At 47.2% G+C, this 143,698-nt stretch overlaps 4 protein-coding genes across 11 annotated transcripts; 2 read left to right on the top strand and 2 right to left on the bottom strand.

The window, feature by feature from the left end:
* The first annotated feature begins 32,055 nt into the window (after nucleotides 1–32,055).
* On the top strand, nucleotides 32,056–53,508 carry LOC139419137 (nocturnin-like). 3 transcript variants are annotated; one of them, XM_071169099.1, is made up of 4 exons: nucleotides 32,056–32,151; nucleotides 49,658–49,960; nucleotides 50,128–50,459; nucleotides 50,727–53,508. In XM_071169099.1, the coding sequence occupies exons 2-4, from the start codon at nucleotides 49,666–49,668 to the stop codon at nucleotides 51,246–51,248; spliced, it is 1,149 nt and encodes a 382-aa protein (XP_071025200.1). In that variant the 5' UTR covers nucleotides 32,056–32,151; nucleotides 49,658–49,665; the 3' UTR covers nucleotides 51,249–53,508. The 3 variants fall into 3 exon arrangements, with proteins under 3 accessions (XP_071025200.1, XP_071025199.1, XP_071025198.1); XM_071169098.1 differs by lacking the exon at nucleotides 32,056–32,151 and adding an exon at nucleotides 42,121–42,281 and having other exon boundaries at nucleotides 50,727–51,287; XM_071169097.1 differs by lacking the exon at nucleotides 32,056–32,151 and adding an exon at nucleotides 42,132–42,296 and having other exon boundaries at nucleotides 50,727–51,287.
* Nucleotides 53,509–57,151: 3,643 nt separating this feature from the next.
* LOC139419731 (nocturnin-like) lies at nucleotides 57,152–58,763 on the top strand. The gene is made up of 3 exons (XM_071169724.1): nucleotides 57,152–57,449; nucleotides 57,620–57,951; nucleotides 58,219–58,763. Exons 1-3 carry the CDS (start codon nucleotides 57,161–57,163, stop codon nucleotides 58,747–58,749), a joined length of 1,152 nt encoding a protein of 383 aa, XP_071025825.1. The 5' UTR covers nucleotides 57,152–57,160; the 3' UTR covers nucleotides 58,750–58,763.
* Nucleotides 58,764–63,945: 5,182 nt separating this feature from the next.
* Nucleotides 63,946–87,136, bottom strand: LOC139419136 (ETS-related transcription factor Elf-2-like). 4 transcript variants are annotated; one of them, XM_071169092.1, is made up of 9 exons: nucleotides 86,898–87,136; nucleotides 80,731–80,856; nucleotides 80,078–80,266; nucleotides 77,822–77,908; nucleotides 77,147–77,339; nucleotides 76,163–76,558; nucleotides 75,831–76,005; nucleotides 66,031–66,267; nucleotides 63,946–65,819 (listed from the first exon to the last, which is right to left on the bottom strand). In XM_071169092.1, the coding sequence occupies exons 1-9, from the start codon at nucleotides 87,079–87,081 to the stop codon at nucleotides 65,508–65,510; spliced, it is 1,899 nt and encodes a 632-aa protein (XP_071025193.1). In that variant the 5' UTR covers nucleotides 87,082–87,136; the 3' UTR covers nucleotides 63,946–65,507. The 4 variants fall into 4 exon arrangements, with proteins under 4 accessions (XP_071025193.1, XP_071025194.1, XP_071025196.1 ...); XM_071169093.1 differs by having other exon boundaries at nucleotides 66,076–66,267; XM_071169095.1 differs by lacking the exon at nucleotides 86,898–87,136 and adding an exon at nucleotides 83,757–83,849.
* Nucleotides 87,137–109,134: 21,998 nt separating this feature from the next.
* Nucleotides 109,135–136,301, bottom strand: LOC139419134 (fibrous sheath CABYR-binding protein-like). Of its 3 annotated transcripts, none has more exons than XM_071169089.1 (7): nucleotides 136,102–136,301; nucleotides 128,812–128,915; nucleotides 126,419–126,491; nucleotides 121,376–121,750; nucleotides 110,642–111,832; nucleotides 110,290–110,344; nucleotides 109,135–109,943 (listed from the first exon to the last, which is right to left on the bottom strand). In XM_071169089.1, exons 1-6 carry the CDS (start codon nucleotides 136,178–136,180, stop codon nucleotides 110,301–110,303), a joined length of 1,866 nt encoding a protein of 621 aa, XP_071025190.1. In that variant the 5' UTR covers nucleotides 136,181–136,301; the 3' UTR covers nucleotides 109,135–109,943; nucleotides 110,290–110,300. The 3 variants fall into 3 exon arrangements, with proteins under 3 accessions (XP_071025190.1, XP_071025192.1, XP_071025191.1); XM_071169091.1 differs by having other exon boundaries at nucleotides 121,376–121,744; XM_071169090.1 differs by lacking the exon at nucleotides 110,290–110,344.
* Nucleotides 136,302–143,698: the final 7,397 nt, after the last annotated feature.

The following is a 143,698-nucleotide window of genomic DNA, read 5'->3' as shown; positions in this document are numbered from 1 at the left end:
TCTTGGCTGATTTCTTTTGATTTTCCCATGATGTCATGACAGGCACTGAGTTTGAAGGTAGGCCTTGAAATACATCCACAGGTTCACCTCCAATTGACTCAAATGGTGTCAATTAGCCTATCAGAAGCTATTAAAGCCATGACATAATTTTCTGGAATTTTCCAAGCTGTTTAAAGGCACAGTCAACTTAGTGTATGTAAACTTCTGACCCACTGGAATTGTGATACAGTGAATTATAAGTGAAATAATCTGTAAACAATTGTTGGAAAAATTACTGGTGTCATGCACAAAGTAGATGTCCTAACCGACTTTCCAAAACTATAGTTTTTAATTTGTGGCGTGGTTGAAAAATGAGTTTTAATGACTCCAAGCCATGTGCATGTAAACTTCCGGCTTCTACTGTATATAGGGAATAGTGTTCCAGTAGTACACTAGCTATATAGTGTTCCAGTAGTACACTAACTATATAGGGAATAGTGTTCCAGTAGTACACTAGCTATATAGGGAATAGTGTTCCAGTAGTACACTAGCTATATAGGGAATAATGTTCCAGTAGTACACTAGCTATATAGGGAATAGTGTTCCAGTAGTACACGAGCTATATAGGGAAGTGTTCCATTAGTACACTAGCTATATAGGGAATAGTGTTCCAGTAGTACACTAGCTATATAGGGAATAGTGTTCCAGTAGTACACGAGCTATATAGGGAAGTGTTCCATTAGTACACTAGCTATATAGGGAATAGTGTTCCAGTAGTACACTAGCTATATAGGGAATAGTGTTCCAGTAGTACACTAGCTATACAGTGTTCCATTAGTACACTAACTATACCGTGTTCCAGTAGTGCACTAGCTATATAGTGTTCCAGTAGTACACTAGCTATATAGGGAATAGTGTTCCGGTAGTACACTAGCTATATAGTGTTCCAGTAGTACACTAGCTATATAGTGTTCCTGTAGTACACTAGCTATATAGGGAATAGTGTTCCTGTAGTACACTAACTATATAGGGAATAGTGTTCCAGTAGTACACTAGCTATATAGTGTTCCAGTAGTACACAAGCTATATAGGGAATAGTGTTCCAGTAGTACACTAGCTATATAGGGAATAGTGTTCCAGTAGAACACTAGCTATATAGGGAATAGTGTTCCAGTAATACACTAGCTATATAGGGAAGTGTTCCATTAGTACACTAGCTATACAGTGTTCCAGTAGTACACTAGCTATATAGGGAATAGTGTTCCAGTAGAACACTAGCTATATAGGGAACAGTGTTCCATTAGTACACTAGCTATATAGGGAATAGTGTTCCAGTAGTACACTAGCTATATAGTGTTCCAGTAGTACACTAGCTATATAGGGAATAGTGTTCCAGTAGTACACTAGCTATATAGTGTTCCAGTAGTACACTAGCTATATAATGTTCCAGTAGTACACTAGCTATATAAGAAATAGTGTTCCAGTAGGGACACAAACACAGAGTCAAGTGGCCTCTCCTTCTCAAGTACACTCATCTGTAGTACAAAAGTGTTTTTGAGTGTTGAGGTCTTTCTATCACATATAGTCCTGCTGAGTGGATTTCATCTGTGTACCTCTCCTATGGCCTTGAGTGGATGGGGAGGGAGGGAGGGAGGGAGAGGGAGAGGGAGAGCGAGAGGGAGAGGGAGAGGGAGAGGGAGAGGGAGAGAAATAAATGAAGATAGAGAGAGATTAAAGGAAAACCTTGACACCTTTTCTTTGAGAAATAAGTAAGGACAGATAGAAGAATACATAATGATTCAGAGGGAGGGAGACTGCACTTCAATTCCACCATCACTTACCATCTTAAAGGCCGTTGTTTTGGTAAACAGCTGGGCGATGGGGCTGGAGAGATGAAATTACTCTCAGAGCTACGGAGAGATGAAATGACTCTCAGAGCTACGGAGAGATGAAATGACTCTCAGAGCTATGGAGAGATGAAATGACTCTCAGAGCTACGGAGAGATGAAATGACTCTCAGAGCTATGGAGAGATGAAATGACTCTCAGAGCTACGGAGAGATGAAATGACTCTCAGAGCTATGGAGAGATGAAATGACTCTCAGAGCTACGGAGAGATGAAATGACTCTCAGAGCTACGGAGAGATGAAATGACTCTCAGAGCTACGGAGAGATGAAATGACTCTCAGAGCTATGGAGTGATGAAATGACTCTCAGAGCTACGGAGAGATGAAATGACTCTCAGAGCTATGGAGAGATGAAATGACTCTCAGAGCTATGGAGAGATGAAATGACTCTCAGAGCTACGGAGAGATGAAATGACTCTCAGAGCTACGGAGAGATGAAATGACTCTCAGAGCTACGGAGAGATGAAATGACTCTCAGAGCTACAGAGAGATGAAATGACTCTCAGAGCTATGGAGAGATGAAATGACTCTCAGAGCTACAGAGAGATGAAATGACTCTCAGAGCTATGGAGAGATGAAATGACTCTCAGAGCTACGGAGAGATGAAATGACTCTCAGAGCTACAGAGAGATGAAATGACTCTCAGAGCTACGAAGAGATGAAATGACTCTCAGAGCTACGGAGAGATGAAATGACTCTCAGAGCTACGGAGAGATGAAATGACTCTCAGAGCTACAGAGAGATGAAATGACTCTCAGAGCTACGGAGAGATGAAATGACTCTCAGAGCTACAGAGAGATGAAATGACTCTCAGAGCTACGGAGAGATGAAATGACTCTCAGAGCTACGGAGAGATGAAATGACTCTCAGAGCTACGGAGAGATGAAATGACTCTCAGAGCTACGGAGAGATGAAATGACTCTCAGAGCTACGGAGAGATGAAATGACTCTCAGAGCTACGGAGAGATGAAATGACTCTCAGAGCTATGGAGAGATGAAATGACTCTCAGAGCTACGGATACAAGGACTGACTATATTTAATTTAATTTAAAGTCCAAAAATGGACGTAACAAACTCTGGACTGCCCCTTTACGTACATGACCCAATATCCACACACCCTGCAGCACAAACAAGCAGTCTAATTTAATTTAGTTCTGAAATCTAAAACCACATCTCTCATTAATAACATAACTGCTACAAGCTCTGAGCAAAACAATTATAAATCATTATTTTTAAAATTATCATGTACATTTTGAATAATTATTTAAAAAAATATCATGTAAATTGTAAATCATTTCAAAAACTTTGAATGTAAATTGTAAATATATTTTTTTTTTTTATTCTCCATGAGCTGTTTTTTAAATTTAAGATAAAGGATTTATAAACAAGACCCCTTACTCTCTGGGCTCCACACGTACATCTTCCAACACGACCTCTAACCTCTGTCTCTCTGTTTAACCCTGTCGATAATGTGTTATTTGACACTTAAAAGCTACGGCCCTGAAGATCAAGGATGAGTCCTAAAAGGCACCATTTTCCTAGATACTGTAGAGTGCTCTACTTTCGACCAGAGCCTTATGGGCATTGGTCAAAAGTAGTGCACTATATAGGGAACAGGCAGCGATTTGGAGTGTAGAACAAATCTATAGCTACAATAGTATTAAATGAATAGGTTTCATTCGTTAAGGCAAAGCACTGATAGTGTATAAAGAAGAAGAAGATAACAAATAATATGAGGAGCTATTGGTCAAAACAATACTAGCATTTAGTCAGGAGAATTACTGTTAATGGAACTCATCTCTCTCTTTCATCTATCATCTTGGTCGGGAGAATTACTGTTAATGGAACAAATCTCTCTCTTTCATCTATCATCTTAGTCAGGAGAATTACTGTTAATGGAACTAATCTCTCTCTTTCATCTATCATCTTAGTCAGGAGAATTACTGTTAATGGAACTAATCTCTCTCTTTCATCTACCATCTTAGTCAGGAGAATTACTGTTAATGGAACAAATCTCTCTCTTTCATCTATCATCTTGGTCAGGAGAATTACTGTTAATGGAACTAATCTCTCTCTTTCATCTATCATCTTGTTTATTCCCAGTTAGTTGTGAATAGAGACAGAGACGGAGATAGAGACAGACAGACAGAGATAGCGATAGAGAGACAGACAGAGACAGAGACACACAGACAGAGATAGCGATAGAGACAGACAGACCGAGAGAGACAGAGATAGCGATAGAGACACACAGACAGAGATATGTAGTGAATAGAGAGAGAGAGAGACAGACAGACAGACAGACAGACAGACAGACAGAGATATGTAGTGAATAGAAAGAGAGATAGACAGACAGACAGACAGACAGACAGACAGACAGAGCGCAGGCATAGGACAAACTGAGCCTTCCCAGCGCCCCGGGGACACAGTACGCAGAGCCGGCGCAGGATACCCTGGGCCGAAACGGCTCACCGTAGACCAAACGCGCTGAGCTGGCACAATCCGCCCTGGCTGGATGCCCACTCTCGCATGGCACTTGCGGGGTTCTGGCATATAGCGCTCCGGGCTATGAGCGCGCACTGGAGACACCGTGCTCTTCACCGCATAACTCGGTGCCTGACCAGTACTACGCTGCCTCCGGTAAGCACGGGGAGTTGGCTCAGGACTATCGCCTGACTCTGCCAATCTCCCCCCAAAAAAAACTTTTTGGGGGCTGCCTCTCATGCGTGCTGCGCTGCCTTGCCTCATATCGCCGCCTCTCAGCTTTAGCTGCCTCCAGTTCTTCTTTGGGGCAGCGATATTCCCCAGCCTGCCTCCAATTCTTCTTTGGGGCAGTGATATTCCCCAGCCTGCCTCCAGTTCTTCTTTGGGGCAGCGATATTCCCCAGCCTGTCTCCAGTTCTTCTTTGGGGCAGTGATATTCCCCAGCCTGTCTCCAGTTCTTCTTTGGGGCAGTGATATTCCCCAGCCTGCCTCCAGTTCTTCTTTGGGGCAGTGATATTCCCCAGCCTGCCTCCAGTTCTTCTTGCGGGCAGCGATATTCCCCAGCCTGTCTCCAGTTCTTCTTTGGGGCAGTGATATTCCCCAGCCTGTCTCCAGTTCTTCTTTGGGGCAGTGATATTCCCCAGCCTGTCTCCAGTTCTTCTTTGGGGCAGCGATATTCCCCAGCCTGTCTCCAGTTCTTCTTTGGGGCAGTGATATTCCCCAGCCTGCCTCCAGTTCTTCTTTGGGGCAGTGATATTCCCCAGCCTGCCTCCAGTTCTTCTTTGGGGCGGCGATATTCCCCAGCCTGTCTCCAGTTCTTCTTTGGGGCAGTGATATTCCCCAGCCTGCCTCCAGTTCTTCTTTGGGGCAGCGATATTCCCCAGCCTGTCTCCAGTTCTTCTTTGGGGCAGTGATATTCCCCAGCCTGTCTCCAGTTCTTCTTTGGGGCAGTGATATTCCCCAGCCTGTCTCCAGTTCTTCTTTGGGGCAGCGATATTCCCCAGCCTGCCTCCAGTTCTTCTTTGGGGCAGTGATATTCCCCAGCCTGTCTCCAGTTCTTCTTTGGGGCAGTGATATTCCCCAGCCTGCCTCCAGTTCTTCTTTGGGGCAGTGATATTCCCCAGCCTGTCTCCAGTTCTTCTTTGGGGCAGTGATATTCCCCAGCCTGCCTCCAGTTCTTCTTTGGGGCAGTGATATTCCCCAGCCTGCCTCCAGTTCTTCTTTGGGGCAGCGATATTCCCCAGCCTGCCTCCAGTTCTTCTTTGGGGCAGTGATATTCCCCAGCCTGCCTCCAGTTCTTCTTTGGGGCAGTGATATTCCCCAGCCTGTCTCCAGTTCTTCTTTGGGGCAGTGATATTCCCCAGCCTGCCTCCAGTTCTTCTTTGGGGCAGCGATATTCCCCAGCCTGTCTCCAGTTCTTCTTGCGGGCAGTGATATTCCCCAGCCTGTCTCCAGTTCTTCTTTGGGGCAGCGATATTCCCCAGCCTGTCTCCAGTTCTTCTTTGGGGCAGTGATATTCCCCAGCCTGTCTCCAGTTCTTCTTTGGGGCAGTGATATTCCCCAGCCTGCCTCCAGTTCTTCTTTGGGGCAGCGATATTCCCCAGCCTGCCTCCAGTTCTTCTGGCGGGCAGCGATATTCCCCAGCCTGTCTCCAGTTCTTCTTTGGGGCAGCGATATTCCCCAGCCTGTCTCCAGTTCTTCTTTGGGGCAGCGACATTCCCCAGCCTGTCTCCAGTTCTTCTTTGGGGCAGCGACATTCCCCAGCCTGCCTCCAGTTCTTCTTTGGGGCAGCGATATTCCCCAGCCTGCCTCCAGTTCTTCTTTGGGGCAGCGATATTCCCCAGCCTGTCTCCAGTTCTTCTTTGGGGCAGCGATATTCCCCAGCCTGTCTCCAGTTCTTCTTTGGGGCAGTGATATTCCCCAGCCTGCCTCCAGTTCTTCTTTGGGGCAGTGATATTCCCCAGCCTACCGCCAGTTCTTCTTTGGGGCAGTGATATTCCCCAGCCTGCCTCCAGTTCTTCTTTGGGGCAGTGATATTCCCCAGCCTGTCTCCAGTTCTTCTTTGGGGCAGTGATATTCCCCAGCCTGCCTCCAGTTCTTCTTTGGGGCAGCGATATTCCCCAGCCTGCCTCCAGTTCTTCTGGCGGGCAGCGATATTCCCCAGCCTGCCTCCAGTTCTTCTTTGGGGCAGTGATATTCCCCAGCCTGCCTCCAGTTCTTCTTTGGGGCAGTGATATTCCCCAGCCTGTCTCCAGTTCTTCTTTGGGGCAGCGATATTCCCCAGCCTGTCTCCAGTTCTTCTTTGGGGCAGCGACATTCCCCAGCCTGTCTCCAGTTCTTCTTTGGGGCAGCGACATTCCCCAGCCTGCCTCCAGTTCTTCTTTGGGGCAGCGATATTCCCCAGCCTGCCTCCAGTTCTTCTTTGGGGCAGCGATATTCCCCAGCCTGCCTCCAGTTCTTCTTTGGGGCAGTGATATTCCCCAGCCTGCCTCCAGTTCTTCTTTGGGGCAGTGATATTCCCCAGCCTGTCTCCAGTTCTTCTTTGGGGCAGCGATATTCCCCAGCCTGTCTCCAGTTCTTCTTTGGGGCAGCGATATTCCCCAGCCTGTCTCCAGGGTCCCTGTCCGTCCAATATCTCCTCCCAAGTCCAGGAGTCCTGAACCTTCTGCTCCTCGTTACCACACTGCTTGGTCCGCTTGTGATGGGTAGTTCTGCAACGGTATTCGTCGTCTGAAGAAGAGGAATCATCGGACCAAAGCGCAGCGTGGGAAGTGTTCATGCTTTAATATTTTAAACTGAACACGATAACAAAGGGAATGTCTGTCTGTCTGTCTGTCTGTCTGTCTGTCTGTCTGTCTCTGTCTGTCTCTGTCTGTCTATGCCTATGGGGGTGTCCACTGAGAGACACTATGGGGGTGTCCACTGAGAGACACTATGGGGGTGTCCACTGAGAGACACTATGGGGGTGTCCACTGAGAGACACTATGGGGGTGTCCACTGAGAGACACTATGGGAGTGTCCACTGAGAGACACTATGGGGGTGTCCACTGAGAGACACTATGGGGGTGTCCACTGAGAGACACTATGGGGGTGTCCACTGAGAGACACTATGGGGGTGTCCACTGAGAGACACTATGGGGGTGTCCACTGAGAGACACTATGGGGGTGTCCACTGAGAGACACTATGGGGGTGTCCACTGAGAGACACTATGGGAGTGTCCACTGAGAGACACTATGGGAGCGTCCACTAAGAGTGGCCCGATAAAGGCTAGTTTGTCCTCCAATAAGGAGCGTCCACTAAGAGTGACCCAATAAAGGCTAGTTTGTCCTCCAATAAGGAGCGTCCACTAAGAGTGACCCGATAAAGGCTAGTTTGTCCTCCAATAAGGAGCGTCCACTAAGAGTGACCCGATAAAGGCTAGTTTGTCCTCCAATAAGGAGCGTCCACTAAGAGTGACCCGATAAAGGCTAGTTTGTCCTCCAATAAGGAGCGTCCACTAAGAGTGACCCGATAAAGGCTAGTTTATCCTCCAATAAGGAGCGTCCACTAAGAGTGACCAGATAAAGGCTAGTTTGTCCTCCAATAAGGAGCGGCCACTAAGAGTGACCCGATAAAGGCTTGTTTATCCTCCAATAAGGAGCGTCCACTAAGAGTGACCCGATAAAGGCTAGTTTATCCTCCAATAAGGAGCGTCCACTAAGAGTGACCCGATAAAGGCTAGTTTATCCTCCAATAAGGAGCGTCCACTAAGAGTGACCCGATAAAGGCTAGTTTGTCCTCCAATAAGGAGCGTCCACTAAGAGTGACCCGATAAAGGCTAGTTTGTCCTCCAATAAGGAGCGTCAACTAAGAGTGACCCGATAAAGGCTAGTTTGTCCTCCAATAAGGAGCGTCCACTAAGAGTGACCCGATAAAGGCTAGTTTGTCCTCCAATAAGGAGCGTCCACTAAGAGTGACCCGATAAAGGCTAGTTTGTCCTCCAATAAGGAGCGTCCACTAAGAGTGACCCGATAAAGGCTCGTTTGTCCTCCAATAAGGAGCGTCCACTAAGAGTGACCCGATAAAGGCTAGTTTGTCCTCCAATAAGGAGCGTCCACTAAGAGTGACCCGATAAAGGCTCGTTTGTCCTCCAATAAGGAGCGTCCACTAAGAGTGACCCGATAAAGGTTAGTTTGTCCTCCAATAAGGAGCGTCCACTAAGAGTGACCCGATAAAGGCTAGTTTGTCCTCCAATAAGGAGCGTCCACTAAGAGTGACCCGATAAAGGCTCGTTTGTCCTCCAATAAGGAGCGTCCACTAAGAGTGACCCGATAAAGGTTAGTTTGTCCTCCAATAAGGAGCGTCCACTAAGAGTGACCCGATAAAGGCTAGTTTATCCTCCAATAAGGAGCGTCCACTAAGAGTGACCCGATAAAGGTTAGTTTGTCCTCCAATAAGGAGCGTCCACTAAGAGTGACCCGATAAAGGCTAGTTTGTCCTCCAATAAGGAGCGTCCACTAAGAGTGACAACCCGCCACATCTCCCAAGACAACAAGAGCTCTACGTCGGCCACTCTTATTAAATAGAACCTGGGCCGGCGCAGGTGAAACACCTTCCCACTAACGAGATGGCAACCAGCACAGGTGAAACACCTACTGACTAACGAGGTGACACGAATCAGTGCGCCCTACGTGCTAACGAGCTGGACGTGGGGAAAGTCCAAACCGAAGGCTGGAACGTCCAGGGTCTTAACAGCATCATTACTGACTTCAGTGGACTAATGCTCACCTCTGATGACCACTGGCACGCTGGACAAGACTGCTCTTCACGGATGCATTTAGCATTTCACCGACGCCACTTTGAATGCACAGAGACGCCATGACAACGTCCTGAGGCCCGCTGTCATGGCGTTCATCATTTTACCTTTAATTCACTAGGCAAGTCAGTTCAGAACAAATTCGTATTTACAATGACGGCCTAGGAACAGTGGGTTAACTGCCTTGTACAGGGTCAGAACGACAGATTTTTACCTTGTCAGCTCGGGGATTCAATCTAGCAACAGAGACAAACACAGAGAGACACACAAACACACACAGAGACACAGACACACACACACACACAGAGACACACACACTGGATAACACACAGACACACACACACACACACACACACACACACACACACACACACACAGACACACACACACACACACACAAACGGACAGACACGGACAGACACACACACATAGGCAGCATGCAGACACATACACAGTGTGAAGGCCCTCTTCACCTTGAGAAATCAGATTACAATAAAACTGGTTGTATGAGCTGCACAGTGGCTCAGAGGGAGAGACAGCAACACACAGACACGAATCCAGACACACATATGTCACACACACTGGATAACACACAGACAACAGCAAGATTGACCACCAGCACACTTTCCTGCCAGCATGAATTTACCAACTGTTGCGGGTTCTGTACTCAGACAGAACCTCCCTCTCTCTCTCTCTTTCTCTCTCCCTCTCCACCCTCCCACTTTCTCTCTCTCCCTCTCTCTTTCTCTCTCCCTCTCCACCCTCCCACTTTCTCTCTCTCCCTCTCTCTCTCTACCCTCCCCTCTCTCTCTCTCTCCAACCTCCCCCCTCTCTCTCTCTCCCTCTCCACCATCCCCCTCTCTCTCCACCCACGCTCTCTCTCGCTCTCTCCCTCTCCACCCTCCCCCTCTCTCTCGTTCTCTCCATCTCCCCCTTCTCTCTTTCTCCCTCTCCACCCCCACTCTCTCGTTCCCTCTCCATCCCCCTCTCTCTCTCCCTTTCCACCCTCCCTCTCTCTCCCTTTCCACCCTCCCTCTCTCTCTCTCCTCTTTTAGTCTCTCCATCTCTCCTCCTTCTCCCTCCATCCCTGTTTCCCTTTAAAACAAACAGGTAAAGAGTGCCCCTATGTGGCCAACTAAGGAACTAGCACTATTCTCATCTTAGCCCTAGCTTCCTCTTGTTTGTGGTGGGGGGGGGGGGGGGGGGGGGGGGGGGTTACGTCGTCAGTTGTACAACTGAATGCCTCCAACTGAAATGTGTCTTCCGTATTTAACCCTCTGAATCAGAGAGGTGGGGGGGGGTCTGTCATAATCCACATCCACGTCTTCAGCACTCGGGGGAACAGTGGGTTAACTGCCTTGTTCAGGGGAACAGTGGGTTAACTGCCTTGTTCAGGGGAACAGTGGGTTAACTGCCTTGTTCAGGGGAACAGTGGGTTAACTGCCTTGTTCAGGGGAACAGTGGGTTAACTGCCTTGTTCAGGGGAACAGTGGGTTAACTGCCTTGTTCAGAGGAACAGTGGGTTAACTGCCTTGTTCAGGGGAACAGTGGGTTAACTGCCTTGTTCAGGGGAACAGTGGGTTAACTGCCTTGTTCAGGGGAACAGTGGGTTAACTGCCTTGTTCAGGGGAACAGTGGGTTAACTGCCTTGTTCAGGGGAACAGTGGGTTAACTGCCTTGTTCAGGGGAACAGTGGGTTAACTGCCTTGTTCAGGGGAACAGTGGGTTAACTGCCTTGTTCAGGGGAACAGTGGGTTAACTGCCTTGTTCAGGAGAACAGTGGGTTAACTGCCTTGTTCAGGGGAACAGTGGGTTAACTGCCTTGTTCAGGAGAACAGTGGGTTAACTGCCTTGTTCAGGAGAACAGTGGGTTAACTGCCTTGTTCAGGAGAACAGTGGGTTAACTGCCTTGTTCAGGAGAACAGTGGGTTAACTGCGTTGTTCAGGTGCAGAACGACAGATTTGTACCTTGTCAGCTCAGGGCATTCGATTAAGAAACCTTTCGGTCACTTGCACAACGCTCTACCCACTATGCTACCTGTCTCTCTAACCACTAGGCTCCCTGTCTTTATAACCACTAGACTACCTGTCTCTCTAACCACTAGGTTACCTGCCTCTCTAACCACTATGCTACCTGTCTCTCTAACCACTAGGCTCCCTGTCTCTATAACCACTAGGTTACCTGTCTCTCTAACCACTAGGCTACCTGTCTTTATAACCACTAGGTTACCTGTCTCTCTAACCACTAGGCTCCCTGTCTTTATAACCACTAGACTACCTGTCTCTCTAACCACTAGGTTACCTGCCTCTCTAACCACTATGCTACCTGTCTCTCTAACCACTAGGCTCCCTGTCTTTATAACCACTAGACTACCTGTCTCTCTAACCACTAGGCTACCTGTCTCTCTAACCACTAGGCTACCTGTCTCTCTAACCACTAGGCTCCCTGTCTCTATAACCACTAGGTTACCTGTCTCTCTAACCACTAGACTACCTGTCTCTCTAACCACTAGGCTACCTGTCTCTATAACCACTATGCTCCCTGTCTCTCTAACCACTAGGTTCCCTGTCTCTATAACCACTAGGTTACCTGTCTCTCTAACCACTAGGCTACCTGCCTCTCTAACCACTAGGTTACCTGTCTCTATAACCACTAGACTACCTGTCTCTACAACCACTAGGCTACCTGTCTCTCTAACCACTAGACTACCTGTCTCTCTAACCACTAGGCTACCTGCCTCTCTAACCACTAGGCTACCTGTCTCTCTAACCACTAGGCTACCTGTCTCTCTAACCACTAGGCTACCTGCCTCTCTAACCACGAGGCTACCTGTCTCTCTAACCACTAGGCTACCTGCCTTTCTAACCACAAGGCTACCTGCCTCTCTAACCACTAGGCTACCTGCCTCTCTAACCACTAGGCTACCTGCCTCTCTAACCACTAGTCTACCTGTCTCTCTAACCACTAGGCTACCTGTCTCTCTAACCACTAGGCTACCTGCCTCTCTAACCACTAGGCTACCTGCCTCTCTAACCACTAGACTACCTGCCTCTCTAACCACTAGACTACCTGTCTCTCTAACCACTAGGCTACCTGTCTCTCTAACCACTAGGCTACCTGCCTCTCTAACCACTAGACTACCTGTCTCTCTAACCACTAGACTACCTGCTGCTCTAACCACTAGGTTCCCTGTCTCTATAACCACTAGGCTACCTGTCTCTCTAACCACTAGGCTACCTGCCTCTCTAACCACTAGACTACTTGTCTCTCTAACCACTAGACAACCTGCCGCTTCAAGCTATTTCATTAAAACGTCTGGGAAAAAATCTACATAAAACCGATACAATTCCATTGTTATAAAACAGAATTCCATTGTTATGAAACAGAATTCCATTGTTATGAAACAGAATTCCATTGTTATAAAACAGAATTCCATTGTTATTCTGACACAAGGGCCCATGTTAATAAAGCATCTCAGAGTAGGCGGGCTGATCTGGGATCAGGTCCCATCTGTCCATATAGTCTTATTCTGATCCTAGATCAACACTCCTACTCGGAGCCATCTCAAGGTCTATCCACACATTAATAATGTGGAATGAGAATGAGATAGAGGGATATCCTGGTGTGTAAAAATACAGTCTAGACAGCCTGTAAGCCTGTAAGATATTTCATTACTGAACAGGTAGAGCCTTTAAAGCTGTAGCATGTCCCTTTATGAGGCAACCCGACCAAACCCACGTAGAAATGGGAGTTATAGATCTGTCCTTCTCATTGAAAAGCAAGTATAAGAAGTGGTAGATATGTTCTATGCGCGCTATTTCTATGCTTTCCTTCTTGCGCGTTTTCCTTTGGGTTTTGTACACCAGCTTCAAACGGCTGAAAATACAATATGTTGGGGGTTTATTGAAATTATATCTCACGTTGGTTTAGATGGTACGATGATCACCACACTCTGGCTGCTTCTTTGGTCAGATAAATGTGAAATTTCAGCGAACTGTTAGAATTTCAGCATCCAGGGAATGAGGGAATAATTTCTGCATATTGCACCTTTAACTCTCACTAGACGGTCAGCACCTTTAATGAGCAATAAGGTGAGAGACAGCAGAAGATATTATTGAAATGTTCTGGAGACTGGATGTTCTCTCTCTCTCTCTCCTTCTCTCCCCCTCTCCTTCTCTCTCCTTCTCTTCTCTCCCTCTCTCTCCTTCTCTCCCTCTCTCTCCTCTCTCTCCCGATCTCTTCTCTCCCTCTCTCTCCTCTCTCTCCCGATCTCTTCTCTCCCGATCTCTTCTCTCCCTCTCTCTCCCGATCTCTTCTCTCCATGTCTCTCCCGATCTCTTCTCTCCCTCTCTCCCGATCTCTTCTCTCCCTCTCTCTCCTTCTCTCTCCTCTCTCTCCCGATCTCTTCTCTCCCTCTCTCTCCTCTCTCTCCCGATCTCTACTCTCCCTCTCTCTCCTCTCTCTCCCGATCTCTTCTCTCCCTCTCTCTCCCGATCTCTTCTCTCCCTCTCTCTCCCGATCTCTTCTCTCTCTCTCTCTCCTTCTCTCCCTCTCTCTCCTCTCTCTCCCAATCTCTTCTCTCCCTCTCTCTCCTTCTCTCCCTCTCTCCCTCTCTCTCCCGATCTCTTCTCTCCCTCTCTCTCCTTCTCTCCCTCTCTCTCCTCTCTGTCCCGATCTCTTCTCTCCCGATCTCTTCTCTCCCTCTCTCTCCTTCTCTCCCTCTCTCTCCTCTCTCTCCCGATCTCTTCTCTCCCTCTCTCTCCTCTCTCTCCCGATCTCTTCTCTCCCTCTCTCTCCCGATCTCTTCTCTCCCTCTCTCTCCCGATCTCTTCTCTCCCTCTCTCTCCTTCTCTCCCTCTCTCCCCTCTCTCTCCCGATCTCTTCTCTCCCTCTCTCTCCTTCTCCCCCTCTCTCCCTCTCTCTCCCGATCTCTTCTCTCCCTCTCTCTCCTTCTCTCCCTCTCTCTCCTCTCTCTCCCGATCTCTTCTCTCCCGATCTCTTCTCTCCCTCTCTCTCCTTCTCTCCCTCTCTCTCCTCTCTCTCCCAATCTCTTCTCTCCCTCTCTCTCCCGATCTCTTCTCTCCTCTCTCTTCCGATCTCTTCTCTCCCTCTCTCTCCCGATCTCTTCTCTCTCCTCTCTCTCCCGATCTCTTCTCTCCCTCTCTCTTCCGATCTCTTCTCTCCCTCTCTCTCCTCTCTCTCCCGATCTCTTATCTCCCTCTCTCTCCTCTCTCTTCTCTCCCTCTCTCTCCTCTCTCTCCCGATCTCTTCTCTCCCTCTCTCTCCCGATCTCTTCTCTCCCTCTCTCTCCCGATCTCTTCTCTCCCTCTCTCTCCCGATCTCTTCTCTCCCTCTCTCTCCTTCTCTCCCTCTCTCTCCCGATCTCTTCTCTCCCTCTCTCTCCCGATCTCTTCTCTCTCTCCCGATCTCTTCTCTCCCTCTCTCTCCCGATCTCTTCTCTCCCTCTCTCTTCCGATCTCTTCTCTCCCTCTCTCTCCCGATCTCTTCTCTCCCTCTCTCTCCTCTCTCTCCCGATCTCTTCTCTCTCCTCTCTCTCCCGATCTCTTCTCTCCCTCTCTCTCCCGATCTCTTCTCTCCCTCTCTCTTCCGATCTCTTCTCTCCCCCTCTCTCCCGATCTCTTCTCTCCCTCTCTCTCCCGATCTCTTCTCTCCCTCTCTCTCCTTCTCTCCCTCTCTCTCCTCTCTCTCCCGATCTCTTCTCTCCCTCTCTCTCCCGATCTCTTCTCTCCCTCTCTCTCCTCTCTCTCCCGATCTCTTCTCTCCCTCTCTCTCCTCTCTCTCCCGATCTCTTCTCTCCCTCTCTCTCCCGATCTCTTCTCTCCCTCTCTCTCCCGATCTCTTCTCTCCCTCTCTCTCCTTCTCTCCCTCTCTCTCCTCTCTCTCCCGATCTCTTCTCTCCCTCTCTCTCCTTCTCTCCCTCTCTCCCTCTCTCTCCCGATCTCTTCTCTCCCTCTCTCTCCTTCTCTCCCTCTCTCTCCTCTCTCTCCCGATCTCTTCTCTCCCGATCTCTTCTCTCCCTCTCTCTCCTTCTCTCCCTCTCTCTCCTCTCTCTCCCGATCTCTTCTCTCCCTCTCTCTCCCGATCTCTTCTCTCCTCTCTCTTCCGATCTCTTCTCTCCCTCTCTCTCCCGATCTCTTCTCTCTCCTCTCTCTCCCGATCTCTTCTCTCCCTCTCTCTTCCGATCTCTTCTCTCCCTCTCTCTCCTCTCTCTCCCGATCTCTTATCTCCCTCTCTCTCCTCTCTCTTCTCTCCCTCTCTCTCCTCTCTCTCCCGATCTCTTCTCTCCCTCTCTCTCCCGATCTCTTCTCTCCCTCTCTCTCCCGATCTCTTCTCTCCCTCTCTCTCCCGATCTCTTCTCTCCCTCTCTCTCCTTCTCTCCCTCTCTCTCCCGATCTCTTCTCTCCCTCTCTCTCCCGATCTCTTCTCTCTCTCCCGATCTCTTCTCTCCCTCTCTCTCCCGATCTCTTCTCTCCCTCTCTCTTCCGATCTCTTCTCTCCCTCTCTCTCCCAATCTCTTCTCTCCCTCTCTCTCCTCTCTCTCCCGATCTCTTCTCTCTCCTCTCTCTCCCGATCTCTTCTCTCCCTCTCTCTCCCGATCTCTTCTCTCCCTCTCTCTTCCGATCTCTTCTCTCCCGATCTCTTCTCTCCCTCTCTCTCCCGATCTCTTCTCTCCCTCTCTCTCCTTCTCTCCCTCTCTCTCCTCTCTCTCCCGATCTCTTCTCTCCCTCTCTCTCCCGATCTCTTCTCTCCCTCTCTCTCCTCTCTCTCCCGATCTCTTCTCTCCCTCTCTCTCCTCTCTCTCCCGATCTCTTCTCTCCCTCTCTCCCGATCTCTTCTATCCCTCTCTCTTCCGATCTCTTCTCTCCCTCTCTCGCCCGATCTCTTCTCTCCCTCTCTCTCCTCTCTCTCCCGATCTCTTCTCTCCCTCCTCTCTCTCCCGATCTCTTCTCTCCCTCTCTCTCCCGATCTCTTCTCTCCCTCTCTCTTCCGATCTCTTCTCTCCCTCTCTCTTCTCTCCCTCTCTCTCCTCTCTCTCCCGATCTCTTCTCTCCCTCTCTCTCCCGATCTCTTCTCTCTCTCTCTCTCCCGATCTCTTCTCTCCCTCTCTCTCCCGATCTCTTCTCTCCCTCTCTCTTCCGATCTCTTCTCTCCCTCTCTCTTCCGATCTCTTCTCTCCCTCTCTCTTCCGATCTCTTCTCTCCCTCTCTCTTCTCTCCCTCTCTCTCCTCTCTCTCCCGATCTCTTCTCTCCCTCTCTCTCCCGATCTCTTCTTTCCCTCTCTCTCCCGATCTCTTCCGATCTCTCCTCTCCCTCTCTCTTCTCTCCCTCTCTCTCCTCTCTCTCCCGATCTCTTCTCTCCCTCTCTCTCCCGATCTCTTCTCTCCCTCTCTCTCCTTCTCTCCCTCTCTCTCCTCTCTCTCCCGATCTCTTCTCTCCCTCTCTCTCCTCTCTCTCCCGATCTCTTCTCTCCCTCTCTCTCCCGATCTCTTCTCTCCCTCTCTCTCCCGATCTCTTCTCTCCCTCTCTCTTCCGATCTCTTCTCTCCCGATCTCTTCTCTCCCTCTCTCTCCCGATCTCTTCTCTCCCTCTCTCTCCTTCTCTCCCTCTCTCTCCTCTCTCTCCCGATCTCTTCTCTCCCTCTCTCTCCCGATCTCTTCTCTCCCTCTCTCTCCTCTCTCTCCCGATCTCTTCTCTCCCTCTCTCTCCTCTCTCTCCCGATCTCTTCTCTCCCTCTCTCCCGATCTCTTCTATCCCTCTCTCTTCCGATCTCTTCTCTCCCTCTCTCGCCCGATCTCTTCTCTCCCTCTCTCTCCTCTCTCTCCCGATCTCTTCTCTCCCTCCTCTCTCTCCCGATCTCTTCTCTCCCTCTCTCTCCCGATCTCTTCTCTCCCTCTCTCTTCCGATCTCTTCTCTCCCTCTCTCTTCTCTCCCTCTCTCTCCTCTCTCTCCCGATCTCTTCTCTCCCTCTCTCTCCCGACCTCTTCTCTCTCTCTCTCTCCCGATCTCTTCTCTCCCTCTCTCTCCCGATCTCTTCTCTCCCTCTCTCTTCCGATCTCTTCTCTCCCTCTCTCTTCCGATCTCTTCTCTCCCTCTCTCTTCCGATCTCTTCTCTCCCTCTCTCTTCTCTCCCTCTCTCTCCTCTCTCTCCCGATCTCTTCTCTCCCTCTCTCTCCCGATCTCTTCTTTCCCTCTCTCTCCCGATCTCTTCCGATCTCTTCTCTCCCTCTCTCTTCTCTCCCTCTCTCTCCTCTCTCTCCCGATCTCTTCTCTCCCTCTCTCTCCCGATCTCTTCTCTCCCTCTCTCTCCTTCTCTCCCTCTCTCTCCTCTCTCTCCCGATCTCTTCTCTCCCTCTCTCTCCCGATCTCTTCTCTCCCTCTCTCTCCCGATCTCTTCTCTCCCTCTCTCTCCTTCTCTCCCTCTCTCTCCTCTCTCTCCCAATCTCTTCTCTCCCTCTCTCTCCTTCTCTCCCTCTCTCCCTCTCTCTCCCGATCTCTTCTCTCCCTCTCTCTCCTTCTCTCCCTCTCTCTCCTCTCTCTCCCGATCTCTTCTCTCCCGATCTCTTCTCTCCCTCTCTCTCCTTCTCTCCCTCTCTCTCCTCTCTCTCCCAATCTCTTCTCTCCCTCTCTCTCCCGATCTCTTCTCTCCTCTCTCTTCCGATCTCTTCTCTCCCTCTCTCTCCCGATCTCTTCTCTCTCCTCTCTCTCCCGATCTCTTCTCTCCCTCTCTCTTCCGATCTCTTCTCTCCCTCTCTCTCCTCTCTCTCCCGATCTCTTCTCTCCCTCTCTCTCCCTCTCTCTCCTCTCTCTTCTCTCCCTCTCTCTCCTCTCTCTCCCGATCTCTTCTCTCCCTCTCTCTCCCGATCTCTTCTCTCCCTCTCTCTCCCGATCTCTTCTCTCCCTCTCTCTCCCGATCTCTTCTCTCCCTCTCCCTCCTTCTCTCCCTCTCTCTCCCGATCTCTTCTCTCCCTCTCTCTCCCGATCTCTTCTCTCTCTCCTCTCTCTCCCGATCTCTTCTCTCCCTCTCTCTCCCGATCTCTTCTCTCCCTCTCTCTTCCGATCTCTTCTCTCCCTCTCTCTCCCGATCTCTTCTCTCCCTCTCTCTCCTCTCTCTCCCGATCTCTTCTCTCTCCTCTCTCTCCCGATCTCTTCTCTCCCTCTCTCTCCCGATCTCTTCTCTCCCTCTCTCTTCCGATCTCTTCTCTCCCCCTCTCTCCCGATCTCTTCTCTCCCTCTCTCTCCCGATCTCTTCTCTCCCTCTCTCTCCTCCTCTCCCTCTCTCTCCTCTCTCTCCCGATCTCTTCTCTCCCTCTCTCTCCCGATCTCTTCTCTCCCTCTCTCTCCTCTCTCTCCCGATCTCTTCTCTCCCTCTCTCTCCTCTCTCTCCCGATCTCTTCTCTCCCTCTCTCCCGATCTCTTCTCTCCCTCTCTCTTCCGATCTCTTCTCTCCCTCTCTCGCCCGATCTCTTCTCTCCCTCTCTCTCCTCTCTCTCCCGATCTCTTCTCTCCCTCCTCTCTCTCCCGATCTCTTCTCTCCCTCTCTCTCCCGATCTCTTCTCTCCCTCTCTCTTCCGATCTCTTCTCTCCCTCTCTCTTCTCTCCCTCTCTCTCCTCTCTCTCCCGATCTCTTCTCTCCCTCTCTCTCCCGATCTCTTCTCTCCCTCTCTCTCCCGATCTCTTCTCTCCCTCTCTCTCCCGATCTCTTCTCTCCCTCTCTCTTCCGATCTCTTCTCTCCCTCTCTCTTCCGATCTCTTCTCTCCCTCTCTCTTCTCTCCCTCTCTCTCCTCTCTCTCCCGATCTCTTCTCTCCCTCTCTCTCCCGATCTCTTCTTTCCCTCTCTCTCCCGATCTCTTCTCTCCCTCTCTCTTCCGATCTCTTCTCTCCCTCTCTCTTCTCTCCCTCTCTCTCCTCTCTCTCCCGATCTCTTCTCTCCCTCTCTCTCCCGATCTCTTCTCTCCCTCTCTCTCCTCTCTCTCCCGATCTCTTCTCTCCCTCTCTCTCCTCTCTCTCCTGATCTCTTCTCTCCCTCTCTCTCCCGATCTCTTCTCTCCCTCTCTCTCCCGATCTCTTCTCTCCCTCTCTCTCCTCTCTCTCCCGATCTCTTCTCTCCCTCTCTCTCCTCTCTCTCCCGATCTCTTCTCTCCCTCTCTCTCCCGATCTCTTCTCTCCCTCTCTCTCTCCTCTCTCTCCCGATCTCTTCTCTCCCTCTCTCTCCCGATCTCTTCTCTCCCTCTCTCTCCCGATCTCTTCTCTCTCTCCCTCTCCCGATCTCTTCTCTCCCTCTCTCTTCCGATCTCTTCTCTCCCTCTCTCTCCTCTCTCTCCCGATCTCTTCTCTCCCTCTCTCTCCCTCTCTCTCCTCTCTCTTCTCTCCCTCTCTCTCCTCTCTCTCCCGATCTCTTCTCTCCCTCTCTCTCCCGATCTCTTCTCTCCCGATCTCTTCTCTCCCTCTCTCTCCTCTCTCTCCCGATCTCTTCTCTCCCTCTCTCTCCTCTCTCTCCCGATCTCTTCTCTCCCTCTCTCTCCCAATCTCTTCTCTCCCTCTCTCTCTCCTCTCTCTCCCGATCTCTTCTCTCCCTCTCTCTCCCGATCTCTTCTCTCTCTCCCTCTCCCGATCTCTTCTCTCCCTCTCTCTTCCGATCTCTTCTCTCCCTCTCTCTCCTCTCTCTCCCGATCTCTTCTCTCCCTCTCTCTCCCTCTCTCTCCTCTCTCTTCTCTCCCTCTCTCTCCTCTCTCTCCCGATCTCTTCTCTCCCTCTCTCTCCCGATCTCTTCTCTCCCTCTCTCTCCTTCTCTCCCTCTCTCTCCCGATCTCTTCTCTCCCTCTCTCTCCCGATCTCTTCTCTCTCTCCTCTCTCTCCCGATCTCTTCTCTCCCTCTCTCTCCCGATCTCTTCTCTCCCTCTCTCTTCCGATCTCTTCTCTCCCTCTCTCTCCCGATCTCTTCTCTCCCTCTCTCTCCTCTCTCTCCCGATCTCTTCTCTCTCCTCTCTCTCCCGATCTCTTCTCTCCCTCTCTCTCCCGATCTCTTCTCTCCCTCTCTCTTCCGATCTCTTCTCTCCCTCTCTCTCCCGATCTCTTCTCTCCCTCTCTCTCCCGATCTCTTCTCTCCCTCTCTCTCCTTCTCTCCCTCTCTCTCCTCTCTCTCCCGATCTCTTCTCTCCCTCTCTCTCTCCTCTCTCTCCCGATCTCTTCTCTCCCTCTCTCTCCTCTCTCTCCCGATCTCTTCTCTCCCTCTCTCTCCTCTCTCTCCCGATCTCTTCTCTCCCTCTCTCCCGATCTCTTCTCTCCCTCTCTCTTCCGATCTCTTCTCTCCCTCTCTCGCCCGATCTCTTCTCTCCCTCTCTCTCCTCTCTCTCCCTATCTCTTCTCTCCCTCCTCTCTCTCCCGATCTCTTCTCTCCCTCTCTCTCCCGATCTCTTCTCTCCCTCTCTCTTCCGATCTCTTCTCTCCCTCTCTCTTCTCTCCCTCTCACTCCTCTCTCTCCCGATCTCTTCTCTCCCTCTCTCTCCCGATCTCTTCTCTCCTTCTCTCCCTCTCTCTCCTCTCTCTCCCGATCTCTTCTCTCCCTCTCTCTCCTCTCTCTCCCAATCTCTTCTCTCCCTCTCTCTCCTCTCTCTCCCGATCTCTTCTCTCCCTCTCTCTCCTCTCTCTCCCGATCTCTTCTCTCCCTCCTCTCTCTCCCGATCTCTTCTCTCCCTCTCTCTCCCGATCTCTTCTCTCCCTCTCTCTTCCGATCTCTTCTCTCCCTCTCTCTTCTCTCCCTCTCTCTCCTCTCTCTCCAGATCTCTTCTCTCCCTCTCTCTCCCGATCTCTTCTCTCCCTCTCTCTCCTTCTCTCCCTCTCACTCCTCTCTCTCCCGATCTCTTCTCTCCCTCTCTCTAATCTCTCTCCCAATCTCTTCTCTCCCTCTCTCTCCTCTCTCTCCCGATCTCTTCTCTCCCTCTCTCTCCTCTCTCTCCCGATCTCTTCTCTCCCTCCTCTCTCTCCCGATCTCTTCTCTCCCTCTCTCTCCCGATCTCTTCTCTCCCTCTCTCTTCCGATCTCTTCTCTCCCTCTCTCTTCTCTCCCTCTCTCTCCCGATCTCTTCTCTCCCTCTCTCTCCCGATCTCTTCTCTCCCTCTCTCTCCCGATCTCTTCTCTCCCTCTCTCTCCCGATCTCTTCGCTCCCTCTCTCTTCCGATCTCTTCTCTCCCTCTCTCTTCCGATCTCTTCTCTCCCTCTCTCTTCCGATCTCTTCTCTCCCTCTCTCTTCTCTCCCTCTCTCTCCTCTCTCTCCCGATCTCTTCTCTCCCTCTCTCTCCCGATCTCTTCTTTCCCTCTCTCTCCCGATCTCTTCTCTCCCTCTCTCTCCCGATCTCTTCTCTCCCTCTCTCTCCCGATCTCTTCTCTCCCTCTCTCTTCCGATCTCTTCTCTCCCTCTCTCTTCTCTCCCTCTCTCTCCTCTCTCTCCCGATCTCTTCTCTCCCTCTCTCTCCCGATCTCTTCTCTCCCTCTCTCTCCTCTCTCTCCCGATCTCTTCTCTCCCTCTCTCTCCTCTCTCTCCCGATCTCTTCTCTCCCTCTCTCCCGATCTCTTCTCTCCCTCTCTCTCCCGATCTCTTCTCTCCCTCTCCCTCCTCTCTCTCCCGATCTCTTCTCTCCCTCTCTCTCCTCTCTCTCCCGATCTCTTCTCTCCCTCTCTCTCCCGATCTCTTCTCTCCCTCTCTCTCTCCTCTCTCTCCCGATCTCTTCTCTCCCTCTCTCTCCCGATCTCTTCTCTCCCGATCTCTTCTCTCTCTCCCTCTCCCGATCTCTTCTCTCCCTCTCTCTTCCGATCTCTTCTCTCCCTCTCTCTCCTCTCTCTCCCGATCTCTTCTCTCCCTCTCTCTCCCTCTCTCTCCTCGCTCTTCTCTCCCTCTCTCTCCTCTCTCTCCCGATCTCTTCTCTCCCTCTCTCTCCCGATCTCTTCTCTCCCTCTCTCTCCCGATCTCTTCTCTCCCTCTCTCTCCTCTCTCTCCCGATCTCTTCTCTCCCTCTCTCTCCTCTCTCTCCCGATCTCTTCTCTCCCTCTCTCTCTCCTCTCTCTCCCGATCTCTTCTCTACCTCTCTCTCCCGATCTCTTCTCTCCCTCTCTCTCCCGATCTCTTCTCTCCCTCTCTCTTCCGATCTCTTCTCTCCCTCTCTCTCCTCTCTCTCCCGATCTCTTCTCTCCCTCTCTCTCCCTCTCTCTCCTCTCTCTTCTCTCCCTCTCTCTCCTCTCTCTCCCGATCTCTTCTCTCCCTCTCTCTCCCGATCTCTTCTCTCCCTCTCTCTCCCGATCTCTTCTCTCCCTCTCTCTCCTTCTCTCCCTCTCTCTCCCGATCTCTTCTCTCCCTCTCTCTCCCGATCTCTTCTCTCTCTCCTCTCTCTCCCGATCTCTTCTCTCCCTCTCTCTCCCAATCTCTTCTCTCCCTCTCTCTTCCGATCTCTTCTCTCCCTCTCTCTCCCGATCTCTTCTCTCCCTCTCTCTCCTCTCTCTCCCGATCTCTTCTCTCTCCTCTCTCTCCCGATCTCTTCTCTCCCTCTCTCTCCCGATCTCTTCTCTCCCTCTCTCTTCCGATCTCTTCTCTCCCTCTCTCTCCCGATCTCTTCTCTCCCTCTCTCTCCCGATCTCTTCTCTCCCTCTCTCTCCTTCTCTCCCTCTCTCTTCCGATCTCTTCTCTCCCTCTCTCTCCCGATCTCTTCTCTCCCTCTCTCTCCTCTCTCTCCCGATCTCTTCTCTCTCCTCTCTCTCCCGATCTCTTCTCTCCCTCTCTCTCCCGATCTCTTCTCTCCCTCTCTCTTCCGATCTCTTCTCTCCCTCTCTCTCCCGATCTCTTCTCTCCCTCTCTCTCCCGATCTCTTCTCTCCCTCTCTCTCCTTCTCTCCCTCTCTCTCCTCTCTCTCCCGATCTCTTCTCTCCCTCTCTCTCCTCTCTCTCCCGATCTCTTCTCTCCCTCTCTCCTCTCTCTCCCGATCTCTTCTCTCCCTCTCTCTCCTCTCTCCCGATCTCTTCTCTCCCTCTCTCCCGATCTCTTCTCTCCCTCTCTCTTCCGATCTCTTCTCTCCCTCTCTCGCCCGATCTCTTCTCTCCCTCTCTCTCCTCTCTCTCCCGATCTCTTCTCTCCCTCCTCTCTCTCCCGATCTCTTCTCTCCCTCTCTCTCCCGATCTCTTCTCTCCCTCTCTCTTCCGATCTCTTCTCTCCCTCTCTCTTCCGATCTCTTCTCTCCCTCTCTCTTCTCTCCCTCTCTCTCCTCTCTCTCCCGATCTCTTCTCTCCCTCTCTCTCCCGATCTCTTCTCTCCCTCTCTCTCCCGATCTCTTCTCTCCCTCTCTCTCCCGATCTCTTCTCTCCCTCTCTCTTCCGATCTCTTCTCTCCCTCTCTCTTCCGATCTCTTCTCTCCCTCTCTCTTCTCTCCCTCTCTCTCCTCTCTCTCCCGATCTCTTCTCTCCCTCTCTCTCCCGATCTCTTCTTTCCCTCTCTCTCCCGATCTCTTCTCTCCCTCTCTCTCCCGATCTCTTCTCTCCCTCTCTCTCCCGATCTCTTCTCTCCCTCTCTCTCCCGATCTCTTCTCTCCCTCTCTCTCCCGATCTCTTCTCTCCCTCTCTCTTCCGATCTCTTCTCTCCCTCTCTCTCCCGATCTCTTCTCTCCCTCTCTCTCCCGATCTCTTCTCTCCTCTCTCTCCCGATCTCTTCTCTCCCTCTCTCTCCCGATCTCTTCTCTCTTCTCTCCATGCATTTCTTTCACTTTTAGATTAGTTTGTTTTTGGTTCAAACAGACAAATGATGGAGGTAAAGTTAGAAAACCCAACTAGATAAAAGAGTTGCGGGTAGACCAATCACAGGAGGGAGGGAGGGAGGGAGGGAGGGAGGGAGGGAGGGAGGGAGGGAGGGAGGGAGGGAGGGAGGGAGGGAGGGAGGGAGAAAGTGAACATGGGTTGGAGAGATGGAGAGGTGAGACAGACAAAGGTGAGAGTGTTTTGGAAAGTGGGAAAGGACAAAGAGAACAAGGAATGAGATTTGGTGGCAGTGATGGCAGAGGAGAGAAAGAGCTGTTGACTAGAAAACACTGACTGACTGGCTGACCGGCTGATTGACTGGCTGACTGGTTGATTGACTGGCCAACTGGTTGATTGACTGGCTGACTGACTGGCTGACTGGATGGATGGTGTGTCATGGTAGAAGTAGTTGTGAACAGCTACATTCTAGTTTAGAAAGGATAGGGTCACAAAATGTTAACTCAATTGGCACACTATTCCCCATATACTGCACACTCCAGTGTGTTATGTCAGAAGGGTTATCCCATCCTTCGTAGTGCAGTGCATACGTATATACAGTATCAATTAGGACACACCTACTCATTCAAGGGATTTTCATTATTTTTACTATTTTCTACATTGTAGAATGATAGTGAAGACATCAAAACTATGAAATAACACATATGGAATCATGTAGTAACCAAAAACAAAATATATTTTATATATTTCTAAGTAGCCACCCTTTGCCTTGATGATAGCTTTGCACACTCTTGGCATTCTCTCAGAATCATGAGAAATGCTTTTTCAATCCGTTTTGAAGGAGTTCCCACATATGCTGAGCGCTTGTTGGCTGCTTTTCCTTCACTCTGCGGTCCAACTCATCCAAAACCATCTCAATTGGGATAAGTTGGGTGATTGTGGAGGCCAGGTCATCTGATGCAGCACTCCATCACTCTCCTTCTTGGTCAAATAGCCCTTACACAGCCTGGAGGTGTGTTGGGTCATTGTCCTGTTGAAAAACAAATAATAGTCCCACTTAGCGCAAACCAGATGGGATGGCGTATCGCTGCAGAATGCTGTGGTAGGCATGCTGGTTAAGTGTGCCTTGAATACTAAATAAATCACCCCCACAAAATCACACCTCCTCCTCCATGCTTCACAGTGGGAAGATCATCCGCACATGCGGAGATCATCCGTTCACCTACTCTGCGTCTAACAAAGACACGGCGGTTGGAACCCAAAATCTCAAATTTGGACTCATCAGACCAAAGGACAGATTTCCACCAGTCTAATGTCCATTGCTCATATTTCTTGGCCCAAGCAAAACTCTTCTTCTTATTGGTGTCTTTTAGTAGTGGTTTCTTGGGCATCCTCTTTTCCTCCTCCGCTTACTCTCTCCTCCTCCACCTCCTCTCTTCCTCCTCCCCTTCCTCTCGGCCACCTCTGCCACCTCTCTTCCTCCTCCTCCACTTCCTCTCCTTCTCTCTGCCCCCTCTCTTCCTCTCCTCTCGTCCTCTGCCTCCTTCTCTCCTCTCTGCCTCCTCTCTTCCTCCGCTTCCTCTCCTCTCTTCCTCTGCCTCCTCTCTTCCTCTCTGCCTCCTATCTTCCTCTGCCTCCTCTCTTCCTCTGCCTCCTCTCTTCCTCCGCTTCCTCTCCTCTCTTCCTCTCTGCCTCCTCTCTTCCTCTCTTCCTCTGCTCTGCCTCCTCTCTTCCTCCGCTTCCTCTCCTCTCTTCCTCTGCCTCCTCTCTTCCTCCGCTTTCGCTCCTCTCTTCCTCCTCTCTTCCTCTCTGCCTCCTCTCTTCCTCTGCCTCCTCTCTTCCTCTGCCTCCTCTCTTCCTCTCTTCCTCCTCTCTTCCTCCGCTTCCTCTCCTCTCTTCCTCTCTGCCTCCTCTCTTCCTCTCCTCTCTTCCTCCGCTTCCTCTCTTCCTCTCTGCCTCCTCTCTTCCTCTGCCTCCTCTCTTCCTCTTCCTCCTCTCTTCCTCTGCCTCCTCTCTTCCTCTCTTCCTCCGCTTCCTCTCCTCTTTTCCTCTGCCTCCTCTCTTCCTCTGCCTGGAGGACACTGGGTCAAGCCCAGTCAGAGGCTGGATCAGGGAGATGGAGGACCCTGGGTCAAGCCCAGTCAGAGGCTGGATTAGGGAGATGGAGGACCCTGGGTCAAGCCCAGTCAGAGGCTGGGTCAGGGAGATAGAGGACCCTGGATCAGGGAGATGGAGGACCCTGGATCAGGGAGATGGAGGACCCTGGGGCAAGCCCAGTCAGAGGCTGGGTCAGGGAGATGGAGGAGGACCCTGGGGCAAGCCCAGTCAGAGGCTGGGTCAGGGAGATGGAGGACCCTGGGTCAAGCCCAGTCAGAGGCTGGGTCAGGGAGATGGAGGACAATGGGGCAAGCCCAGTCAGAGGCTGGATCAGGGAGATGGAGGACCCTGGGTCAAGCCTAGTCAGAGGCTGGGTCAGGGAGATGGAGGACCCTGGGGCAAGCCCAGTCAGAGGTTGGGTCAGGGAGATGGAGGACCCTGGGGCAAGCCTAGTCTGTCTGGAGGACACACAGGTCAACATGCAGTAGTCTGTCTAGAGGATATAGGTCAACATGCAGTAGTCTGTCTAGAGGATACAGGTCAAAATGCAGTAGTCTGTCTAGAGGATACAGGTCAACATGCAGTAGTCTGTCTAGTGGAAAATAACAGAATGTTCTGAGCTCTGTTATCCCCTTCTGCTCCTCCTCTAGCCTCTCTTCCTCCTTCACTTCCACTCTCCTCCTCCTCCTTCTCCTCTTTTCCTCCTCTGCTTCCTCTCTTCCTCCTCTAACTCCTCACAGTAAACAAACACACAGCAGCTTGACTGTCAGTCCTGGCTGATTTCACTTGGGTCATGGTTTAATACTGGATCCTGGCCCGTCAGTCCTGGCTGATTGTCCTTGGGTCATGGTTTAATACTGGATCCTGGCCCATCAGTCCTGGCTGATTGTCCTTGGGCCAAGGTTTAATACTGGATCCTGGCCCGTCAGTCCTGGCTGATTGTCCTTGGGTCATGGTTTAATACTGGATCCTGGCCCGTCGGTCCTGGCTGATTGTCCTTTGGTCATGGTTTAATACTGGATCCTGGCCCGTCAGTCCTGGCTGATTGTCCTTGGGCCATGGTTTAATACTGGATTGTGGCCCATCAGTCCTGGCTGATTGTTCTTTGGTCATGGTTTAATACTGGATCCTGGCCTGTCAGTCCTGGCTGATTGTTCTTTGGTCATGGTTTAATACTGGATCCTGGCCCGTCAGTCCTGGCTGATTGTCCTTGGGTCATGGTTTAATACTGGATCCTGGCCCGTCGGTCCTGGCTGATTGTCCTTGGGTCATGGTTTAATACTGGATCCTGGCCCGTCGGTCCTGGCTGATTGTTCTTGGGTCATGGTTTAATACTGGATCCTGGCCCGTCGGTCCTGGCTGATTGTCCTTGGGTCATGGTTTAATACTGGATCCTGGCCCGTCGGTCCTGGCTGATTGTCCTTGGGTCATGGTTTAATACTGGATCCTGGCCCATCGGTCCTGGCTGATTGTCCTTGGGTCATGGTTTAATACTGGATCCTGGCCCGTCGGTCCTGGCTGATTGTTCTTGGGTCATGGTTTAATACTGGATCCTGGCCCGTCGGTCCTGGCTGATTGTCCTTGGGTCATGGTTTAATACTGGATCCTGGCCCATCGGTCCTGGCTGATTGTTCTTGGGTCATGGTTTAATACTGGATCCTGGCCCGGGAAAACTGTTCTGTGTGTTTACTTGTGGATCATAGGACGTCCCAAATGGCACCCTATTGCCTAATACTCTGGTCAGAAGTAAAGTACTATATCAGTGGAGGCTGCTGAGGGGAGGACGGCTCATAATGGTGTCTGGGAGAGAATGGAATGGCATCAAACACATAGAAACCATGTGTTTTATAGCATTACCACGAGCCTGTCTTCCCCCAATTAAGATGCCACCAACCTCCTGTGCTATAAAGGGAACATGGTGCCATTTGGGATGCTAGGTGCTTTATGAAACACAAGGGTGATGAAACATACAGGTAGAGGTCGTAAACCAGAGGGAGAGGAGGCTGTGTTGGAGCACAAGGGTGATGAAACATACAGGTAGAGGTAGTTAACCAGAGGGAGAGGAGGCTGTGTTGGAGCACAAGGGTGATGAAACATACAGGTAGAGGTAGTTAACCAGAGGGAGAGGAGGCTGTGTTGGAGCACAAGGGTGATGAAACATACAGGTAGAGGTAGTTAACCAGAGGGAGAGGAGGCTGTGTTGGAGCACGAGGGTGATGAAACATGCAGCTAGAGGTAGTTAACCAGAGGGAGAGGAGGCTGTGTTGGAGCACAAGGGTGATGAAACATACAGGTAGAGGTCGTAAACCAGAGGGAGAGGAGGATGTGTTGGAGCACAAGGGTGATGAAACATACAGGTAGAGGTCGTAAACCAGAGGGAGAGGAGGATGTGTTGGAGCACAAGGGTGATGAAACATACAGGTAGAGGTCGTAAACCAGAGGGAGAGGAGGATGTGTTGGAGCACAAGGGTGATGAAACACACAGCTAGAAGTAGTTAACCAGAGGGAGAGGAGGCTGTGTTGGAGCACGAGGGTGATGAAACATGCAGCTAGAGGTAGTTAACCAGAGGGAGAGGAGGCTGTGTTTGAGCACGAGGGTGATGAAACATACAGGTAGTAAACCAGAGGGAGAGGAGGCTGTGTTGGAGCACAAGTGTGATGAAACATACAGCTAGAGGTAGTTAACCAGAGGGAGAGGAGGCTGTGTTGGAGCACAAGGGTGATTAAACATGCAGCTAGAGGTAGTAAACCAGAGGGAGAGGAGGATGTGTTGGAGCACAAGTGTGATGAAACATACAGCTAGAGGTAGTTAACCAGAGGGAGAGGAGGCTGTGTTGGAGCACAAGGGTGATTAAACATGCAGCTAGAGGTAGTAAACCAGAGGGAGAGGAGGATGTGTTGGAGCACAAGGGTGATTAAACACACAGCTAGAGGTAGTAAACTAGGGAGAGGAGGCTGTGTTGGAGCACAAGGGTGATTAAACACACAGCTAGAGGTAGTAAACTAGGGAGAGGAGGCTGTGTTGGAGCACAAGGGTGATTAAACACACAGCTATAGGTAGTAAACCAGAGGGAGAGGAGGCTGTGTTGGAGCACAAGGGTGATTAAACACACAGCCAGAGGTAGTAAACTAGGGAGAGGAGGCTGTGTTGGAGCACAAGGGTGATTAAACACACAGCTAGAGGTAGTAAACTAGGGAGAGGAGGCTGTGTTGGAGCACAAGGGTGATGAAACACACAGCTGGAGGTAGTAAACTAGGGAGAGGAGGCTGTATTGGAGCACAAGGGTGATGAAACACACAGCTAGAGGTAGTAAACTAGGGAGAGGAGGCTGTATTGGAGCACAAGGGTGATGAAACACACAGCTAGAGGTAGTAAACTAGGGAGAGGAGGCTGTATTGGAGCACAAGGGTGATGAAACACACAGCTAGAGGTAGTAAACTAGGGAGAGGAGGCTGTATTGGAGCACAAGGGTGATGAAACACACAGCTAGAGGTAGTAAACTAGGGAGAGGAGGCTGTATTGGAGCACAAGGTTGATGAAACACACAGCCAGAGGTAGTAAACTAGGGAGAGGAGGCTGTATTGGAGCACAAGGGTGATGAAACACACAGCTAGAGGTAGTAAACTAGGGAGAGGAGGCTGTATTGGAGCACAAGGGTGATGAAACACACAGCTAGAGGTAGTAAACTAGGGAGAGGAGGCTGTATTGGAGCACAAGGGTGATTAAACACACAGCTAGAGGTAGTAAACTAGGGAGAGGAGGCTGTATTGGAGCACAAGGGTGATGAAACACACAGCTAGAGGTAGTAAACTAGGGAGAGGAGGCTGTATTGGAGCACAAGGGTGATGAAACACACAGCTAGAGGTAGTAAACTAAGGAGAGGAGGCTGTATTGGAGCACAAGGGTGATGAAACACACAGCTAGAGGTAGTAAACTAGGGAGAGGAGGCTGTATTGGAGCACAAGGGTGATGAAACACACAGCTAGAGGTAGTAAACTAGGGAGAGGAGGCTGTGTACCCAATAGAGTAGGGTTTCCCCCCTGGGTGCACGTTCAGTTTTTTCCCCAGCACTACACAGCTGATTCAAATGATTAAAGCTTGATGATGAGTTGGTTATTCGAATCAGTTGTGTATTGCTGGGGAAAACCCCCAAAACGAGCACCAAGGAGGGGACCCAAGGACCGAGTTCAGAAACCCTGCGATAGAGGACTAACGCCTTGATCACACTGAGCGCAAAATAGTACGAAGCATCATCTGGATGTGTGCGCAACAAAAGTTCAACATTCACCTTCTGCTACCATTTCTGTCAAGCCGTCAACGCATACAGTTTCACGCATACGTCACCGTGCGCGCAACAAAGAACGCACTGCAGGGCAAACGCAACGTTCCATTGGACACGAAGGTACTTACGGTGTACTAAAAATGCCTAACACTGTCGGTGTGATCAAGGCGGAAGCAAATTAAACTAAGACCCATGCAGTATTTATTTTTTAGGGATTTTAAAATGTAATTCTATTCCTTGACTTTTCACAAGTACCACGATATGCGTTGTATATGGTTGCCAGTGTAAAGAGAGTAATGCTACTTTCAGAATAGTTTTTTCTTTCAGAATCAGAAGTGGTTACAGAACCTCTGTACTAAGTGACACCCAAACCTGCTTGGCAGGCCTTGCTGTTATTATGAAAGGAGAAGCGGAGTCCCTAGTTACGAAAGAGTGACGGGAAGTGTCCTTTTTCTGAAGCTGGAGACATTAGGTGTCGCCTTTTGCCCAATCTCATAGGGCTCAAGACTACTAAAGAGAAGTTAACATCGTTTTTGAATATCTTTTAACCGGTAATCCGATCCGCGACATGCACGCACACAGGGAGATAAACAGTGATTACCCCAAAGGTGGGCAATGCCCCGGTGAAAAAGAGACGGAACCACCACCTGCAAACGCCATGTATCATCAAAGTCTTGCGGCGTCACGACTGTCAAGTAGTCTACTGACGCTGCCTAAAGAGTTACCGGCTTTCTGTGCGTCCAACCACGGCATGCTCGTGATGAACCCGGGGTTGCTGAATTCACGGGCCGGTTCTCCTTATTATTCGGAGACATACATCGATAATCTTAACAATAAACGGCAGGAACGCTTCGCAGGTTCCGGAAACGGTGAGTTGGTTTAGTAACAATGTTACAGCACAATCACTCAACGAGTCAGATAAATGGTGTCTCAACTCTTATCGATCCAAGACTTAATGCTAAAGTTTGAAATGTTCTCTTACTGATTTAAAGATGGGCATCTTGTAAAGATGTAACTTAGATATCCTAGCAAATTCGGGGGGTGGCCCCGATTGGGACTCGAAATCGGGTCAAATCAAAACCCGTTACACAAAGAGGTCCAAACCTCTTGACAAGGTCGTTAAGTGTTGGGTTCAAGTCACTACAATATAGTTAATTGTGCTGTTGTTGATAAGCGAAGCTGGTAACATTTCTTTGGACTGACACTACTCTAAAAGCATCATTAGAAAATGCAACAAAGTTATGATTCATGTCCAGTGGTATTGTATCAGGGGTAATCTCGTTTAAACTATAAGAATATTATATATACATAAATGCCAACATTTATGCAAATTGGGAATGTGCATGTTTGTTCCACAAATTCCAAACGTCATTCCAATCATTTAACCCCCAGAGAGCTTGCATTACTTCAAAGGCTCTCCTCCGCCTTTCACACGGCAACTGCAGGCTTTTGCTCCAGCCCTACTCTAACACCAGGAGCTGGGTTCATAGATTTGGGTCAGGTATGTTAGAGAAGGAGAAACAGCAGACATCCATCCAGCACAGCCTCTGATTTGAAAAGGCTACCTACCCCTGGTTCTCTATCTCACCTTTGCGTGTGGAGGCTTTTGCTCTGGCCCTGCGCCAACATACCTGGACGTCATTTACTACATAGCTGCTGTTTCTCCAGTTCACCAGTAGGTGACAGTAGAACCCATGTTTTCACACTGACTCATTCCAATGACCTTGTAGTGCAGCTGTTGAAAAGCACAGCGCTACCACGCTTCTCCACACGGTCACACACACATACTGGACACGCAGGAGTAAGAAACGCACACACAGTGAATCTGCTGAGGATACGATAGCTCCAGTCTGGTAAGTTAACGTTTCAACAGTAGCCTGTCAACCAGGATTCTAACCATGTTTTATAGAACGTTTCAACAGTAGCCTGTCTACCAGGATTCTAACCATGTTTTATAGAACGTTTCAACAGTAGCCTGTCTACCAGGATTCTAACCATGTTTTATAGAACGTTTCAACAGTAGCCTGTCTACCAGGATTCTAACCGTGTTTTATAGAACGTTTCAACAGTAGTCTGTCAACCAGGATTCTAACCATGTTTTTGAAGCTGAACCTCTTCTACTGTTGGTCCGTTGCTCAACTCTCTTTCATTTTCTCGATCTTTTTCATGGCTCTGGAACAGTTCTGTAATAACACCCTACTCTCAAGCAAACTGTTTTTCTCTCTCTCTCTCTCTCTTTCTCTCTTTCTCTCTTTCGCTCTTCTCTCTTCGCTCTTCTCTCTCTCTGGCTTGTGGGTAAGATTGTTGTTTGATAACCTGGAATTAAAATAGATTTTGGGGGAGGGTTGTAAATCACTTTGAAGATGCAAAATATTTTTTGTGAAAGAAATAAGACAAAAACTGAACTGGAGCATGCACCCCCCCCCCCCCCCCCCCCCCCTCCTTTTATAGCAATTACAGCTGCAAGTCTCTTGGGGTATGTCTCTATAAGCTTGGCACATTTAGCCACTGGGATTTCTGTCCATTCTTCAAGGCAAAACTGCTCCAGCTCCTTCAAGTTGGATGGGTTCCGCTCGTGTACAACAATCTTTAAGTCATACCACAGATTCTCAATTGGATTAACCTCTGAACCACCCATCCCGGATTCGGGATAATTGTCATCAGCAACGCTGAATAGCATAGCGCCACAGTCAAATAATATTACTAGAAAATATTCATGAAATCACAAGTGTAATATAGGAAAACACAGCTTAGCCTTTTGTTAATCACCCTGTCGTCTCAGATCTTGAAATTATGCTTTACAGCGAAAGCAATCCAAGCGTTTGTGTAAGTTTATCGATCACTCGACAAAACAATAAGTACACTTAGCATCAGGTAACTTGGTCACGAAAATCAGAATAGCAATCAAATGAATCGTTTACCTTTGATCTTCGGATGTTTTCACTCACGAGACTCTCAGTTAGACAACAAATGTTCCTTTTGTTCCATAAAGATGTTTTTTAAATCCAAATACCTCCGTTAGTTTGGTGCGTTATGACCAGGAATCCACCGGAAAGAGCGGTCTCGACAACGCAGACAAAAATTCCAAATTATATCCATAATGTCCACAGAAACATGTCAAACGTTTTTTTATAATCAATCCTCAGGGTGTTTTTCAAATATTTATTTGATAATATATCAACCGGGACAGTTGGCTTTTCACTAGGACCGGGAGGAACAATGGCCGCCTTTCTCTTTTGCGCACAACTCACTCTGAGAGCCCCCACCTATCCACTTACGCAATGTGGTCGTTCATGCTCATATTCATATTCTAGCATCTGGTCAAGAGAAATAGGCCGTTTACTTTGGGAACGTTATTTTTCCAAAAATAAAAATAGTGCCCCCTAGCTTCAAACTGCACTGGGGCCTTCAACAAACTGCACTGGGCCTTTGACAAACTGCACTGGGCCTTTGACAAACTGCACTGGGCCTTTGACAAACTGCACTGGGGCCTTTGACAAACTGCACTGGGCCTTTGACAAACTGCACTGGGCCTTTAACAAACTGCACTGGGGCCTTTGACAAACTGCACTGGGGCCTTTGACAAACTGCACTGGGGCCTTTAGCAAACTGCACTGGGGCCTTTGACAAACTGCACTGGGGCCTTTAGCAAACTGCACTGGGGCCTTTAGCAAACTGCACTGGGGCCTTTAACAAACTGCACTGGGGCCTTTAACAAACTGCACTGGGGCCTTTGACAAACTGCACTGGGGCCTTTGACAAACTGCACTGGGGCCTTTGACAAACTGCACTGGGGCCTTTGACAAACTGCACTGGGGCCTTTGACAAACTGCACTGGGGCCTTTGACAAACTGCACTGGGGCCTTTGACAAACTGCACTGGGGCCTTTGACAAACTGCACTGGGGCCTTTGACAAACTGCACTGGGCCTTTAACAAACTGCACTGGGGTCTTTGACAAACTGCACTGGGGCCTTTAACAAACTGCACTGGGGCCTTTAGCAAACTGCACTGGGGCCTTTGACAAACTGCACTGGGGCCTTTGACAAACTGCACTGGGGCCTTCGACAAACTGCACTGGGGCCTTTGACAAACTGCACTGGGGCCTTTGACAAACTGCACTGGGCCTTTGACAAACTGCACTGGGGCCTTTGACAAACTGCACTGGGCCTTTGACAAACTGCACTGGGGCCTTTGACAAACTGCACTGGGGCCTTTGACAAACTGCACTGGGCCTTTGACAAACTGCACTGGGCCTTTGACAAACTGCACTGGGCCTTTGACAAACTGCACTGGGCCTTTGACAAACTGCACTGGGCCTTTGACAAACTGCACTGGGCCTTTGACAAACTGCACTGGGCCTTTGACAAACTGCACTGGGCCTTTGACAAACTGCACTGGGCCTTTGACAAACTGCACTGGGCCTTTGACAAACTGCACTGGGCCTTTGACAAACTGCACTGGGCCTTTGACAAACTGCACTGGGCCTTTGACAAACTGCACTGGGGCCTTTAACAAACTGCACTGGGGTCTTTGACAAACTGCACTGGGCCTTTGACAAACTGCACTGGGCCTTTGACAAACTGCACTGGGGCCTTTGACAAACTGCACTGGGCCTTTGACAAACTGCACTGGGCCTTTGACAAACTGCACTGGGGCCTTTGACAAACTGCACTGGGGCCTTTGACAAACTGCACTGGGGCCTTTGACAAACTGCACTGGGGCCTTTGACAAACTGCACTGGGGCCTTTGACAAACTGCACTGGGGCCTTTGACAAACTGCACTGGGGCCTTCAACAAACTTGTTGCCCTACACCTTCCGTCACCGTGCTCCTACACTTTCCTAAGACGTGTAGGCCTGCGTGTTGGTACCAGACTCTTTCAGACCTGTGTCTGTTCATGGCAGAACTCTGACAAAACCCTTGGGGGTGGTTTCCTGGATAGGGGTTAGGCGTTGGATTAAAAAGCAAGCTCATTAGAGAATCCCAATTGAAAGTGCTTTTTAGTCCAGGACTAGGCTTTATCCGTGTCCGGGAAACCACCACGTTTAATTTAGTTTTCTAGAGATGGATAGATGGAACCCATTAGTGGCAACACTGTTGTAGGCTCTGCCCCTTTATGGTGTGGCCGACCTAACTTACTTACTTAATCATTTTAGCCACGAGCAAATCCCTTCCATGATCTAGTAGATGTCTAGATCACCCAGTGGAAACGCTGTAGGAGGCTGATCGGGTAGATGTCTAGATCACCCAGTGGAAACGCTGTAGGAGGCTGATCGGGTAGATGTCTAGATCACCCAGTGGAAACGCTGTAGGAGGCTGATCGGGTAGATGTCTAGATCACCCAGTGGAAATGCTGTAGGAGGCTGATCTAGTAGATGTCTAGATCACCCAGTGGAAACGCTGTAGGAGGCTGATCTGGTAGATGTCTAGATCACCCAGAGGAAACGCTGTAGGAGGCTGATCTGGTAGATGTCGAGATCACCCAGTGGAAACGCTGTAGAAGGCTGATCGGGTAGATGTCTAGATCACCCAGTGGAAACGCTGTAGGAGGCTGATCGGGTAGATGTCTAGATCACCCAGTGGAAACGCTGTAGGAGGCTGATCGGGTAGATGTCTAGATCACCCAGTGGAAACGCTGTAGGAGGCTGATCGGGTAGATGTCTAGATCACCCAGTGGAAACGCTGTAGGAGGCTGATCTGGTAGATGTCGAGATCACCCAGTGGAAACGCTGTAGGAGGCTGATCTGGTAGATGTCTAGATCACCCAGTGGAAATGCTGTAGGGGGCTGATCTGGTAGATGTCTAGATCACCCAGTGGAAACGCTGTAGGAGGCTGACCTGGTAGATGTCTAGATCACCCAGTGGAAACGCTGTAGGAGGCTGACCTGGTAGATGTCTAGATCACCCAGTGGAAACGCTGTAGGAGGCTGATCTGGTAGATGTCGAGATCACCCAGTGGAAACGCTGTAGGAGGCTGATCTGGTAGATGTCTAGATCACCCAGTGGAAACGCTGTAGGAGGCTGACCTGGTAGATGTCTAGATCACCCAGTGGAAACGCTGTAGGAGGCTGATCTGGTAGATGTCTAGATCACCCAGTGGAAACGCTGTAGGAGGCTGACCTGGTAGATGTCTAGATCACCCAGTGGAAACGCTGTAGGAGGCTGACCTGGTAGATGTCTAGATCACCCAGTGGAAACGCTGTAGGAGGCTGACCTGGTAGATGTCTAGATCACCCAGTGGAAACGCTGTAGGAGGCTGACCTGGTAGATGTCTAGATCACCCAGTGGAAACGCTGTAGGAGGCTGATCTGGTAGATGTCTAGATCACCCAGTGGAAACGCTGTAGGAGGCTGACCTGGTAGATGTCTAGATCACCCAGTGGAAACGCTGTAGGAGGCTGACCTGGTAGATGTCTAGATCACCCAGTGGAAACGCTGTAGGAGGCTGATCGGGTAGATGTCGAGATCACCCAGTGGAAACGCTGTAGGAGGCTGATCTGGTAGATGTCTAGATCACCCAGTGGAAACGCTGTAGGAGGCTGATCTGGTAGATGTCTAGATCACCCAGTGGAAATGCTGTAGGAGGCTGACCTGGTAGATGTCTAGATCACCCAGTGGAAACGCTGTAGGAGGCTGACCTGGTAGATGTCTAGATCACCCAGTGGAAACGCTGTAGGAGGCTGATCGGGTAGATGTCGAGATCACCCAGTGGAAACGCTGTAGGAGGCTGATCTGGTAGATGTCTAGATCACCCAGTGGAAACGCTGTAGGAGGCTGATCTGGTAGATGTCTAGATCACCCAGTGGAAATGCTGTAGGGGGCTGATCTGGTAGATGTCGAGATCACCCAGTGGAAACGCTGTAGGGGGCTGATCTGGCCCTTTTGTAGAACAACGAGACCAGAGGTTACAATTGACGGTTTTGGAGACCATTAAAACCATTTGAATGTCACAACTATACCCATCCCAGTAGAGACCTGCTATCTGGGTTACTGGGCCCGTCCCTCACCGTGCTCCAGTAGAGACCTGGTAGCTGGGTTACTGGGCCCGTCCCTCACCGTGCTCCAGTAGAGACCTGCTAGCTGGGTTACTGGACCCGTCCCCCACCGTGCTCCAGTAGAGACCTGCTAGCTGGGTTACTGGGTTGACACCCAGCCTCCTGTTGGCTCTGGTCCTTTTATCGAGGGATATGTAACAGTTGAGTAATCAGGACATATGGTTCCCTTCCAGTTAGTACCAGGCATGTTCAAGCCTGCCTGTTTAACCAGAACTAGTCGATGGCACACCATGTCTGTGTATCTGAGGCAGCTGTTGTGTAATATAGTAGAGGATTAGCTGTGTTTAAAAACATCTGTAGAGGTTATGTTTTGGAAACCTGTATTGTAGAATGGTGGTGTGTGTTTGATTTTAGAAGACATTCCCAGCGGTGTTCTATTCTGGAATTCTACAGCGTAGCCGGAATGTTTTGTAGACAATGGATGGAACAGCTAAGACATCCTTCTTCAAATGACATCCCGTTCTCTGTAGGTATGAGACCTGGTGTGAGATGGACGGACCTGGTACGACCTCGAGGTTGTATGATGGTAGAGTGGCTTTGGGAACTGTTGAGTATCTCTCACATCACGTGTCATTACAAAAAGCATTGAGTTCTGTGTGGGCAGTCAAGCAGTATCAGTGTTAACCATCATTTATATAGCCAGCCAATGTTTGGTCCTAAGGGTCTAGTCTAGCTATATCTAGGGTCTAGTGGTATAGATGGGTCTAGTCTAGTGGCATAGATGGGTCTAGTGGTGTAGTCTAGTTATATCTAGGGCCTAGTGGTATAGATGGGTCTAGTCTAGCTATATCTAGGGCCTAGTGGTATAGATGGGTGTATTTATATCTAGGGCCTAGTGGCAAAATGGCTTAATTAAGGACATCAAAGTCAATGTATTGTCAATGTATTGGATTGACCATCATCACTCAGGGCATAGTGGTATAGATGAGTCTAGTTTAGCTATATCTAGGGCCTAGTGGTATAGATGGGTGTATTTATATCTAGGGCCTAGTGGTATAGATGGGTCTAGTCTAGTGGTATAGATGGGTGTAGTCTAGTTGTATCTAGGGTCTAGTGGTATAGATGGGTGTATTTATATCTAGGGCCTAGTGGTATAGATGGGTGTATTTATATCTAGGGCCTAGTGGTATAGATGGGTCTAGTCTAGTGGTATAGATGGGTGTAGTCTAGTTGTATCTAGGGTCTAGTGGTGTAGTCTAGTTATATCTAGGGTCTAGTGGTATAGATGGGTCTAGTCTAGTTATATCTAGGGTCTAGAAGTGTAGTCTAGTTATATCTAGGGCCTAGTTGTATAGATGGGTGTAGTCTAGTTATATCTAGGGTCTAGTGGTGTAGTCTAGTTATATCTAGGGTCTAGTGGTATAGATGGGTGTAGTCTAGTTATATCTAGGTCCTAGTTGTATAGATGAGTGTAGTCTAGTTAGATAGGTCTAGTGGTGTAGTCTAGTGGTATAGATGGGTGTAGTCTAGTTATATCTAGGTCCTAGTTGTATAGATGGGTCTAGTCTAGTGGTATAGATGGGTGTAGTCTAGTTAGATATGTATAGTGGTATAGATGGGTGTAGTCTAGTTATATCTAGGTCCTAGTTGTATAGATGGGTGTAGTCTAGTTGTATAGATGGGTGTAGTCTAGTTAGATATGTATAGTGGTATAGATGGGTGTAGTCTAGTTATATCTAGGTCCTAGTTGTATAGATGGGTGTAGTCTAGTGGTATAGATGGGTGTAGTCTAGTTAGATGGGTCTAGTGGTGTAGTCTAGTTGTATAGATGGGTGTAGTCTAGCTATATCTAGGGCCTAGTGGTATAGATGGGTGTAGTCTATCTATATCTAGGTCCTAGTTGTATAGATGGGTCTAGTCTAGTGGTATAGATGGGTGTAGTCTAGTTAGATGGGTCTAGTTATATCTAGGTCCTAGTGGTATAGATGGGTCTAGTGGTGTAGTCTAGTGGTAAAGATGGGTGTAGTCTATATCTAGGGCCTAGTTGTATAGATGGGTGTAGTCTAGTTAGATGGGTCTAGTTATATCTAGAGGAAAAAGGGGGATTCTTGCAAGCTGAAGAAAACCATCCCAACCGTGAAGCACGGGGTGGCAGCATCATGTTGTGGGGGTGGCAGCATCATGTTGTGGGGGTGCTGCTGCAGGAGGGACTGGTGCACCTCACAAAATAGTTGGCATCATGAGGTAGGAAAATTATGTGGATATATTGAAGCAACATCTCAAGACATCAGTCAGGAAGTTAAAGCTTGGTCGCAAATGGGTCTTCCAAATGGACAATGACCCCAAGCATACTTCCAAAGTTGTGGCAAAATGGCTTAATTAAGGACATCAAAGTCAATGTATTGGATTGACCATCACAAAGCCCTGACCTCAATCCTATCAAAAATATGTGGGCAGAATGGAAAAAGCGTGTGCGAGCAAGGAGGCCTACAAACCTGACTCAGTTACACTAGCTTTGTCAGGAGGAATGGGCCAAAATTCACCCAACTTATTGTGGGAAGCTTGTGGAAGCCTACCCAAAACGTTTGACCCAAGTTAAACAATTTAAAGGCAATGCTACCAAATACTAATTGAGTGTATGTAAACTTCTGACCCACTGGGAATGTGATGAAAGAAATACAAACTGAAATAAATAATTCTCTCTACTATTATTCTGACATTTCACATTCTTAAAATAAAGTGGTGATCCTAACTGACCTAAAACAGGGGATTTTTACAGGATTAAATGTCAGGAATTGTGGAAAAACTGAGTTTAAATGTATTTGGCTAAGGTGTATGTAAACTTCTGACTTTGTGTGTGTGTGTGTGTGTATATATATATATATATATATATATATATATATATATATATATATATATATATATATATATATATATATATATATATATGAGTTAATTGGTCTATTAATTTCTAATATTAGGGCCAAGTGGTATAGAAATGACATGAGCAGGTAAGCCAGTGGAAAGTTGTCTGGCATTTGAGTGAAGGACACACAGGTATGTACTCTCTCTCACACACACACAGTACACACAGTACACACACCGTCTCAGAGAGATGTTCACTCAGACAGTGTCACTTTATCCGTGCGTGACACATTGACATTTCCACCCTGGCAGTGTACTGTGTGTTCCATCCCCTCTGCTTCTCTGATGTGCCCTTCTCACACCGTCTGTCTGCTCTGATCTACCCTTCTCACACAGTCTGTCTGCTCTGATCTACCCTTCTCACACAGTCTGTCTGCTCTGATCTACCCTTCTCACACAGTCTGTCTGCTCTGATGTACCCTTCTCACACAGTCTGTCTGCTCTGATCTACCCTTCTCACACAGTCTGTCTGCTCTGATGTACCCTTCTCACACAGTCTGTCTGCTCTGATCTACCCTTCTCACACAGTCTGTCTGCTCTGATGTACCCTTCTCACACAGTCTGTCTGCTCTGATCTACCCTTCTCACACAGTCTGTCTGCTCTGATCTACCCTTCTCACACAGTCTGTCTGCTCTGATCTGCCCTTCTCTGTCTGTCTACTGCTCTGATATGCCCTTCTCTCTCTGTCTGCCTGTCTGTCTACTGCTCTGATATGCCCTTGTCTGTCTGTCTCTGTCTCTGTCTCTGCCCTTCTCTCCGATAAGATATGACATCTCGTGAATAAACTTTATTGACTATTTTAGCTGGGCCTCCATCTGTTTCATTTCATTTAAAAATATATATATTTTTCTCCCCATTTTCGTGGTATCCAATTGTTTAGTAGCTACTATGTTGTCTCATCGCTACAACTCCCGTACGGGCATGAAAGTCCTGCTACCCAGCCGACAAAGATTAGGGGAATCCGTGAGACTTACTCCCCATCCTCCCTCAAGATAGGGAGACCGAGAGGATAGGACAGTTAGACATGATAAGAGAGGAGAGGACAGTTCGACATGATAGGAGAGGACAGTTAGACATGATAGGAGAGGAGAGGACAGTTAGACATGATAGGAGAGGATAGGAGAGGATAGGACAGTTAGACATGATAGGAGAGGACAGTTAGACATGATAGGAGAGGACAGTTAGACACGATAGGAGAGGAGAGGACAGTTAGACACGATAGGAGAGGAGAGGACAGTTAGACACGATAGGAGAGGAGAGGACAGTTAGACACGATAGGAGAGGAGAGGACAGTTAGACACGATAGGAGAGGAGAGGACAGTTAGACACGATAGGAGAGGAGAGGACAGTTAGACACGATAGGAGAGGAGAGGACAGTTAGACACAATAGGAGAGGAGAGGACAGTTAGACACAATAGGAGAGGAGAGGACAGTTACACAATATGAAGTGGAAAAATTAAATGTAGGAAATTCTTGAATAAATGTGTTTTTCCTACGTCATCTGTGGTCAGGAACATGAGCAGATACAACGGGTCTGTGGACATCTCATGTCACCGTTCTGTCTCTGGACGTATTGAGGAACTGTGTGTGACGCTGAAGTGGCTGTTGGCTAAGGACTGGCATTGATTCCACTAACTCTATTATCATGAACCAAACCACAAACCCTGTGTGTGGTGAAATAACCCTCCTATGTGTCTGTGTGTGAATCAGCGGTTGAGATTGTGTAGCTTTATATCCTGTCCCCAAGCACATGATCTGTGGTGACGCCTCATATGGACTGCTGCCCTCCCTCCTAATCTCTCTCTCTCTCCCCTTCCCTCCCTCCCTCCCTTCCCTCTTTCTGTTCTCCCTCCCTCCCGCCCTCCCTCCTTCCCTCCCTCTGGGTTATAAGGTGTAGTGAACATTGAGCTCACTCAGAAACACACTGAGTACGTCTCTCACACACTCGACGAGAGACGAGACACCAAGTGTTTATCAAACGTTGAGCAACATTTTACTGACGGTTCTTTCTCAAGACTGTCAGTCAGATACACACGGAAGGAAGAGACTGATGGAAACTATGGGTGAGCATGACTGTGGTATGTTTATTAAAGTCTTGTGTTAGCAGGTTTATATTGGTCGTTGTAATGGGAAAGGCTCTCTTACGTCGGAGGTGACTTGTTGCAGATGGGGATTATCTGACAGTGAATTAAAAGGGGAAACACCAGCACACTACAAGTACCACTGGTGTTTATTAAAGTCTTGTGTTAGCAGGTTTATATTGGTCGTTGTAATGGGAAAGGCTCTCTTACGTCGGAGGTGACTTGTTGCTGATGGGGATTATCTGACAGTGAATTAAAAGGGGAAACACCAGCACACTACAAGTACCACTGGTGTTTATTGAACGGATTGAGCGCCTGGATGTTGTCATGTAATAGATGAATTCTCCTTCATATTGTTGTGGATATCCTCATGTTTTGGGTAGAACGGGTAGTGTGATGTTTTCTTCAGTTGTAGTCGGATCCTTGTTTGGTTGAGAGCGGAGTTGTTTGGGGGAGGGGTGTTCTATTTCACCCAATAAGGTCAGACTTTGCTAGGGCCCCTAGAGGTGTTTATGTTGGTTAAGAAGCACACAGTTGTCTTGGTCACTGTTAAGGTGAAGCAAAGGGACTGGGATGCTAGCGACATCTCTCTGTATGTAAACTCTGTTGTCTTTCTGTGATGAGTCTTCAGAGCTGCCATTCATTTAGATGGAGGGACTTCGTTCAGAATGAGGTGCAGTAGTGATTCAGATCTGTTTAGATAAGGGGTCGGAGACTAGGGGTCGGAGACTGGGGGTCGGAGACTAGGGGTCGGAGACTAGGGATCCTGTTGATAAATATCCATATGATGCATGTGGTTAATTTGTCAGCGACCGACACACTGAACATGTAGACCGACGTGCACTATTTGTTTAAGAGCAAAACCTTTATCCCATCACTGTGTCTGACCTGGTTACCATAGTTCTGGTTCAAACCATGCACCTGCTCATCACACCCTGGTAAACAGCCATGTCCTGGTCTCAGAGCAACAGATAGGGACATGTGGTGTGTCCTCAGGACATATTGGCCACTATGAGATCCTCAGGACATATGGGCCAGTATGAGATCCTCAGGACCAATGGGCCAGTGTGAGATCCTCAGGACATATGGGCCAGTATGAGATCGTCAGGACCTATGGGCCAGTGTGAGATCCTCAGGACCTATGGGCCAGTGTGAGATCCTCAGGACCTATGGGCCAGTGTGAGATCCTCAGGACCTATGGGCCAGTGTGAGATCCTCAGGACATATGGGCCAGTGTGAGATCCTCAGGACCTATGGGCCAGTGAGAGATCCTCAGGACCTATGGGCCAGTATGTGATCCTCAGGACCTATGGGCCAGTATGTGATCCTCAGGACCTATGGGCCAGTGTGAGATCCTCAGGACCTATGGGCCAGTGTGTCAGGACCTATGGGCCAGTATGAGATCCTCAGGACCTATGGGCCAGGAGATCCTCAGGACCTATGGGCCAGTATGAGATCCTCAGGACCTATGGGCCAGTATGAGATCCTCAGGACCTATGGGCCAGTATGAGATCCTCAGGACCTATGGGCCAGTATGAGATCCTCAGGACCTATGGGATCCTCAGGACATATGGGCCAGTACGAGATCCTCAGGACCTATGGGCCAGTACGAGATCCTCAGGACCTATGGGCCAGTACGAGATCCTCAGGACCTATGGGCCAGTATGAGATCCTCAGGACCTATGGGCCAGTATGAGATCCTCAGGACCTATGGGCCAGTATGAGATCCTCAGGACATATGGGTCAGTATGTGATCGTCAGGACATATGGGCCAGTATGTGATCGTCAGGACCTATGGGCCAGTATAAGATCCTCAGGACATATGGGCCAGTATGAGATCCTCAGGACATATGGGCCAGTATGAGATCCTCAGGACATATGGGCCAGTATGAGATCCTCAGGACCTATGGGCCAGTGTGAGATCCTCAGGACCTATGGGCCAGTGTGAGATCCTCAGGACCTATGGGCCAGTATGAGATCCTCAGGACCTATGGGCCAGTATGAGATCCTCAGGACATATGGGCCAGTGTGAGATCCTCAGGACCTATGGACCAGTATGAGATCCTCAGGACCTATGGGCCAGTATGAGATCCTCAGGACCTATGGGCCAGTGTGAGATCCTCAGGACCTATGGGCCAGTGTGAGATCCTCAGGACCTATGGGCCAGTATGAGATCCTCAGGACCTATGGGCCAGTGTGAGATCCTCAGGACCTATGGGCCAGTGTGAGATCCTCAGGATCTATGGGCCAGTATGTGATCCTCAGGACCTATGGGCCAGTATGAGATCCTCAGGACCTATGGGCCAGTATGAGATCCTCAGGACCTATGGGCCAGTATGAGATCCTCAGGACCTATGGGCCAGTATGAGATCCTCAGGACCTATGGGCCAGTATGAGATCCTCAGGACCTATGGGCCAGTATGAGATCCTCAGGACCTATGGGCCAGTATGAGATCGTCAGGACCTATGGGCCAGTATGAGATCCTCAGGACCTATGGGCCAGTATGAGATCCTCAGGACCTATGGGCCAGTATGAGATCCTCAGGACCTATGGGCCAGTATGAGATCCTCAGGACCTATGGGCCAGTATGAGATCCTCAGGACCTATGGGCCAGTATGAGATCCTCAGGACCTATGGGCCAGTATGAGATCCTCAGGACCTATGGGCCAGTATGAGATCCTCAGGACCTATGGGCCAGTATGAGATCCTCAGGACCTATGGGCCAGTATGAGATCCTCAGGACCTATGGGCCAGTATGAGATCCTCAGGACCTATGGGCCAGTATGAGATCCTCAGGACCTATGGGCCAGTATGAGATCCTCAGGACCTATGGGCCAGTATGAGATCCTCAGGACCTATGGGCCAGTATGAGATCCTCAGGACCTATGGGCCAGTATGAGATCCTCAGGACCTATGGGCCAGTATGAGATCCTCAGGACATATGGGCCAGTATGAGATCGTCAGGACCTATGGGCCAGTATGAGATCCTCAGGACCTATGGGCCAGTATGAGATCCTCAGGACCAGTATGAGATCCTCAGGACCTATGGGACAGTGTGAGATCCTCAGGACCTATGGGCCAGTATGAGATCCTCAGGACATATGGGCCAGTATGAGATCCTCAGGACCTATGGGCCAGTATGAGATCCTCAGGACATATGGGCCAGTATGAGATCCTCAGGACCTATGGGCCAGTATGAGATCCTCAGGACCTATGGGCCAGTATGAGATCCTCAGGACCTATGGGCCAGTATGAGATCCTCAGGACCTATGGGCCAGTATGAGATCCTCAGGACATATGGGCCAGTATGAGATCGTCAGCAATAGAACAAACAGCAGATAGTTAAACTGCTGACCACTGACTGTTTCTGGATGGCTGTTGGTCTTGGCACAGAGATGAGGTTTTAGTGGTAATGTCAACAAAAGGTCTGTTTGTTGCTTAGTAACCTACCTAATAGTTTTAGGTTTTGATTTACTCATACATTCTTTTGTATTTAACTGTATTTAACTTGGCAAGTCAGTGAAGAACAAATTCTTATTTTACAATGACAGCCTACCCCGGCCAAACCCACCCTTAAGCCGGACGACACTGGGCCAATTGTACTCTGCCCTATGGGACTCACGATCACCACCGGTTGTGATACAGCCCGGGATCAAACCAGGGTCTGTAGTGACACCTCTGGCACTGAGATGCAGTGCCTTAGACAACTGCTCCTCTTGGGAGCCGAAACACCAGTTAGGATCAGATCACCCTTCCCGTTTTATATGGGTTGATTCACCATTCATAGATACTCAGGAGTTTCCATTAACCACAGATCTAGGATCAGATCACCCTTCGCCTGACATAACCTTTTACCTTCATGAGGTTAATAGCCATACTGACCCTAGATCAGTATTGAGGTAGAGAGATACTAATGTCAGGGGACTAGATGAGGCTAATCCAGTTCAACTGAAGGCCATCAGAGATTCAACTAGAATTTAGAAACAATGAAGACTAGACAGAGCTGGGAGATGTAGTCCAACTACAAGCTGCCATTAGACCGGGATATGTAGTCCTTTATAAACTGAGCCTTACTGGTTCATGTGAGAGCTGGGAGATGTAGTCCTTTATAAACTGAGCCTTACTGGTTCATGTAAGAGCTGGGAGATGTAGTCCTTTATAAACTGAGCCTTACTGGTTCATGTAAGAGCTGGGAGATGTAGTCCTTTATAAACTGAACCTTACTGGTTCATGTGTCCAGAGTGGGCAAGAAGAGGAACACACAGTCAGCTGACAGTCATGTTTATCTCACAGCATACTGTTGTCCATGTGCTCACACACACACACAGTCACTACAAACTGGGCTGTAGGGTCACTGGTGCATGTGACTAGTTGAGAGTAAAGAGGAACTGGCACACAAACTGACAGCAGGGAAATAAATAGTACACACACACACACACACACCGACTGAAAGTGGAGCGAGACGGAGCCAAAGGAACACACACACTATGGAGGAAGGAGACACACACTATGGAGGAAGGAAACACACAAATACACTGACTGTCTGAAACCAGAGATGAGACACACACACTATGGAGGAAGGAGACACACACTATGGAGGAAGGAAACACACACTATGGAGGAAGGAGACACACACACTATGGAGGAAGGAGACACACACTATGGAGGAAGGAGACACACACTATGGAGGAAGGAGACACACACTATGGAGGAAGGAGACACACACTATGGAGGAAGGAGACACACACTATGGAGGAAGGAGACACATATACACTGACTGTCTGAAACCAGAGATGAGACACACACTATGGAGGAAGGAGACACACACTATGGAGGAAGGAAACACACACTATGGAGGAAGGAGACACACACACTATGGAGGAAGGAGACACACACACTATGGAGGAAGGAGACACACACACTATGGAGGAAGGAAACACACACTATGGAGGAAGGAGACACACTATGGAGGAAGGAGACACACACACTATGGAGGAAGGAGACACACACACTATGGAGGAAGGAGACACACACACTATGGAGGAAGGAGACACACACTATGGAGGAAGGAGACACACACACTATGGAGGAAGGAGACACACACTATGGAGGAAGGAGACACACACACTATGGAGGAAGGAGACACACACTATGGAGGAAGGAGACACACACTATGGAGGAAGGAAACACACACTATGGAGGAAGGAAACACACACTATGGAGGAAGGAAACACACACTATGGAGGAAGGAGACACACACACTATGGAGGAAGGAGACACACACACTATGGAGGAAGGAGACACACACACTATGGAGGAAGGAGACACACACACTATGGAGGAAGGAGACACACACACTATGGAGGAAGGAAACACACACTATGGAGGAAGGAGACACACACTATGGAGGAAGGAGACACACACACTATGGAGGAAGGAGACACACACACTATGGAGGAAGGAGACACACACACTATGGAGGAAGGAGACACACACTATGGAGGAAGGAGACACACACTATGGAGGAAGGAGACACACACTATGGAGGAAGGAGACACACACTATGGAGGAAGGAGACACACACTATGGAGGAAGGAAACACACACTATGGAGGAAGGAGACACACACACTATGGAGGAAGGAAACACACACTATGGAGGAAGGAGACACACACACTATGGAGGAAGGAGACACACACACTATGGAGGAAGGAGACACACACACTATGGAGGAAGGAGACACACACACTATGGAGGAAGGAGACACACTATGGAGGAAGGAGACACACACTATGGAGGAAGGAGACACACACACTATGGAGGAAGGAGACACACACTATGGAGGAAGGAGACACACACTATGGAGGAAGGAGACACACACACTATGGAGGAAGGAGACACACACTATGGAGGAAGGAGACACACACTATGGAGGAAGGAAACACACACTATGGAGGAAGGAAACACACACTATGGAGGAAGGAGACACACACTATGGAGGAAGGAGACACACACACTATGGAGGAAGGAGACACATACACTATGGAGGAAGGAGACACACACACTATGGAGGAAGGAAACACACACTATGGAGGAAGGAGACACACACTATGGAGGAAGGAGACACACACACTATGGAGGAAGGAGACACACACTATGGAGGAAGGAGACACACACACTATGGAGGAAGGAGACACACACACTATGGAGGAAGGAGACACACACTATGGAGGAAGGAGACACACACTATGGAGGAAGGAAGAAACACACTATGGAGGAAGGAGACACACACTATGGAGGAAGGAGACACACACACTATGGAGGAAGGAGACACACACACTATGGAGGAAGGAGACACACACACTATGGAGGAAGGAAACACACACTATGGAGGAAGGAGACACACACTATGGAGGAAGGAGACACACACACTATGGAGGAAGGAGACACACACACTATGGAGGAAGGAGACACACACACTATGGAGGAAGGAGACACACACTATGGAGGAAGGAGACACACACTATGGAGGAAGGAAACACACATATACACTGACTGTCTGAAACCAGAGATGACACACACACTCCCTCATAGCACACAGAGCTACTGTTGTCCCAGGACAAGGTAAGGCACATCAGCCAGCTGTGGCAGTCAGAACCAGCTAACAAGCAGTCTTTCTGTATCCACACATGAACTGAACCACACAATTCGCCTTGCAAACACACACACCGTTCCGATAGTCCACCCATAGATGTCCTATTCAGATAGTGTTTTTCATAGACAACTTTCTGGGGCGAAAACAAAACGGCCCTTGGTTGTCAATATGTTCTGTGTTCCAAGTCAAATGACGAGTCAATAGGTGACCTTTACCCCTTCACCTGGCAACAACCCCAATCTCACCTTTGAACTTACTCCTGATTGACCAAGGTTAGTCAGATCCTCCCTGAATTGAGAGAGAGAGGATAAATGTCACCCTTAAGCACAGATCTAGGATCAGCTTCCTGAAATCCTTAACCATAAAGGGCTGGAGGGAAAACTGACCTAAGATCAGTGTGTAGGGAAAAGCTTCAGTAGACATGGATCAGTACAACACTAGGCCCTGTTACAGTGTGAGGAACCAGACACGTAGGGAGTGAGGCCCAGGGTTCGCAGGACTTCTCCCTAGAGACTGACACCTATTTCTGGGATGGAATCAACCTCGGGCTACCCTTGTTGGCCCTTTGTGTGGTTCTATGTTGTGGGGATCACTGAGAGTTGTGGTTAAAATAGTTTGGGACTTAAAGTGTCCTGTAAAAGATCATGTGATCATGTTATTGTTGTAACTCATCTCCCTACTCCCTCTCTCTGTCTCTCTCCAGTCTGTCCAATGGGCAGTGGTGCCAGTAGACTCTACAGCTCCCTGGCCCAGACCCTAGTCAGCACCAGCACCACTACCACCCCGCTGGCCCAGCACCCCTCCCCCTTACAGGGGTGTCACTCTCCCCCGGGGGGGCACCCCCTGGAGCTGCTGAGGGAGTGTGAGGAGGCTCTACGGGACAGGCCTCCTCGCCTCCTCAGAGCCTTCATCTGCCCCGGGGAGGGAGAGGTGGACAGGGAGGAAGTGGACAACGATGCCACCCAGAGGACCATCAGAGTTATGCAGTGGAACATACTGGCTCAAGGTAAATGTTTTTTTTTTTTTAATTGTAGCCTTTCTTTAGTAAAAAATAGTCATGAACGTTTCATCTCATTCAGGGCTATTAAATGGTATATTATTGCTCATTTTAATTGGCATCGAGGACAGTGAGATGGATGGATGGACTGACGAATGAATTCTCTCTCCCTCCAGCTCTAGGTGAAGGCATGGACAGTTTCGTCAACTGTCCCCTGGAAGCCCTGAACTGGGCGGAGCGTAAATACCTCATCCTAGAAGAGATCCTCACCTACCGACCTCACATCCTGTGTCTACAGGAAGTCGACCACTACTACGACACCTTCCAGCCAATCCTGGCCAGCCTGGGTTACCGCGGCAACTTCTGCCCCAAGCCCTGGTCTCCGTGTTTGGATGTGGAGGGCAACAACGGTCCGGATGGATGTGCTCTGTTCTACGATGAAGCCCGGTTGGACTTGGTGGATAGTGTGAATGTCCGGCTGTGTGCCCTTTTCACACCCACCAACCAGGTCTGTAAAACTATGCCAGTCGAACTGTCCTTCCTTCCTTGAAGTAAATCACTGGTCTGACAACGTCTAATAGGATGGAAACTCTGATTTACAAGCACGTCGATTACCTCAAGGAATGAAGGACTCCGACAGGATCCTATTTTATAACAGGCAAGAGAGGTCAGAGGTCAACCCTCCTCCTGGACAGCCACTGTTTGTGTAGATTGTTAAAAAATACAGACTGGAACGTAAACCCTTAACTGTTTAATGCATTTGTCTTCCCTACAGGTGGCGGTCGTCACGACGCTGCGTTGCAGGGTGACAGGCCGGCGGCTGTGTGTTGCCGTGACGCACCTCAAAGCCCGGAGCGGCTGGGAATGTCTCCGTAGTGCCCAGGGTTCCGACCTTCTCCGGAACCTCACCACCCTCACCCAATCACCGGGGGGTCCTTCGGATCCCATAGGCACAGACACCCCTCTCCTCGTCTGCGGCGACTTCAACGCTGTGCCTTCCGAGGACGTCTACCATCGTTTCGCCTCGTCACCGTTGATCCTTGACTCCGCCTATAAACGGTTAAGCCGGGACGGGCTTTCGGAACCGGCCTATACCACGTGGAAGATCCGGCCGACGGGAGAGTGTTGCACCACATTGGATTATATCTGGTACTCTAGAGAATCGTTCAGTGTGGACGCCGTGTTGGATATGCCTACAGAGGAACAGATTGGCCCCAACAGGCTTCCGTCGTACAACTACCCCTCCGATCACCTCTCGTTGGTGTGTGACTTCAGCTTTAAAAAGCAGGAGGAGTGAAGAGGATCATATGGACACTTGATTGACAATTTGAGGGATGGAGGGAATAGAAGCGCCACTGTCCGAACCCATCTCTCTGGGGTATGATGACTGGAGAACAGGAGGAGGGAAGTAGGGAGGAGACTACCCGCTTGGTGTGAGCTTACTTTTTGGTGTGAGCTTACTTTTTTTTTGGTGTGAGCTTACTTTTCAGAAGTCATGTTATCGATTTAAAACACTCTGAATGAAGGAGACCGAGAGGAATGGACTGGACAGACTGCTGAAACTAGGCTCTATGGTTCCTGTCTACAGTAGAGGTGCTGTTGTTGTACCTCTGACACTGTGATGATTGGACAGACTGCTGAAACTAGGCTCTATGGTTCCTGTCTACAGTAGAGGTGCTGTTGTTGTACCTCTGACACTGTGATGATTGGACTGGACAGACTGCTGAAACTAGGCTCTATGGTTCCTGTCTACAGTAGAGGTGCTGTTGTTGTACCTCTGACACTGTGATGATTGGACTGGACAGACTGCTGAAACTAGGCTCTATGGTTCCTGTCTACAGTAGAGGTGCTGTTGTTGTACCTCTGACACTGTGATGATTGCACCCTACCTGCTACTATTGTCCTGGGCTGCTTCAGTTCAAGAGGGTAATCCTACAGAGCAGGATCAAGGGGTTAGCCGGCTAACTAGGAGTTAACTTGCCTAAATATTCTGAAGTATTACAGTGCATTTTGGGAAGTATTCAGACACCTTGACTTTCTTCAAAATGTTGTTACATTACAGCCTTATTCTAAAATGTATGTTTTTCATCACAATCTTCACAATACACCACAATGAACAAAGCAAAACCAGGTTTTTATAAATACATCACTTATAGCAATACTTTGCTATGGGCCTTGAAATTGAGCTCAGGTGCATCCTGTTTCCATTGATCATCCTTGAGATGTTTCTACAACTTGATTGGAGTCCACCTGTGGTAAATTCAATTGATTGGACATGATTTAGAAAGGCACACACCTGTCTTTATAAAGGTCCCGCAGTTGACAGTGCATGACAATGGAATTGTCCGTAGAGCTCCGAGACAGGATTGTGTCATGGTTCAGATCTGGGAAAGGGTACCAAAACATTTCTGCAGCATTGAAGTTCCCCAAGAACACAGTGGCCTCCATCATTCTGAAATGGAAGAAGTTTGGAACCACCAAGACTCTTCCCGGAACTGGCCGCCCGACCAAACGGGGGAGAAGGGCCTTGGTCAGGGAGGTGACCAAGAACCTGATGGTCACTCTAACAGAGTTCCAGAGTTCCTCTGTGGAGATGGGAGAACCTTCCAGAAGGACAATCATCTCTGCAGCCCTCCAACAATCAGGCCTTTATGGTAGAGTGACCAGGTGGAAGCCACTCCTCAGTAAAAAGCACATGACAGCCCGTTTGCAGTTTGCCTAAAGGACTCTAACCATGATAACCAAGATTGAACTCTTTGGCATGAATGCCAAGTCCCATGTCTGGAGGAAACCTGACACCATCCCTATGGTAAAGCATGGTGGTGGCAGCATCATGCTGTGGGGATGTTTCCCAGTGGCAGGGACTGGGAGACTAGTCAGGATGGAGTCAAAGATTAACAGAAAGTACAGACTGATCCTTGATGAACCTGCTCCAGAGCACACAGGACCTCAGACTGGGGGGTGAAGGTTCACCTTCCAACACGACAACGATCCTAAGCACACAGCCAAGACAACGCAGGAGTTGCTTCGGGACAAGTCTCTGTCCTTGAGTGGTCCGGCCAGGGCCCGGACTTGAACCTGATCGGACATCTTTGGAAAGACCTGAAAATATCTGTGCAGCGACGCTCCCCATCCAACCTGACAGAGCTTGAAAGGAACTTCCCAAATACAGCTGTGACCAGCTTGTAGCGTCATACTCAAGAACACTTGAGGCTGTATACTTATGGAAATGTTTTTGCTTTGTCATTACGGGGTATTGTGGGTGTAGATTGATGAAAAGTATTACATTTTAAAATGAATCTGTAACAATCTGTGAGTGTACCACCACGGTACATTTAATTTGTAATGTAAACAGGATCTAGATGTATTTTATCCAAAACAAACTTCCAGTAGTGTGTCTCTACATTGTATGGATGGCCCCAGTAGGAAACTAAACCATATCCCTGGCATGGTGCCACGTACTACCAACTGACCCAGTTATTTACAGAGCATCAGTCCCAATACAGTAGTTTATATTCAAACTGTCAGCCTATGTGCAATAAAATAATCTGCCCTTCTTTTCTGCCTCTGTGTGGTGTTCTACACATTATAAATCACTTCCTACCTCACCAGTTGAAATGCCATCCAATGTCCCCTGGTGGTAAGCTGTGGAACTACAGTTACCACCAACATGTGAAATGTGGACATTAACTACAACATAGTGAAGTCTAGAAGTCTGCTGTGTGTTCCGTATGGGGATGGAACCTAGAACTCTGATTAAATGAACCGGAGCTACTAAACGTCTACACATGTTCCTTATGGGGATGGAACCTAGAACTCGGATTAAATGAACCGGAGCTACTAAACTTCTGTACTCCGTCTACACATGTTCCTGATGGGGAACCTAGAACTCTGATTAAATGAACCGGAGCTACTAAACTTCTGTACTCAGTCTACACATGTTCCTTATGGGGATGGAACCTAGAACTCTGATTAAATGAACCGGAGCTACTAAACGTCTACACATGTTCCTGATGGGGAACCTAGAACTCTGAATAACGGAGCTACTAAACTTCTGTACTCCGTCTACACATGTTCCTGATGGGGAACCTAGAACTCTGAATAACGGAGCTACTAAACGTCTACACATGTTCCTGATGGGGAACCTAGAACTCTGATTACCGGAGCTACTAAACGTCTACACATATTCCTGATGGGGAACCTAGAACTCTGAATAACGGAGCTACTAAATTTCTGTACTCAGTCTACACATGTTCCTTATGGGGATGGGAACCTAGAACTCTGAATAACGGAGCTACTAAACGTCTACACATGTTCCTGATGGGGATGGGAACCTAGAACTCTGAATAACGGAGCTACTAAACTTCTGTACTCCGTCTACACATGTTCCTGATGGGGAACCTAGAACTCTGAATAACGGAGCTACTAAACGTCTACACATGTTCCTGATGGGGAACCTAGAACTCTGAATAACGGAGCTACTAAACGTCTACACATGTTCCTGATGGGGAACCTAGAACTCTGATTACCGGAGCTACTAAACGTCTACACATGTTCCTGATGGGGAACCTAGAACTCTGATTACCGGAGCTACTAAACTTCTGTACTCCGTCTACACATGTTCCTGATGGGGAACCTAGAACTCTGATTACCGGAGCTACTAAACGTCTACACATGTTCCTGATGGGGAACCTAGAACTCTGATTACCGGAGCTACTAAATGTCTACACATGTTCCTGATGGGGAACCTAGAACTCTGATTAAATGAACCGGAGCTACTGTACTCCGTCTACACATGTTCCTGATGGGGAACCTAGAACTCTGATTACCGGAGCTACTAAACGTCTACACATGTTCCTGATGGGGAACCTAGAACTCTGATTACCGGAGCTACTAAACGTCTACACATGTTCCTGATGGGGAACCTAGAACTCTGATTACCGGAGCTACTAAACTTCTGTACTCCGTCTACACATGTTCCTGATGGGGAACCTAGAACTCTGATTACCGGAGCTACTAAACGTCTACACATGTTCCTGATGGGGAACCTAGAACTCTGATTACCGGAGCTACTAAACGTCTACACATGTTCCTGATGGGGAACCTAGAACTCTGATTAAATGAACCGGAGCTACTGTACTCCGTCTACACATGTTCCTGATGGGGAACCTAGAACTCTGATTACCGGAGCTACTAAACGTCTACACATGTTCCTGATGGGGAACCTAGAACTCTGATTACCGGAGCTACTAAACTTCTGTACTCCGTCTACACATGTTCCTGATGGGGAACCTAGAACTCTGATTACCGGAGCTACTAAACGTCTACACATGTTCCTGATGGGGAACCTAGAATGGAGGAAGAATGGAGGAAGGAGACACACACTATGGAGGAAGGAGACACACACTATGGAGGAAGGAGACACACACTATGGAGGAAGGAGACACACACTATGGAGGAAGGAAACACACACTATGGAGGAAGGAAACACACACTATGGAGGAAGGAGACACACACACTATGGAGGAAGGAAACACACACTATGGAGGAAGGAGACACACACTATGGAGGAAGGAGACACACACACTATGGAGGAAGGAGACACACACACTATGGAGGAAGGAGACACACACACTATGGAGGAAGGAGACACACACACTATGGAGGAAGGAGACACACACTATGGAGGAAGGAGACACACACTATGGAGGAAGGAGACACACACACTATGGAGGAAGGAGACACACACTATGGAGGAAGGAGACACACACTATGGAGGAAGGAGACACACACACTATGGAGGAAGGAGACACACACTATGGAGGAAGGAGACACACACTATGGAGGAAGGAAACACACACTATGGAGGAAGGAAACACACACTATGGAGGAAGGAGACACACACTATGGAGGAAGGAGACACACACACACTATGGAGGAAGGAGACACACACACTATGGAGGAAGGAAACACACACTATGGAGGAAGGAGACACACTATGGAGGAAGGAGACACACACACTATGGAGGAAGGAGACACACACACTATGGAGGAAGGAGACACACACACTATGGAGGAAGGAGACACACACTATGGAGGAAGGAGACACACACTATGGAGGAAGGAGACACACACTATGGAGGAAGGAGACACACACTATGGAGGAAGGAGACACACACACTATGGAGGAAGGAGACACACACACTATGGAGGAAGGAGACACACACACTATGGAGGAAGGAAACACACACTATGGAGGAAGGAGACACACACTATGGAGGAAGGAGACACACACACTATGGAGGAAGGAGACACACACACTATGGAGGAAGGAGACACACACTATGGAGGAAGGAGACACACACACTATGGAGGAAGGAAACACACATATACACTGACTGTCTGAAACCAGAGATGACACACACACTCCCTCATAGCACACAGAGCTACTGTTGTCCCAGGACAAGGTAAGGCACATCAGCCAGCTGTGGCAGTCAGAACCAGCTAACAAGCAGTCTTTCTGTATCCACACATGAACTGAACCACACAATTCGCCTTGCAAACACACACACCGTTCCGATAGTCCACCCATAGATGTCCTATTCAGATAGTGTTTTTCATAGACAACTTTCTGGGGCGAAAACAAAACGGCCCTTGGTTGTCAATATGTTCTGTGTTCCAAGTCAAATGACGAGTCAATAGGTGACCTTTACCCCTTCACCTGGCAACAACCCCAATCTCACCTTTGAACTTACTCCTGATTGACCAAGGTTAGTCAGATCCTCCCTGAATTGAGAGAGAGAGGATAAATGTCACCCTTAAGCACAGATCTAGGATCAGCTTCCTGAAATCCTTAACCATAAAGGGCTGGAGGGAAAACTGACCTAAGATCAGTGTGTAGGGAAAAGCTTCAGTAGACATGGATCAGTACAACACTAGGCCCTGTTACAGTGTGAGGAACCAGACACGTGGGGAGTGAGGCCCAGGGTTCGCAGGACTTCTCCCTAGAGACTGACACCTATTTCTGGGGTGGAATCAACCTCGGGCTACCCTTGTTGGCCCTTTGTGTGGTTCTATGTTGTGGGGATCACTGAGAGTTGTGGTTAAAATAGTTTGGGACTTAAAGTGTCCTGTAAAAGATCATGTGATCATGTTATTGTTGTAACTCATCTCCCTACTCCCTCTCTCTGTCTCTCTCCAGTCTGTCCAATGGGCAGTGGTGCCAGTAGACTCTACAATTCCCTGGCCCAGACCCTAGTCAGCACCAGCACCACCCCGCTGGCCCAGCACCCCTCCCCCTTACAGGGGTGTCACTCTCCCCCGGGGGGGCACCCCCTGGAGCTGCTGAGGGAGTGTGAGGAGGCTCTACGGGACAGGCCTCCTCGCCTCCTCAGAGCCTTCATCTGCCCCGGGGAGGGAGAGGTGGACAGGGAGGAAGTGGACAACGATGCCACCCAGAGGACCATCAGAGTTATGCAGTGGAACATACTGGCTCAAGGTAAATATGGTTGTTTTTTTTTAAATTGTAGCCTTTCTTTAGCAAAAAATAGTCATGAACGTTTCATCTCATTCAGGGCTATTAAATGGTATATTATTGCTCATTTTAATTGGCATCGAGGACAGTGAGATGGATGGATGGACTGACGGATGAATTCTCTCTCCCTCCAGCTCTAGGTGAAGGCATGGACAGTTTTGTCAACTGTCCCCTGGAAGCCCTGAACTGGGCGGAGCGTAAATACCTCATCCTAGAAGAGATCCTCACCTACCGACCTCACATCCTGTGTCTACAGGAAGTCGACCACTACTACGACACCTTCCAGCCAATCCTGGCCAGCCTGGGTTACCGCGGAAACTTCTGCCCCAAGCCCTGGTCTCCGTGTTTGGATGTGGAGGGCAACAACGGTCCGGATGGATGTGCTCTGTTCTACGATGAAGCCCGGTTGGACTTGGTGGACAGTGTGAATGTCCGGCTGTGTGCCCTTTTCACACCCACCAACCAGGTCTGTAAAACTATGCCAGTCGAACTGTCCTTCCTTCCTTGAAGTAAATCACTGGTCTGACAACGTCTAATAGGATGGAAACTCTGATTTACAAGCACGTCGATTACCTCAAGGAATGAAGGACTCCGACAGGATCCTATTTTATAACAGGCAAGAGAGGTCAGAGGTCAACCCTCCTCCTGGACAGCCACTGTTTGTGTAGATTGTTAAAAAATACAGACTGGAACGTAAACCCTTAACTGTTTAATGCATTTGTCTTCCCTACAGGTGGCGGTCGTCACGACGCTGCGTTGCAGGGTGACAGGCCGGCGGCTGTGTGTTGCCGTGACGCACCTCAAAGCCCGGAGCGGCTGGGAATGTCTCCGTAGTGCCCAGGGTTCCGACCTTCTCCGGAACCTCACCACCCTCACCCAATCACCGGGGGGTCCTTCGGATCCCATAGGCATCGCCCCAGACACCCCTCTCCTTGTCTGCGGCGACTTCAACGCTGTGCCTTCCGAGGACGTCTACCAACGTTTCGCCTCGTCACCGTTGATCCTTGACTCCGCCTATAAAAGGTTAAGCCGGGACGGGCTTTCGGAACCGGCCTATACCACGTGGAAGATCCGGCCGACGGGAGAGTGTTGCAACACATTGGATTATATCTGGTACTCTAGAGAAGCGTTCAGTGTGGACGCCGTGTTGGATATGCCTACAGAGGAACAGATTGGCCCCAACAGGCTTCCGTCGTACAACTACCCCTCCGATCACCTCTCGTTGGTGTGTGACTTCAGCTTTAAAAAGCAGCAGGAGGACTGAAGAGGATCACGTGGACACTTGATTGACAATTTGAGGGATGGAGGGATCAGAACGAGGGATGGAGGGATCGGATGGAGGGATCAGAACGAGGGATGGAGGGTACAGAACGAGGGATGGAGGGTACAGAACGAGGGATGGAGGGAACAGAACGAGGGATGGAGGGAACAGAACGAGGGATGGAGGGTACAGAACGAGGGATGGAGGGTACAGAACGAGGGATGGAGGGGACAGAACGAGGGATGGAGGGAAGAGAATGAGGGATGGAGGGAAGAGAACGAGGGATGGAGGGTACAGAACGAGGGATGGAGGGTACAGAACGAGGGATGGAGGGTACAGAACGAGGGATGGAGGGGACAGAACGAGGGATGGAGGGAAGAGAATGAGGGATGGAGGGAAGAGAACGAGGGATGGAGGGTACAGAACGAGGGATGGAGGGTACAGAACGAGGGATGGAGGGGACAGAACGAGGGATGGAGGGAAGAGAATGAGGGATGGAGGGAAGAGAACGAGGGATGGAGGGTACAGAACGAGGGATGGAGGGGACAGAACGAGGGATGGAGGGGACAGAACGAGGGATGGAGGGAAGAGAATGAGGGATGGAGGGAAGAGAATGAGGGATGGAGGGAAGAGAACGAGGGATGGAGGGAAGAGAACGAGGGATGGAGGGAACAGAACGAGGGATGGAGGGGACAGAAGCACCACTGTCCCTCTGAGTCCGAACCCATCTCTCTGGGGTATGATGACTAGAGAACAGGAGGAGGGAAATAGGGAGGAGACTACCCGCTTGGGTCATGTTATCAATTTAAAACACTCTGAATGAAGGAGACCGAGAGGAATGGACTGGACAGACTGCTGAAACTAGGCTCTATGGTTCCTGTCTACAGTAGAGGTGCTGTTGTTGTACCTCTGACACTGTGATGATTGGACAGACTGCTGAAACTAGGCTCTATGGTTCCTGTCTACAGTAGAGGTGCTGTTGTTGTACCTCTGACACTGTGATGATTGGACTGGACAGACTGCTGAAACTAGGCTCTATGGTTCCTGTCTACAGTAGAGGTGCTGTTGTTGTACCTCTGACACTGTGATGATTGGACTGGACAGACTGCTGAAACTAGGCTCTATGGTTCCTGTCTACAGTAGAGGTGCTGTTGTTGTACCTCTGACACTGTGATGATTGGACTGGACAGACTGCTGAAACTAGGCTCTATGGTTCCTGTCTACAGTAGAGGTGCTGTTGTTGTACCTCTGACACTGTGATGATTGGACAGACTGCTGAAACTAGGCTCTATGGTTCCTGTCTACAGTAGAGGTGCTGTTGTTGTACCTCTGACACTGTGATGATTGGACAGACTGCTGAAACTAGGCTCTATGGTTCCTGTCTACAGTAGAGGTGCTGTTGTTGTACCTCTGACACTGTGATGATTGGACAGACTGCTGAAACTAGGCTCTATGGTTCCTGTCTACAGTAGAGGTGCTGTTGTTGTACCTCTGACACTGTGATGATTGGACAGACTGCTGAAACTAGGCTCTATGGTTCCTGTCTACAGTAGAGGTGCTGTTGTTGTACCTCTGACACTGTGATGATTGGACAGACTGCTGAAACTAGGCTCTATGGTTCCTGTCTACAGTAGAGGTGCTGTTGTTGTACCTCTGACACTGTGATGATTGGACTGGACAGACTGCTGAAACTAGGCTCTATGGTTCCTGTCTACAGTAGAGGTGCTGTTGTTGTACCTCTGACACTGTGATGATTGGACTGGACAGACAGCTGAAACTAGGCTCTATGGTTCCTGTCTACAGTAGAGGTGCTGTTGTTGTACCTCTGACACTGTGATGATTGGACAGACTGCTGAAACTAGGCTCTATGGTTCCTGTCTACAGTAGAGGTGCTGTTGTTGTACCTCTGACACTGTGATGATTGGACTGGACAGACAGCTGAAACTAGGCTCTATGGTTCCTGTCTACAGTAGAGGTGCTGTTGTTGTACCTCTGACACTGTGATGATTGGACAGACTGCTGAAACTAGGCTCTATGGTTCCTGTCTACAGTAGAGGTGCTGTTGTTGTACCTCTGACACTGTGATGATTGCACCCTACCTGCTACTATTGTCCTGGGCTGCTTCAGTTCAAGAGGGTAATCCTACAGAGCAGGATCAAGGGGTTAGCCGGCTAACTAGGAGTTAACTTGCCTAAATATTCTGAAGTATTACAGTGCATTTTGGGAAGTATTCAGACACCTTGACTTTCTTCAAAATGTTGTTACATTACAGCCTTATTCTAAAATTGATGTTTTTCTTCACAATGGACAAAGCAAAACCAGGTTTTTAGAAATTCCTCACTTTAGCAAAGTATTGCTATGGGCCTTGAAATTGATCTCAGGTGCATCCTGTTTCCATTGATTATCCTTGAGATGTTTCTACAACTTGATTGGAGTCCACCTGTGGTAAATTCAATTGATTGGATGTGATTTAGAAAGGCACACACCTATCTATATAAAGGTCCCGCAGTTGACAGTGCATGACAATGGAATTGTCCCAGAGCTCCAAGACAGGATTGTGTCGTGGTTCAGATCTGGGGAAGGGTACCAAGACATTCTGTAAAAATGTCTTAACCTGTTTTTGCTTTGTCATTACGGGGTATTGTGGGTGTAGATTGATGAAAAGTATTACATTTTAAAATGAATCTGTAACAAAATGTGGGGGAAGTAAAGGTGTCTGAATACGTGTTAAACATGTCATGTTCATCAGCATTACCTCAACTGCAGAGGAGGATCTTGCTCTTACTGTGTGTGTGTGTGTGTGTATATATATATATATATATAATCCTTTTCTGGTCAGGTGTGTCATTAATGCCTACTGATACTTGCACCAGGGCCATGTTCAGTACAAAAACGTTATTGAACATAGAAATAACACTAAATAGAGCCAACGTGATTCCTTACTGTATACGTCAGAGATGAGCGTTTGTTCTAAATAGCATATTTCTATCTGAATGTACCCCTGGTCAGCTGGGGGTGAGTGTACCACCACGGTACATTTGTAATGTAAACAGGATCTAGATGTATTTTATCCAAAACAAACTTCCAGTAGTGTGTCTCTACATTGTATGGGTGGCCCCAGTAGGAAACTAAACCATATCCCTGGCATGGTGCCACGTACTACCAACTGACCCAGTTATTTACAGAGCATCAGTCCCAATACAGTAGTTTATATTCAAACTGTCAGCCTATGTGCAATAAAATAATCTGCCCTTCTTTTCTGCCTCTGTGTGGTGTTCTACACATTATAAATCACTTCCTACCTCACCAGTTGAAATGCCATCCAATGTCCCCTGGTGGTAAGCTGTGGAACTACAGTTACCACCAACATGTGAAATGTGGACATTAACTACAACATAGTGAAGTCTAGAAGTCTGCTGTGTGTTCCTGATGGGGATGGAACCTAGAACTCTGATTACCGGAGCTACTAAACTTCTGTACTCAGTCTACACATGTTCCTTATGGGGATGGAACCTAGAACTCTGATTACCGGAGCTACTAAACTTCTGTACTCAGTCTACACATGTTCCTGATGGGGAACCTAGAACTCTGATTAAATGAACCGGAGCTAAACTTCTGTACTCAGTCTACACATGTTCCTGATGGGGAACCTAGAACTCTGATTACCGGAGCTACTAAACTTCTGTACTCAGTCTACACACATTGCAGCCGTTTGTAAGTCAGGCGGGTGGTGAACGCCGTCACTCTGCACCAACCAGCTGAGCCATTGAAGCCAGTCTGTTGCCTCCCGTTCAACTAGTTCTGGTTAAACCCTGAATGGGACTGTTTAGAAACAGAATCCCTGCAACCAAAGGGTTACTAGTTGTCGTCAGCTACGTTGTATTTCACTGCATGTTGGCTGGAACAGGTCCCAGAATGGTTCCCGGTGGATCACCTCTCTAACACGGCCCATGTCGGCTGGAACAGGTCCCAGAGAGAATGGTTCCCAGTGGATCACCTCTCTAACACGGCCCATGTCTGCTGGAACAGGTCCCAGAGAGAATGGTTCCCGGTGGATCACCTCTCTAACACGGCCCATGTCGGCTGGAACAGGTCCCAGAGAGAATGGTTCCCAGTGGATCACCTCTCTAACACGGCCCATGTTGGCTGGAACAGGTCCCAGAGAGAATGGTTCCCGGTGGATCACCTCTCTAACACGGCCCATGTCGGCTGGAACAGGTCCCAGAGAGAATGGTTCCCAGTGGATCACCTCTCTAACACGGCCCATGTTGGCTGGAACAGGTCCCAGAGAGAATGGTTCCCGGTGGATCACCTCTCTAACACGGCCCATGTCTGAGCCAACAACAGGTGTGTGGATCACCTCTCTAACACGGCCCATGTCTGCTGGAACAGGTCCCAGAGAGAAGGGTTCCCGGTGGATCACCTCTCGAACAGGTCCCAGAGAGAAGGGTTCCCAGTGGATCACCTCTCGAACAGGTCCCAGAGAGAAGGGTTCCCGGTGGATCACCTCTCTAACATGGCCCATGTCTCCTGGAACAGGTCCCAGAGAGAAGGGTTCTCAGTGGATCACCTCTCTAACACGGCCCATGTCTGCTGGAACAGGTCCCAGAGAGAAGGGTTCCCAGTGATGTGTGGATCACCTCTCTAACACGGCCCATGTCTGCTGGAACAGGTCCCAGAGAGAAGGGTTCTCAGTGGATCACCACTCTAACACGGCCCATGTCTGCTGGAACAGGTCCCAGAGAGAAGGGTTCCCGGTGGATCACCTCTCTAACATGGCCCATGTCTCCTGGAACAGGTCCCAGAGAGAAGGGTTCTCAGTGGATCACCTCTCTAACACGGCCCATGTCTGCTGGAACAGGTCCCAGAGAGAAGGGTTCCCAGTGATGTGTGGATCACCTCTCTAACACGGCCCATGTCTGCTGGAACAGGTCCCAGAGAGAAGGGTTCTCAGTGGATCACCACTCTAACACGGCCCATGTCTGCTGGAACAGGTCCCAGAGAGAAGGGTTCTCAGTGGATCACCACTCTAACACGGCCCATGTCTGCTGGAACAGGTCCCAGAGAGAAGGGTTCTCAGTGGATCACCTCTCTAACACGGCCCATGTCTGAGCCAACAACAGCATTTACCACAAATGCAGAAACATCACCTTTGGAAAAGCATCATTTCATTTAAACAAAAGACAAAACAGAAAGTTGTTTAATTCAAATGTATTTTTTATATATATTTCAGTCAAATCTACTTGAATACACTTTGAAACAAGAGTACAACAAAATATACTTCAAATGTTGAATATACAAACTAGTTCAGTCCGAACAGCTTTCTCCCTCTTCATACGGCTAAGGAAAGGTAGGGGGCGGAGCCAAGATGGCTGACGAGCAGTTACCCTAGAGACGGTTACCGTGGGGATGTAGATGTAGTAAGCCTATGGTCAAGGCCTACTAGAACCAACCAGGGTTGGGAGTCAATTCCATTTCTATTACAGTCAATGCTAATTTTTTAATAATTGAAGAGAATTGTAATTTCAGTCTACTTCCTGAATTGTAATGGTTTTGACCCCAAACCCTGTAACCAACCCACTGACCTGGGCTTCAGACTATAATAGAACAATGGTATTGTTTTATAACACTGTGCTTGGTACAAGGTATCCAAAAAGGTCAAGAAACCGTAACACAAAAAAAAAGCTAAATTATCTTATAAACAATGAATGACAAATAAAAGATCATTCTAAGGCTGTTTTGTTGTGAATTGAATTCCCCCTAAACTGTATAATAGTTATATACACACACAAGTCCCTTTGGCTCTTTTTATTTTCCCCTTGTAAGAGCTGATCCTAGAACAGCCCGCAGTCTTGTAAGAGCTGATCCTAGAACAGCCCGCAGTCTTGTAAGAGCTGATCCTAGAACAGCCCGCAGTCTTTCGTATGGTTTGTTTACGCACCGGGAATCTGCACAGTGAGTCGGCAAATCAAATGCTGGTCGTACACAGATACATTTCTATACAACCCCCCCCCCCCCCTCCATCTCGCTCCTTTCCAGTTCACATTTGTTTTGGTTTTTAATAATTAGCCTTTTGTTTAGTGTTCTCGTTTTGTCATTTTAAGGTTGAATTTGTCCGTTGTAGCTTAGTCAGTGTCTCATCTGCCAGAAACAGAACATGTAGTGATTTAAGCTTGACTTGGTCCCTTTTTCTGAAGGAGATTCTTCCCTGTTGAAAAGTCATTGCTGGGTTCCTATGTTGGCTCGGTAACCGACAGTATTGTACGACTCAAATGACACCCTATTGCCTACAGAAGTAGTGTACTGTATAGGGAATAGGGGGACCATTTGGGATGCACACTGGGTCTCCATAGAGATGAGGCTGTGGTAGGAAGGTAGACCCCCCCCCCCCCCATAGAGATGAGGCTGTGGTAGGAAGGTAGACCCCCCCCACCCCCATAGAGATGAGGCTGTGGTAGGAAGGTAGACCCCCCCCACCCCATAGAGATGAGGCTGTGGTAGGAAGGTAGACCCCCCCCCAGGGTAAATCAGAGCTGGTTGTGGGTCTTTATAGTCTCTCAGACTGTCATGTAGAAAAAGAGGAACAAACTACATGGGCAAAAACTGTACAAACAATGTTGAGGGGTGTGTGTGTGTGTGTGTGTGTGTGTGTGTGTGTGTGTGGGTCTGTGTGTGTGTGTGTGTGTGTGTGTGTGTGTGTCCGTACTTGTGACCTCAACACTCCGGATCTTCTGACTTGATCTCAGGGACCCTCCTCTGATTTAGACGACTACCGTGATGATCTCCGGTGCTTCCGGTAACGTGGTCTGGACGGGGAGGGCCTGTACCGTTTTAACGGTCAGCGTCTTGGCTTGCTGCTGCTGCTGCTGCTGTTCTCTCGTCGCCGTGCCAGATCTCTTGATGATGCCGCTGATGATATGGGATGCCGCCACCGGAGCGCTCTGATTGGCTGTCGTCGTCGTCACGGTGACCACTGCCGTCCCGGTCCCGCCACCTTGCGTCGTCGTGACGATATGATGTGTCTGTTGTTGTTGTTGATGATGCAGCGTTGTGGGAACGGCCAGCCTCATCACCTTGGTCACGGGGGATACAATTTGTAATTCCATAAATGAAGACAATGTTTGAATTTGTAACAATAATAAATACAAATTAATACACAAAGAAACACATTAAGTCTGTGCCCAAATGCAATACTTTTACACTTGTATTTCAGTATTGATGTTTCAAAGTATGTGTTTTCTAGCTTAAAATGGCCAATAAAAAAACTATTTTTAAAACAGACACCTGTGTCCCTGCAGCCATGGTAACATGAGGTGCCAGGGCTCGTACCCCCCAGGAGTTTGTCCCGCCCAGGAGAGAGATGCTGCCCGTCGGGGAACCCCCCAGGCCAGGCTTGGTCTGCTGCTGGTACTGGGCCAGCTGGTGGGCCGGGATGGTGATGATCTTAGCCAGTTGGACCGTGATCTTGTCTCCGTTCTCCGCTGTGGCTGGAACCATGGTGGGGATGGTCTGGATCACAACCTGGAGAGAAGAGAGATGGTTAGGAACAGGTCTACACATTCTAGATCTATACAGAGTGGGGATGGTCTGGATCACAATGAATGAATGAATCGTGGACTTGGCTAGTATGAGGTGTGTAGCTCAGCCGTCTAACTGTCCATTCTGTCTACACTACAGAGTAGAGTTATGAATCGTGGACCTGGTTAGTATGAGGTGTGTCTGTGTAGCTCAGCCGTCTAACTGTCCATTCTGTCTACACTACAGAGTAGAGTTATGAATCGTGGACCTGGTTAGTATGAGGTGTGTCTGTGTAGCTCAGCCGTCTAACTGTCCATTCTGTCTACACTACAGAGTAGAGTTATGAATCGTGGACTTGGTTAGTATGAGGTGTGTAGCTCAGCCGTCTAACTGTCCATTCTGTCTACACTACAGAGTAGAGTTATGAATCGTGGACCTGGTTGGTGTGTCTGTGTAGCTCAGCCGTCTAACTGTCCATTCTGTCTACACTACAGAGTAGAGTTATGAATCATGGACTTGGTTAGTATGAGGTGTGTAGCTCAGCCATCTAACTGTCCATTCTGTCTACACTACAGAGTAGAGTTATGAATCATGGACTTGGTTAGTATGAGGTGTGTCTGTGTAGCTCAGCCGTCTAACTGTCCATTCTGTCTACACTACAGAGTAGAGTTATGAATCATGGACCTGGTTAGTATGAGGTGTGTCTGTGTAGCTCAGCCATCTAACTGTCCATTCTGTCTACACTACAGAGTAGAGTTATGAATCATGGACCTGGTTAGTATGAGGTGTGTCTGTGTAGCTCAGCCATCTAACTGTCCATTCTGTCTACACTACAGAGTAGAGTTATGAATCGTGGACTTGGTTAGTATGAGGTGTGTAGCTCAGCCATCTAACTGTCCATTCTGTCTACACTACAGAGTAGAGTTATGAATCGTGGACCTGGTTAGTATGAGGTGTGTAGCTCAGCCATCTAACTGTCCATTCTGTCTACACTACAGAGTAGAGTTATGAATCGTGGACCTGGTTAGTATGAGGTGTGTCTGTGCAGCTCAGCCATCTAACTGTCCATTCTGTCTACACTACAGAGTAGAGTTATGAATCGTGGACCTGGTTAGTATGAGGTGTGTCTGTGTAGCTCAGCCGTCTAACTGTCCATTCTGTCTACACTACAGAGTAGAGTTATGAATCATGGACTTGGTTAGTATGAGGTGTGTCTGTGTAGCTCAGCCGTCTAACTGTCCATTCTGTCTACACTACAGAGTAGAGTTATGAATCATGGACTTGGTTAGTATGAGGTGTGTCTGTGTAGCTCAGCCGTCTAACTGTCCATTCTGTCTACACTACAGAGTAGAGTTATGAATCATGGACTTGGTTAGTATGAGGTGTGTAGCTCAGCCATCTAACTGTCCATTCTGTCTACACTACAGAGTAGAGTTATGAATCGTGGACCTGGTTAGTATGAGGTGTGTCTGTGTAGCTCAGCCGTCTAACTGTCCATTCTGTCTACACTACAGAGTAGAGTTATGAATCGTGGACCTGGTTAGTATGAGGTGTGTAGCTCAGCCATCTAACTGTCCATTCTGTCTACACTACAGAGTAGAGTTATGAATCGTGGACCTGGTTAGTATGAGGTGTGTCTGTGTAGCTCAGCCATCTAACTGTCCATTCTGTCTACACTACAGAGTAGAGTTATGAATCGTGGACCTGGTTAGTATGAGGTGTGTCTGTGTAGCTCAGCCGTCAAACTGTCCATTCTGTCTACACTACAGAGTAGAGTTATGAATCGTGGACCTGGTTAGTATGAGGTGTGTCTGTGTAGCTCAGCCGTCAAACTGTCCATTCTGTCTACACTACAGAGTAGAGTTATGAATCGTGGACCTGGTTAGTATGAGGTGTGTCTGTGTAGCTCAGCCGTCTAACTGTCCATTCTGTCTACACTACAGAGTAGAGTTATGAATCATGGACCTGGTTAGTATGAGGTGTGTCTGTGTAGCTCAGCCGTCTAACTGTCCATTCTGTCTACACTACAGAGTAGAGTTATGAATCGTGGACCTGGTTAGTATGAGGTGTGTCTGTGTAGCTCAGCCGTCAAACTGTCCATTCTGTCTACACTACAGAGTAGAGTTATGAATCGTGGACCTGGTTAGTATGAGGTGTGTCTGTGTAGCTCAGCCGTCAAACTGTCCATTCTGTCTACACTACAGAGTAGAGTTATGAATCGTGGACCTGGTTAGCCGTCTAACTGAGGTGTGTCTGTGTAGCTCAGCCGTCTAACTGTCCATTCTGTCTACACTACAGAGTAGAGTTATGAATCATGGACCTGGTTAGTATGAGGCGTGTCTGTGTAGCTCAGCCGTCTAACTGTCCATTCTGTCTACACTACAGAGTAGAGTTATGAATCGTGGACCTGGTTAGTATGAGGTGTGTCTGTGTAGCTCAGCCATCTAACTGTCCATTCTGTCTACACTACAGAGTAGAGTTATGAATCGTGGACTTGGTTAGTATGAGGTGTGTCTGTGTAGCTCAGCCGTCTAACTGTCCATTCTGTCTACACTACAGAGTAGAGTTATGAATCGTGGACCTGGTTAGTATGAGGTGTGTCTGTGTAGCTCAGCCGTCTAACTGTCCATTCTGTCTACACTACAGAGTAGAGTTATGAATCGTGGACTTGGTTAGTATGAGGTGTGTCTGTGTAGCTCAGCCGTCTAACTGTCCATTCTGTCTACACTACAGAGCAGAGTTATGAATCGTGGACTTGGTTAGTATGAGGTGTATAGCTCAGCCGTCTAACTGTCCATTCTGTCTACACTACAGAGTAGAGTTATGAATCGTGGACTTGGTTAGTATGAGGTGTGTCTGTGTAGCTCAGCCGTCTAACTGTCCATTCTGTCTACACTACAGAGTAGAGTTATGAATCGTGGACTTGGTTAGTATGAGGTGTGTCTGTGTAGCTCAGCCGTCTAACTGTCCATTCTGTCTACACTACAGAGTAGAGTTATGAATCGTGGACCTGGTTAGTATGAGGTGTGTAGCTCAGCCATCTAACTGTCCATTCTGTCTACACTACAGAGTAGAGTTATGAATCATGGACTTGGTTAGTATGAGGTGTATAGCTCAGCCATCTAACTGTCCATTCTGTCTACACTACAGAGTAGAGTTATGAATCGTGGACCTGGTTAGTATGAGGTGTGTCTGTGTAGCTCAGCCATCTAACTGTCCATTCTGTCTACACTACAGAGTAGAGTTATGAATCGTGGACTTGGTTAGTATGAGGTGTGTCTGTGTAGCTCAGCCGTCTAACTGTCCATTCTGTCTACACTACAGAGTAGAGTTATGAATCGTGGACCTGGTTAGTATGAGGTGTGTCTGTGTAGCTCAGCCATCTAACTGTCCATTCTGTCTACACTACAGAGTAGAGTTATGAATCGTGGACCTGGTTAGTATGAGGTGTGTCTGTGTAGCTCAGCCGTCTAACTGTCCATTCTGTCTACACTACAGAGTAGAGTTATGAATCGTGGACTTGGTTAGTATGAGGTGTGTCTGTGTAGCTCAGCCGTCTAACTGTCCATTCTGTCTACACTACAGAGCAGAGTTATGAATCGTGGACTTGGTTAGTATGAGGTGTATAGCTCAGCCGTCTAACTGTCCATTCTGTCTACACTACAGAGTAGAGTTATGAATCGTGGACTTGGTTAGTATGAGGTGTGTCTGTGTAGCTCAGCCGTCTAACTGTCCATTCTGTCTACACTACAGAGTAGAGTTATGAATCGTGGACTTGGTTAGTATGAGGTGTGTCTGTGTAGCTCAGCCGTCTAACTGTCCATTCTGTCTACACTACAGAGTAGAGTTATGAATCGTGGACCTGGTTAGTATGAGGTGTGTAGCTCAGCCATCTAACTGTCCATTCTGTCTACACTACAGAGTAGAGTTATGAATCGTGGACTTGGTTAGTATGAGGTGTGTCTGTGTAGCTCAGCCGTCTAACTGTCCATTCTGTCTACACTACAGAGTAGAGTTATGAATCGTGGACCTGGTTAGTATGAGGTGTGTAGCTCAGCCATCTAACTGTCCATTCTGTCTACACTACAGAGTAGAGTTATGAATCATGGACTTGGTTAGTATGAGGTGTATAGCTCAGCCATCTAACTGTCCATTCTGTCTACACTACAGAGTAGAGTTATGAATCATGGACCTGGTTAGTATGAGGTGTGTCTGTGTAGCTCAGCCATCTAACTGTCCATTCTGTCTACACTACAGAGTAGAGTTATGAATCGTGGACCTGGTTAGTATGAGGTGTGTCTGTGTAGCTCAGCCGTCTAACTGTCCATTCTGTCTACACTACAGAGTAGAGTTATGAATCGTGGACCTGGTTAGTATGAGGTGTGTCTGTGTAGCTCAGCCATCTAACTGTCCATTCTGTCTACACTACAGAGTAGAGTTATGAATCATGGACTTGGTTAGTATGAGGCGTATAGCTCAGCCGTCTAACTGTCCATTCTGTCTACACTACAGAGTAGAGTTATGAATCGTGGACCTGGTTAGTATGAGGTGTGTCTGTGTAGCTCAGCCATCTAACTGTCCATTCTGTCTACACTACAGAGTAGAGTTATGAATCGTGGACCTGGTTAGTATGAGGTGTGTCTGTGTAGCTCAGCCATCTAACTGTCCATTCTGTCTACACTACAGAGTAGAGTTATGAATCATGGACCTGGTTAGTATGAGGTGTGTCTGTGTAGCTCAGCCGTCTAACTGTCCATTCTGTCTACACTACAGAGTAGAGTTATGAATCGTGGACTTGGTTAGTATGAGGTGTGTCTGTGTAGCTCAGCCGTCTAACTGTCCATTCTGTCTACACTACAGAGTAGAGTTATGAATCGTGGACTTGGTTAGTATGAGGTGTGTCTGTGTAGCTCAGCCGTCTAACTGTCCATTCTGTCTACACTACAGAGTAGAGTTATGAATCGTGGACCTGGTTAGTATGAGGTGTGTCTGTGTAGCTCAGCCATCTAACTGTCCATTCTGTCTACACTACAGAGTAGAGTTATGAATCGTGGACCTGGTTAGTATGAGGTGTGTCTGTGTAGCTCAGCCGTCTAACTGTCCATTCTGTCTACACTACAGAGTAGAGTTATGAATCGTGGACCTGGTTAGTATGAGGTGTATAGCTCAGCCGTCTAACTGTCCATTCTGTCTACACTACAGAGTAGAGTTATGAATCGTGGACCTGGTTAGTATGAGGTGTGTCTGTGTAGCTCAGCCATCTAACTGTCCATTCTGTCTACACTACAGAGTAGAGTTATGAATCAAGGACCTGGTTAGTATGAGGTGTGTCTGTGTAGCTCAGCCGTCTAACTGTCCATTCTGTCTACACTATAGAGTAGAGTTATGAATCGTGGACCTGGTTAGTATGAGGTATGTCTGTGTAGCTCATCCGTCTAACTGTCCATTCTGTCTACACTACAGAGTAGAGTTATGAATCGTGGACCTGGTTAGTATGAGGTGTGTCTGTGTAGCTCAGCCACCTAACTGTCCATTCTGTCTACACTACAGAGTAGAGTTATGAATCATGGACTTGGTTAGTATGAGGTGTGTCTGTGTAGCTCAGCCATCTAACTGTCCATTCTGTCTACACTACAGAGTAGAGTTATGAATCGTGGACCTGGTTAGTATGAGGTGTGTCTGTGTAGCTCAGCCACCTAACTGTCCATTCTGTCTACACTACAGAGTAGAGTTATGAATCATGGACTTGGTTAGTATGAGGTGTGTCTGTGTAGCTCAGCCATCTAACTGTCCATTCTGTCTACACTACAGAGTAGAGTTATGAATCGTGGACCTGGTTAGTATGAGGTGTGTCTGTGTAGCTCAGCCATCTAACTGTCCATTCTGTCTACACTACAGAGTAGAGTTATGAATCATGGACCTGGTTAGTATGAGGTGTGTCTGTGTAGCTCAGCCGTCTAACTGTCCATTCTGTCTACACTACAGAGTAGAGTTATGAATCGTGGACCTGGTTAGTATGAGGTGTGTCTGTGTAGCTCAGCCGTCAAACTGTCCATTCTGTCTACACTACAGAGTAGAGTTATGAATCGTGGACTTGGTTAGTATGAGGTGTGTCTGTGTAGCTCAGCCGTCTAACTGTCCATTCTGTCTACACTACAGAGTAGAGTTATGAATCGTGGACCTGGTTAGTATGAGGTGTGTCTGTGTAGCTCAGCCATCTAACTGTCCATTCTGTCTACACTACAGAGTAGAGTTATGAATCGTGGACCTGGTTAGTATGAGGTGTGTCTGTGTAGCTCAGCCGTCTAACTGTCCATTCTGTCTACACTACAGAGTAGAGTTATGAATCGTGGACCTGGTTAGTATGAGGTGTATAGCTCAGCCGTCTAACTGTCCATTCTGTCTACACTACAGAGTAGAGTTATGAATCGTGGACCTGGTTAGTATGAGGTGTGTCTGTGTAGCTCAGCCATCTAACTGTCCATTCTGTCTACACTACAGAGTAGAGTTATGAATCAAGGACCTGGTTAGTATGAGGTGTGTCTGTGTAGCTCAGCCGTCTAACTGTCCATTCTGTCTACACTATAGAGTAGAGTTATGAATCGTGGACCTGGTTAGTATGAGGTATGTCTGTGTAGCTCATCCGTCTAACTGTCCATTCTGTCTACACTACAGAGTAGAGTTATGAATCGTGGACCTGGTTAGTATGAGGTGTGTCTGTGTAGCTCAGCCACCTAACTGTCCATTCTGTCTACACTACAGAGTAGAGTTATGAATCATGGACTTGGTTAGTATGAGGTGTGTCTGTGTAGCTCAGCCATCTAACTGTCCATTCTGTCTACACTACAGAGTAGAGTTATGAATCGTGGACCTGGTTAGTATGAGGTGTGTCTGTGTAGCTCAGCCACCTAACTGTCCATTCTGTCTACACTACAGAGTAGAGTTATGAATCATGGACTTGGTTAGTATGAGGTGTGTCTGTGTAGCTCAGCCATCTAACTGTCCATTCTGTCTACACTACAGAGTAGAGTTATGAATCGTGGACCTGGTTAGTATGAGGTGTGTCTGTGTAGCTCAGCCATCTAACTGTCCATTCTGTCTACACTACAGAGTAGAGTTATGAATCATGGACCTGGTTAGTATGAGGTGTGTCTGTGTAGCTCAGCCGTCTAACTGTCCATTCTGTCTACACTACAGAGTAGAGTTATGAATCGTGGACCTGGTTAGTATGAGGTGTGTCTGTGTAGCTCAGCCGTCAAACTGTCCATTCTGTCTACACTACAGAGTAGAGTTATGAATCGTGGACCTGGTTAGTATGAGGTGTGTCTGTGTAGCTCAGCCGTCAAACTGTCCATTCTGTCTACACTACAGAGTAGAGTTATGAATCGTGGACCTGGTTAGTATGAGGTGTGTCTGTGTAGCTCAGCCATCTAACTGTCCATTCTGTCTACACTACAGAGTAGAGTTATGAATCATGGACCTGGTTAGTATGAGGTGTGTAGCTCAGCCATCTAACTGTCCATTCTGTCTACACTACAGAGTAGAGTTATGAATCGTGGACTTGGTTAGTATGAGGTGTGTCTGTGTAGCTCAGCCATCTAACTGTCCATTCTGTCTACACTACAGAGTAGAGTTATGAATCGTGGACCTGGTTAGTATGAGGTGTGTCTGTGTAGCTCAGCCATCTAACTGTCCATTCTGTCTACACTACAGAGTAGAGTTATGAATCATGGACCTGGTTAGTATGAGGTGTGTCTGTGTAGCTCAGCCGTCTAACTGTCCATTCTGTCTACACTACAGAGTAGAGTTATGAATCATGGACTTGGTTAGTATGAGGTGTGTAGCTCAGCCATCTAACTGTCCATTCTGTCTACACTACAGAGTAGAGTTATGAATCATGGACTTGGTTAGTATGAGGTGTGTAGCTCAGCCGTCTAACTGTCCATTCTGTCTACACTACAGAGTAGAGTTATGAATCGTGGACCTGGTTAGTATGAGGTGTGTCTGTGTAGCTCAGCCGTCTAACTGTCCATTCTGTCTACACTACAGAGTAGAGTTATGAATCGTGGACCTGGTTAGTATGAGGTGTGTCTGTGTAGCTCAGCCATCTAACTGTCCATTCTGTCTACACTACAGAGTAGAGTTATGAATCATGGACCTGGTTAGTATGAGGTGTGTCTGTGTAGCTCAGCCATCAAACTGTCCATTCTGTCTACACTACAGAGTAGAGTTATGAATCGTGGACCTGGTTAGTATGAGGTGTGTCTGTGTAGCTCAGCCGTCTAACTGTCCATTCTGTCTACACTACAGAGTAGAGTTATGAATCATGGACCTGGTTAGTATGAGGTGTGTCTGTGTAGCTCAGCCATCTAACTGTCCATTCTGTCTACACTACAGAGTAGAGTTATGAATCATGGACCTGGTTAGTATGAGGTGTGTCTGTGTAGCTCAGCCATCTAACTGTCCATTCTGTCTACACTACAGAGTAGAGTTATGAATCGTGGACCTGGTTAGTATGAGGTGTGTCTGTGTAGCTCAGCCATCTAACTGTCCATTCTGTCTACACTACAGAGTAGAGTTATGAATCGTGGACCTGGTTAGTATGAGGTGTGTCTGTGTAGCTCAGCCATCTAACTGTCCATTCTGTCTACACTACAGAGTAGAGTTATGAATCGTGGACCTGGTTAGTATGAGGTGTGTCTGTGTAGCTCAGCCATCTAACTGTCCATTCTGTCTACACTACAGAGTAGAGTTATGAATCGTGGACCTGGTTAGTATGAGGTGTGTCTGTGTAGCTCAGCCATCTAACTGTCCATTCTGTCTACACTACAGAGCAGAGTTATGAATCGTGGACCTGGTTAGTATGAGGTGTGTCTGTGTAGCTCAGCCATCTAACTGTCCATTCTGTCTACACTACAGAGTAGAGTTATGAATCATGGACCTGGTTAGTATGAGGTGTGTCTGTGTAGCTCAGCCATCTAACTGTCCATTCTGTCTACACTACAGAGTAGAGTTATGAATCATGGACCTGGTTAGTATGAGGTGTGTCTGTGTAGCTCAGCCGTCTAACTGTCCATTCTGTCTACACTACAGAGTAGAGTTATGAATCATGGACCTGGTTAGTATGAGGTGTGTCTGTGTAGCTCAGCCGTCTAACTGTCCATTCTGTCTACACTACAGAGTAGAGTTATGAATCGTGGACCTGGTTAGTATGAGGTGTGTCTGTGTAGCTCAGCCATCTAACTGTCCATTCTGTCTACACTACAGAGTAGAGTTATGAATCGTGGACCTGGTTAGTATGAGGTGTGTCTGTGTAGCTCAGCCATCTAACTGTCCATTCTGTCTACACTACAGAGTAGAGTTATGAATCGTGGACCTGGTTAGTATGAGGTGTGTCTGTGTAGCTCAGCCATCTAACTGTCCATTCTGTCTACACTACAGAGTAGAGTTATGAATCGTGGACCTGGTTAGTATGAGGTGTGTCTGTGTAGCTCAGCCATCTAACTGTCCATTCTGTCTACACTACAGAGCAGCTAGCTGACACACCAACTAGCGTGGTTACCCACCTTCGGTTGGGAGTTCGCGTTGCCCGTTGCCGTGCCGATGGGAGAGGCGTTGGCCAATTGGTACGTCGTTTGGCCTCCCGACGTCCCTGGCGCCTGTTGCACGGCAACCGTTGAGATCTTCTGGCCCAGTGACGTTGTCATGACTACAGGCACTTGCATGGCAACCCGTACAGTCCTGGAGACGGAAACGATAACAAAATGGAGTCCGTGACAAAGTTTTGTAAATACAAACTTACTAGATATCGCTAGATAGATTAACTATTTTACATTCAGCATAAAACCTCCAAAGTGAATTGTATGTTTCAGGGTCAGTATCAGGGTGTGTCTCTAACCTGGGTCCTGAGGCAGTGGGGATGATGGCCGTGTGAGAATGCTGCGTCTGGGTACCGTCTGGCGCCGTGGAAATGGTCACTATCCTCGGAACCCCCACCGCTGCCCCGCCCCCTGTCATCACCGCCTTGTTGCCCTTAGCAACCGGAGGTTGGACTACGGTTCTAGTCCCACCCCTCAGGATGGTGGGCGTCGTGGCGAGCTCGGCCACATTCAGTATCGTCTCCGACGAGGGCAGGACTCTCTCGTGGTAAGACTTCTCTGAGCCAATAAGATCGCCCGATCTGGAGTCGGCCTTGTCGTCCTCGATAACAACGATGTTCTTGGGCATCTCCTTGAACTGGTAGACCAGCCGCTGACCTTCGACCTTGGCCAGTATACCACGTTGGTAGTAGTACCTGGTAGAGAGGGAGGAGAGGGAGGGAGAGAGGAGAGTGAGAGGGAAGACGGAGGGAAGGAAATAGAGGAGGGAGGGGATAGGGAGAGAGAGGGAAGACGGAGGGAGGGGAATAGAGGAGGGAGGGGAATAGAGGAGGGAGGGGATAGGGAGAGATGAGGGAGAGAGAGAGAGAGAGGGAAGACGGAGGGAGGGGAATAGAGGAGGGAGGGGAATAGAGGAGGGAGGGGATAGGGAGAGATGAGGGAGAGAGAGAGAGAGAGGGAAGACGGAGGGAGGGAAATAGAGGAGGGAGGGGAATAGAGGGAGGGGATAGGGAGAGAGGAGGGAGAGAGAGGGGGAAGACGGATCGAGGGAAATAGAGGAGGGAGGGGATAGGGAGAGAGAGGGAAGACGGAGGGAGGGAAATAGAGGAGGGAGGGGATAGGGAGAGAGGAGGGGGAGAGAGAGAGGGAAGACGGAGGGGAGGGGATAATGTTCCTCAGAGGAACTCATCCAAACCAACAACCTACACACCTAACTCAGCTTAAAGCCTCTTCCACAGTCAATGCCATTTCAAGTACTAGACGGTTGTAGGGTAAACCCTCACCTCAGAGCCCGTCCCATGGTCTCATAGTTCATGTCAGGTTTGTTCTTGTGTTTGCCCCACAGCTTGGACACGGCCTTGGAGTCCACCAGCTTGAAGATGCCCTTCTCCCTCTGAGTCCACTTGATGTACCTGGGACACGTGTTCTTGTCCTGGAGCAAGTCCAACAGGAACTCCCACAGGTACGTGGTGCTGCCTGGGGGACCAGAGACAGGCGGGTCGGTCGAACAGAGAGACAGGCGGGTCGGTCGAACAGAGAGACAGGCGGGTCGGTCGAACAGAGAGACAGGCGGGTCGGTCGAACAGAGAGACAGGCGGGTCGGTCGAACAGAGAGACAGGCGGGTCGGTCGAACAGAGAGACAGGCGGGTCGGTCGAACAGAGAGACAGGCGGGTCGGTCGAACAGAGAGACAGGCGGGTCGGTCGAACAGAGAGACAGGCGGGTCGGTCGAACAGAGAGACAGACGGGTCGGTCAACAGAGAGACAGACGGGTCGGTCGACAGAGAACATACTTATCCTTCCTCTACATTTACAGGCTTAAACAACAGGTTAAACTTCACAAAGAATATGGTTGATGAACACTTGGTTGTGGGAAAATTAAGTCCAAGCCCCTAATCAACACATGAAATCCTAGGGGTTTATGGATGTGTCCTTTCTGTATGTTTGGTGTGTCCCACCTTTTCCTTCTCTGGCTTTCTTCTTGATGCTGAGGTCCGGCGATCCGTTGGACACAGCAGGCGGGTGGGTCTTTGGCTTCCTCCCCGCTACACAGACAAACAGACCAATAAAGTTATTCAAAATCAATCAAATCAATTGACATGAGTCGAAGACATGAACATTTCACATTGCGTGCAATCTCCCAATATGCCAATAGATGGCGATCTTTCTGTCTACAAGACACAGCCAGTCTGACAAGTCAGTCCTATATAACATCAACATCCTGTCTACAAGATACAGCCAGTCCTATTTACCATCAACATCCTGTCTACAAGATACAGCCAGTCTGACAAGTCAGTCCTATATAACATCAACATCCTGTCTACAAGATACAGCCAGTCCTATTTACCATCAACATCCTGTCTACAAGATACAGCCAGTCTGACAAGTCAGTCCTATATAACATCAACATCCTGTCTACAAGATACAGCCAGTCCTATTTACCATCAACATCCTGTCTACAAGATACAGTCAGTCTGACAAGTCAGTCCTATTTAACATCCTGTCTACAAGATACAGCCAGTCCTATATAACATCAACATCCTGTCTACAAGATACAGCCAGTCCTATATAACAACATCCTGTCTACAAGATACAGCCAGTCCTATATAACATCAACATCCTGTCTACAAGATACAACCAGTCCTATATAACATCAACATCCTGTCTACAAGATACAACCAGTCCTATATAACATCAACATCCTGTCTACAAGATACAGCCAGTCTGACAAGTCAGTCCTATATAACATCAACATCCTGTCTACAAGATACAGCCAGTCCTATATAACATCAACATCCTGTCTACAAGGTACAGTCAGTCTGACAAGTCAGTCCTATTTAACATCATCATCTTTATAGTACCTTTATCATTAAAACCATTTAGGCTCTTGAGCATTACTTTGATGTCTTAATCAACAGCCAGTATCTCCAATCAACAGCCAGTATCTCCAATCAACAGCCAGTATCTCCAATCAACAGCCAGTATCTTCAATCAACAGATACTATCTTCAATCAACAGATACTATCTTCAATCAACAGATACTATCTTCAATCAACAGATACTATCTTCAATCAACAGATAGTATCTTTGGGTAGTATTATGGAAAGTTTCTTTATTTCTCAGTGGATAGACAGTATTCTATTCTGTCTTAGAGTCATCTTAACCTTTCTGACAGGCTGGTGGTCTGGTTCCTCTAGGAAGGTGACCTCCGTGTCCTCATCACTAACCTTTGACAGGCTGGTGGTCTGGTTCCTCTAGGAGAGTGACCTCCGTTTCCTCATCACTAACCTTTGACAGGCTGGTGGTCTGGTTCCTCTAGGAGGGTGACCTCCGTGTCCTCATCACTAACCCTTGACAGGTTGGTGGTCAGGTTCCTCTAGGAAGGTGACCTCTGTGTCCTCATCACTAACCTTCCTGACAGGTTGGTGGTCAGGTTCCTCTATGAGGGTGACCTCCGTGTCCTCATCACTAACCTTCCTGACAGGTTGGTGGTCTGGTTCCTCTATGAGGGTGACCTCCGTGTCCTCATCACCAACCTTTCTTCTTTCTGACAGGCTGGTGGTCAGGCTCTGGTTCCTCTAGGAGGGTGACCTCCTTGTCCTCATCACTAACCTTTCTTCTTTCTGACAGGCTGGTGGTCTGGTTCCTCTAGGAGGGTGACCTCCGTGTCCTCATCACTAACCTTTCTTCTTCCTGACAGGCTGGTGGTCAGGCTCTGACTCGTCTGGTTCCTCTATGAGGGTGACCTCCGTGTCCTCATCACTAATCTTTCTTCTTCCTGACAGGTTGGTGGTCAGGCTCTGACTCGTCTGGTTCCTCTATGAGGGTGACCTCCGTGTCCTCATCACTAACCTTTCTGACAGGTTGGTGGTCAGGTTCCTCTAGGAGGGTGACCTCCGTGTCCTCATCACTAACCTTTCTTCTTCCTGACAGGTTGGTGGTCAGGCTCTGACTCGTCTGGTTCCTCTAGGAGGGTGACCTCCGTGTCCTCATCACTAACCTTTCTGACAGGTTGGTGATCAGGCTCTGGTTCCTCTAGGAGGGGGACCTCCGTGTCCTCATCACTAACCTTTCTGACAGGTTGGTGGTCAGGTTCCTCTAGGAGGGTGACCTCCGTGTCCTCATCACTAACCTTTCTTCTTCCTGACAGGTTGGTGGTCAGGCTCTGACTCGTCTGGTTCCTCTAGGAGGGTGACCGTGTCCTCATCACTAACCTTTCTTCTTCCTGACAGGTTGGTGGTCAGGCTCTGACTCGTCTGGTTCCTCTATGAGGGTGACCTCCATGTCCTCGTCCATACAGTCTTCCGTAGACACCTCCACCACCGTCTCGGTCATCACGTCTGGACGCATCGCCGCGTGGATGAAGTCTGGGGTGGCCCCACACCCTGCCGGGATGAACACATCTAGTGGGACAAGAGGGAAAACGTTTAGGAGAGAGAAACAGTGTGTGTGTTCTGGTGGATGTGACGTTGTGTGAACACCAACATTCGTACGAAATCATCTGAGATCTACGACATCAATAATGTCTCTCTGTTCTTGTCTCTCAGCTGCTTATGGATGGACTATGTCATGGTAAATACCTGGGCTGCTGCTTATGGATGGACTATGTCATGGTGAAAACCTGGGCTGCTGCTTATGGATGGACTATGTCATGGTGAATACCTGGGCTGCTGCTTATGGATGGACTATGTCATGGTGAATACCTGGGCTGCTGCTTATAGATGGAATATGTCATGGTGAATACCTGGGCTGCTGCTTATGGATGGACTATGTCATGGTGAATACCTGGGCTGCTGCTTATGGATGGAATATGTCATGGTGAATACCTGGGCTGCTGCTTATAGATGGAATATGTCATGGTGAATACCTGGGCTGCGGTCTCCTCTCAGGCTGGTAACAGAGTCCATGTGCAGCAGAGCCTCGGCAGCCTCGATGGTCTTATCAGAACAGTAGATACTGGTGCCAGACTGTTGGTAATGGACGGACGCCTCCACTGAAACACAGAAAACACACGTTAGTGAAGGTGAAAAGCACCGTTGCAGGTCTGTACAGCCGCCGTAGACATTTCATCACTTGCACAGTACAGAGGGGTTCTGATGCATCCTACTGGAAATAAAAGGTGTGTTTGGTTACCTCAGACTTACCACGGTTTGTTTTTATTGTGAAAACACCGTCGGCGTTCCACCATTAACGGTTTACTACCAAACTAAAAGGCTGAGACACCTCAAATGGCTTGTTTACTACACCTCACACAGGACTTCTAAAGTCTGTCAAAGCTGACATCGTCTCTCTGGCGCCCCCTAGCAACCATTCAGTCTGCAGTTACTATGGCCTAACTGATGTAGGATCAGCTGCAAATAAAAGTATTTCTTTACCACTATGACCTACAGTGTCAGACTGACCTTAAAACAGATGTTACAGAGCCTCAAGTAACTAATTAACCATAACTAACCACAACTAACCATCTATAACTAACTAACCATCTATAACTAACTAACCATCTATAACTAACCATATAATAAGTATTGGTTAGAGTCATGGTTTCCTACTTTCCTTTGGGCCCTGAGGTTTTTTCCTTATAAAATGACCCAATCTGTTTTCCTCATTACGGGCTGTCTACAACAAGGGGTCTAGAGGGTTTCCTTGTGCTCATCTGGTCATGGTAAATCATTTGGGCCAGGAATTGTTTCACAAACTAAAGGAGACAAGGAAAAATTATGCAATTTATTAGTATGGGGTATGCAGTCCTTCTGAGGAACTAGGAGACAGACTAAGCCCAGGGATTCAATTTACAGTACACTACTTTTGACCAGAGCGCTCTGGGCCCTGGTCAAAAGTAGTGCACTACATAGTGGATAGGGTGCCATTTGGGACCAAACCCAGGGCACCTGTTGTTGTCCCTCTCTGGGAAGCACGTATCTGGTCACCATCACCCCTGCCCATGTTTGGCTACGAGGCAGGCACAGGGTAGGGGAGAGGGGTTATATTTAGGAAGAGTGCCTGCCCCCCCCCCCCCCCCCCCCCCCCAATCCCTCTCATTCAGACCCTGACACACACACTACCCGTCGTCCCAAGCGCAAACAAACTGTAGCCCCCCCCACACACACACACATAAACAAGCAGAACTACTATAGGCACCTGATAGGCCGAGCTGCCGTTGAAACCAGGCAGGACTACCTAAATAAACCCACCATAGACCATAACATACACTGGGCACTGGATACTTTGACACCGATACATAGGCTAGAAATAAACACAGACATTTGACATACATACTAAGATGCATTTATCTGTAAGCATATTATACATACGGGTTTAACTGTCAAAGTGTTAACACTTAAAAAATATTTTAAAAAGTACACTTTTAACTGTAAAAGTGAAATAAAATGTTATGCATTTTCATATTTCTAGGGATTCGTTCAACAGTGAGTGTTTGGTTAATAAGCGAGGTTGGTTATCCGAATATTTGGTTGGGTACGGACTCGGGTTGAAATAGTACTGCTGCACTACCTTATTCAGTCATTGTATTTAAGAAAATTAATTAACATCTGTAAAAAAGCAATTGAGGCTAAAAGTCATCAAATTTCAAAAGTACAAAATGCGTGTGAATAAATATGATTTTCATCATTACTTCTCGACAAGAAAGAAAGAAAGAGCTGGTACTATTTGACCGAGCCAATAATAGCAAGTCCGACACAAAGTAGTGCAGTCCCCTATGACTTCCGTGTTTACACTCGCGTAGCCTTTCCCTCCAGTTCTCTTCGAAGACGGTGAAGACGGTCTCCATGCCCACGTCACTCACTCCCCGCCCCGGACACCATTGGATAAGTCAGTCATCTACGCCCACCCGTCTAGCAGCGCTCATTGGCTGGTGGGAGGATTTCGAACGCCTCACGAGCGCCGTTGGTCAAATGGACCTGTCAATCAAGCCAACAACCCGCCTAGATGCATAACAATGCTTCCGCCATCGAAATTATCCAAAAATATTTTTAAATGTATCGTTAAATCAAGGAAGAAAATATAACACTCTAGCCAATTCAAAAAATAATAACCTTTTGTAAGGCGAACTGAACTTAAACGAGACACGATTTGCACTTAAAAATCGCTAGCGAGTAAACGCAAAAGCCAGCATTGAGTGCACCGTTAGCAGCCACACGGGATAAACCACTGGGCCCACACTTAGATAACGGTCCGAATCTGACTCAGAAAAACGGTACATGGCTGAAAATGGATGGGGGGGGGGGGGGGGGGGGGGGAGTCACAAAATGACTAGAATACAGCTTTCAACTAAATGTTTACACTCACTTCCGTGTCATTCAATGTTTGAACAAACTGGCTGTATGTGTTATTCAACAAGGAAAAATATTTCGATAGACTATATTTCAATACAGGAATAAAATCACAACATAACTAATTCAATATAGGTAGATCATATAAACAGATTGTGTATTTAAAGCCACGATAAACGCGGAATAAACATAAATCCACATGCCCTTCCGACTCAGACAGCGTGGCAAAGACGTAGGAAAGACAACACATCTACAACACTTCCTGGTTTCAGCGGGGCTCCCTCTCTGCCAGAATAACCAGTTGTTATGATACACATGGACGAATAAACTATAAATCACGATATGCACGCGCTGCTACGTGCAGATTGCGGTCTAATCCTCCAGTGCTCAAATCCAAACGGTAATTTTAAACATTTTAAGAACGACTGAAGAAAAGCGGACATCGCCATGCAGGTTACTAAGCAAGGTGATCACTTCCTGCTTTGCCCTCCATTATTTCACGAAACTACTTAACGGATATGGGGGCGCAGCGGTCGCAAAAATAAACACATAACGTGTCAACAAACGGTCGCCGGTAGAACGAGTTCTAAATAAATTATGTTACCTGCTCTGATGAGCAGATCGAGTTGGTTAGCGGGCCCCTCATGAAGTGAAGTCGCCATGTTCTTCCCGTGTTGCAGATTCGTATTGACTTCACACTGAAATGCAAAGGCAGCCAAAAGCTCAGATCACTCCGCCGCCAGAGGAAATCTCAAATTCATCCAGACCGCTTCACAACCCTCACACCGCGGCAGACGGGTGCCCTTCCGCGCTAAACACAGGAAATCCTCCGCTCTCTCTTGAGCTCTTGCCAAAGATGGTGGATACATTTAGATGTCCCACTCAGGCCGTTAACCATGTTTTAAAGTTCCTGTCTGCTTAAGGGGTGGCTCTCCCATAGGCACCAATAAATTAGCAGCTGGGTCTGATTCGCTTAGTCCATTCACTGTTTATGAAGGAGGAAAAAAAAGGAGCGAGTGAGATGTCTCGCTTTCTTTTCCATCTCTGCTCTTGCGTCGATCGAACGTCAACCAAAGCAGGAAAAAAGGACAATTCCCCCATAATAGGCCCGTGCATTCAACATTTAAAAAAAGCATAACAGAGCATTTTAAGACACCATTAATATAATGTATGTATTGCATTCCTAACAATTAACATTCAACGCAAGGAATAAAGATTTTAAGAGCATATAAACGTGTCTTCATTTGCATTATGGCAAAACGACCTTAGTCTAAAGTAGGAATGATGTACGCCTGATTTAAAAAAAATCTCTTACTAAAGTAACTAAAAATGAAACAGTCTGCTGAGGTACCGAGTGCAGAAATGTTTAGATCGATGCCAGAGCATGTAGGTACTTAGTTCATCATCCACTTTAATGGGTTAGTTTTCTGACTGGAGTCTCACACCAAGTCTACGCCCCAGACAGCACTCAGCGACTCGCACAACAAGTCATCGTGTCAGCAACCAATGACGGAATTTTAAAAAGGGAAGAAAAACAAGGAGTTAAAAAATAAGAATAAGTTTAGGATGGTACAGTAGAGGTTGGCTACTTTAGAAACGCTGAGGGAAGGAGAACACACCGTTGTCTGTCTGCTTACTTGGCTGGACCACACTCCTTCCCAAAGAGAACACACCGTTGTCTGTCTGCTTACTTGGCTGGACCACACTCCTTCCCAAAGAGAACACACCGTTGTCTGTCTGCTTACTTGGCTGGACCACACTCCTTCCCAAAGAGAACACACCGTTGTCTGTCTGCTTACTTGGCTGGACCACACTCCTTCCCAAAGAGAAAACTTCAAAAATAATGAAATAAATACCGAACTTTTTACATCTTAAATGCTTTTGGTTTGTTGTGTTTTCCCTCCAAAGTGTCCAACTAACTACAGGCTATAAACTGTTTGCCTAAATCAACCAATCAAATACAGGCTTTAAACTGTTTGCCTAAATCAACCAATCAAATACAGGCTTTAAACTGTTTGCCTAAATCAACCAATCAAATACAGGCTTTAAACTGTTTGCCTAAATCAACCAATCAAATACAGGCTTTAAACTGTTTGCCTAAATCAACCAATCAAATACAGGCTTTAAACTGTTTGCCTAAATCAACCAATCAAATACAGGCTTTAAACTGTTTGCCTAAATCAACCAATCAAATACAGGCTTTAAACTGTTTGCCTAAATCAACCAATCAAATACAGGCTTTAAACTGTTTGCCTAAATCAACCAATCAAATACAGGCTTTAAACTGTTTGCCTAAAATCAACCAATCAAATGTATTTATAAAGCCCTTATTACATAAGCTGATGTCTCAAAGTGCTGTACAGAAACCCAGCCTAAAACCCCAAACAGCAAGCAATGCAGGTGTAGAAGCACGGTGGCTAGGAAAAACTCCCTAGAAAGGCCAGAACCTAGGAAGAAACCTAGAGAGGAACCAGGCTATGTGGGGTGGCCAGTCCTCTTCTGGCTGTGCCGGGTGGAGATTATAACAGAACATGGCCAAGATGTTCAAAATGTTCATAGATGACCAGCATGGTCAAATAATAATAATCACAGTGGAATCACAACTGCAATCAGCGCATGTTTACAACTTCCAAACAGTACACTTGTGGACTTTTTAATGTACTACAGTGGACGGCCACAAGAGGGCGATGCCTACTGGCAGACAGGCCTTACATATCCGCTTGCTGAGTTTCCTAGCAACCACACCAAAGCTGTGAGTTACTGTAGTACTGTGGATGAAGGCTCCCCAAATGAAAATAACATCTGTAAACTGGTGTGGGGTGTGTATGTCAAGTGAATGTAAAAATCAAAGTGTAATACTTCACCATCCCCCTCTTAACACTTAGCTTTATTATCAACAACTAGTGCCAAAGCTGAAAGCTGTCCCACTTCTACTCTTATTTTACTGTGTGTGTATTCAGGTTGTATGTACAAAGGTACATGTATGTATGTATGTATGTATGTATGTAGGTAGGTAGGTAGGTAAATAGGTAGGTAGGTATGTGTGTATGCATGTATGCATGTATGTATGTATGTATGTATGTAGGTAGGTATGTAGGTAGGTATGTAGGTAGGTATGTATGTATGTGTGTATGCATGTATGCGTGTATGTGTGTATGTATGTATGTATGTATGTAGGTATGTGTGTATGTATGTAGGTAGGTAGGTAGGTAGGTAGGTAGGTAGGTAGGTAGGTAGGTAGGTATGTATGTGTGTATGCATGTATGCGTGTATGTATGTGTGTATGTATGTATGTATGTATGTATGTATGTCAAAAGTTTGGACACCTACTCATTCAAGGGGTTTCTCTTTATTTTTTTCATCGTATAATAATAGTGAAGACATAAACTATGAAATAACACATATCAAAGTCATGCAATAACTGAAAAAGTGTCAAATCAAAATATATGAGATTGTTCAAAGTAGCCACCCTTTGCCTTGATGACAGCTGTGCACACTCTGTTTAACACTTGTTTGGTTACTGCATGATTCCATATGTGTTATTACATAGTTGTGACGTCTTCACTATTATTCTACAATGTAGATGATAGTACAAATAAAGAAACACGAGCAGGTGTGTCCAAACGTTTGACTGGTACTGAATGTATATACCACTAGTGTATTCAGGTTGGGTAGGAAGATGGTAGATGGTATATGATATATGTAGAGCTAGGCCTGTGTGTACATCCCCACCCCGGTCTCTCACCTGTCTCCACCACCTCAGTCTCCACCTCCTGTTCTTCCCCCACGTCCTGTATCAGGTAGGTCCCGTCTTCGTAGACCAGAACCTGGGCAGAGAAATACTGCTCCAGCCCCCTGCCTGGGACCTCCTCCACGATCACTGCTGGGTTCTCCTCTTCATCCAGGTCCTCGTCTGTCTCTTCTTCCATCACGTCTCCCTCCACCTCTACCTCCACCTCCACCTCAGCTTCACCGTCTCCCTCCTCACACTCTCCCTCCTGGAGAACAGGGGTGAGGGAGTAGGACAGAGAGGAACAGAGATGGAGAGAGGGACGAGGATAGAAAAACAGAAGGGGAGAAGGGGAGCTTGGTTAAGAAGACAGAACCTCCCAAACAGAGCACTTTCTCTACTGTTATACAGTCCTTAAAGTATAGGAGGCGTGTAAAGGAAGCCAGTGTAGGTAAAATTATGTACCGCAGCCCTGATCACGTCCTTTGATAAAAGCAAGGAAACAAGGAAAGGAAGCCAGTGAGTGTGAATATTGGAGCGCAGCACCTATCTAGTCCTGTCTTTAAGGAAAGGAGACGTGTAAAGGAAGCCAGCCTAAGTCCTAGGTGATTTCACTGCTCATAATTCAACATTACATTTGAGTCATTAAGCAGATGCTCTTATCCAGAGAGACTTACAGTTAGTGAATTCATCTTCAGATAGCTAGGTGGGACAACCACATCTCAGTCACAGTTAGTGAATTCATCTTCAGATAGCTAGGTGGGACAACAACATCTCAGTCATAGTGAATTCATCTTCAGATAGCTAGGTGAAACAACCACCTCTCAGTCATAGTTAGTGAATTCATCTTCAGATAGCTAGGTGGGACAACCACATCTCAGTCACAGTTAGTGAATTCATCTTCAGATAGCTAGGTGGGACAACCACATCTCAGTCATAGTTAGTGAATTCATCTTCAGATAGCTAGGTGGGACAACCACATCTCAGTCACAGTTAGTGAATTCATCATCAGATAGCTAGGTGGGACAACCACATCTCAGTCATAGTTAGTGAATTCATCTTCAGATAGCTAGGTGAAACAACCACATCTCAGTCATAGTTAGTGAATTCATCTTCAGATAGCTAGGTGGGACAACCACATCTCAGTCATAGTTAGTGAATTCATCTTCAGATAGCTAGGTGGGACAACCACATCTCAGTCATAGTTAGTGAATTCATCTTCAGATAGCTAGGTGGGACAACCACATCTCAGTCATAGTTAGTGAATTCATCTTCAGATAGCTAGGTGGGACAACCACATCTCAGTCATAGTTAGTGAATTCATCTTCAGATAGCTAGGTGGGACAACCACATCTCAGTCATAGTGAATGTATCTTCAGATAGCTAGGTGGGACAACCACATCTCAGTCATAGTTAGTGAATTCATCATCAGATAGCTAGGTGGGACAACCACATCTCAGTCACAGTTAGTGAATTCATCTTCAGATAGCTAGGTGGGACAACCACATCTCAGTCACAGTTAGTGAATTCATCTTCAGATAGCTAGGTGGGACAACCACATCTCAGTCATAGTTAGTGAATTCATCATCAGATAGCTAGGTGGGACAACCACATCTCAGTCACAGTTAGTGAATTCATCTTCAGATAGCTAGGTGGGACAACCACATCTCAGTCATAGTTAGTGAATTCATCTTCAGATAGCTAGGTGAAACAACCACATCTCAGCCATAGTCAGTGAATTCATCTTCAGATAGCTAGGTGAAACAACCACATCTCAGTCAGTGAATTCATCTTCAGATAGCTAGGTGAAACAACCACATCTCAGCCATAGTCAGTGAATTCATCATCAGATAGCTAGGTGGGACAACCACATCTCCGTCATAGTTAGTGAATTCATCTTCAGATAGCTAGGTGGGACAACCACATCTCCGTCATAGTTAGTGAATTCATCTTCAGATAGCTAGGTGGGACAACCACATCTCAGTCATAGTTAGTGAATTCATCTTCAGATAGCTAGGTGGGACAACCACATCTCAGTCATAGTCGGTACATTTTTCCTCATTAAAGTAGTTATCAGCAAAGTCAAGTGCGAGTGTTAGTTCAGTAAAGGTGTTTGTTACTCAGTCCAACCCTCTCACCACTCACCTGATGAGGGCCCTCCACGGCGGTCATATACTCCACCACCGCCCCTCCACTGTCAACGAGCACCACCGAGGTCATGACACATGCCCCTCCAGGCTAGATCCAGCCCCGGCCTACTCACTGCTGCCTCCTGGCCCCACCTCGCTCTGCTGCCCCACGCTGGTGGCCTCTGGTACTGCAGCCAGGCCACAGCACAGACCACTGAGGAAGAGACAGAAGAAAAGTTATTTAAACTTTATAAAGCCAGTCGTTGAGAGCCTAAGGACAGGCCTACATGATGGTAAGAGAGCCCTGGACAGGCCTACATGATGGTAAGACAGCCCTGGACAGGCCTACATGATGGTAAGAGAGCCCCGGACAGGCCTACATGATGGTAAGACAGCCCTGGACAGGCCTACATGATGGTAAGAGAGCCCCGGACAGGCCTACATGATGGTAAGACAGCCCTGGACAGGCCTACATGATGGTAAGAGAGCCCCGGACAGGCCTACATGATGGTAAGAGAGCCCGGACAGGCCTACATAGAGAAACATCCAGCTGCTGCTCTCTTCCCTTCTGAGCCACTAGAGAAACATCCAGCTGCTGCTCTTTTCCCTTCTGAGCCACTGAGTCAGTACCAGGCTTCATACCTCTAAGGGCCTGTTCCCTCTCCCTTATTCATATGGCTAAGGGCACAAGGCCCTCATTTCCTGCTCAAAGGAAGAATGATTGAGAGGAGGAAATACAGACTGGACACACACACATTCCACTTGCCCTCCTACACACACACACTACACATTTTCTTTAATTATTTAACCTTTATTTAACCTTTATTTAACCTTTATTTAACTCGGCAAGTCAGTTAAGAACACATTCTTATTTTCAATGACGGCCTAGGAACAGTGACTGCCTTGTTCAGGGGCAGAACGACAGATTTGTACCTTGTCAGCTCGGGGATTCGAACTTGCAACATTTAGGTTACGAGCCCAACGCTCTAACCACTAGGCTACCCTGCCGCCCCATTTCACACACACTTTTCACTTTCTCTCCCACACACAGCAGCAGAGCTGTAGGAGGCAGATCATTGACAAAACTTAACGACTGTTCCCTCCTCCGATTGACACAGGACAGGTCAATACCAAAACAGTGACTGTTCCCTCCTCTGATACAGGACAGGTCAATACCAAAACATAATGACTTCCCTCTGATACAGGACAGGTCGATACCAAAACATAATGACTGTTCCCTCCTCTGATACAGGACAGGTCAATACCAAAACATAATGACTGTTCGCTCCTCTGATACAGGACAGGTCAATACCAAAACAGTGACTGTTCCCTCCTCTGATACAGGACAGGTCAATACCAAAACAGTGACTGTTCCCTCCTCTGATACAGGACAGGTCAATACCAAAACATAATGACTGTTCCCTCCTCTGATACAGGACAGGTCAATACCAAAACATAATGACTGTTCCCTCCTGATACAGGACAGGTCAATACCAAAACATAACGACTATTCCCTCTGATACAGGACAGGTCGATACCAAAACATAATGACTGTTCCCTCCTCTGATACAGGACAGGTCAATACCAAAACATAACGACTGTTCCCTCTGATACAGGACAGGTCAATACCAAAACATAACGACTGTTCCCTCCTCCGATTGACACAGGACAGGTCAATACCAAAACATAATGACTGTTCCCTCTGATACAGGACAGGTCAATACCAAAACATAATGACTGTTCCCTCTGATACAGGACAGGTCAATACCAAAACATAATGACTGTTCCCTCCTCTGATACAGGACAGGTCAATACCAAAACATAATGACTGTTCCCTCCTGATACAGGACAGGTCAATACCAAAACATAACGACTGTTCCCTCTGATACAGGACAGGTCGATACCAAAACATAATGACTGTTCCCTCCTCTGATACAGGACAGGTCAATACCAAAACATAATGACTGTTCCCTCCTCTGATACAGGACAGGTCAATACCAAAACATAATGACTGTTCCCTCTGATACAGGACAGGTCAATACCAAAACATAACGACTGTTCCCTCTGATACAGGACAGGTCAATACCAAAACATAATGACTGTTCCCTCCTCCGATTGACACAGGACAGGTCAATACCAAAACATAATGACTGTTCCCTCTGATACAGGACAGGTCCATACCAAAACATAATGAATGTTCCCTCCTCTGATACAGGACAGGTCAATACCAAAACATAACGACTGTTCCCTCTGATACAGGACAGGTCAATACCAAAACATAACGACTGTTCCCTCCTCCGATTGACACAGGACAGGTCAATACCAAAACATAATGACTGTTCCCTCTGATACAGGACAGGTCAATACCAAAACATAATGACTGTTCCCTCTGATACAGGACAGGTCAATACCAAAACATAATGACTGTTCCCTCCTCTGATACAGGACAGGTCAATACCAAAACATAATGACTGTTCCCTCCTCTGATACAGGACAGGTCAATACCAAAACATAATGACTTCCCTCTGATACAGGACAGGTCAATACCAAAACATAATGACTGTTCGCTCCTCTGATACAGGACAGGTCAATACCAAAACATAACGACTGTTCCCTCTGATACAGGACAGGTCAATACCAAAACATAATGACTTCCCTCTGATACAGGACAGGTCAATACCAAAACATAATGACTGTTCGCTCCTCTGATACAGGACAGGTCAATACCAAAACATAACGACTGTTCCCTCTGATACAGGACAGGTCGATACCAAAACATAATGACTGTTCCCTCCTCTGATACAGGACAGGTCAATACCAAAACATAATGACTGTTCCCTCCTCTGATACAGGACAGGTCAATACCAAAACATAATGACTGTTCCCTCTGATACAGGACAGGTCAATACCAAAACATAACGACTGTTCCCTCTGATACAGGACAGGTCAATACCAAAACATAATGACTGTTCCCTCCTCCGATTGACACAGGACAGGTCAATACCAAAACATAATGACTGTTCCCTCTGATACAGGACAGGTCCATACCAAAACATAATGAATGTTCCCTCCTCTGATACAGGACAGGTCAATACCAAAACATAACGACTGTTCCCTCTGATACAGGACAGGTCAATACCAAAACATAACGACTGTTCCCTCCTCCGATTGACACAGGACAGGTCAATACCAAAACATAATGACTGTTCCCGCTGATACAGGACAGGTCAATACCAAAACATAATGACTGTTCCCTCTGATACAGGACAGGTCAATACCAAAACATAATGACTGTTCCCTCCTCTGATACAGGACAGGTCAATACCAAAACATAATGACTGTTCCCTCCTCTGATACAGGACAGGTCAATACCAAAACATAATGACTTCCCTCTGATACAGGACAGGTCAATACCAAAACATAATGACTGTTCGCTCCTCTGATACAGGACAGGTCAATACCAAAACATAACGACTGTTCCCTCTGATACAGGACAGGTCAATACCAAAACATAATGACTTCCCTCTGATACAGGACAGGTCAATACCAAAACATAATGACTGTTCGCTCCTCTGATACAGGACAGGTCAATACCAAAACATAACGACTGTTCCCTCTGATACAGGACAGGTCGATACCAAAACATAATGACTGTTCCCTCCTCTGATACAGGACAGGTCAATACCAAAACATAATGACTGTTCCCTCCTCTGATACAGGACAGGTCAATACCAAAACATAATGACTGTTCCCTCTGATACAGGACAGGTCAATACCAAAACATAACGACTGTTCCCTCTGATACAGGACAGGTCAATACCAAAACATAATGACTGTTCCCTCCTCCGATTGACACAGGACAGGTCAATACCAAAACATAATGACTGTTCCCTCTGATACAGGACAGGTCCATACCAAAACATAATGAATGTTCCCTCCTCTGATACAGGACAGGTCAATACCAAAACATAACGACTGTTCCCTCTGATACAGGACAGGTCAATACCAAAACATAACGACTGTTCCCTCCTCCGATTGACACAGGACAGGTCAATACCAAAACATAATGACTGTTCCCTCTGATACAGGACAGGTCAATACCAAAACATAATGACTGTTCCCTCTGATACAGGACAGGTCAATACCAAAACATAATGACTGTTCCCTCCTCTGATACAGGACAGGTCAATACCAAAACATAATGACTGTTCCCTCCTCTGATACAGGACAGGTCAATACCAAAACATAATGACTTCCCTCTGATACAGGACAGGTCAATACCAAAACATAATGACTGTTCGCTCCTCTGATACAGGACAGGTCAATACCAAAACATAACGACTGTTCCCTCTGATACAGGACAGGTCAATACCAAAACATAATGACGTCCCTCTGATACAGGACAGGTCAATACCAAAACATAATGACTGTTCGCTCCTCTGATACAGGACAGGTCAATACCAAAACAGTGACTGTTCCCTCCTCTGATACAGGACAGGTCAATACCAAAACATAATGACTGTTCCCTCCTCTGATACAGGACAGGTCAATACCAAAACATAACGACTGTTCCCTCTGATACAGGACAGGTCGATACCAAAACATAATGACTGTTCCCTCCTCTGATACAGGACAGGTCAATACCAAAACATAACGACTGTTCCCTCCTCTGATTGACACATGACAGGTCAATACCAAAACATAATGACTGTTCCCTCCTCTGATACAGGAAAGGTCAATACCAAAACATAATGAATGTTCCCTCCTCTGATACAGGACAGGTCAATACCAAAACATAACGACTGTTCCCTCTGATACAGGACAGGTCAATACCAAAACATAACGACTGTTCCCTCCTCCGATTGACACAGGACAGGTCAATACCAAAACATAATGACTGTTCCCTCTGATACAGGACAGGTCAATACCAAAACATAATGACTGTTCCCTCCTCTGATACAGGACAGGTCAATACCAAAACATAATGACTGTTCCCTCTGATACAGGACAGGTCAATACCAAAACATAATGACTGTTCCCTCTGATACAGGACAGGTCAATACCAAAACATAATGACTGTTCCCTCTGATACAGGACAGGTCGATACCAAAACATAACGACTGTTCCCTTCTCTGATTGATACAGGACAGGTCAATACCTGTATTATTACAGGGACAGGGCTGGTGTTCCCTACTGTAATGTAGAGGACAGGGCTGGTGTTCCCTACTGTAATGTAGAGGACAGGGCTGGTGTTCCCTACTGTAATGTAGAGGACAGGGCTGGAGGTCCCTACTGTAATGTAGAGGACAGGGCTGGTGTTCCCTACTGTAATGTAGAGGACAGGGCTGGTGTTCCCTACTGTAATGTAGAGGACAGGGCTGGTGTTCCCTATTGTAATGTAGAGGACAGGGCTGGTGTTCCCTACTGTAATGTAGAGGACAGGGCTGGTGTTCCCTACTGTAATGTAGAGGACAGGGCTGGTGTTCCCTACTGTAATGTAGAGGACAGGGCTGGTGTTCCCTACTGTAATGTAGAGGACAGGGCTGGTGTTCCCTACTGTAATGTAGAGGACAGGGCTGGTGTTCCCTACTGTAATGTAGAGGACAGGGCTGGTGTTCCCTACTGTAATGTAGAGGACAGGGCTGGTGTTCCCTACTGTAATGTAGAGGACAGGGCTGGTGTTCCTTACTGTAATGTAGAGGACAGGGCTGGTGAATCCCTACTGTAATGTAGAGGACAGGGCTGGTGAATCCCTACTGTAATGTAGAGGACAGGGCTGGTGTTCCCTACTGTAATGTAGAGGACAGGGCTGGTGTTCCCTACTGTAATGTAGAGGACAGGGCTGGTGTTCCCTACTGTAATGTAGAGGACAGGGCTGGTGTTCCCTATTGTAATGTAGAGGACAGGGCTGGTGTTCCCTACTGTAATGTAGAGGACAGGGCTGGTGTTCCCTACTGTAATGTAGAGGACAGGGCTGGTGTTCCCTACTGTAATGTAGAGGACAGGGCTGGTGTTCCCTACTGTAATGTAGAGGACAGGGCTGGTGTTCCCTACTGTAATGTAGAGGACAGGGCTGGTGTTCCCTACTGTAATGTAGAGGACAGGGCTGGTGTTCCCTACTGTAATGTAGAGGACAGGGCTGGTGTTCCCTACTGTAATGTAGAGGACAGGGCTGGTGTTCCCTACTGTAATGTAGAGGACAGGGCTGGTGTTCCCTACTGTAATGTAGAGGACAGGGCTGGTGTTCCCTACTGTAATGTAGAGGACAGGGCTGGTGTTCCCTACTGTAATGTAGAGGACAGGGCTGGTGTTCCCTACTGTAATGTAGAGGACAGGGCTGGTGTTCCCTACTGTAATGTAGAGGACAGGGCTGGTGTTCCCTACTGTAATGTAGAGGACAGGGCTGGTGTTCCCTACTGTAATGTAGAGGACAGGGCTGGTGTTCCCTACTGTAATGTAGAGGACAGGGCTGGTGTTCCCTACTGTAATGTAGAGGACAGGGCTGGTGTTCCTTACTGTAATGTAGAGGACAGGGCTGGTGAATCCCTACTGTAATGTAGAGGACAGGGCTGGTGAATCCCTACTGTAATGTAGAGGACAGGGCTGGTGTTCCCTACTGTAATGTAGAGGACAGGGCTGGTGTTCCCTACTGTAATGTAGAGGACAGGGCTGGTGTTCCCTACTGTAATGTAGAGGACAGGGCTGGTGTTCCCTATTGTAATGTAGAGGACAGGGCTGGTGTTCCCTACTGTAATGTAGAGGACAGGGCTGGTGTTCCCTACTGTAATGTAGAGGACAGGGCTGGTGTTCCCTACTGTAATGTAGAGGACAGGGCTGGTGTTCCCTACTGTAATGTAGAGGACAGGGCTGGTGTTCCCTACTGTAATGTAGAGGACAGGGCTGGTGTTCCCTACTGTAATGTAGAGGACAGGGCTGGTGTTCCCTACTGTAATGTAGAGGACAGGGCTGGTGTTCCCTACTGTAATGTAGAGGACAGGGCTGGTGTTCCCTACTGTAATGTAGAGGACAGGGCTGGTGTTCCTTACTGTAATGTAGAGGACAGGGCTGGTGAATCCCTACTGTAATGTAGAGGACAGGGCTGGTGAATCCCTACTGTAATGTAGAGGACAGGGCTGGTGAATCCCTACTGTAATGTAGAGGACAGGGCTGGTGTTCCCTACTGTAATGTAGAGGACAGGGCTGGTGTTCCCTACTGTAATGTAGAGGACAGGGCTGGTGTTCCCTACTGTAATGTAGAGGACAGGCTGGTGTTCCCTACTGTAATGTAGAGGACAGGGCTGGTGTTCCCTACTGTATTGTAGAGGACAGGCTGGTGTTCCCTACTGTAATGTAGAGGACAGGGCTGGTGTTCCCTACTGTAATGTAGAGGACAGGGCTGGTGTTCCCTACTGTAATGTAGAGGACAGGGCTGGTGTTCCCTACTGTAATGTAGAGGACAGGCTGGTGTTCCCTACTGTAATGTAGAGGACAGGGCTGGTGTTCCCTACTGTAATGTAGAGGACAGGCTGGTGTTCCCTACTGTATTGTAGAGGACAGGGCTGGTGTTCCCTACTGTAATGTAGAGGACAGGGCTGGTGTTCCCTACTGTAATGTAGAGGACAGGGCTGGTGTTCCCTACTGTAATGTAGAGGACAGGGCTGGTGTTCCCTACTGTAATGTAGAGGACAGGGCTGGTGTTCCCTACTGTAATGTAGAGGACAGGGCTGGTGTTCCCTACTGTAATGTAGAGGACAGGCTGGTGTTCCCTACTGTAATGTAGAGGACAGGGCTGGTGTTCCCTACTGTAATGTAGAGGACAGGGCTGGTGTTCCCTACTGTAATGTAGAGGACAGGGCTGGTGTTCCCTACTGTAATGTAGAGGACAGGGCTGGTGTTCCCTACTGTAATGTAGAGGACAGGGCTGGTGTTCCCTACTGTAATGTAGAGGACAGGGCTGGTGTTCCCTACTGTAATGTAGAGGACAGGGCTGGTGTTCCCTACTGTAATGTAGAGGACAGGGCTGGTGTTCCCTACTGTAATGTAGAGGACAGGGCTGGTGTTCCCTACTGTAATGTAGAGGACAGGCTGGTGTTCCCTACTGTAATGTAGAGGACAGGGCTGGTGAATCCCTACTGTAATGTAGAGGACAGGGCTGGTGAATCCCTACTGTAATGTAGAGGACAGGGCTGGTGTTCCCTACTGTAATGTAGAGGACAGGGCTGGTGTTCCCTACTGTAATGTAGAGGACAGGGCTGGTGTTCCCTACTGTAATGTAGAGGACAGGCTGGTGTTCCCTACTGTAATGTAGAGGACAGGGCTGGTGTTCCCTACTGTAATGTAGAGGACAGGGCTGGTGTTCCCTACTGTAATGTAGAGGACAGGCTGGTGTTCCCTACTGTAATGTAGAGGACAGGCTGGTGTTCCCTACTGTAATGTAGAGGACAGGGCTGGTGAATCCCTACTGTAATGTAGAGGACAGGGCTGGTGAATCCCTACTGTAATGTAGAGGACAGGGCTGGTGTTCCCTACTGTAATGTAGAGGACAGGGCTGGTGTTCCCTACTGTATTGTAGAGGACAGGGATGGTGTACCCTACTGTATTGTAGAGGACAGGGCTGGTGTTCCCTACTGTATTGTAGAGGACAGGCTGGTGTTCCCTACTGTAATGTAGAGGACAGGGCTGGTGTTCCCTACTGTAATGTAGAGGACAGGGCTGGTGTTCCCTACTGTAATGTAGAGGACAGGGCTGGTGTTCCCTACTCCTACTCCTACTCCCTGAGTGAGTGAGAGAGTGAGAGAGTGAGTGAGAGAGTGAGAGAGTGAGAGAGTGAGAGAGTGAGAGAGTGAGTGAGTGAGTGAGTGAGTGAGTGAGTGAGTGAGTGACTGAGTGAGTGAGTGAGTGAGTGAGTGAGTGAGTGAGTGAGTGAGTGAGTGAGTGAGCGTGCACAACTGTGCATGTGGGCAGTGCAGTGGAAGTTGCCTGGTCACACAGTGAAATGTCAAGACCTTGGAATGTGCAGCCCCATCATCCAAGCAACATAGTGTGTGATTGTTAAAGTACACAGGTCTGCATCCTTGAGGGCTGCAACATCCACAAGTTTCTTTCCACTCTGGCCCAAGGCTGGTGGAAAACGTTGACACGAAGATAACAGTCAAGGAAAGGATGACATCAGCAAATCACAAACCAGCTGAAGGATGATCTCTGCCGCTCCCCCTCCCTCTCTCCCTCATTACCTCCCCCTCCCTCTCTCCCATTACCTCCCACTCCCTCTCTCCCATTACCTCCCACTCCCTCTCTCCCATTACCTCCCACTCCCTCTCTCCCATTACCTCCCCCTCCCTCTCTCCCATTACCTCCCCCTCCCTCTCTCCCATTGCCTCCCCCTCCCTCTCTCCCATTGCCTCCCCCTCCCTCTCTCTCTCCCATTGCCTCCCCCTCCCTCTCTCCCATTGCCTCCCACTCCCTCTCTCCCATTGCCTCCCACTCCCTCTCTCCCATTGCCTCCAATTACCTCCCACTCCCTCTCTCCCATTACCTCCCCCTCCCTCTCTCCCATTGCTTCCCCCTCCCTCTCTCCCATTACCTCCCCCTCCCCCATTAACTCCCACTCCTTCTCTCCCCCTCCCTCTCTCCCATTGCCTCCCCCTCCCTCTCTCCCATTACCTCCCACTCCCTCTCTCCCATTACCTCCCACTCCCTCTCTCCCATTGCCTCCCCCTCCCTCTCTCCCATTGCCTCCCCCTCCCTCTCTCCCATTGCCTCCCCCTCCCTCTCTCCCATTGCCTCCCCCTCCCTCTCTCCCATTGCCTCCCCCTCCCTCTCTCCCATTGCCTCCCACTCCCTCTCTCCCATTGCCTCCCACTCCCTCTCTCCCATTGCCTCCAATTACCTCCCACTCCCTCTCTCCCATTACCTCCCCCTCCCTCTCTCCCATTGCCTCCCCCTCCCTCTCTCCCATTGCCTCCCCCTCCCCCATTAACTCCCACTCCTTCTCTCCCCCTCCCTCTCTCCCATTGCCTTCCCCTCCCTCTCTCCCATTGCCTCCCACTCCCTCTCTCCCATTGCCTCCCACTCCCTCTCTCCCATTGCCTCCCACTCCCTCTCTCCCATTGCCTCCCACTCCCTCTCTCCCATTGCCTCCCTCTCCCTCTCTCCCATTGCCTCCCTCTCCCTCTCTCCCATTACCTCCCACTCCCTCTCTCCCATTACCTCCCACTCCCTCTCTCCCATTACCTCCCTCTCTCCCATTACCTCCCCCTCCCTCTCTCCCATTGCCTCCCACTCCCTCTCTCCCATTGCCTCCCACTCCCTCTCTCCCACTCCCTCCCTCTCTCCCATTACCTCCCTCTCTCCCATTACCTCCCTCTCTCCCATTACCTCCCTCTCTCCCATTACCTCCCTCTCTCCCATTACCTCCCCCTCCCTCTCTCCCATTACCTCCCCCTCCCTCTCTCCCATTACCTCCCTCTCCCTCTCTCCCATTACCTCCCCCTCCCTCTCTCCCATTACCTCCCCCTCCCTCTCTCCCATTACTTCCCCCTCCCTCTCTCCCATTACCTCCCACTCCCTCTCTCCCATTACCTCTCTCCCACTCCCTCTCTCCCATTACCTCTCTCCCACTACCTCCCACTCCCTCTCTCCCATTACCTCCCCCTCCCCCATTACCTCCCCTTCCCTCTCTCCCATTGCCTCCCCCTCCCTCTCTCCCATTGCCTCCCCCTCCCTCTCTCTCTCCCATTGCCTCCCCCTCCCTCTCTCCCATTGCCTCCCCCTCCCTCTCTCCCATTGCCTCCCCCTCTCCCATTGCCTCCCACTCCCTCTCTCCCATTGCCTCCCACTCCCTCTCTCCCATTGCCTCCCACTCCCTCTCTCCCATTGCCTCCAATTACCTCCCACTCCCTCTCTCCCATTACCTCCCCCTCCCTCTCTCCCATTGCTTCCCCCTCCCTCTCTCCCATTACCTCCCCCTCCCCCTCCCCCATTAACTCCCACTCCTTCTCTCCCCCTCCCTCTCTCCCATTGCCTCCCCCTCCCTCTCTCCCATTACCTCCCACTCCCTCTCTCCCATTACCTCCCACTCCCTCTCTCCCATTACCTCTCTCCCACTCCCTCTCTCCCATTACCTCTCTCCCACTACCTCCCACTCCCTCTCTCCCATTACCTCCCCCTCCCCCATTACCTCCCCTTCCCTCTCTCCCATTGCCTCCCCCTCCCTCTCTCCCATTGCCTCCCCCTCCCTCTCTCTCTCCCATTGCCTCCCCCTCCCTCTCTCCCATTGCCTCCCCCTCCCTCTCTCCCATTGCCTCCCCCTCTCCCATTGCCTCCCACTCCCTCTCTCCCATTGCCTCCCACTCCCTCTCTCCCATTGCCTCCCACTCCCTCTCTCCCATTGCCTCCAATTACCTCCCACTCCCTCTCTCCCATTACCTCCCCCTCCCTCTCTCCCATTGCTTCCCCCTCCCTCTCTCCCATTACCTCCCCCTCCCCCATTAACTCCCACTCCTTCTCTCCCCCTCCCTCTCTCCCATTGCCTCCCCCTCCCTCTCTCCCATTACCTCCCACTCCCTCTCTCCCATTACCTCCCACTCCCTCTCTCCCATTGCCTCCCCCTCCCTCTCTCCCATTGCCTCCCCCTCCCTCTCTCCCATTGCCTCCCCCTCCCTCTCTCCCATTGCCTCCCCCTCCCTCTCTCCCATTGCCTCCCCCTCCCTCTCTCCCATTGCCTCCCCCTCCCTCTCTCCCATTGCCTCCCACTCCCTCTCTCCCATTGCCTCCCACTCCCTCTCTCCCATTGCCTCCAATTACCTCCCACTCCCTCTCTCCCATTACCTCCCCCTCCCCCTCCCTCTCTCCCATTGCCTCCCCCTCCCTCTCTCCCATTACCTCCCCCTCCCCCATTAACTCCCACTCCTTCTCTCCCCCTCCCTCTCTCCCATTGCCTTCCCCTCCCTCTCTCCCATTGCCTTCCCCTCCCTCTCTCCCATTGCCTCCCACTCCCTCTCTCCCATTGCCTCCCACTCCCTCTCTCCCATTGCCTCCCACTCCCTCTCTCCCATTGCCTCCCACTCCCTCTCTCCCATTGCCTCCCTCTCCCTCTCTCCCATTACCTCCCACTCCCTCTCTCCCATTACCTCCCACTCCCTCTCTCCCATTACCTCCCTCTCTCCCATTACCTCCCCCTCCCTCTCTCCCATTGCCTCCCACTCCCTCTCTCCCATTCCCTCTCTCCCACTCCCTCCCTCCCACTCCCTCCCTCTCTCCCATTACCTCCCTCTCTCCCATTACCTCCCTCTCTCCCATTACCTCCCCCTCCCTCTCTCCCATTACCTCCCTCTCCCTCTCTCCCATTACCTCCCTCTCCCTCTCTCCCATTACCTCCCTCTCCCTCTCTCCCATTACCTCCCCCTCCCTCTCTCCCATTACCTCCCCCTCCCTCTCTCCCATTACCTCCCCCTCCCTCTCTCCCATTACCTCCCCCTCCCTCTCTCCCATTACCTCCCTCTCCCTCTCTCCCATTACCTCCCCCTCCCTCTCTCCCATTACTTCCCCCTCCCTCTCTCCCATTACCTCCCACTCCCTCTCTCCCATTACCTCTCTCCCACTACCTCCCACTCCCTCTCTCCCATTACCTCTCTCCCACTCCCTCTCTCCCATTACCTCCCACTCCCTCTCTCCCATTACCTCCCACTCCCTCCCCCTCTCCCATTACCTCCCACTCCCTCTCTCCCATTACCTCCCCCTCCCTCTCTCCCATTACCTCCCCCTCCCTCTCTCCCATTACCTCCCCCTCCCTCTCTCCCATTACCTCCCCCTCCCTCTCTCCCATTACCTCCCCCTCCCTCTCTCCCATTACCTCCCCCTCCCTCTCTCCCATTACCTCCCACTCCCTCTCTCCCATTACCTCCCTCTCCCATTACCTCCCACTCCCTCTCTCCCATTACCTCCCACTCTCCCTCTCCCAGAAACATAGGAAATGCAGTGGCGCCAGCTGTAGTTGTTTCATAAACATGATATCAAAGTCCACAAACACAAACATTCCCTGACAGCTGCTGCACCCGATGTTCCTTTGTTCAAAGCAATACTGAAACGGAGTAGCATATTCTTTGTAGCTAGTTAATGTGGGATAAACACAGGTATGACGGCCTCACACACACACACACACACACACACACACACACACACACACACACACACACACACACACAGCAGACTAAACAAGTCTCAAACAAGACCTTCAACATTGAAACCAGAATTACAGGCTGGTCAAGAGAGACTGCCATGTCACCACAGAAGTACACAACAGTTCCAAACCCTAAAAGTCAACAAAAGACAGGCAAAAAAATAACCCACCAAACTGTAGTTCTTAGTTTCCAAAGCTAGCGTGATTAGTTTGGACTACTGGCATAAAAACACTAGTGAACGCCTATCCATATAACCTACATTCTCTTTATGTAATGTATCACTCAGTCCAAAGTCCTGTCATTCCAACGTCTATCGAAAGCCAACATCTTCACCATACAAGATACAGAGGAGCCACACAACCACTGCAAACGTTCCTCAGACAGGCTACTTACCAAGGAACACCATGGAACAGAGAGAGCAGGTTTAGATACAGTCACAGTCTCATGACCTGCTCCACATGCTCAATCTGAACCCTGCACATTCATCCCCAGACTGGATCCAATATGAGAAGGATTCCAACATTCCATACAAGTATCCAACATTCCATACAAGTATCCAACATTCCATACAAGTATCCAACATTCCACACAAGTATCCAACATTCCACACAAGTATCCAACATTCCACACAAGTATCCAACATTCCACACAAGTATCCAACATTCCACACAAGTATCCAACATTCCACACAAGTATCCAACATTCCACACAAGTATCCAACATTCCACACAAGTATCCAACATTCCACACAAGTATCCAACATTCCACACAAGTATCCAACATTCCACACAAGTATCCAACATTCCACACAAGTATCCAACATTCCATACAAGTATCCAACATTCCATACAAGTATCCAACATTCCGAGGAATCCCACAACATTCTGACTTACTCCTGCTGTTGATTCATCCATGACATCTAGAAAATGGTAGGAGCTTTGTTTGACTGTCTTTCAACAAGCTAAATGAACAAGTAGTGATAGAAAGAGAGAGAATGTGGCCTTGCTGCATTGCAGAACCATTCTCCTTGCCTCCATTTCTCTGTAACCTCTCTTCCTTCCATCTCTCTCTCTTCCCATCCCTCTATCCTCCTCTCTTTCCATCCCTCTCTCCTCTCATTCGTCTTCTCCATGCGGTGGAAAGAGAGTGAGCCTCAGAGAGACTCAGCACTTTGAGAGTGTGAGCCCTGCCCCCAGATCACATGATGAGGGTGGAACACACACAGCGTCACATGATACTGCAACAACAGAGCTTTTGTTCAGACTGAGGCTAGTTGCAAAAAGATACAACGCCCTGCCTTGTGCCCTGCCCTCACTCTCGCGCACACACTTTAGGCTAAGATGACCTAAAGTGCACACACACAGGCCAACATTAGATGATCTCACACACCCACAGACAAACACTAGCAGTTATTCATCATCAACTATAACATCTTCCACAGCAACATCAACAGTTACAGACAGACACTAGCAGTCATTCACCATCAACTGTCATATAATTTATACCAGTAAGTGTCTGAGAGGTCATATTATTAATACCAGTCAGTGTCTGAGAGGTCATATTATTTATACCAGTCAGTGAGAGGTCATATTATTTATACCAGTCAGTGTCTGAGAGGTCATATTATTTATACCAGTCAGTGTCTGAGAGGTCATATTATTTATACCAGTCAGTGAGAGGTCATATTATTTATACCAGTCAGTGTCTGAGAGGTCATATTATTTATACCAGTCAGTGAGAGGTCATATTATTTATACCAGTCAGTGAGAGGTCATATTATTTATACCAGTCAGTGAGAGGTCATATTATTTATACCAGTCAGTGAGAGGTCATATTATTTATACCAGTCAGTGAGAGGTCATATTATTTATACCAGTCAGTGAGAGGTCATATTATTTATACCAGTCAGTGAGAGGTCATATTATTTATACCAGTCAGTGAGAGGTCATATTATGTATACCAGTCAGTGACTGAGAGGTCATATTATTTATACCAGTCAGTGTCTGAGAGGTCATATTATTTATACCAGTCAGTGAGAGGTCATATTATTTATACCAGTCAGTGAGAGGTCATATTATGTATACCAGTCAGTGTCTGAGAGGTCATATTATTTATACCAGTCAGTGAGAGGTCATATTATTTATACCAGTCAGTGAGAGGTCATATTATGTATACCAGTCAGTGTCTGAGAGGTCATATTATTTATACCAGTCAGTGAGAGGTCATATTATTTATACCAGTCAGTGAGAGGTCATATTATTTATACCAGTCAGTGAGAGATCATATTATTTATACCAGTCAGTGAGAGGTCATATTATTTATACCAGTCAGTGAGAGGTCATATTATTTATACCAGTCAGTGAGAGGTCATATTATGTATACCAGTCAGTGTCTGAGAGGTCATATTATTTATACCAGTCAGTGTCTGAGAGGTCATATTATTTATACTAGTCAGTGAGAGGTCATATTATTTATACCAGTCAGTGTCTGAGAGGTCATATTATTTATACCAGTCAGTGAGAGGTCATATTATTTATACCAGTCAGTGAGAGGTCATATTATGTATACCAGTCAGTGTCTGAGAGGTCATATTATTTATACCAGTCAGTGAGAGGTCATATTATTTATACCAGTCAGTGAGAGGTCATATTATGTATACCAGTCAGTGTCTGAGAGGTCATATTATTTATACCAGTCAGTGTCTGAGAGGTCATATTATTTATACCAGTCAGTGAGAGGTCATATTATTTATACCAGTCAGTGAGAGGTCATATTATTTATACCAGTCAGTGAGAGGTCATATTATTTATACCAGTCAGTGAGAGGTCATATTATGTATACCAGTCAGTGAGAGGTCATATTATGTATACCAGTCAGTGTCTGAGAGGTCATATTATTTATACCAGTCAGTGTCTGAGAGGTCATATTATTTATACCAGTCAGTGTCTGAGAGGTCATATTATTTATACCAGTCAGTGAGAGGTCATATTATTTATACCAGTCAGTGAGAGGTCATATTATTTATACCAGTCAGTGAGAGGTCATATTATTTATACCAGTCAGTGAGAGGTCATATTATTTATACCAGTCAGAGAGAGATCATATTATTTATACCAGTCAGTGAGAGGTCATATTATTTATACCAGTCAGTGTCTGAGAGGTCATATTATTTATACCAGTCAGTGAGAGGTCATATTATTTATACCAGTCAGTGTCTGAGAGGTCATATTATTTATACCAGTCAGTGTCTGAGAGGTCATATTATTTATACCAGTCAGTGACTGAGAGGTCATATTATTTATACCAGTCAGTGAGAGGTCATATTATTTATACCAGTCAGTGAGAGGTCATATTATTTATACCAGTCAGTGAGAGGTCATATTATTTATACCAGTCAGTGAGAGGTCATATTATTTATACCAGTCAGTGAGAGGTCATATTATTTATACCAGTCAGTGAGAGGTCATATTATTTATACCAGTCAGTGTCTGAGAGGTCATATTATTTATACCAGTCAGTGAGAGGTCATATTATTTATACCAGTCAGTGAGAGGTCATATTATTTATACCAGTCAGTGTCTGAGAGGTCATATTATTTATACCAGTCAGAGAGAGGTCATATTATTTATACCAGTCAGAGAGAGGTCATATTATTTATACCAGTAAGAGAGAGGTCATATTATTTATACCAGTCAGTGAGAGGTCATATTATTTATACCAGTCAGTGAGAGGTCATATTATTTATACCAGTCAGTGTCTGAGAGAATGGATGTAGACTAGACTGTGTGCTCAGCACGGCTCCAAGATGAAGTAGCCTCAGGTGGAGATATATACAGTGGTATGCTACTCTACACGGACAGTCTCCTATCAGTGCCAGAGTTTGACCAACCCTCACCGTGAGCATTTATTCATCCCCCGCCACCCCTTCTCATATCACTATGGTAACCCTGGGGTCCATCCCACCACTAGACCTTGGTTTCCCACCCCCCCTGTTGGGAACCAACCAAACATTCACCCAATATGTAATATTCAAGTAAACGTATGCTTTTTGTTCAACAGTCGGTACACTGCAAGTTTCACTGTGTAAACGGTGTCTGGTTGCCCAACAAGGACATGGGTGCCAGGCTGAAACCGTTGTTCACTTGTGAGATGACTATCCTTCGGGGCCTAGCTCGCTGGTTCAAAGGTTACTCTAGGCCAGCGCTTCTCATTTAGTTAGTTATCAGTTTGTTTGCATTAGCAGCTCGTCACAAATTCTTTGTGAGGGAAGCAGTTATTACAGGCCAAATGTCAAGTGCCGCCATAGTCTTATCTAGGGCAAGATAACGCTGCTGTCAGACAGACAGAGCAACGTCTGTTTTGATCTAGTCTGATTAACTTATTAATAATGTACGAAAATTAAATATGAAAATGTATCCACTCACTACTTACTGTAAGTCGCTCTGGAAAAGAGTGTCTGCTAAATGACACAAATATCAAATGTAGCAGAGTAGCTACGAGTGATTGACAAAACCCACTGACGCCTGTGCAGCTATTGCCGACACTACTGCTGTGTGTAGTCCTGCTCTTGGGCAATAGTATATTGTGGTTGTAGGGGGTTAAATGGTGATTACCAGGGGCATTGCCAGTGTAAATGTATGGTATTAAACACAACTGAGGGCGACATGTACAACACTGGGAGACTAACTTAACTAGAGGGACATTTTACTGTAACTTCCTGGAGCCTTCTCTCTCGCTCTCAAACATGAACATTGATTAAAGAATTTATTTATTTAATAACCACAGCAACTAGTTAACTAGTTACCATTATTAACTAACGCTAGCTAAATTGTGACGCTCCCTCCTCTCTATAGTTAGTTAGCGAACATGCATATGTTCTGGTACTCACGATTACCAGCTTGTCGTTAAGATAGTTTAGCAGAATTAGCATATGGATAGTTTACAAGACTCTCCTTACCTTGAAATGCCTCCTCTGCCCAGTCCAAAAGGGGGTTGCTGATGGCAGACCGAGTCAACAACAGACAATGGTAACGCTAGCTGCTGCCTGTGCCACTCGGTAACCTCCTCCCGAACAGAGCCAGCTAGCGGTGCTAACGTCAAAGCTAGCTGACGGTAACTAGCAGCCCGTTTGTTGTGAGCGACCCAGATCACTACGACGCATAGTGTAAAACTAGCTACACTTAGATTTGGAATTGGTTGTTTCTGGTAGTTGTGAAAGCACGTTTCTATGTTATTCTGAACAATATATAAAACGGTGTTTTTTTTCCAAGGGGGCTGGACTCGTTGCTGGGAGGAGAGATTCGGGTCAAAGAAACGACACACCGTGACGTCACGCAGAACAGCAACTGCCTTCCCCATAAATAGTATCATATACATTTTGCGACATTTTCCAAAATTGTAATACTACTGATGTTATGTTTCGTAGCATTGAAATATAATAACTTTATTTCTCTGTTGTGTATCAAATTATTTTCTGAAGGATATGCCCGCTCTCTGTGCGTTTCTTTACATATAATTTGCACTACTGCTGGTCAATCATTTTGCACTACTACTAGTCACTACCACTAGTCACTACCGCTAGTCACTACCGCTAGTCACTACCACTAGTCACTACCGCTAGTCACTACCACTAGTCACTACCGCTAGTCACTACCACTAGTCACTAGTCACTACCGCTAGTCACTACTACTAGTCACTACTACTAGTCACTACCACTAGTCATGTAGCCATCCAGTCACTAATGAATACATGTCAATAAACATCGGCTGAATGAGACTGTTACCCATTCAAACGGATTGAAGGAGAATGAATGGAAGTGTTGGGCTCCATCTACTGTCCCAAATGTTGTCGTTTTATCCTGTAGTATACAAAAACATCACATGAATTACATTGCCAACCAAACAGTTTAAAATCACCTTTATTTATTTACAAAGAATTTGTCTTCACAATAACAGATACTATACATAATAAAAACAATTATTGAATTGATAATTTCATCCATTAAAAAAAAGGGCTCTCCAAATTGAGTCGCATAATTAGATATGGAATCATGTCAATGAAGTTCAAAGTCAAGTGTACAGTCCACTTGTCCATTCTGAATAAGTGTCCAGTCCACTTGTCCATTCTGAATAAGGGTACAGCTCCATTTCATTTAGAAATACAACATATGACACGTTTCTGAGTATGACATCATAGTAACTTTTTTAGTAATTACATAATGACTTTAAGTGACAGGATAGTGTTAGTTTGGATCTTCAAACTAGTCTTTCTATACAAAATATACACATGGCTATAGTGACAGGATAGTGTTAGTTTGGATCTTCAAACTAGTCTTTCTATACAAAATATACACATGGCTATAGTGACAGGATAGTGTTAGTTTGGATCTTCAGACTAGTCTTTCTATACAAAATATACACAAGCAACATGAATATATAACCATAGGATAGTTTGGACAACTAGTCTTTCCATACTGTGTCACACATAACCACCCCACCAACCAACCCTACAACCACCCCATCAACCACCCCACCAACCAACCCTACAACCACCCCACCAACCACCCCACCAACCAACCCTACAACCACCCCACCAACCACCCCACCAACCAACCCTACAACCACCCCACCAACCACCCCATCAACCAACCCTACAACCATCCCACCAACCAACCCTACAACCACCCCACAACCAACCACCCCACAACCAACCAACCCCACAACCACCCTACCACCCCACCCTACTGTGTCACACACAACCACCCCACCAACCAACCCTACAACCACCCCATCAACCACCCCACCAACCAACCCTACAACCACCCCACCAACCACCCCACCAACCAACCCTACAACCACCCCACCAACCAACCCTACAACCACCCCACCAACCACCCCTACAACCAACCCCACAACCAACCAACCCCACAACCACCCCACCAACCAACCCCACCTGCAAAGCTATTACATAAATTATTATTGGACTGAAAAAAAACATTTTATTTTTACATCACATGGGTACAACACTGTCTACCAACAGTCTACTGGCTTGAGAACTCAACTTAATCTAGATGTTCCCTGATTGAATAAAAAAAACTCCATGCAGAACTAACTCAACAGTCTCTGAAGAACACAATCATCTAGATGTTGTCTAATGGCCTACTGTTTAATACAACAATTCAGATCTTATTTCATTGAATAAAAAAAAAGAATAGTCAGAATTCATTAGGCAATGTCAAGTACACAATAATTTATCACGTAACTTCAAATACATTCAAGTGGTCTTCGTCAGCTTGGTAACAGTGACACCTTGGGGAACAGGGTGGTACTGAGAAATAGTTGATATCCATCCAAAATTGCACCCTATTCCCCCAGGCCCTGGTCAAAAGTAGTGCACTATATAGGGTATAAGGTGTCATTTGGGTCTGAACCTAGGAATAAAGTCAGACTTCAAACCCTTACAGAAGTGTCACCTCACCATGGGTAGGGATAATATAAGACCAGGAAACTGAGTGAGAACCGGGAATGTAGTTACCGGGTTGACAACGGTTGTCATTAGACAACATTTAAATATATAATGAGTTAAATAGAATTATACAATTCAATTCAAACCAGTTCTAATTCTGTGTGTGTTTTATGTTGATCGTCCTGTTTGATTGACAGCTGTGGGTGTTGACTGTTCCAGAAGGCACATCTCGCTGGTCTCCAGTCAGGACTGGGCTGTCAGCAACATCAGGCTCATACTCTGTGCACCTGGGGAGGAAAAAGAATAACAGTATTTAGTGAAAATCCATGTATCCTTCCTAGCAGCTAAGCCAATGTGTAATGCAACATGCAAGCATTAGCAACTACTAGCTAGCTGGGGCCAATGTGTTCTGTCCATAGAATTTGAACAAATTGAGCAGACATACAGTAGCTGTGAAAATAATGTAATTTGCTTGTGTGAAAGATTCGGAATGTGTGGAATTATGAAGGGGCACAGAATTCTAATGACATGTTCAAACTTCATGATCAAAATTCTAATGGAATGTTGCTTTGAATGGGAACGTCTGTGGTCCTAGTTCTAATTCTAGTTCTATGCTGGTGTCATTCTATTTACCTTCTGTACTATCACATCACTGAGCAGGACCTCTTTACTGGCCTGGCAGTCTCTCCTGTTGGCACAGTAAAGGTGGGACAGAAACGGGCCACAGTAGGTATTGTATTATATGTGGTATTGGACAGGGTCTTACATTTGTTTTTTATCCTAATTAATAATATTATAAAAATTAAACATGTCCTCTGTTGTTAGTGACCAAAGGGCCCTTAACTCAAAGAATACAAGCAATATATTAATCTAAATTGTCTGCCTTTTCCTAACTCTAAATATATGTAAAAAAAATTAATAATAATAATTAAAAACCTACACTAAAAATCTCACATAAGAAGTAGAGTGTAGAGATCTGATTTACCTTCCACCTTGGCTTCCTCCACTGCCTCTGCGGTCACCTCAGCAGGCCAATCGGTGGCGCGCTCCTCTGCGGTCACCTCAGCAGGCCAATCGGTGGCGAGCTCCTCTGCGGTCACCTCCACTGCCTCACCCTCGACGACTGCCTCCTCCACACCAGCAGGGGGAGCCTCTACTTCCCCCACAGACGCAGCCTCTACAACCTCCATGGGGGTGACTGCCACATCAGCCTCAGAAGCTGGGGCTTCACATTGGTGGCATGAAGTGAAGAGGGCCTCCTTGACTTCCTCAGCCGGGGCTGCCTCTGCCTCCACTGCCTCGACATCCAGGGCTGAGGCTGCTGCCAGCATCGCCGCCTCCACGACGAGCGCCTCATCCTCAGACACTTGGGCTGTCTCCACAGCCTCCTTTGCCGCTGGTGGTTCCTCTGCTGCTGGTTCCTCCATTTCTGGGGCTTCCTCTACTGGGGCTTCCTCTACTGGGGCTTCCTCTACTGGGGCTTCCTCTACTGGGGCTTCCTCTACTGGGGCTTCCTCTACTGGGGCTTCCTCCACTGGGGCTTCCTCCACTGGGGCTTCCTCCACTGGGGCTTCCTCTACTACTACTGCTACCTCTTCGGCTGCAGGTAACTCTGCCTCAACTGGCTCAGCCTCTTCGACTGGGGCAGCCTCTTCTGGGGAAAATTCCTCTACTATTGGTCCCTCCTCGGCAGAAGCCTCAGCCTCAGGTGCTTCCACAGCGGCAAAAGCCTCAGCCTCAGGTACTTCCACAGCGGCAGAAGCCTCAGCCTCAGGTACTTCCACAGCGGCGACCGGAACTACTTCCTCTGGCTCAGGGGTCTCCTCCGCAACCACTTCCTCTGGCTCAGGGGTCTCCTCAGCAACCACTTCCTCTGTGACATTAGGGGCAGCAACAACAGCCTCCTCTTCTGGTTTGGGCTCTTCAGTTTCCAAGACTTCTGCAGCTGGTGCTTCTGCCACTTCCGCCTCCACAGATAATACTTCCTCCTCTACCTTAGCTTCAGGAACCTCCAGGGAATCTAGAATGTCCTCGGCGGGAGCGAGTGAGGATTCTTCAGGCCGGTCTTCTAGGTGTTGGACGGCGTGCATGAGCCTCCTCTCAGCTACCGAGGCAGCAGCGATCTCAGAGCTGGCCAGGAGCTTCATGGAGGCAGACGTGATGTCAGACACAGCATCTAAAAAGAGAAGCAAAGTCATGTCAGTCATGCAAGAAAGACAAAAAAGGCTGCCTGTATAACTGCAGAAACACACAGCTTTTCAGAAAAGTATTTACAAAAATAATGTATATACAAAGGATGGAGCAGATCAGCAGATACCATACTAAAATCAGTCACTGCCTTCACAGAGTAGCCATGTTAGATGTGGGTGATCGTGTTATTGTTACAACAGATACCATACTAAAATCAGTCACTGCCTTCACAGAGTAGCCATGTTAGATGTGGGTGATAGTGTTATTGTTACAACAGATACCATACTAAAATCAGTCACTGCCTTCACAGAGTAGCCATGTTAGATGTGGGTGATCGTGTTATTGTTACAACAGATACCATACTAAAATCAGTCACTGCCTTCACAGAGTAGCCATGTTAGATGTGGGTGATCGTGTTATTGTTACAACAGATACCATACTAAAATCAGTCACTGCCTTCACAGAGTAGCCATGTTAGATGTGGGTGATAGTGTTATTGTTACAACAGATACCATACTAAAATCAGTCACTGCCTTCACAGAGTAGCCATGTTAGATGTGGGTGATCGTGTTATTGTTACAACAGATACCATACTAAAATCAGTCACTGCCTTCACAGAGTAGCCATGTTAGATGTGGGTGATCGTGTTATTGTTACAACAGATACCATACTAAAATCAGTCACTGCCTTCACAGAGTAGCCATGTTAGATGTGGGTGATAGTGTTATTGTTACAACAGATACCATACTAAAATCAGTCACTGCCTTCACAGAGTAGCCATGTTAGATGTGGGTGATAGTGTTATTGTTACAACAGATACCATACTAAAATCAGTCACTGCCTTCACAGAGTAGCCATGTTAGATGTGGGTGATCGTGTTATTGTTACAACAGATACCATACTAAAATCAGTCACTGCCTTCACAGAGTAGCCATGTTAGATGTGGGTGATAGTGTTATTGTTACAACAGATACCATACTAAAATCAGTCACAACCTTCACAGAGTAACCATGTTAGATGTGGGTGATAGTGTTATTGTTACAACAGATACCATACTAAAATCAGTCACTGCCTTCACAGAGTAGCCATGTTAGATGTGGGTGATCGTGTTATTGTTACAACAGATACCATACTAAAATCAGTCACAACCTTCACAGAGTAACCATGTTAGATGTGGGTGATAGTGTTATTGTTACAACAGATACCATACTAAAATCAGTCACTGCCTTCACAGAGTAGCCATGTTAGATGTGGGTGATCGTGTTATTGTTACAACAGATACCATACTAAAATCAGTCACTGCCTTCACAGAGTAGCCATGTTAGATGTGGGTGATCGTGTTATTGTTACAACAGATACCATACTAAAATCAGTCACTGCCTTCACAGAGTAGCCATGTTAGATGTGGGTGATCGTGTTATTGTTACAACAGATACCATACTAAAATCAGTCACTGCCTTCACAGAGTAACCATGTTAGATGTGGGTGATAGTGTTATTGTTACAACCGTCACAGAGTAGCCATGTTAGATGTGGGTGATATTGTTATTGTTACAACAGATACCATACTAAAATCAGTCACTGCCTTCACAGAGTAGCCATGTTAGATGTGGGTGATCGTGTTATTGTTACAACCTTCACAGAGTAGCCATGTTAGATGTGGGTGATCGTGTTATTGTTACAACAGATACCATACTAAAATCAGTCACTGCCTTCACAGAGTAGCCATGTTAGATGTGGGTGATCGTGTTATTGTTACAACCTTCACAGAGTAGCCATGTTAGATGTGGGTGATCGTGTTATTGTTACAACCTTCACAGAGTAGCCATGTTAGATGTGGGTGATCGTGTTATTGTTACAACCGTCACAGAGTAGCCATGTTAGATGTGGGTGATTGTGTTATTGTTACAACCTTCACAGAGTAGCCATGTTAGATGTGGGTGATCGTGTTATTGTTACAACCTTCACAGAGTAGCCATGTTAGATGTGGGTGATCGTGTTATTGTTACAACCTTCACAGAGTAGCCATGTTAGATGTGGGTGATCGTGTTATTGTTACAACCGTCACAGAGTAGCCATGTTAGATGTGGGTGATCGTGTTATTGTTACAATCTTCACAGAGTAGCCATGTTAGATGTGGGTGATCGTGTTATTGTTACAACCTTCACAGAATAGCCATTACAGATATGAAATCATGTGTGAATAAGTAAAAACATTCTGGGAGGATTCAGTCTTTATAAAATAATAATTAAAACATTGTTTACCGTCTCCTGGACTTACCTTCCATTCACCTCAGGGCTCAGGATGACATACCTTGACATCATTCTGCCATGGGGGGGGGGCACGTGACCATCTGGGGGGAGTCTAACACATGGGACTAGTCCAGCAGCCGTGTCATGCCCCTCGTCTGTGTCGTGAGGATATAAACCTGGAGGTTTGTTGATAAAGACCCTACTACAGGCTGGTGTGTGATGACTGATTAACACTCCACTTCGGGAGCAGCCAACCGTGTACGGGTCCATTTTGTTCTCTGAACTGCTCATTCAATCCAGTTCCTGGTCGTGTTTGGATGTGCACAGGGCCTAAGGCCATTGGACAGTGTTGATCAACTGCTGGTAGTCTGACTGCCTGGTATGTGTGCACTACTTTAACAAGCCTACAAATTAAAAATTAGAAAACAATTCATGCCAAGTACCATTATACTAAACACATGAAGACAAAGCATTAAAAAGGTGAATGTTATTTAATAATTAATCATGGTTTAGTGTTTTTACATTCGCTTTGATGTTGTAAAACTCGTAGAGCCACACCTGTCAAATCAATATGCTGCTGCGGCTACAGACCAGTTTGGACCAGTTCTGGGTTGGAAGCCTGACAGGCACAGAGACTAGACAATTCTGAAATCTGGTACAAGAGGTCTATGCTGAACTAAAAGATCACACACACACACACAGCTACATAAAACCCTTCAATACACATGGGAGCATGAACATGGCATTGATGGACATGATATAGATGATCATAAAATAAATATCCAACTGCTACCAAAACCCTAAACTCAAAGCAATGTACGGTCATGGGTATGTCTAGACTAGAGGAGTTCTAGGTTACGGATGGGTGGGTGTGGGAACTATAGGTTCTACATAACTGGTAAATATTTAACAAACCTGCCTTTTGATAAAATAATGTATATGGTTGAACGATAATGATAAAATAATTCCACTCTGAAACCTTATAACTGTATAAAATTGATTAGAATCAAAATTATAATCTGATGATGTGTGTAGTTTTAGTCGGAATTAGGTTAAACAATGTCTCTGTATAGTGGAAAAACAGACTGAGCAGGGTGTAGCTTAGGATTTGAACTTGTATGTGGGGGCCGAAGAAAAAAAAACAGAAAACATTTAAACTGCGTTTGGACCGACCTGGCTAGGCCTCTGAGGAACCTATGAGAGCATAGGGAGTACTTCTCAAGGTTTCCCTAATATCGGGGGAATGGAACTGTCGGCTGGGTAGTGATACACAGTGGTGAGAACTACGGAGAAGGATACAACTCACCTACTGTTTGTGTGGAAGTACGTGCGTAGGATACCTACTGTTTGTGTGGAAGTACGTGCGTAGGATACCTACTGTTTGTGTGGAAGTACGTGCGTAGGATACCTACTGTTTGTGTGGAAGTACGTGCGTAGGATACCTACTGTTTGTGTGGAAGTACGTGCGTAGGATACCTACTGTTTGTGTGGAAGTACGTGCGTAGGATACCTACTGTTTGTGTGGAAGTACGTGCGTAGGATACCTACTGTTTGTGTGGAAGTACGTGCGTAGCATACCTACTGTTTGTGTGGAAGTACGTGCGTAGGATACCTACTGTTTGTGTGGAAGTACGTGCGTAGGATACCTACTGTTTGTGTGGAAGTACGTGCGTAGGATACCTACTGTTTGTGTGGAAGTACGTGCGTAGGATACCTACTGTTTGTGTGTATGTACGTGCGTAGGATACCTACTGTTTGTGTGGAAGTACGTGCGTAGGATACCTACTGTTTGTGTGTAAGTACGTGCGTAGGATACCTACTGTTTGTGTGTATGTACGTGCGTAGGATACCTACTGTTTGTGTGGAAGTACGTGCGTAGGATACCTACTGTTTGTGTGTATGTACGTGCGTAGGATACCTACTGTTTGTGTGGAAGTATGTGCGTAGGATACCTACTGTTTGTGTGGAAGTATGTGCGTAGGATACCTACTGTTTGTGTGGAAGTATGTGCGTAGGATACCTACTGTTTGTGTGGAAGTACGTGCGTAGGATACCTACTGTTTGTGTGTATGTACGTGCGTAGGATACCTACTGTTTGTGTGGAAGTACGTGCGTAGGATACCTACTGTTTGTGTGTATGTACGTGCGTAGGATACCTACTGTTTGTGTGGAAGTATGTGCGTAGGATACCTACTGTTTGTGTGGAAGTATGTGCGTAGGATACCTACTGTTTGTGTGGAAGTATGTGCGTAGGATACCTACTGTTTGTGTGGAAGTACGTGCGTAGGATACCTACTGTTTGTGTGTATGTACGTGCGTAGGATACCTACTGTTTGTGTGGAAGTACGTGCGTAGGATACCTACTGTTTGTGTGGAAGTACGTGCGTAGGATACCTACTGTTTGTGTGGAAGTATGTGCGTAGGATACCTACTGTTTGTGTGGAAGTATGTGCGTAGGATACCTACTGTTTGTGTGGAAGTATGTGCGTAGGATACCTACTGTTTGTGTGGAAGTATGTGCGTAGGATACCTACTGTTTGTGTGGAAGTACGTGCGTAGGATACCTACTGTTTGTGTGTATGTACGTGCGTAGGATACCTACTGTTTGTGTGGAAGTACGTGCGTAGGATACCTACTGTTTGTGTGGAAGTACGTGCGTAGGATACCTACTGTTTGTGTGGAAGTACGTGCGTAGGATACCTACTGTTTGTGTGTATGTACGTGCGTAGGATACCTACTGTTTGTGTGTATGTACGTGCGTAGGATACCTACTGTTTGTGTGTATGTACGTGCGTAGGATACCTACTGTTTGTGTGGAAGTACGTGCGTAGGATACCTACTGTTTGTGTGGAAGTACGTGCGTAGGATACCTACTGTTTGTGTGGAAGTACGTGCGTAGCATACCTACTGTTTGTGTGGAAGTACGTGCGTAGGATACCTACTGTTTGTGTGGAAGTACGTGCGTAGGATACCTACTGTTTGTGTGGAAGTACGTGCGTAGGATACCTACTGTTTGTGTGTATGTACGTGCGTAGGATACCTACTGTTTGTGTGGAAGTACGTGCGTAGGATACCTACTGTTTGTGTGGAAGTATGTGCGTAGGATACCTACTGTTTGTGTGTATGTATGTGCGTAGGATACCTACTGTTTGTGTGGAAGTATGTGCGTAGGATACCTACTGTTTGTGTGGAAGTACGTGCGTAGGATACCTACTGTTTGTGTGGAAGTACGTGCGTAGGATACCTACTGTTTGTGTGTATGTATGTGCGTAGGATACCTACTGTTTGTGTGGAAGTACGTGCGTAGGATACCTACTGTTTTTGTGTATGTACGTGCGTAGGATACCTACTGTTTGTGTGGAAGTACGTGCGTAGGATACCTACTGTTTGTGTGTATGTATGTGCGTAGGATACCTACTGTTTGTGTGGAAGTATGTGCGTAGGATACCTACTGTTTGTGTGTATGTATGTGCGTAGGATACCTACTGTTTGTGTGGAAGTACGTGCGTAGGATACCTACTGTTTGTGTGGAAGTACGTGCGTAGGATACCTGCTGTTTGTGTGGAAGTACGTGCGTAGGATACCTACTGTTTGTGTGGAAGTACGTGCGTAGGATACCTACTGTTTGTGTGGAAGTACGTGCGTAGGATACCTACTGTTTGTGTGGAAGTACGTGCGTAGGATACCTACTGTTTGTGTGGAAGTACGTGCGTAGGATACCTACTGTTTGTGTGTATGTACGTGCGTAGGATACCTACTGTTTGTGTGGAAGTACGTGCGTAGGATACCTACTGTTTGTGTGGAAGTACGTGCGCAGCTATAAAATGGATGTCTTTGTATAATGGACTTCAGAGCGTTCTCGTGAATAAACTGTACTCTCTTTTTGCATAAGCTGAGTCTATTATTAAACCCATGGTCTTACAGGTCAGAGCTATTGATTGCCAGTTATTCTCATTGGGATTGAAGATTCTTTTGACACCTTCTCCCACAGTGTGTAGGTTCAGGCTTAGATATTGATTTTAAAACACATTTCCTGGAAAACTGTTTAATCATGTGTTCTGTTCAGGAACTCTGACCTAATATGCAAATGTTTTGTAAAAAAAAAAAAAAAAAGTTGTAAAATCTGAAATGGTAATTTCATTGGATAAAAACAGACAAAACGCAGTGTTTATTACACACGTGACGGTAAGACAATAGAAGAAATGGACGCAATAGAAGTAACTGACAACGGCTTTATTGAAGGACTTCAGCTTCCTGAATCTCTCCTTCACTGATACTTTAGAAAACATTTCCTTAAAAAGGTGTCAAGGTGCGTTATTAGTTGGCCCATGGCGACCATCTCCAGACAGAACAACATTTCCAATGTCGATGGGTCAGAGAGGAATAGAACAGTAGTGTTGAAGTGAGATCGTTGGGTTTATTATAAAAATGTTCCCTTAAATGTTGACCTTTCACAGTTAGGAAATAAAAAGACAGACTCGTAACAGCATCGGCGCAAATAAACTAAATTAACAAAACAAAGTTTGGACTTTTTTGAAGTTCTATTGAGAGATGGTGAATGATTGGTTGGCTGAAGGAAAAAAAACAGTGTGACAGTATTAGTAGAATGTGTGTATGCATCACAAATGGATCCCTATTCCCTATAAAGTGCACTAGTTTTAACCAGGGCCCATAGGCCACAAACATAGGGCTCTGGTGAAACGTAGCGCACAATAGGGCCCGGCCTCGTCCGGGTTAGGGGTGGGTTTGGCCGGTGGAGGCCGTCACTGTAAATAAGAATTTGTTCTTAACTGACTTGCCTAGTTAAATAAAGGTAAAATAATTCAATTAAATGTGTAGTGTGTGTGTAGGAGGGCAAGTGATGTTGTAGTGTGTGTGTGTGTGTGTGTGTAGGAGGGCAAGTGGAATGTGTGATGCAGCCTGGGAGCATCGTCCTGGACAGCTTCATTACATCATGTAAGTCCTGGCTGGTTTGTGTGTCAGTCACCGTGGTTACGACACAGTGTTGGTTGATTAAAGTAGTAGTGGACTGTTCTAGATAAAAACGTTCCACTAGGAGGTAAGGAAGGTAAAGAAGAAACGCACGACTACAGTTTGTTACAGGAGGTTTGAAGTTGAAGGTAAAGGCTCGAGGTTCTGTAAACAACAAGGTATTTTAGTGGAAGTCCCTTCCCACCAAGCACTTATCCAAGACCCCGCTTTTAATGAAACACTTCCTAGGGCTGCAACGGGCCCCTCTTCCCACAGTTACGGTTCCAGGAACTGACAGGGCCACAAATTATTCGTATAAACACTTGTTTAAAATATATGCTGCTTACTGAGGTTTCAAATGATGAAAAGCTACACAAATCTACAGGATGAACCAATAATTGATAAGATTAGAAATGGCTTTAAAATGTATTTATAAAAGTGTACCAGAGGGGGGGGGGGGGTCTGTGTCATCCAATCACAGAGCAGAATACAAGTAATGTGGTTTGTTAGCGAACACATGATGGTACGCGATAGCTGTAGTATCTTCCAACCACAGAGCAGATCCAAGTCACGTGATCTGTTCGACGCCACATCACGTGACTTGGATCTGCTTTGTGATTGGACAATACAGACCGCGAGGCTCCATGGTGAGTGGAGGCTTTGGTGCTCTTTGAAACAAACTGACAATACAAACGTGATTTCTCAGAGGTTTAAACATTCATAACCGATGGGCACTACATCAACAATAAGAAATTGTTTTGTAATCTCGGTTGAAAATGGAACATCTACGTTGCACAGTAATATTGCTAATATTTGATACCACTACGGGTTTTGAGGGTTGAGAATCCACTTCCGGAACCACAGGTTGCAGCCCTATTTGCTCAGCATTGGGGGCAGGGGGGAAAGTGATCCCTTATCTGTGCTTGGTGGGGGCAGACTTCTCCCTGGCACAGTGTCTAGGACGTGATAAGAAGGATCAGACAGATATGATGTCATAAAGAGATCAGTGAGGACACAGAACCAACTGATCCCCAAAGTTCCGATCACTGGGAGTTCCATTTGGGCACTGGAACACGGAGCTTTATGACATCACCGACTAATCCTTCTAGAGCTTATCCTAGGGAGAGGTGTGAGCAGCACTTAGAGGAGGAGGAGGAGAGAGCAGGGAGGAGGAAGGAGCTAGCAGTTTTTTGGTCACATTTCACAATAAGATGCAGTTCACAAAGCAATTAAAATGCTTCTCTGACTGGTATATTTATTACTTGCATAATAACCATTTAACCTGCTTGAAGTGCTTATCGTCTCGAGGTTCATAACATGACCTTCCTTTCAATCTGAATTTGGAGCACATTCAACGCATCGTCAAAATGGACTGCAAACTTTAACAAAGCCCAGATGGCAGACTGACATTATGTAGAACTCCACCATCCATCTGGAATCTTAAGGGACAAAGTCATTCAGACAAAAGTGAAGGAAAAGAGGTTGCCATTTTCTGTCCTGAATTCTAAGGGCCACTTGGGAAAACTTTCCATTAGAAGTGTCCAAAAAAAGGCAACCTATTCCCTATATAGTGACAATGTACCAGAGCCTATGGGCCCTATATAGGGAATAGGGTGCCATTTCAGAGGCACATAGGTTTGTGGGTCAGGACAACATGTACCATCATAAATCCAATATCTCCCTTTACTTCCCCTTTAACACCTAGGAACTCCTCAGAAAAACAGAGCCAGGAGTTTTCCCAAACAACCATGATCCGACCAGAAAAAAAACACTCCTGTCCCCACTGATAAATAGGACCATATTGCTTGACAAATAGAGCGGGAATGATTTAAAAACCTGAAACGGCTATGTATTTAGCTGTGGTGTAAAGGAGTCAGAAAGGAGACAGCTGTCCCCGTCACCATGACATCATACCTAACTAAAGTGTTCTTTAACAGAACATAGTCCACCTCCTGCTTCCTATTGTAACATGTGCTAGTAGATAGGGGGCTGTGATCCAGAAAGGTACCCTATTCCGTACGTAGGGTGCTACTTTAAACCAGGGAAAGTAGTGCACTACATAGGGAATAGGGTGTAGAGGGGGCCTGTGAGGGGTGTGGGGGGGGGGGGGGGTCAGGTGTAGGGTTGGGGGGGGGTAGTAGTAAGAGGGGGGGGGGGGTAGTAGTAGTAAGAGGGACACCACAGCTAAACACACCCCTCTAGGTTGACCTTTGACCCCTCATGCTGCTACTTCGGCGGCAGGGGCTGCTTCTGCCTCAGGGGCGGTGGGAGCCGTCTCGGCCACTACTTCGGCCACTACTTCCTCACCGGCGGCCTCCACGGCAACGACCTCTTCCACGACGCCAGGAGCCGCATCTGCGACGTCCTCGATGACGGCCTCTGCGTCAGCCTCCGGTGGAGCTTCTTCCGTAACCATGGCAACTTCCACTGCGGGCGCTTCCTCAACTGCGACGACCTCTGGTTCCGCAGCAACCTCTGCAACCGCCTCTAGGACAGCGACCTCTGCCACGACTTCCTCTGCTGCTGCAGGCGCCTCAGCGACCACCTCGGCTAACACCTCTGCTTCTACTGGTGCCGGTTCTTCTGGGGATTCTACTTCCTCTGCTGCTGGTGCTGCTTCCTCTGCTGCTGGTGCTGCTTCCTCTGCTGCTGGTGCTGCTTCCTCTGCTGCTGGTGCTGCTTCTGGAAGGAGATGGAGCGAGAGAGAGAGAGAGAAGTGGAAGAGAGAAAGATGAGGACACGGTCTTATCCCTCCGTACAGGGTTTTGTCCAATTCCAACATCGATCCCCTAAAGACAGATTCTAAATTGTACCATGTGGCCTGGTCTCTGGGTAGAAAGTATCCTGATCAGGAACAAAAGGATAGGTGGATCCAACACGGAGAAAAATACTAAATTAAGTTTAAACTGCTTTCAGTTATTAGTCCTCTTCTAAGCAGTTAACTACCTTCTAATGTGTGATGCAGTTTGACCTTTGAACCCTCCGGAAACCCCTGAGACGTATACTACAAACGTAGCTAGATATACTCAGGCCTTTCTGAAATGAGCTAGCTTCAGGTAGCTTCACATTCCAGCTCAGGCCTTTCTGAAATGAGCTAGCTTCAGGTAGCTTCACATTCCAGCTCAGGCTTTTCTGAAATGAGCTAGCTTCACATTCCAGCTCAGGCTTTTCTGAAATGAGCTAGCTTCAGGTAGCTTCACATTCCAGCTCAGGCTTTTCCCATTAAGTAGATATTGATTGTGCACCTGTCACTTCCTCGAGCCTGCTCAAGCCAGGCTTGTAACTACATAACTAGTCGAACACCGAACCCGTCAGACACCGAACCCGTCAGACACCGAACCCGTCAGACACCGAACCCGTCAGACACCGAACCCGTCAGACACCGAACCCGTCAGACACCGAACCCGTCAGACACCGAACGAACCCGTCAGACACCGAACCCATCATTGACAATTTTAAAACATCAATCCATGTGCCAGAGTGACACATTTTCATGTTTGACTAAATAAAAAAAAATGAAACAAAAAAGTCACCCTGCAATTTCAGCAGACTATGGTGTGGAGACCACGGTGTGGAGACAATTTGCAATTTTTAACACGAGAACAGTTGATTAATAAAATATTGAGTCAGTCGTCTCCTTTGAATATGGAGAATAAAGAGATGATCCACTCAGAGGGAGGAAGTCTAATTGGAACGGTCCTCAACTCTAATCTGTAACGCTTCATTCAGGATAAGTATAGTTAACCTGCCCGGGGCAAGTTCCTTCTGAAGGATTCACTGGCATAGAAATGTAGCTGGCTAAAATAAAAAGGTGAGCCACATTCGCGTCAGCAGTCATCCTGAGTTGAACTCAGAGTTGAACAAAGACAACGCAAACCACATTCGTTGTTTAGGGCTCCGACCAGGTTGGTGACACCTGCTCAGCTGCAAAGGACCCCTATGGCTTTGAAAAAAAACGTCAAATCCCTATTCCTCAATTACAAGCCCTCAAAGGTCATTGGAGGGAGGTCAGAGGGGCAAAGAGCGCGGATCCTTTGAGAGAGCGGCGAGAAATAGTGGAATCTAGGATGGGGATTTGACAGCTTGTTAATGCCACAGAGGTGAACTGCAGCTCATTAGGTGTCAACTTAAGGATCGTCAGAGAGTCACTCTTGCCAAAAATCTGTCCAAAATAAGTCCAATGAGTTTCTATGGCTTGTTTTGGACCGAAGCTCGTCGCCTGCCTTCACGCCATTGGGACAACAACTCCCATCGTTCGGGTGGAGACCTGATATACAAATCTCTGGTCCAAGGGCGTTAATGATTAACAGGGGGAGGCAAGAAATGGAGGGAACAAGGACAGAGGGAGGAAGCCAGGATTTCTTTGACGGCTAGTAACCTTATCAGACACAGCGACAATCCCAAGATGCACCCCATTTCCCTACATAGTGCACTACATTTGACCAGAGCCCTATGGGCCCTGGTGAAATGTAGTGCACTAAATAGGGTATAGGGGTGCCTCTTGGGACACACTCCCAGCCAGAGGGAACACCTGGAGCAGGGTTAAGGTCAAGGTTAAATGAAAACAGCTGTTTTTTTATAAACAAACCATTATAATAGGTAACAAGGATAATATCAACCGATTAGCCACAGTGGTCTGTATTGGTATTTAAACTGGCCCCTGACTAGCTAAAGGTCCAGCCACATTCTGTTGTAGAAGTATCAACTGATTAGCCACAGTGGTCTGTATTGGTATTTAAACTGGCCCCTGACTAGCTAAAGGTCCAGCCACATTCTGTTGTAGAAGTATCAACTGATTAGCCACAGTGGTCTGTATTGGTATTTAAACTGGCCCCTGACTAGCTAAAGGTCCAGCCACATTCTGTTGTAGAAGTATCAACTCATTAGCCAGTGGTCTGTATTGGTATTTAAACTGGCCCCTGACTAGCTAAAGGTCCAGCCACATTCTGTTGTAGAAGTATCAACTGATTAGCCACGGTGGTCTGTATTGGTATTTAAACGGGCCCCTGACTAGCTAAAGGTCCAGCCACATTCTGTTGTAGAAGTATCAACTGATTAGCCACGGTGGTCTGTATTGGTATTTAAACTGGCCCCTGACTAGCTAAAGGTCCAGCCACATTCTGTTGTAGAAGTATCAACTGATTAGCCACGGTGGTCTGTATTGGTATTTAAACGGGCCCCTGACTAGCTAAAGGTCCAGCCACATTCTGTTGTAGAAGTATCAACTGATTAGCCACGGTGGTCTGTATTGGTATTTAAACGGGCCCCTGACTAGCTAAAGGTCCAGCCACATTCTGTTGTAGAAGTATACCCAAGTACACGAACAAGGATAAGATCTCAACTCATTAGCCAGGAATGACAGCAGTAGCCACAACTGGTTGTAAACGGTATAATTAAGAAGACGAGGAACTTGGGGTCAGGTACTCAGGGCGACAGAGCTGTGACAGACTAAGCAACGAGCAAACATCCAAACGTAACATGCAGGCAGGACAGAAAACAAAATAACAAGCTTTTTGGAATACACCAAAATATATGCAAATGAGGAAAAGAGAAAAGGACCAACAAATGAAGGGAATGAATGAGTTCCCGTGGCTTTAGTCTGAACAGTGTGGAGATGTGTGCAGAGTAAACGATACTACAGACTAAAACCACAATAATATGCAAGCAAAGATAAGACGGACGCCGGTAAGAACATCTGCTGTTTGGATCGTGTGTTAATGCATTGTTCCCTGACCAAGTTCAGGAGCCAAAGCTCAACATTACCCTTTTCTTTTCAAGTGTGCCCAGCTTATGGAGCTATTTTGGAAACAGGTTTAGAATGTTTAAAAGGGGTAGAGGTCGTTGAATATCTGTAGGCCAGGTGTAGAAATCAGAGTTAGTTATTGAAAGTTTGTTGGCTAGCAATGACAAACTGGCTACCAGTGCCAGGTGTGTCAGGGGAGGTGTAGAATTTCATTTAAAGTTGATGCGATCGAATAGCGAAGCCTACAAAATGCCCCCCCCCCCCCCCCCCCCACCACAAACACATGAAATGGCAGTTGGTTACACTTTGTTCTGACAGGAAGTTGTAAGATGTTTCATGCCAGGTAGGACTAGAGCACTGTCTCAAATGGCACTCTATTCCCATCAGCACAGCGCCGGAGAGACAGGATCTGCTAAAGCATTCAAGCTACATTTCTCCCAGGCACGCTAAAAGATGTCCAAAAAGAACTCCCCCTCTGCCTCGTCTGTAACACAAAAATAAAAAATGACCTCCGTTGTCTATGTATAGGTTGAGGGTGTGTCTATATATAGGTTGAGGGTGTGTCTATATATAGGTTGAGGGTGTGTCTATATATAAGTTGGGGGTGTGTCTATATATAAGTTGGGGGTGTGTCTATATATAAGTTGGGGGTGTGTCTATATATAAGTTGGGGTGTGTCTATATATAAGTTGGGGTGTGTCTATATATAGGTTGGGGTGTGTATATATAGGTTGAGGGTGTGTCTATATATAGGTTGAGGGTGTGTCTATATATAGGTTGGGGGTGTGTCTATATATAGGTTGGGGGTGTGTCTATATATAGGTTGAGGGTGTGTCTATATATAGGTTGAGGGTGTGTCTATATATAGGTTGAGGGTGTGTCTATATATAGGTTGGGGGTGTGTCTATATATAGGTTGAGGGTGTGTCTATATATAGGTTGAGGGTGTGTCTATATATAGGTTGAGGGTGTGTCTATATATAGGTTGAGGGTGTGTCTATATATAGGTTTAGGGTTTGTCTATATATAGGTTTAGGGTTTGTCTATACTCTGTATGGCCCCTAGTGTACTAAGGATGGGTGAATGTAGGTAGGAACAGAGAACTAGACTCTACATGAACCAATCAGAGCTCCCAGCGACACCATGTGAACCAAGGAGCTTAGCCCAACAGACCAATCAGGCAATCTGGGCACAGGGCCCAGGAACCCAGACAGGTCAATTAATCACTGACAGAAATCAGCCCTGACAGTCTAGATTAATCGCATTCAGAGTGATCATTCCACCATGCTGGCATGTCGGTGGCAGCGCCAAAACAGGGTCCACGCCAAAAGAAAACCTTTGGCTAGGCTTAGTGTGGACAAAAACATTATTGTCATGGTTGCAACGTTCTGATGAGACATTCCTTCTCCAACTGACACTAGAACTCTGGCCATTCTTGTCCACTATGATGAGGAATTCTGGAATACTGAGAGTACAAATTCTAGAACTCCCCTAGGATTCTACATTCTATGGTTCTAAATTCTATGGCTCATGTCTATTGGTAGAATGTCAAGAGTGTGGATCAATGGAGTGTGAGGCAGTGCAGACAGTAGGCTACTGAGAACTCACCCTTGGGCCTCGAGTTCATCTCGGCGAGTCGGTCATTGTACCGCTCACTGTCACCATTCACTGTCTTGTAAGCCTGAATGGAACAGACAGACAGAGAGGTTGGAGGGACACGCCAAATTAAAAGAACACAAAGTGAATCTAGCTGCATTTCAAAATGGCTGCCTTGCTCTAAGTTGAGAAGCTGAATCCTCTCTTCCCTCAGCACTAGTAAGTAACAGTGTAGTGTTCAATAAAGGAGTGGCCTAAGCTAACGTCCTTGCCAACGGTTCTCTGTAGAACTGGTATAACGGTCTTTAAAAAGCTCCACTGCTGCGGTAAGGATTCTCCATGACAACAGTTACCACAAGGCTATACAGTGAGCTTCAAAAGTGTGTTTTGGCTCTGTACTCCTGCACTTTAATGCATACAAGTTCAAATCCTAAGCTACACCCTGCTCAGTGTGTTTGTCCACCATACAGATACATTGTTTAACCTAATTCCGACTAAAACTACACACATCAGATTATAATTTTGATTCTAATCAATTTTATACAGTTATAAGGTTTCAGAGTGGATTTTTTTAAATCATTATCTTTCAACATATAGATTATTTTATCAAAAGGCAGGTTTTGTTAAATATTTACCAGTTATGTAGAACCTAATAGTTCCCACACCCACCCATCCATAACCTAGAACTCCTCTAGTCTAGACATACCCATGACCGTACATTGCTTGTGAACCGTTTAGAAATTACAAAACTTTTTGTACATGGCCCCCTAAAATAGGGTGGGGGGGGGGGGGACTAACAGTTTTGGGGGAATTTTACTTGTATGAGTGTTAAGTAGTGAAAAGTGTAGTATTTGGTCCCATATTCAGAGCACCAAACGACTGCGTCAAGCTTGTGACTAAACTACTTTGTTTTGGTTGTTCCAGATTATTTTGTGCCCAATAGAAATAAAATGGTAAACAATGTGTAATTTTAGAGTTATTGTAAATAAGAATAAAATATGATATAGTAATGTGGATGCTACCATGGTTACGGACCATCCTGAATAATGATGAGTGAGAAAGTAACACAACAACATCATACCCCCCAGGACATACTAACATCTCATCATTACAATTACAGGGGGAGGTTAGCATTTTATATCATACCCCCCAAGACATGCTAACCTCTCATTACAATTACAAGGGGAGGTTAGCATTTTATATCATAACCCTAGGACATGCTAACCTCTCATCATTACAATTACAGGGGGAGGTTAGCATTTTATATCATAACCCCAGGACATGCTAACCTCTCATCATTACAATTACAAGTGGAGGTTATCATTTTATATCATACCCCCCAGGACATGCTAACCTCTCATCAATACAATTACAAGTAGAGATTAGCATTTTATATCATACCCTTAAGACATGCTAACCTCTCATCATTACAAGTGGAGATTAGCATTTTTTTTTTGGGGGGGGGGTGGTATGATATTTGTGCGTGAGAGATTTACAGAGCAGGTGTTTAACTGAACCATAGCCTACCTGTGTACTGTTCCTAGTTGAGGCGAGTGCTGTTGAGTTTCAGCCACATAAGAGAAAAATGTGGTGGGGTTTTCATCCTACAGTAACGTGATACTACGGTATTATATTGGGTCCTGTAGAACACCATCATTATGTGATCTTGCACACATTCAGTTTTCATCAAACTTTATTTAAAAACGACCTCCGTTCACCAGAGTAGCCTGTTCTCTACAGGTAGAGGGTCAAGTGGGTAGCCTAGTGGTTAGAGCGTTGGACTAGTAACCGGAAGGTTGCAAGTTAAAACCCCCGAGCTGACAAGGTACAAATCTGTTGTTCTGCCCCTGAACAGGCAGTTAACCCAGGCCGTCATTGAAAATAATAATTTGTTCTTAACTTACTAGTTAAATAAAGGTAAAAAGGGATCTGTTCCCTAACCAAACCACTGGCCTGGGATCATGTGTCCTAATGTTTATGCATTGTTCCCTAACCAAACTACTGGCCTGGGGTCATGCATTGTTCCCTAACCAAACCACTGACCTGGGATCATGTTCCCTAACCAAACCACTGGCCTGGGGTCATGTGTCATGTTAATGAATTGGATTAACTGATCTGAGTCAGGAAAAATCAATACTTAATGTCAAAATGCTTGAAATTAAACTATATAACCTTCAGGCACAGACTTCAGTGTTTGCTCTCCAGATCACCATTATGGGAGGAAACAAAAACAAAAAACTGACCTAAGATCAGTGTCTAGGGTGATACTCAAATAAGAATACGGTTCTGAGTAGATGGAGCACTTCAGGCACAAATCTGATCTAGGATCAGCATGTACTGCCCAGGCCTTATCCTTTAACATTAGGTACACACACACACACAACCGATCTTGAATCAGTACTTACGTAGACCACAGCGGCAGTGAGGCCTCCTCCACACAGAACGGCGTACGCCACGTTGGTGGCAGAGCCACCGGGGATCCCGACGGACATCTGCCGCACTGGAACCACTGTGAGGAGACCCAGTGGAGAGGGGGACACGGTTAGGGGACGGACCGGAAGAGAGAGCTACCAAAGACTGTGGATAATGAAGATCTCAAAAAAGGCGGTTTACTAGTTTACCAAAAATGGTCAAGGTTCCTGTCTGAAAGATTCTTCAAAGTAGCAGCCATCACCGTAAAGCTTGGAGGAGGTGTGATGGTGATTTGCTGGTGACACCGATTTATTTAGATTTCAAGGCACACTTAACCAGCGATACACCATCCCATCTGGTTGGCGCTTAATGGGACTATCATTTGTTTTTCAACGGGACAAAGACCAAACACACCTCCAGGCTGTGTAAGGGCTATTTGACCAAGAAGGAGAGTGATGGAGTGCTGCATCAGATGACCTTGCCTCCACAATCACCCGACCTCAACCCAATTGAGATGGTTTGGACCGCAGAGTGAAGGAAAAGCAGTCAACAAGTGCTCAGTATATATGAGAACTCCTTCAAGACTGTTGGAAAAGTATTCCAGGTGAAGCTGGTTGAGAGAATGCCAAGAGTGTGCAAAGCTATGATCAACGCAAAGGGTGGCTACTTTGAGGAATCTAAAATATATATTCAGATTTGTTGAACACTTTTTTGGTTACTACATGATTCCATGTGTGTTATTTCATAGTTTTGATGTCTTCATTATTATACAATGTAGAAAATAATAGAAATAAAGAAAAACCCTTGAATGAGTCAATGTCCAAACATTTGACAGGTACTGTAGATACAGAGGGAGATCTACATATATACAAACGTTAAAGCATGTAAATATATGAATAAAAAGCTAGACGTATACTTTTTGTTCATCTACTCAGACAGTAAGGAAAATGCTAGTTTTTTATTGGACAGAGCTGAACAAGCTAAACACGACTAGCCAACCTATCCCAGTCCATCCTACCAAGCTAAACACGACTAGCCAACCTATCCCAGTCCATCCTACCAAGCTAAAACGCAACTAGCCAACCAATCCCAGTCCATCCTACCAAGCTAAAACGCAACTAGCCAACCAATCCCAGTCCATCCTACCAAGCTAAAACGCAACTAGCCAACCTATCCCAGTCCATCCTACCAAGCTAAAACGCAACTAGCCAACAAATCCCAGACCATCCTACCAAGCTAAAACGCAACTAGCCAACCTATCCCAGTCCATCCTACCAAGCTAAAACACAACTAGCCAACCAATCCCAGACCACCCTACCAAGCTAAAACGTGACTAGCCAACCAATCTCAGACAACCCTACCAAGCTAAAACGCGACTAGGCAACCAATCCCAGTCCATCCTACCAAGCTAAAACGCGACTAGGCAACCAATCCCAGTCCATCCTACCAAGCTAAAACGCGACTAAGCAACCAATCCCAGTCTATCCTACCAAGCTAAAACGCGACTAGGCAACCAATCCCAGTCCATCCTACCAAGCTAAACACAACTAGCCAACCAATCCCAGTCCATCCTACCAAGCTAAAACGTGACTAGCCAACCAATCCCAGACAACCCTACCAAGCTAAAACGCGACTAGGCAACCAATCCCAGTCCATCCTACCAAGCTAAAACGCGACTAGGCAACCAATCCCAGTCCATCCTACCAAGCTAAAACGTGACTAGCCAACCAATCCCAGTCCATCCTACCAAGCTAAAACGCGACTAGGCAACCAATCCCAGTCCATCCTACCAAGCTAAAACGTGACTAGCCAACCAATCCCAGTCCATCCTAGTCCAGACCAGGGTTGAAATAATATTTGAAATAATTTCAAGTAGTTTCTGTTGTTGATTGAGCCTGGTTAAATGGACCAACAGACAGACCAACCCTACCCACCTGGCGATAGTGGTAGACACCTGGTTAGAGCTGATGTAATATCACTGTCACACTGTAGGACACTGAATCATCTTCACAGAACCATCATATTAACAACACTAAAGAAAGACCCAAATGCAGAAATAGAGATTTGAGATTAGACCATAAATCTCCATAATGGGTTGTGGTTGTTGTTATTGTTGTGTGGGTGGCATGGTCCACATGGCCAGTAGGGCTGGGTGGAGAGCAGGAGCCTAGTCTTCAGTAAACAGACTGCCAGGGTTGACAGGATTGGCTCTCCTCAGGCTAAATAGCCTGATCCTATCAACACTGGCAATGGTGGTGTATTTAGAACACAGACATAAATAAAACCTCGTCCTTCCTGGACCAAAGATCCTCTCCTCTGCGACACAATCACCCAAACACTCCCTAAAAATCACACACAGAACACATACACACACCATAGAAACGACACCATAGAAACGACACCATAGAAACGACATAAAACCAGTCAACGACACAGGAAATCGTGGCCGTGTTTTGCTGTCTACTTCTGCCTGTTAAGTCCATTAGAGACTAGTAAAGGACTTCTATAGATGAATGTATACATTCAGCCCTGAGTAGAAAACACCAGGAATATAACTGTACTGTGGTGGTGTACAGGGGACTAGGTTCAAAGTTCAACATGTGTCCCAGAATGCAAAGGTCTGGCAGAGGGGCGCCTACAGGGAAAAACAAGAGACACTTTTCTATAAGTAGTGCCTCTGTGGTGTGCGCTCATGAGGTCTGTGTGTGTGTGTGTGTGTTTCCACACCCATCTCTGGGTGAGTGTGTGAGCAACATATGTGTTCTATAAGAGGTGTGTGTGTTTACCTGTGTCTGGGTGTGTGTTCACCTGTCTCTGGTTGAGAGAGTGTGTGTGTGCACCTGTCTCCCCTCCACGTAAAGAGTATCACATTTCATCCTGTAGCTCTGCAGAGAACACATCTATCCCCCCCCCCCCCCTGATAGAGGTCAACAGAACCACATGTGGAGTCAGCATGGTAGGGTACATCTACCCCTCCTGATAGAGGTCAACAGAACCACATGTACCCTACCATGCTGACTCCTCACCCCCCCCTGATAGAGGTCAACAGAACCACATCTACCCTACCATGCTGACTCCTCACCTACCCCCCCTGATAGAGGTCAACAGAACCCACATGTACCCTACCATGCTGACTCCTCACCCCCCCCCTGATAGAGGTCAACAGAACCACATGTACCCTACCATGCTGACTCCTCATCTACCCCCCCTGATAGAGGTCAACAGAACCACATGTACCCTACCATGCTGACTCCTCATCTACCCCCCCTGATAGAGGTCAACAGAACCACATGTACCCTACCATGCTGACTCCTCACCTACCCCCCCTGATAGAGGTCAACAGAACCACATGTACCCTACCATGCTGACTCCTCATCTACCCCCCCTGATAGAGGTCAACAGAACCACATGTACCCTACCATGCTGACTCCTCATCTACCCCCCCCCCAATAGATGTCAACAGAACCACATGTACCCTACCATGCTGACTCCTCACCCCCCCCCCTGATAGAGGTCAACAGAACCACATGTACCCTACCATGCTGACTCCTCATCTACCCCCCCCTGATAGAGGTCAACAGAACCCACATGTACCCTACCATGCTGACTCCTCACCCCCCCCCCCCCCTGATAGAGGTCAACAGAACCACATGTACCCTACCATGCTGACTCCTCACCTACCCCCCCTGATAGAGGTCAACAGAACCACATGTACCCTACCATGCTGACTCCTCATCTACCCCCCCTGATAGAGGTCAACAGAACCACATGTACCCTACCATGCTGACTCCTCATCTACCCCCCCCCAATAGATGTCAACAGAACCACATGTACCCTACCATGCTGACTCCTCACCCCCCCCTGATAGAGGTCAACAGAACCACATGTACCCTACCATGCTGACTCCTCATCTACCCCCCCCCCAATAGATGTCAACAGAACCACATGTACCCTACCATGCTGACTCCTCACACCCCCCCCCCCGATAGAGGTCAATGGCACCACATGTACCCTACCATGCTGACTCCTCACCCCCCCCCCCCCGATAGAGGTCAATGGCACCACATGTACCCTACCATGCTGACTCCTCACCCCCCCGATAGAGGTCAATGGCACCACATGTACCCTACCATGCTGACTCCTCACCCCCCCCCCCCCCCCCCCCCGATAGAGGTCAATGGCACCCCATGTAACACGTCAGTGAGCTGATCAGATACATGAATCTTATCAGCTCCATAGATGACCGAAGCAACCTACATAACATCCCAGAACTCTGACCAATAGTTAGTGCTTCACACACACACAGGGGAGGCAGGTGGCCTAGTGGTGGCCTAGTGGTGGCCTAGTGGTGGCCAGTATGCGAGGTCAGTACAGGTGCATCAAAGCTGGGACCGAGAGACTGAAAAACAGCTTCTATCTCAAGGCCATCAGACTGTTAAACAGCCACCACAAACATTGAGTGGCTGCTGCCAACACACTGACTCAACTCCAGCCACTTTAATAATGGGAATTGATGGAAAATGATGTAAAATATATCACTAGCCACTTTAAACAATGCTACCTAATATAATGTTTACATACCCTACATTATTCATCTCATATGTATATGTATATACTGTACTCTATATCATCTACTGCATCTTTATGTAATACATGTATCACTAGCCACTTTAACTATGCCACTTTGTTTACATACTCATCTCATATGTATATACTGTACTCGATACCATCTACTGTATCTTGCCTATGCTGCTCTGTACCATCACTCATTCATATATCTTTATGTACATATTCTTTATCCCCTTACACTGTGTACAAGACAGTAGTTTTGGAATTGTTAGCTAGATTACTTGTTGGTTATTACTGCATTGTCGGAACTAGAAGCACAAGCATTTCGCTACACTCGCATTAACATCTGCTAACCATGTGTATGTGACAAATAAAATTTGATTTGATAGTGGTGGCCTAGTGGTGGCCTAGTGGTGGCCTAGTGGTAAGAGCGTTGGGCCAGTAACCAGAAGGTTGCTAAATTGAATCTGAGCTGACAAGGTAAAAATCTGTTGTTCTGACCCTGAACAAGGCAGTTAACCCACTGTTTCTAGGCTGTCATTGAAATTAAGAATTTGTTTTTAACTGACTTGCCTAGTTAAATAAAGGTTAAATATAAAAATATAAAAACCAACCACCTTTTACATAGAGGCCATTTAGCAGACTCTGGTCCAGAGAGACGCCCAGTCAATACATTCAACTAAGGTAGGACAAGACAAATCACAACAGTCAGTGCCAGTAAAACGTTCCTCAAAAACACAGCCATCAGTGGTTACCAGACGTCGATCCTGGTTGACCCAGAGCTACTCTGCTGCCCTCTCTAATCCCATGACACGGCAAGTGGCCTCCTGTCTGTACCTGTGAAGGCCCGGTTATTTATACAGGTAGCTAGGCACTAATCAGTTAAGCTGAGCTAGAGGTCAGACGTGTCACAGACACGCGTGATTCCAGTCTCCTCCCTGACAGCCAATCATAGCACAATAGCATTGAACCCCCCCCACAACCAACCCACCGATTCCTTCCAGCTGAATAGAGACCATTCACAGCAGTGTCACACACAGGACTATACATGCATGAAGAAATGCCCGCCCCTATGTAGGCCCAAAGCCTAACCATGAGGCCCATCTGCCCTGACATAGACCTAGTCATGACTGACTAGTGATCAATAAATCATTAGTCAGCTACATATAATCCAGATCAGGGGGGGAATATACACAGAGGATAAAGCTACCGCTACAATGCATGTCTACGCTTCTAGCTGTAGATCAGGGTGAATATACACAGAGGATAAAGCTACCGCTACAATGCATGTCTACGCTTCCAGCTGTAGATCAGGGTGAATATACACAGAGGATAAAGCTACCGCTACAATGCATGTCTATGCTTCTAGCTGTAGATCAGGGTGAATATACACAGAGGATAAAGCTACCGCTACAATGCATGTCTATGCTTCTAGCTGTAGATCAGGGTGAATATACACAGAGGATAAAGCTACCGCTACAATGCATGTCTACGCTTCTAGCTGTAGATCAGGGTGGATATACACAGAGGATTAAGCTACCGCTACAATGCATGTCTATATGCATGTCTGCATATCTACAGCTAGAAGCATAGACCAGGGTGGATATACATCCATCCTAGTGTCAAAACACGGAGAGGTTGGAGAGGCTCTAACATTTATAAAACAGGAAATTAAACCAGCCCTGTTCAGATCTCCCTCAGGGCAAATTCCTTAAGCAACAAAGCAAACAGGGATTCTAGTTCCGGAATGAAGCCAGACTAGAACCAGTCTATCGATGAAGCTCGTGCATGGGAAAGTAGCTGCACTAAAAATACAACCCAAAGCTTCTCCTTGCTTTGACTCAAACCCACACAGAGCTGTTAACTCAACAATAACATGTTCCCTCTCCCTGACAAAACGCTTTGATGAGTCTGGGGAGAATGAATACAACATCACGATCCATTTGGATTATAGAGTTTGAGGCCTCTGCAGAACTCGACAGGTCGAATTCAAGTAGGGCTGTTATAGGCCAATCCAAATTACTATATTCACACAACCCCTATCCCTATACACGCGCTACCATCACACGTGAAGAATATCCATAGGACATCATATAGACTACGACATCTCCACTTAGCCTTCAAAAAAACAACGATTTAGGGGATATATATCAGATAAATACATGCACTTGATGCTTGGATGTTACATAACACCGATTATGTCGTTTTTGGACGGGGATGCGCTGTTTCGTAACTAAAATGTGCAGAGCTGCATGTTCTAATCTTTGTGGACATGGACACACCTCCCCAACGGAAAAGGGGGCGTACTGCCTCAACAAGCGCTCAGCAATAATGTAAGATTGAAATGATTACATGTAACTTTTCTTGCAATGTTTTTCAAAAACTAGTAAAGAATGGCGCAGTGGATCATCCCGGAATAAATAAAGTACATACATGTCGCGCAATTTGAAGGAAACTGCATTGATTGAAAAATCCTGAAACTTTGCATACAAAATTCACCCAATGTTGGACAAACCATCCAAATGTATAAAATCAAGCTCAACTGTTTACACAGACGGTCATTAAAACCAACTGTAATTGCATTGACCTTCGCGTAAATCCCCACGTCACGCACGCGTGACGCGTCAGCCAGGACGTAACAAACGCTTAATATAAAAATTCCCCAAACTAATACAATATACTCCATCAAATTGGACCACTTCTAATCCACTCACCATTTCTGGATAAAGGCAGGGCGACTGCCATTCGTGCCAGGAGCCCCAGTCTCCGCCAAGCCGATCTACAGAAAAACATTTCTGATCAAGTCCAGGATCTAGTGTACAGTGCGTGTGGTGGTACAGGACGCTTGCAGGATGACTGACTGAGGAGAGACCAGCTGTGAACACGCAACTACAGACTGCGCTCGTTAGAGTGGAGGCAGAGAATTCACCCCCCCCCCCCCTCTTTATAAACGTCATCCCCGACAGGTCAAAGGTTGACTTGACATGACACGTGGTTTTGGGGGAATAAACTAAATAAATATTTTGAACAGAATGTTCCAGAGGTTCTATACGGATTTCACTGAAATATTTCGTAGGGTTTGCGGTGGATTTTGTTATGCGTAAATTTGAATGACAGACCAGATCTCGTTCAGGCATAAACGATAGCCTGTTCAACTGGTATAGTACCGTGGAGATGGCAGAAATACAGGCGGATCTTTATCAAAGTACAGTATGCACATTTTGGTATTATTTCATATAATAACTCATTATTTCATATAATAGCTTCATATAATAACTCATTATTTCATATAATAACTTCATATAATAACTCATTATTTCATATAATAACTTCATATAATAACTCATTATTTCATAAAATAACTTCATTAAATAACTAATTATTTCATATAATAACTTCATATAATAACTCATTATTTCATAAAATAACTTCATATAATAACTCATTATTTCATATAATAACTTCATATAATAACTCATTATTTCATATAATAACTTCATATAATAACTCATTATTTCATAAAATAACTTCATATAATAACTCATTATTTCATATAATAACTTCTGCATAAGTCTAACTACCATAGTAAAACCATATTACCATAGGGCCCTATTCGATAACAAGCTACATCTGAACAATATGAAGTCCAAACAAAAACTAAGTGCCCATATTAACGGATGCGCAGTCAAATGGCCATTGTCACTGTCAAAGTCCCTGTCGGATTCCCAGAGCATCTCATTCCCCCCTACTACTATGTATAAATGGATTAGGCCTCTCTCCTGCAGCTTGGAAGGAGATGTACACTGGTCAGAAATATCAACGCAGCATGTAAAGTGTTGGTCCCATGTTTCACGAACTGAAAAAAAATATCCCTGACATTTTTAGGAGTATTTCTGTCTGTAGTAAAGCCTTTTTGTGGGGGAAAAAAACTCATTCAGATTAGTGCAGCCTGGGTCCCCAGAGGGTGGGCCTGGATGCCAAGTGGGTGGGCCTATGCCCTCCAAGAACCACCCATGGCTACGCCCCTGCCTAGTCGTGTGAAATCCAAACATTAGGGCCTAATTGATTTATTTCCATTGACTGATTTCCTTATATGAACTGTAACTCTGTAAAATCTTTGAAATTGTTCCCATGTTGCGTTTATACATTTTGTTCACTATACATCAGAGACTAGGCAGCATCCCAAATGACAGCCTATTCCCTATTTAGTGCACTACTTTTGACCAGGGCCCATAGGGAATAGGGTGCCATTTGGTATCCCCTATAGAGTGCACTACTTTTGACCAGGGCCCATAGGGAATAGGGTGCCATTTGGTATTCCCTATAGAGTACACTACTTTTGACCAGGGCCCATAGGGAATAGGGTGCCATTTGGTATTCCCTATAGAGTGCACTACTTTTGACCAGGGCCCATAGGAAATAAGGTGCCATTTTGGGACAAAATCCAGAACAAACACTACGCAGCCATGGACAGGCAGGGCGCTAATGTGGGCCTACATCACAGGAGGTTGGTGGCTTCTTAATTGGGGAGGACGGGCTTGTGGTGATGACTGGAGAGGAATCAGTGGAATGGTATCAACTACATCAAACAAATGAGCTGTGTTCGAATACCCATACTAACATACTGTACACTACATACTTAATGAGTACCCATACTAACATACTGTACACTACATACTTAATGAGTACCCATACTAACATACTGTACACTACATACTTAATGAGTACCCATACTAACATACTGTACACTACATACTTAATGAGTACCCATACTAACATACTGTACACTACATACTTAATGAGTACCCATACTAACATACTGTACACTACATACTTAATGAGTACCCATACTAACATACTGTACACTACATACTTAATAATGAGTATATACGACATACTGTTACATACTATTAGTTCATTTTAGTATACTGTAAACAAATCCTTTCAGTTGAGCGTACTAGCTCTTCGCCTGTCTACCGGAAGTTGATGCTGTTGCTATGCAACCTCTTGCTAGCCTAACAAATTACTAGCTAGACATCGTACCAATTCGGGTGTGTTCGTAAATTCACTCTGGCTATCTACTCAGATTTCAGAGCGCTCTCGTCTGAGTGCCAGAGCGCAGAATAACTGATGAATTTACGAGCGCTCAACAACCGTTGAATAAGGCCGGTGTCAGTAAACGTTGGCAAAAAAGCATAATTAAATTGTTGCCAGCAACACAGTTACAGTCACCAACGCTCTGGATAACATGAAAACAGCCCAACCAGCTCTTCTAGGGAGAATAAAATGGTTAGAGTGAGGTGTTCTCTCATTTATATCTGGAAGTAACTAGCAAGCTAGCTAACTTAGCGTTGGGTGCTTGACTGCCGTTGTGAGGTCAGAACGCTCGAATCAACCCTGCTCCTCGGCCAGAGCTTCCAGTGTGCACTCTGAACGCTCCGAGAGCCAAACACTCTGATTTTACAAACAACAATCTGACAATGCTCTGAATTAACAAACAACAATCTGACAACGCTCTGAATTTACAAACAACAATCTCACAACGCTCTGAATTTACAAACACACAGAGCGCACGCTGGCACTCCAGAGTGAATTTACAAACACACAGAGTGCACACTGGCACTCCAGAGTGAATTTACAAACACACAGAGCGCACGCTGGCACTCCAGAGTGAATTTACAAACGCACAGAGCGCACGCTGGCACTCCAGAGTGAATTTACAAACGCACAGAGCGCACGCTGGCACTCCATAGTGAATTTACAAACGCACAGAGCGCACGCTGGCACTCCAGAGTGAATTTACAAACGCACAGAGCGCACGCTGGCACTCCAGAGTGAATTTACAAACGCGCCCTAAAGCCAACTGGCGAAGCAGCTATGGTTTCCATGGTTTCCAGGTGTGTGATGCCGTTCCATTTGCTCCGTTCCGGACATTATTATGAGCCGTCCTCCCCTCAGCAGCCTCCCGTGGCCAACATACAGGGTGAATTCTCAATAAGTGGGACCCCTTTTTGTGTTTCTGTCTTCTGTAACCTCTTCAGACATCTAGCCAACAGATTAGCCCAACGCATGATACATTTCTGAAAATCCTCAAGATGTTTTCTAATCACAAAAAAAAAAGAATGTTGATATCATATTCATGAGATGGATGGCTGACCAGCTGACTGATCGCCTCAGACAGGGCAACTCCATACGTCAAATGGAATGTGGATTCAGAACTAACAACTCTTTTAAAAAAAGCCCTTTGATACTGTGAATCATGAGGTCCTCCTGTCCAAACTATCCTCCCGTAATGTGTCCACTGAAGACACGAGTTGAATGTATTCCCATCTGACAAACAGAAGCCAAGGGTTCGCCTGGGTGTGGGACTCGCTCTACTTTAACATTGGCGTCCCACAAGGGTCAATATTAGGCCCTCTTCTGTTCGCCATCTATATAAATGATCTCCCACCGGCTTGCCCACAAGATGACATGCAAATGGATGCAGACGATACAGTCCTGTATGTCCTGTCAAAAAACAGACTGTTAACAAGTTAACTGAACCTATGGTCCACGTCTCTACATGGTTGGCTGATTCTTACATTGCATTTAAATATTCACAAGACTGTTTGGATGTACTTCTGTAAGAAAACCATTGATTCTACCCAACGAGCCGTTTCCGGTCAATGGGGAGAAACTCCAAAGTTGTGTCTAACTTCAATCATCTCGGCATCATTATGGACTCCCAGCGTCATATTCAAGGAACAGGTGATGGTGGCGGTGGTTAACACGGTCATGTTTGGATTAAGCTTCAGGTTTACAAGACCTTCCCTTCCTCTGGAGGCCACCGAACTATGTAGGTATGCTATGATGTTCTCCCATCTGAGTTATAGCGTCACACGCTGGTCACTAGTAGGAGCTACCATTCAGAAACCAATTGAATCGCTCTACAAATACTTTTACATAACAAACCAAACAGTTAGCACCATTGTCACATCATTTACAAACATAATTGATTCAGTCTGGACAGCTTTAAGCCTTGTCCAATAACCATACAGATTCACGTGAACTGTCCCTTATAAATACAGGTACACTGAGTCAAAACCAAAGCTTTCGTTTTTTATTTAACTACGCAAGTCGGTTAAGAAACACATTATTTTTACAATGACGGCCTAGGACCAGTGGGTTAACTGCCTTGTTCAGGGGAACAGTGGGTTAACTGCCTTGTTCAGGGGAACAGTGGGTTAACTGCCTTGTTCAGGGGAACAGTGGGTTAACTGCCTTGTTCAGGGGAACAGTGGGTTAACTGCCTTGTTCAGGGGAACAGTGGGTTAACTGCCTTGTTCAGGGTCAGAGCAACACATTTTTACCTTGTCATTTGATTTGATCTAGCAACCTTCTGGTTACTGGCCTAATGCTATAACCACTAGGCTACCTGCCAACAATGTACAAATCTGTCGTTCTGCCCCTGAACAAGGCAGTTAACCCACTGTTCCTAGGCTGTCATTGTAAATAAGAATTTGGTCTTAACTGACTTGCCTAGTTAAATAAAGGTAAAAAAATTATAAAAAACGCTTCTTCCATGTTGTCCCACTATAGCTCCTCCCACAAAAGCTCCTCCCACTATAGCTCCTCCGTGTTGTCCCACTATAGCTCCTCCCACTATAGCTCCTCCGTCTTGTCCCACTATAGCTCCTCCCACTATAGCTCCTCCCACTATAGCTCCTCCGTCTTGCCCCACTATAGCTCCTCCCACTATAGCTCCTCCGTCTTGCCCCACTATAGCTCCTCCCACTATAGCTCCTCCCACAATAGCTCCTCCCACTAAAGCTCCTCCGTTTTGTCCCACTATAGCTCCTCCCACTATTGCTCCTCCCACTATAGCTCCTCCCACTACATTTTATAACCTTAACATCAAAACACAAACAAAGAGTTGATCTTCTGTCACTGATCTAACCATGGGGTGAGCTTCCTGTTTGAAGCTCTGCCACCCTCTATGACGTCACACCCTGATCTGTTTCACCTTGTTTCACGTCTTGTGATTGTCTCCACCCCCTCCAGGTGTCGCCTATTATCCCCTGTGTTTCCTGTCTCTCTGTGCCAGTTGGTCTTATATGTTTTTCAAGTCAACCCATATGTTAGCCTGTATGTTTTCCCGTACTCTTGCTTCTAGTCTCTTTTTTGACCCTTGCCTGTTTTCTGGACTCCGTACCTGCCAGCCCTGACCTCGAGCATGCCTGCCCATTCTGCCTGCCTGACCATTCTGCCTGCCCTCGAGCCTGCCTGACCATTCTGCCTGCCCTGCCTTCGAGCCTGCCTGACCATTCTGCCTGCCCTGACCTCGAGGCTGCCCTGACCTCGAGCCTGCCTGCCCATTCTGCCTGCCTGCCCATTCTTCCTCCCCATTCTGCCTGCCTGACCATTCTGCCTGCCTGACCATTCTGCCTGCCTGACCATTCTGCCTGTCACTCTGTACCTCCTGGAATCTGAACTGATTTTGACCTTTTGCCTGGGTCTGTGTCTGGGTCTGGGTCTGCCTCCCGGGTCTGGGTCCGGGTCTGGGACTGGATCTGGGTCTGTGTCTGGGTCTGTGTCTGCCTCCCGTGTCTGGGTCTGGGTCTGGGTCTGCCTCCCGTGTCTGGGTCTGTGTATGGGTCTGGGTCTGCCTCCCGTGTCTGTGTCTGGGTCTGCCTCCCGGGTCTGGGTCTGGGTCCGGGTCTGTGTCTGTGTCTGTGTCTGGGTCTGTGTCTGTGTCTGGGTCTGTGTCTGTGTCTGGGTCTCGCCTTGTGCCCTTATGATGTCACACCAATCAAGTAATGTGATTTTGATCATGTGGTTTTACTGTAATGGTTTAGTAACAATATCTTAGATGTTCTCTTGTCAAACCAATAAATAAACGCGTCAGGATTAAGATGTCCCAGTTTATATGATGTCCCGTTCTTTCCCGAATTCACCCTGAACTCGTGACAGGCTGTGACTTTCAGACCTATTGGGACTGTCACAGTCACATACCAGCAAAAAAATGTGTAAAAGAAATGGAGTTCTATTTGCCTTTCTTGTGTCTTTCACACATCTGTGGGCCAAGGATCAGCACGCGCAAGACACCTCTTCCTCCTCCTTCTTCTGTGGATTTTATATGGCGTTTGGCAACCAACTTTGAGGTGCATTACTGCCACCTACTGGACTGGAGTGTGGACCAGAGACAGTGAAGGTCTAAATCCTACCCAATAATCTGGTCTCCCTTAACTAAGGAAACTAAATACAGAATTAAATACTACTTCCCTGAAGATTTCCCCAGAAGTTCACTTAATCCTGGCTCTTCAAGCCCATCAATCCTCAAATCTAATAACTCCCTAAATGCTCCCTTTCTCTCACATTTTTCTGGCACTGAAATAGAATGTGTTCCACTGTCTCCATCTCCTACTGACACTGATCACACCTCCCAGTCTCAGCCTTGTGTGTCCCAGTCTCAGCCTTGTGTTTCCCAGTCTCAGCCTTGTGTGTCCCAGTCTCAGCCTTGTGTGTCCCAGTCTCAGCCTTGTGTGTTCCAGTCTCAGCCTTGTGTGTTCCAGTCTCAACATTGTGACTACACTTTCTTCCCTTCTCTCTCCCTGCCCACCACCCGTTCCTGGATCTTATACAGGGGTCTTCCCTTCTCTCTCCCTGTTCCTGGATCTTATACAGGGGTCTTCCCTTCTCTCTCCCTGTTCCTGGATCTTATACAGGGGTCTTCCATTCTCTCCCTGTTCCTGGATCTTATACAGGGGTCTTCCCTTCTCTCTCCCTGTTCCTGGATCTTATACAGGGGTCTTCCCTTCTCTCTCCCTGTTCCTGGATCTTATACAGGTGTCTTCCCTTCTCTCCCTGTTCCTGGATCTTATACAGGGGTCTTCCCTTCTCTCCCTGTTCCTGGATCTTATACAGGGGTCTTCCCTTCTCTCTCCCTGTTCCTGGATCTTATACAGGGGTCTTCCCTTCTCTCTCCCTGTTCCTGGATCTTATACAGGGGTCTTCCCTTCTCTCTCCCTGTTCCTGGATCTTATACAGGGGTCTTCCCTTCTCTCTCAGTTCCTGGATCTTATACAGGGATCTTCCCTTCTCTCTCCCTGTTCCTGGATCTTATACAGGGGTCTTCCCTTCTCTCCCTGTTCCTGGATCTTATACAGGGGTCTTCCCTTCTCTCCCTGTTCCTGGATCTTATACAGGGGTCTTCCCTTCTCTCTTCCTGTTGCTGGATCTTATACAGGGGTCTTCCCTTCTCTCTCCCTGTTCCTGGATCTTATACAGGGGTCTTCCCTTCTCTCTCCCTGTTCCTGGATCTTATACAGGGGT

The sequence above is a fragment of the Oncorhynchus clarkii genome, chromosome 10 (genome assembly GCF_045791955.1).
Source record: "Oncorhynchus clarkii lewisi isolate Uvic-CL-2024 chromosome 10, UVic_Ocla_1.0, whole genome shotgun sequence".
Lineage (NCBI taxonomy): Eukaryota > Metazoa > Chordata > Actinopteri > Salmoniformes > Salmonidae > Oncorhynchus > Oncorhynchus clarkii.
The sequence above is the reverse complement of the archived record's forward strand: the minus strand, read 5'-3'. Positions and strand labels throughout refer to the sequence as shown.

Coding starts and splice junctions, on each gene's coding strand:
- LOC139419137 (XM_071169097.1), top strand. CDS start 42,269: ATGGAAACTATGGGTGAGCATGACTGTG. Junction 49,961..50,127: donor GTGGAACATACTGGCTCAAG/GTAAATGTTTTT, acceptor CTCTCCCTCCAG/CTCTAGGTGAAGGCATGGAC. Junction 50,460..50,726: donor TTTTCACACCCACCAACCAG/GTCTGTAAAACT, acceptor TCTTCCCTACAG/GTGGCGGTCGTCACGACGCT.
- LOC139419731 (XM_071169724.1), top strand. CDS start 57,161: ATGGGCAGTGGTGCCAGTAGACTCTACAATTCCCTGGCCCAGACCCTA. Junction 57,450..57,619: donor GTGGAACATACTGGCTCAAG/GTAAATATGGTT, acceptor CTCTCCCTCCAG/CTCTAGGTGAAGGCATGGAC. Junction 57,952..58,218: donor TTTTCACACCCACCAACCAG/GTCTGTAAAACT, acceptor TCTTCCCTACAG/GTGGCGGTCGTCACGACGCT.
- LOC139419136 (XM_071169092.1), bottom strand. CDS start 87,081: ATGGAAGAAGAGACAGACGAGGACCTGGATGAAGAGGAGAACCCAGCA. Junction 76,006..76,162: donor CCCACTGCCTCAGGACCCAG/GTTAGAGACACA, acceptor TTCCGTCTCCAG/GACTGTACGGGTTGCCATGC. Junction 65,820..66,030: donor CCATGGCTGCAGGGACACAG/GTGTCTGTTTTA, acceptor CCCGTGACCAAG/GTGATGAGGCTGGCCGTTCC.
- LOC139419134 (XM_071169089.1), bottom strand. CDS start 136,180: ATGTTTTTCTGTAGATCGGCTTGGCGGAGACTGGGGCTCCTGGCACGA. Junction 121,751..126,418: donor GATGAACTCGAGGCCCAAGG/GTGAGTTCTCAG, acceptor ATCTCCTTCCAG/AAGCAGCACCAGCAGCAGAG. Junction 110,345..110,641: donor GGAGGAAGCCAAGGTGGAAG/GTAAATCAGATC, acceptor CTGTGCCAACAG/GAGAGACTGCCAGGCCAGTA.